At 44.4% G+C, this 118,429-nt stretch overlaps 2 protein-coding genes across 2 annotated transcripts; both read right to left on the reverse strand.

Annotated features, from left to right (window-relative positions):
• Positions 1-7,622: 7,622 nt before the first annotated feature.
• On the reverse strand, positions 7,623-8,761 carry LOC132592606 (ETS domain-containing transcription factor ERF-like). The gene is made up of 2 exons (XM_060278254.1): positions 8,744-8,761; positions 7,623-8,009 (listed from the first exon to the last, which is right to left on the reverse strand). The coding sequence occupies exons 1-2, from the start codon at positions 8,759-8,761 to the stop codon at positions 7,623-7,625; spliced, it is 405 nt and encodes a 134-aa protein (XP_060134237.1).
• Positions 8,762-43,238: 34,477 nt separating this feature from the next.
• KDR (kinase insert domain receptor) lies at positions 43,239-102,548 on the reverse strand. The gene is made up of 30 exons (XM_035112537.2): positions 102,235-102,548; positions 96,457-96,547; positions 95,722-95,918; positions 88,176-88,318; positions 87,572-87,740; positions 86,095-86,249; positions 84,958-85,129; positions 83,674-83,785; positions 82,897-83,060; positions 78,403-78,559; positions 75,323-75,446; positions 73,676-73,784; positions 71,736-72,080; positions 71,222-71,368; positions 69,730-69,861; positions 65,885-65,991; positions 65,314-65,449; positions 57,953-58,057; positions 56,749-56,862; positions 55,332-55,420; positions 54,058-54,202; positions 53,173-53,273; positions 51,957-52,079; positions 51,730-51,841; positions 50,875-50,974; positions 49,546-49,651; positions 49,116-49,267; positions 45,415-45,514; positions 45,236-45,324; positions 43,239-44,572 (listed from the first exon to the last, which is right to left on the reverse strand). The coding sequence occupies exons 1-30, from the start codon at positions 102,305-102,307 to the stop codon at positions 44,359-44,361; spliced, it is 4,083 nt and encodes a 1,360-aa protein (XP_034968428.2). The 5' UTR covers positions 102,308-102,548; the 3' UTR covers positions 43,239-44,358.
• Positions 102,549-118,429: the final 15,881 nt, after the last annotated feature.

Here is a 118,429-nt window from a genome sequence, read left to right on the forward strand (position 1 = left end):
TTTAATTTCAAAACACCACCACCAAAGAATGATAATGACTTGCTTACTAGATAATTTAAATACTCCTGCCCCTTTCCATAATTTATTTGTCGGTACGTGCTTTTCTTTTTGTAAATCCTACCAAAGTATAACATAAAATAAAATCAGGATGAAGGGGTTTTCTCCGGAAAAGGCATGTGTGTTGTGTCCCATTGGTGTATTGGTGGTGGCATTCATCTTTCTTCTGATAGGAAATGTTCTGTACAAAAATGGGGGGGGGGGTTTCCAAGGAGGGTCTGTTGGGGGGAAGTGAGAAATGTCCCCGTTTTTCATCTGAGGAATATTGGAGGGTATGCAATGGTTAGTGATGACAGTAGTTGAAGTCTAGCTCCATTGGGAGGACCAGAAGTGTCTGTTTCTATCTAGGGGAAGGCACACTTGAAATTAGTCTTTCCAGCACACTTATTTTCATGGAATAGTTTGCTTGATCCATGGGCAGATTGAGAAGTCATCTAATCCTAACAAAAAGAAACAAGCATAAATAATAATAATAATAATTTTTTATTTGTATCCTGCCCTCCCTAGCCAAGGCCAGGCTCAGAGTGGCTAACATCAAAAAAACAACACAATATACATAAAAAGCAGACATCAATTAATTAAAGTACATCTTAAAATTAATTCAGACAAGTTAAAATCTGGGCAGGTGGCAATTATCAGATTGAAATTGAGAGTGGTTATACTTGCCAGGACTACAAGGACCTGTGAGTGGGTTGGGGGCCTCCTTTGGGCTTGTTTTATAAAAGGAAAGTAAGTCAAACTGCATCTTGCCCAAAGGCCTGGCGGAACAGCTCTGTCTTACAGGCCCTGCAGAAAGATGTCAAATCCCGCAGGGGCCCTGGTCTCTTTTGAGAGAGCGTTCCACCAGGCCGGGGCCATGGCCAAAAAGGCCCTAGCTCTAGTCGAGTCCAGTCTAATTTCCATGGGGCCCAGGATCTTCAAGGTGTTGTTTTTAGCAGACCGTAAGGTCCTCTGTGGGGCATACCAGAAGAGGCAGTCCCGTAGGTACGAGGGTCCTAGGCCGTATAGCGCTTTAAAGGTTAAGACCAGCACCTTAAACCTGATCCTGTACTCCACTGGGAGCCAGTGCAGCTGGTATAGTACTGGGTGGATGTGATCCCGAGGCGGGGACCCCATAAGGAGTCTTGCCGCGGCATTCTGCACCCGCTGGAGTTTCTGGGTCAGTATCAAGGGCAGCCCCACATAGAGTGAGTTGCAATAATCAAGCCTGGAGGTGACCGTCGCATGGATCACAGTGGCAAGGTCAGTGCGAGAGAGGTAAGGGACCAACTGCTTAGCTCGACGGAGATGAAAAAATGCCGCCTTTGTTGTAACTATAACCTGCGCCTCCTTAGAAAGGGAGGCGTCGGAGATTACACCCAAACTCTTGACGGAAGACGCTGAGTTTGCACCCCTGCAAGGGGTGCACCCCTGCAAGGGATGGGAGTTGCCCCCCCCCACCCCATATCATCCCGACCCAGCCAAAGGACCTCTGTCTTCAAAGGATTTAACTTCAACTGTCTCCCACATGGCCATCCAGCCACAGCTTCCAAACATCTGATCAGTGTGTGTCGGGCCGAGCCCGGATGGCTGTCCATCAACAGATAGAGTTGGGTGTCATCAGCATACTGCTGGCAACCTAAACCAAAATTCCAGACAAGTTGGGCAAGGGGGCACATAAAGATGTTGAAAAGCACCAGGGAGAGAATTGCGCCCTGTGGTACTCCACACACCAAGGAGTAGCCCGACGACAGCTCCGCCCCCCCCCCCAGCGCCATCCTTTGTCCCTGACCAGAAAGGAACGAGCACAACCATTGAAGGACTGTGCCCTGAATCCCCATGTTGGCGAGGCGGTGGACTAAAAGTTCGTGATCAACTACTTTGAAGGGTGCTGACAGATCTAAGAGAATCAACAGCCCTGACCTGCCTCAATCCAGCTGGCTATGGAAATCATCTGTTAGGGCAACCAGAGCCGTCTCGCTGCACTGGAATGGATCTAGAGCTGATGTATCATCCAGAAATCTGCCAAGCTGTTCAGCAACTGCTCTCTCAATCACCTTACCCAGGAATGGAAGATTCGAGACTGGGCAGTAATTGGATAGATCTAAAGGATCTAATTATGTTTTCTTTAAGAGCGGATGCACCACTGCCTCCTTCAGTTCCTCTGGAAATGTCCCGGTGCCAAAGGACAAATTGATGATCTCACTGAGGGGGCCCGTACCTCATCTGGACATGCTCTAATCAGCCAGGATGGGCACGGGTCGAGAGGACAGGTGGTGGGCTTTCCGGCACGGAGGATTCTGTCGACATCGGCTGGGAGTATCCGGTCGAAGTGGTCCAATAGTGGACCTGAGGACAGTCGAGGGGCCTCCAGTTCAGTTATTGTATCCAAATTGGCAGGAAGGTCCACAAAAAAGCTTGCAAATGCCTCAAAGCTATGTGCCTGAATCATATTTAAATTTGGCTGTCCCAAATTTAGAGATCTAATTACACTAAAAAGATCTACGGTAATTAGAGATCTAATACACTAAAAAGTTGCACCAAGCGAGAGCTAGCGGATGCAATGGAGGCTGAGAAGTAGGACTTCTTAGCAGCCTTCATTGCCATCTCTCTCTTTTTTTAAATATTTAAAATAGCTTTATTAAGGTTCAGATCAATACAATAAAAATTAACAAATCATAAATTTACAGATCAAAAATCACATAAATAAACATAACATACAGACCTGTAAAATGAGATAACTGTAACAACATTGTTGTGGCTGTATCTTCTTTTATAGTCGTATCTTCTTTTTAACAATAACAATGTAAGTTTGTATTGTGCAATTAATTTAATAAAGCTTTTTTAAAAATAAAAATAAAATAAACATAAACATAACATACAAAACTTACAAACAGAACAAACAAAACAAACAAACAAGCTAGTTTATCCTCTTCCTCCATACGACTTCCACTTATCTTCATCTCAGGTTAGTTAAACTAAACTAGTTACTGCTTCCATTATCATAATAAACTTCTCTAATAATTCCTCATATGCACATAATTTACAAACAGTACAGAATATTAGAAATAGATCCAGGTTTTTAATGTAGGGCAATGTCTCTTCATATAATCTCCAAATTTCTCCCAACACTGCTGAAATTTTTGTTTAACAAATTCGATCAGAGGGTGTAGTAATTTTGCTAGGTCTAGATAGCTAAATAGTTTCTCCTGCCACTTGGCTAATTTTTGGTGTTTCCTGTTTTTTCCAGTATGTGGCTATCGTTATTCTTGCAGCTGCTACTGCATAAAGAAATATTTTTTCATCCTTTTTTATTGATACCTTCATCTAACATTCCTAATAGAAAGTATTCAGGATTCTTCTTTATATTATACTTCAATATATTTTTTTGACCTCTTCAAAAATCTGATTCCAATAGTTCTTAATTTTTTCACATTGCCACCACATATGAATAAAAGTTCCTGTCTCTTTTTGGCACCTCCAGCATAATTTGTCTTTTGTTTTATACATTTTGTATATTTTTACAGGTGTCAAGTACCATTTATAAAACATTTTTATCATGTTTTACTTTATTCCTTCAGAGGCTGTAAACTTCCATGAAACATTCCACAATTTTTCCCATTGTTCTACCTGGATGGTTTTCCCCAAGCCTGATGCCCATTTAATCATTGTCTCCTTTGTAAGTTCATCTTTAACTTCCCATTCAAGTAGGACATTATACATTTTAGATATGACCTTATTGTTCTTTTGTAATAAATGTTCCTCCAGCAGTGAAAGTCTATCCAGAAATTCTCTTTGTGATTTATCCTTATTGAATTTACTATTTGGTGGAATTGAATCCATGGAGATGTTTAATTTCCTCATATTCTTTTAGTTTGAGCTTCCCTTCCTTTTCCTCTATTAGATCTTTATACTTTCCCCACTTCCCATCCGAGTTCTTCTTCTTCACTGTGAGTATTTCTATTGGCGACAGCCATCTGGGGGTCTTGGGTTCTAGTAATCTTTTATAACAGAGATTTATTTATCACATGGTTATTAAACCCCTTATTTATTTCAACCTTGCCTTCCCCCAGAGAGGCATGCCACCCGAATTTATTTTCGTGCCCCTCCAGATCTAATAGTTTGTGATTATCTAACATAATCCACTCTTTCAGCCAGAGAAAGCCCACCGCGTCGTGATACAGATGTAAATCTGGCAATGCTAAACCTCCTCTACTTTTTATATCAGTCATTAATTTATATTTTATCCTTGCAGGTTTGCCATTCCAGATAAAATTAACGATATTTTTTTCCCCATTGCTTAAAGATTTCACCTTTTGAGCCTAGAATTGGCAACATTTGGAATAAGAATAGCATTTTGGGCAAAATGCTCATTTTAATGCACACAATCCTGCCTAATAGAGATAATTTTAAGCTGCTCCTCACCTCTAGATCTTTCTTTATTTCCTTCCATTTTGTGGTGTAATTATCTTTTAATAAATTATTATTATTATTAGTTGTAATCCAAATTCCCAAATATTTTGTTTTATTCACTATTTTTATTCCTACTTCTTCCTGTAAAGATTTGTTTTCCTCTTTGGATAGATTTTTGGATACTATATTGGTTTTATTCAATATAAAACTATATTGGTTTTATTGAAACCTGCCAATTTCCCAAATTCCATGATCTTTTTGATTGCTTGTTTAATACTGTCTTTTGTTTCTTCCATTGTGATTATTACATCGTCCGCAAATGCCTTGATTTTATGTACATCTCTCCCGATTGTAATTCCTTTGACCTTTCCATCTTTCCTTATGTTTTCTAATTGGAATTCTAAACACAAGATAAATAATAATGGAGACAGTGGGCACCCTTGTCTAGTGCCTACTTGAATTTTTACCTCCCCCAATATTTCGTTATTTATTACCAATTTTGCTCTTTGTGTTTTACACAACTCCATTAAATAACTTTTCGCCAAATCCTAATATTTTAATACTTTATTTTCAAAAATAGCCGCTACACTTTATCGAATGCTTTTTCCGCATCTAATAATAGGAATGCTGCTTTTTTATTGATCTTGATGCTTAAATACTCCAAAATATCTATTACGTTTCTCAGATTATTATGCATGTATCTGTCAGGTAGGAAGCCTGCTTGATCCTTATTAGGTCTTTCAGAACTATTTTCATTCTATTAGCTATAATTGCAGCAAATAACTTATAATCATTATTTAGTAGAGAAATTGGCCTAAAGTTTTTGATTTGATTTATACCTGCATTTTGTTGGGGGGTGACTGAAATATAGGCTTCTTCCCATGAATTGGGTACCTTACCTTTTTCAAGGACTTCATTCATTAATTCTCTTAGTGGTTCAGCTAAGAGCTTTTCGAATTTTTTATAGAATGTCACTGGTAAGCCGTCAGCACCTGGAGATTTCCCTGTCTTGGCACCTTTTATTGCTAATTGGACTTCTTGGAGCGAGATTTCTTTGTCTAGATATCTTATATTCTCTTCATTTATCTTGGCAAAGTTGTTGTTTTTTATATACCTTTCTATATCCTCTGGATCAGCAAGGCCTGGCGGAATCTATCAGGATCCATCAGTCTCCAGGGGCAAGCCCAAATAGGCCCACCACCTAAGCAGGGTAGGGGCGGCAAGTCAATCCTGGCTTTCAGAGTATAGTGATCAAACCATGGCACCTCCATAGTGGGGGACATGATCACATCTACAGCTGCATCAAAGATCAGGTCCAGCGTGTGGCCTGCTTGATGTGTGGGGCCCGAAACAAACTGGGAGAGCCCTAGTGTCGCCATGGAAGACACCAGATCCAGAGCCTGTAAGGAGGGGGGAGGCATCAGCATGGACACTGAAGTCCCCCAATACCAATAGATTAGGGAACTCCAAGGCCCAGCCGGTCACCACCTCCAGCAGGTCTGACAGGATGGCTGCTGGTGCAGTAGGTGGCCAGTACACCAGACAGACAGCCAAGCTCTCTTCGGAACCCCACACCAGGCCGACACATTCAATGCTGGGGATCGATGGCAACGGCAGATTGAAAGAACAATATTTCTGGTTTAACAATGCCACCCCTCCCCACCGGCCCACAGTCTGCGACTGGTGGAGGACAGTGAAACCCGGGGGCGCCCTCTCTTATAAGGTAACTGTTTCCCCTTCACACACCCAGGTCTCTGTCATGCAAGCCAGGTCACGCAAGCCAACCCTGTGAGCTAAAGAAATCTCGCAGGGTGGAGGTTTGGTTGCCTATAGACCTGGCATTGCACAATACCAGTGACAGAGGTGGGTAGTCCTTGCTCACCCTACCTTCGTCCCTTGGGATGGAGTGCAGGTTGGAAGGGGTACGAGCATATCCATATCTCATACCCCTTTGCCTATAAGATCTGCCCCCACCACCATACCTCCCTTGCCCTTCCACGGTAGTAATTCCAAGTCCCATGCTTGCATCCTTTGATAGCATTGGTGTTACTATTAGAGCCTTTTAAGCTGTGGTGATAAGTATGGGCCCGCCCCTAGGCCCAAGGTGGAAAATGGGCTTCAAGGGGGAGCAGTCCTCCCCAATACTCACAGGCAGAGCAGCAGCAGCAATGTCCCAAGGCCTCCTTGGAGCCTTATAAGCTGTGGTGGTGAGTAAGGGGCCCGTCCCCAGGCCCAAGATGGAAAATGGGCTTCAAGGGGAGGGGGAGCGGGCCTCCCCAATACTCACAGGCAGAACACACAAAGCATTGTCTAGAAATAGTTTTCAGCATGATAATGGTCACTTGAGAAACATGGGGCACTCCTCAACTAATTACTTAAACTGGGCAATGATCACATCATGCAAAATCGAGCTGGCAAATCCACAAGGGAGCCCACCCACCCACCCCAAAAAAACCTTTTCCTAAAAAGAAAGATTTAAAGTTTGGTCTTCAAACCAGCACCCTATTTGTACTCAGTATTGTGTATGCAAGGCCCTAATTGTTCAAGTGACATGGATTATGACAAAGCAGGCTGCTTATATTTTCAAGTTTGTCCCTACAGAAAGATGCAGAAAATGGAATGCATATTCACTCTTTTTTTATTGTGCATCCAAAAATACCTGCTTCATTGAAAACCACTCTTGGTTTTGACCCTGCTATTCTCCTCCAGACATCATCAGTGCTTCTCGCTTTCTCTACTCCCTCTCTCCAGGCTATTTGTATGACCCTGTCAAAAACCTTTTCTGTGGCTTCAGATGATAAGGAAACTTCAGGCTACCTTGTACTGTCAGGCAGGAAAATCCTGTAATACTTTTCAATATGGAAAGAGAAGCATGTATTCTCTTTGTCTGGGATATTATGCATGGCGCTTCCTGCTTGCTGGCCTTGAAGAATCCCCTGGGTCCCTTTCTTTGAAACTGTTGCATATTTCGAAAGAAGACTTGTCACTATTCAAGTCCAAATGCAGCTAGCTAACTTACAAAATGCTTCAGAAGGAAAACCAATTGATATTGATTTGTGTATATTAGTAACTTCATAGGGAGGTAACATTTTTATATGTAACTGCGTGTTTTTGCAGTCTTTTGTTTAAGTTGTCGTTGCTTCTGTTTTTTTAAAAGATATATTTTTAATATATTAAGTGGTATGAATGAACTTGTAGGTGAAACGTTTGCCCTTGGTCTTGTGTAGGATCCGCTTGTTGTAGTAGTATCTCAGGGCCCGGCTCAGCTTGTCATAGTTCATCTGGGGCTTGCACTTCCGCACCCCCCAGAGGCAGGCCACCTCGTCCGGGTCCTTGATGACAAACTCGCCGTAGTCCCCCTGCCAGGCGATGACATAATGATATTCCTCTTTGCGCAGAAGCTCCAGGATGAAATGGCACAGCTGGATTTGGCGTGAGCCGGGGCTCGACTCTGGCTTGTAGGCCCAGTCTGGGAAGGCGAACTCTGCGTCCGCCGGGGTCTTCATGGCTCCTCGCACTGCAGCCGCCAGGTTGGACTCGGGCTCTGGCTCCCACTCCCACTATTAAGTGGTATAGAAATTAATCAAAATGTCAGTTGTAAGCACTGTGGAGTCGTGCTGATCATGTGCTTTTTATGACTTCTTGTATAATTTGCTACGGAGGGTATTTCTTCGGCTGTGTACACACGGCATTTTATGCTAGAATCAAGGAAGACAGAGTACATTCCCCCCTACATATTGTTTGTCCCCATCAAAAGCTCTTTTTGAGAAACTGGCTTCATTCCGAAAACAGTATCGGCTTCTTGCAGAAGTGTGCTGAGAAATACAGTGGTACCTTGACTTACGAAGGCGATCTGTTCCCCGGCGCTCTTCGTAAGTTGAAACCTTTGGTTGTTGAAGTGTCCATTGTGCGCATGCGCGAGGTGCGATTTTTGCGCTTTGCTCATGCGCAGACCGCACACGCTGCTTCTGCGCAGGCACAGAATGCGCACACAGCGAAAAGACTTCCGGGTTTGCTGACTTTGTAAGTCAAAACCTTCGGAAGTCGAGCCATTCGTATGCCGAGGTACCACTGTACCTGCAATTGCCACACTCAGTGGTAGAAAGGACAGTGTACTTTTATGTCACTTGTTTCTGCTGCTGAGAACTCCCATCCCTATCACTATTCAGTTGTGTTCCATTGTGATGAAACAACATCGGGCAGCTAATCAATCCCCTTTGTTGCACCACTTCAGTTCACGGTGGCAGGCCGTTGCAATTCACTTTCATGTCTGAACATCAATGTAATGCCATACTCTTAAGTGCACCGGCATTCGCTTACAAACTATGGAAAGAGGCTATTCCTTGAGGGATATGCATTTACAGCAGAACTGTACTCCAAGACTGACATCAGGTATTTGTTGCCTAGCCCTGTCTAGGCTTGGCACACAACACCGTCTTTGGTGCCCAGCGATAATCGCTCACTTAGGTCCAGTCCAAGTCCTACTGAATGTCTTGGAAAGGCTCCAAATGACTTTAGGGAGAGTTGCATCAGCGCTCTGTATTGCCAGAAATTGTTCGGTACTTTGCAGGGGAGAAAAGAACCTTTTTGATTATTGAAACATGTTCATCGAAAGCTACTACAGGTGTCAGAGTGTTGGTTATTACATGACTAGAACTAGGATGCAGCAAGGGGGGGGGGCAGTTACTGTGCCCAACAGGCAGTATTGGGGCCTAGTGCAAGTGTTATCTGTTTCTCAAAGGCCACATCCATAGCCACACCACTTATTATTATTATTATTATTAAATTTGTATACCACCCTTCATTCAAAAGATCACTGGGTGGTTCACAACATAAAAATACTATCCATCAGAATTGCCTAATCATGTTTTGCAGCATTTTGTGGGGGCGGGGGGGGGGGGCAATGGTTTCAGCTACAGTTCAATTGGATCGAAGATGCGATTAAGCTTGAGGGACTCTGCAAACAAACAGCTAATCTTTATAAAAAGCACTCTGAAATTCAACACTGTTTCACTTGCCTACTAAACCCAGACGGCACGTTAAAGCCAAATAAAGTAGAGTACAATGTCAGCCAATTGGCTTTGATATTTATGGGCTGTCAAATTAATTTCTGCAGGCCAATATCTGTTTCCCAACCACCGTTGACCAGGGTTAACCTGCTGCATGCTCCAAAATGCATCGCTGTGATCCCTTTCCTTTGCAAGGAGGAGGCAACTGAGCAGGACAAGCAACAACTGGGAAAATGCACAGTCCGGAATCTTTAAAATAAACTTGTCGGCTATTCATTGACATCTACGGCGATAAACACTTTATAATACACAGCACAGGCTTTTCTTAAGCCTCAGTAATGTAATAGCTTTCAGAAAAGTTTTGAGGAAAAGGCATTTTTTTATTATTATCCAAATATGGTTGCATTTCCAGGCTTTGTTATGTTATCTACACAAAACGAGCCAGTCTTTCTTAGGGAAGTCAGCTGATTAACCCCCTGGCAAAGAAAGCTTTTTTTCATCTGTCTGTCAGCAAGAACACATTCCTCGGAGGGATGCCCAACTTCACAAAGCTCTGCAGACATTTTCATTATTTCTCCTTCCTCGCATCCTTGAGATAAGAACAGTGTATCTTTACTAGAGACTTAAAAACAGGTTTTACACTATTTTCTCCCCCACCCCCGACACCCTGGGAATTGGGGAACCTGCAACGCTCCAGATTTGGACTCCAACTCCCATCATCCCTGTCCATTGGCCATGCTGGTGGGAGCTGTAGTTGAACAACAACATGTTCCCACCCCTGTGTAAAAGAAATTGGTGCTCTATTTATTTGACTCTAAAGGTATGAGATTCATATAATGAGTAAGGTGATTTATTTACAGGGACAGCTTCTGATGGACAGTTTTCAAAGTACACAAAAGCTTTTCGTTAGGCAGGTTAACATCACTCCTATTAACAATGTTAGCATCCTATCAACCTAGCATGTTGATGTCCTGAGCCAGAGGGAGACAGGGCTATTGAGAACCTCTACATTTTTGAGGTCCACCTCTTCCCGAGGCAACAAGACAGAGTCTATTTGCTTCTGCCAGCAGTGTTATAAGAGTAGCTCTTCATCCTTTTCTTTTGGATGTCATGAGAATCCCCAACCAATAGTACATCCCTAGTGTTTAGAATTAACAGCAATTTATCCAACTGTCAGGGCTGGAGTCAGATGCAGGTCAGCACCAAGTGGCAGAGTCAGTTGTTAGCAAAGTTAACTCCTCATTCAAGGAAATGACATACAACTCAGCAACCTTTTCCAGTAGGTCTCCCCCCTATAGAGCAGTTGCCAGGACTGAAGGTTCCTCCTTCCACCCTTTCTAAGGCCCATCCTCTCCTTGATGTTTCTCAAGCAGTTTCTCAAACTGCACCTGCACACCTCTGGTCTGCCCTCCTCGTTATCCTTGTGGTGGAGGGTAGCTTGTCACAGCAGGAGGAGATTCCCTGGATTCTTGAGCAGCTAGACCCACCCACCCCCTCCTCTGCTTCAGCCTCAGAGTCTGAACTGCTCCCTGTCACAGGCTCTTCCTGCTCACTAAACCCTGTTGCCCCTTCAGCATCCAGCCCCTCCTCCCAATCTTCTCCCTCAGTGTCCCACCACCAAACCCCTGGCTCTGAGACTTCCTCTTCTAGGGGTTCCCCAGCCGGTGCCTCCCACCATTCCTCGTCGTCCAGCCAATCCCAGACATCCACTTTCTCTCATTCCACTCATTCCAAACACTGCCCATTTCCCCTCTGAGAGAAAATAGCTATGAGTGTGCTAACTGTTCCTTGCTTCCCACCCCCACCCCCACCCCCACCCCCAAATGAATGAATTGAGCTTAACTCATATAACTATGTACACAAAGGATGGAGGCGGGGGACGTTACCAGCTGATAACGCTTATCTCTAAATTGTGAAAGCATCACCTGGTGGTTTTTGCAGACTTCACTGCCCTTAAAGGCAGAGGACAAACCAAGGATGGGTTTTTTAAAAATATATGTTTCCTAGTCTGTTAAAGTACGCAGTCCCACCGACACATTCACCCCCTGCCTCCACAGCAACTTAATTTAAAAAGCAGCAAAGTAGCTGAATTCCACAACATCCTCCCCCCCATTAATAAAATTTTGGCAGCTCGGTGACCTATTGGCAGGTTTTTGAGGCAAATAAATAAATAAGAGCATGAATGAAACTTGGAGAGGCCAGATGTTGCCAGAATGAAGAAGAGGAGGTTCAATTCACACCATTGTTTCACCGGCTTTGTTTTCCTGCCTGGTCTTTTCCTGTAGAGGGTCGGATAGCATAGCTCACAACTGCGATCTGGTTACTTAAGAGGCATCGACTGGATCCGCACAACACATCAGTGAGAGAGATGGCTAACAGTTTTCCTTTTCCTGTGCAGCTGGTGTTTGCTGAGAGGGATAATTTGTATGTGGATTTATTTACCTAACTTTTTTTTTTAATCAGTGGACATCAGTGTTCTGACTGTTCCTTGTTCATTCTGAAACAATGAATGAACCTAATTGATAACATTATGTGCATAGAGCAGGGGACATCCTTGCTTTGCAGGTGGAAATCTAAGGCTACCCCCCCCCCCTTATGAATGAAACTGAGTTCCCTAAAAAAAAAAAAAGAAGGATGACTCCATATCATAGCTGCCAAGTTATCCCTTTTTTACAGGGATTTTCCCTTATGCTGAATAGGCTTCCTCGCGAGAAAAGGGAAAACTTGGCAGCTATGCTCCATATGCTTAATCATTAAACAATATCAGTAAGAACAAAAAGCATTATGTTATTCTTCCTGAGTTTAGATTTAAAAATAAAAATAAAACGCAGGCCCTGATTTTTAGTACTTAATCCAACCATGAGAAACATCTACATGAAGGACGGTCAGCTTCTGGATTCTAAGGCACTGACTGCGGCTGATGGGAGTTGTAGTCCGAAACCCCTGGACTAGAGTACACACATGGATAAGCACTGAAAGTTTAATCTCCAGCATGTCAAGGTAGAATTCTTTGCCAGAAACCCTAGAGAGCTACTGCCAGTCAGTGTAGACATCAACATCATCAACATCACCACCACCACCATCATCTTAATTTATTATTTATACCCCACCCATCTGGCTGGGTTTCCCCAGCCACAACAGAATATTAAAAACACGATCAAAAATCAAACATTAAAAACTTCCCTAAACAGGTCTGCCTTCAGATGTCTTCTAAAAGTCAGATAGTTGTTGATTTCCTTGACATCTGATGGGAGGGAATTCCACAGATGGGCACTACTACCGAGAAGGCCCTCTGCCTGGTTCCCTGTAACCTCACTTCTCGCAGGGAGGGAACCACCAGACATAGCTGCCAAGTTTTCCCTTTTCTCGCGAGGAAGCCTATTCAGCATAAGGGAAAATCCCTTTTAAAAAGGGATAACTTGGCAGCTATGCCACCAGAAGGCCCTTGGAGCTGGACCTCAGTGTCTGGGCAGAACGATGGGGGTGGAGACAATACTGAGCTAGATGGCCCAATCATAGGAGCCAACTCCAAGGGGTCTTCGGCCCCCCAATAAAATATTTGAGGGGGCCAACACCCCCCCGCCAAGTGGATGGGCATTGGCATTCAAATGGTGACTGATTAGCGGTCCACGGCTCACTTGGGCCTCTCCAATATTTTATTCAAGTGGGACCCCCTGGGACCCATGTTATAAGCCGTATAAAACAGCTTCCCACCTCCTGTCCTGGGTGATCCGGCTCTATAATAAAGTCTTCTGGTAATTATTGGCTGGGGCATTACATAGACACCTCAAAAACAGATGCAACATTAGAAGCCTTATGAGGAATGGTTGAGGGAGTTGGGTAAGTTTATCCTGGAAAATAGAAGATATCGTGGTTATCTTCAAATATCTAAAGGATTGCATGTAGAAGATGGAGCAAGCTTGTTTTCTCCTGCTCTGGATGGTAGGATCCGAACCAATGGATTCCAGTTACAAGAAAGGAGATTCCAATGAAACATCAGGAAGAACTTTCTGACAGTAAGAGCTGTTCGACTCTCCTTCATTGGAGGTTTTTAAGCAGAGGTTGGATGGCATCTGTCATGGATGCTTTAGTTGAGATTCCTGCATTGCCAGGAGTTGGACTAGATGACACTTGGAGTCCCTTCCAGCTCTATGATTCCATAAGTATGTAATAACTTACTCTTTTCCTTAGGACTGAAACCTTGGGCATAATTCAGACCACTTCTCAACTAAAACCTGGACGGGGGCACAGGTTCAAACTCATTCACTTTCCAGGTTGTGTCTGGTCCATAAGTAAACAGCTGAGTATCCTTGCTTTCTCCTGCCACAGTTTCTTGGTAGGTACCAAGGGTATTTGCATGCCAAGGTTGCCAGACATCCCCCCAAATAACTCACACCACACAGAGAATTTTAGTTTGGGTTTTGGCATTAATTTGGCCACAACTTTATTTAAATACAATTACCGTAAATGTGAGTGTTGGCTTAGGCATTGGTTAATCCATCTGTCCCCTGCCTGGGACAGATCAGCTCCGACTTCCCTAGCCGTATAGGGAAGTCAAGTAAACACCCCATGTGAGAGGAGGTAGCTGTGTCCAGGCACTCTCCCCTCAACCAGAAATGCTCCCCAAGGCTCGTGCTCTGTAATGGCCCCAGCCCCGCCCTTTGCAGGGGTTATGGACTAGAGCCCCAGAGCCTCAGGATTCCTTTAACGGAATACTTCTATGTGGAGCAGCATTTTAATGAGGGGTAGGCACCTCCATGCCATACCCCTCCACCAACCAGACTTATTAACCAATGCCTAACACCAACCTAACAAGTTGTGATGATTTGCTAAGCAGTAGACAAAAACCAATGGCAACAGCCAATCAGCCGAATGGCAAAATTCCTACTGGGCCCTTGCAAAGCAAGCAACCCCATGAGAGGCAAAGCAATGTCAGGCTAAAACCTTAAGAAAAAGGCGGTGGGCGGGAGGGAGATCCGAAGCACTTTGCAAAAGTGAAACTAGCTGCAGGACGCTGAGGTTTTAAGGGGCCCTTCCTGTCAATCAAAAATTGCTACATGCTTTTTACCCCAGCAACCCAAAGGGTTCCAATCACACACACTCCCTCTCATCCAAAACCACCCCCAACCCGGGAGATGTCTTTTAACTCTTCCGCAATCCGCGCTCTCCCGGATCGGAGAATGTGCTATCTCAGCCTGAAGCTGCCCTTGAATGAGAACATGTAGGAAATGGCAGACATAAGTTTGTGGTGGGGGATGGAAAGCTTCTTTATCATCTCTGGCAAGACCATGACCCTGTTTGTGGTATCAGGTAAAGGAAGAGGGCAAATGAAGGGAGCACGAACTCCAGTTTTATACGTGCCAGTTCTATGTCACACAAGTACCTAACCAATGGATGGAGAAACACAGCACAATCTTAGACACGTCTACTCAGAAGTAAGTCTCAGTGGGTTCAGTGGGGTTTACAGTGGTGTCCCAATGAACTGGAGTGAATTGAAGAGTTCTTAAATGCAGACACAAACTTCCATGTCTCTGTTCATGTCTTTAGGGTCATTTCTGAATCTATGGGAGGAAGGGCAGGATAAAATTTAAGAAACAAATATATGAATTATTCACTGCTGGCAAAGAGGAGTGAGTGGTTAATTATTCCTTCTATGTGAGCTAGTATTTTGAATTCTATTACCTATCGAGGAGACATCAAGAACTGGTTTTATAAGGACTTCTCAGTTCTTATTTACAAAATAAGCATTTACTGTTAACAACTTTATCTGAAGGTTTTTTATTTACACAGGAGGATTACATTAAGCACTCGCTTCCAACATAACCACTGATTTTTCACTTGTATGTTTGCTTTTCAGATTCAGCACAGATCTACTTTTAAACATTTTAAAACATAAAATCCAACTTTTAAACATTTTACCAAAAATTGTATCAATTTAAGTTTTCTACCAACAGGAAGGCCAATAGTCTTGGGGCCAGGATAATTTTAGAACCCATCTGAGGATATATTGATTCATGCATTGTACTTGACAATTTTATTCAAAAGGGGAGGATGAGCTTCTGAAAAGAGGCTGCTTCAGTAAAAAGGTAAAGGACCTCTGGACGGTTAAGTCCAGTCAAAAGCGACTATGGGGTGCAGTGCTCATCTCGCTTTCAGGCCAAGGGAGCTGGTGTTTGTCCACAGACAGCTTTCCGGGTCATGTGGCCAGCAGGACTAAACCTCTTCTGGCACAACAGGACACTGTGACAGAAACCAGAGTGCCCGGAAATGCCGTTTACATTCCCGCCGCAGCCACTGCTGTGCTTTCGAACTGCTAGGTTGGCAGGAGCTGGGACAGAACAATGGGAGCTCACTTTGTCACAGGGATTCGAACTGCTGACCTTCTGATCGGCAAGCCCAAGAGGTTCAGTGGTTTAGACCACAGCGCTATCTGCATCCCTGCTGTTTCAGTAACTGTGGATGTAGCAATTTTATGCACTAACACAGGCTTCCTCAACCTCGTCCCTCCAGATGTTTTAAGACTACAATTCCCATCATCCCTGACCACTGGTCCTGCTAGCTAGGGATCATGGGAGTTGTAGGCCAAAAACACCTGGAGGGCTGAGGTTGAGACTAGGCTGGTGCTAGCTAAAACCTGGGAGCAACATGTGGATTTGGGTATCAATCAATCAATCAGTCAATATACTTTATTTGACCGATAGTCAGAACAAAAAAACATTTCTCAATACAAAGATAAACAGATAAAACTGAAGGCATCAGAGGGATACATAAAAATATAAAACTGAAGGCATCAGAGGGATACATAAAAATATAAAATATAAAACTGAGGGCATCAGAGGGATACATAAATGGGGTATGACCGCGCTACTAAACCTCCTACAGGTAACCCACATCAAGACATTCGATTATACGTTTCCGGCACTTGGGCGCCAGGAAGAGGAATTTAGCCACCGAGAAGGCTATTTTCCCAGTGGGCTTGTTTAGCAAATATGCTACCTGCCGTTCTCTTAGTCGGGAACTAAACTGAGATAAATACGGGGCTATAAGACATTGCCTTAAATCATTATAAAAGGGACAACTCAGTAGAATGTGTTCTGTGGATTCTACCTCACCTAAGGCACAATGGCACATTCTCTGACCGTATGGGACTCCTCCAAATCTTCCCCTCAAAACCGCTGAATCAAGGACATTCAGTCTAGCCGCAGTAAGTAGTCTGCGGTATTCCACGTAGTGGATATCTGCCAGGTAACAGGCTGGTGCAGACCGATACATCTGCTCCCCTAAAAACATCCCAGATTTCATGCGGGCTATGTCCTCCTGTCTGGCGATATCCCCCAATCTCTGAGCGATCATCGCTTTAGCGCGGCTGTATGTCATGGACTCAATATAAAGGGAGGACAGACCGCACTTTTGCACTTCCTCTACCACTTCCCTTTCCCATGGAGATTAAAAATTATCCCTCAGAATCAGGGGGGCCAAACCCATTGGTCTGAAACATAATTTGAGCCATAGCCATAATTTCGCTTTCAGGGCCACATACGTAAAGGCTTGGCAAGCAACAGAAGGGGGGATCCTGAGAATGGCCCTGAGGAATTGTGATTGGATAGATTCCAATCTTACAAAGTCCCTACGCGAACCCAAGGCAATGCCCACCAAAAGTAGTGGGAGAACTTTCATTTTAAAGAGTCGCAGGGCAACATCTACTGTTTGTGCCTGTTTCTTGGAATACAGGGATCTAATCAACAGAGCTGCTTTAGAAGCATTTGTGGCTATATATTCTCTGTGTGCCAAGAAGGACCTGTTTGATCGAACTATCTGACCCAGGTATTTGAAGCAACTAACCTGCTCTATGGGAATACCATTAATTGACCACAAATTAGGTTTTGGTCGAGCAGCAAAGACCATTATTTTGGTCTTGGCATAATTAAGATGGAGCTCGTGTTGGGTCACGTATTCATGAAGAGCTTGAAGCATCCTCCTTAACCCAATGGGGGAGGTAGCTAAGAGGGCGGCGTCATCCGCGTACAGGAGGACATTCAAGGCTCTACCTGCTAATTTTGGCGGGTGGAAAGCAGCATTGGTCATATGGGCCACTAGAGAGTTAATATAGAAATTAAATAGGGCAGGGGCAAGCAAGCAGCCCTGTCTTACCCCTCTAGTGGTGGCAACCGGATTAGAGACTAGCCCCTTGCCATCTAGCCATCTAGCCTAATTCTCAGGAAGGTATTTGTATGCAGATTCATAATCAGCAAAAGGAGGAGGCGGTCGATAGATGTCGCTGCCAGTTTTGTCCATAGCTGGTTCCTGGGGATTAGATCAAAGGCCTGCTTAAAGTCGATAAAGGCGACATAGAGGGCTTTTAGGCCTTTGCCAGCATATTTGTCGGCCAGATGGTTCAGGATTAGAATTTGGTCTGTTGTCGATCTTCCAGGGCGGAAACCCGCCTGTTCCTCTGCGATAATATTATTGCTCTCCATCCAGATTGTTAATTTATTGAGCAGAAATCTTGAGTAAATCTTCCCGATAACATTCAGCAAGCTGATTGGCCTAAAATTGGCTGGGTCAGTACGCGGCCCTTTCTTATGTATTAATAATAGTTCCAGCTTGGGGGGAACTTCGCTGTTTTATTTATATGAGTATAAAGTGCTGCTAGGAGTGGGCACCACCAATCCTTATTAGCTTTGATAACATCAATGGATATAAGGTCATCTCCGGGTGCCTTGCCCGCCTTAAATTGGTCTATAAGTGTTTCCACTTCAGAGTAGGTAACTGGGTCCCACTCAGGCAAGGGGGCCAATTCTGGTCTTTCTCCACCAGCAGCATGGGCTGCATATAAATCAGCGAAAAAGCTCTCCCAGGTGTCAGCTGAAATTTGGGGTTCTATCCTTATTGGGTATCTCTATAGCTGCCTCTGCTTGTGATCTCTGGACCATAGAGTGAGTGTTGGAAGCTTCTGTTGCCATTCATCATACCTGATGTCTTAAGAGCTCTGGTTGCCTGCTCCTGTCCTCACTCTTCTCCATCCTTGCTACAGCAATGGCTTTTGTAGTGGTTAGTGCAATTTTGGGATGCTGAAGTCTTGATACCACTGATCCCACATCACTTCTTGCCTGGCTGTGCTTATGTATATGCAGTCAGACTGATCATGTTGTGGAGTCACCAGGGAGACACCTTTGACATGCAAAATAATTGCTTTGGGTTCAAGGGTTTTATCTTCAGACAACTAGGATAGCTTTTCCTGCCGTGGCTGGATGGGAAAGGAAGACATTCTGAATGATGGAAGTGCATGTATAGAGATAATATGGTTTTGTTGTTGCATCAGATGTATGGCTTTTCAGGTGGGTCGTTGAATAAATACCATCCCACTCTCCAATAACATTTTTATATTAATATGAGCAACAAATGTATTTTCCCCCAGTGCCGGGAGACTGGCTATTCATTCTTATAACGCCCCTGATAAACATTTTTCACTACATTACAATATCTGTCAAGTGTACCTCAAGTGAAACCTAGCAGTTATTTAATTTCTGTTAGTCAAGATCGCTATTTAACACATTAACAGTCTTTTAAAAAATAATGCTATTGAGATTATTAAAGTAAAGAAGAAAAATGAAAAATGAAAGAATGTGAAAGGGGGGGGAGAGAATACATAAAAATATATTTTGAAAAGCAGAGGTAAACAGCAATAATGAAGGCAACAAAACTATATTGTTACCCTCAAGTATATGCTAATCCAGGTGTCACTATGGTTTTGACAAATACATTAAATTTGTCCATACATAATCTTCGTCTGAAGGCATGTCGTTCCTGGGCTGCAAGAGTTATTAACTGCCTCCCCCAACAAAGAATATTATCGGCTTCAGGCAATATTTATGCAAGATCATGGATAAACAGGAACTAATGAGAAACAAGGAAAACAGTTTACACATAGAACTGTTTGCAGTTTAGATGTCACACATTTGGCTGGATGTGTTAAGATGTGTTGGGGCACTGACATCTAGTCCAGTTTAGTGGATCTGATTGGCTATATGGTCACTATATGATTTGACGGAAGAAGAAGAAGATGATGATTAATATTATTAGAATTTATATACCGCCCTATACTCAGGGGTCGCAGGGAGGTTCACAGAATAAAATCAAGATAAAAGGTAAAGGGGCCCCTGACCATCAGGTCCAATCATGTCCGACTCTGGGGTTGCGGTGCTCATCTCGCTCTTTAGGCCGAGGGAGCCGGCGTTTGTCCGCAGACAGCTTCTGGGTCATGTGGCCAGCATGACAAAGCTGCTTCTGGCGAACCAGAGCAGCGCATGGAAACGCTGTTTACCTTCCTGCCAGAGCGGTCCCTATTTATCTACTTGTACTTTGATGTGCTTTCGAACTGCTAGGTGGGCAGGAGCTGGGACCGAGCAACGGGAGCTCACCCCATTGCAGGGATTCGAACCGCCGACCTTCTGATCAGCAAGCCCTAGACTCTGTGGTTTAACCCACAGCGCCACCTGGGTCCCAAAATATCAAGATATAAAACCACAAAATACCTAATGAGAATAAAAACAACAACTCAATAGCCCCCCCCCAAAAAAAACATTTTAAAAGGGCATAGGATGTAAATTGGATCTACCAAAGGCCTAGTTAAAAAGAAACATTTTTGCCTGGCACCTAAAGGTGTATAATGAAGGCGCCAGGTGAACTTCCCTGGGGAGAGCATTCCACAGGCCGGGGGGGGGGGGGCACTGCAGAGAAGGTCTGTTCTCATATTGCCACGGAAGATCCTTTTTTTAGTGGTTTTGATGCAGCAATTAATTAGGTGCTGCAAACAGATTTTTTACATATAAATTTTGGGGAGAAAGCAGTGAAGGGGTCTTCCCATATTAATGCCCCTGAAAACTTGGCAAATGTGGGTGTCTAAGGGGGAAGAGAAAATGTCCACAAAGACCACCTCCCATTTCAGAACCAAAGTAATCTCAAAGAGCATACCTGGAAGTTTCATGGCAATAAATGGAATTTATTTCCAAATAAATATAACCAGGGTGAGGTGTGGGAATGCTTATTTCCCTATGACATCTGGGCAACTTGATTGTGTATTATGATTTGTTTGACGAAGGGCAGGTTTATAAATCTAAATAAATAAATACAGATGCTTCCAAAACATTTGCTTAAACAAACCACATGGAGTTCGTTTCACCAAAGGTGGAATTTTTCCTAGATATGTACCGTAGTTTTCCCAAGGCTCTCGGTTGCTACCACTTCACACTGGTAGAGACTGCCTCCTTGTGGCAGGATCTTAACTAAGACATACGGTAAAGTCAAGGAAATGCTCTTAGGGACACTTTGATCCTTGTACTCATTCTAGGATCAAGGCATATGGAGTTAGGTGCTATTGAACGAATGAGTACCTTTCTTTGAAAAACAAATAAATACAGGCACAGCTGAAAATGAAATCAATGTGACAGCAAGCACTTCAACAGTGACCCTTAACTGATGTCGCCAATATATATCGCAAGCACTTAAACATCTACCACCTATGTTTTGAGTCCGCTCCAAAACATAGCACATTGGCATAAAGAGAGAGTCAAAATTAAATACTGGGTTAAGAACACAAAACCCCATTGACTCTGGGCTCTTCCATACTTGTTTTTCTGCTGTGTTTCTAGACACAGGTACTGTATGCACTTTAAAGCTCCATAGACTCATAGAATTGTAGAGTTGGATGGGACCACACGATGCTCTCTTGTGAGATCAGAATACTTTAAGCCCAATCCTTTTTTAAAAAGTATATATTTATGCATTTTACATATCTTAGTGGTACCTTGGTTCTCAAACTTAATTCGTTCCGGAAGTCCGTTCCAAAACCAAGGCGCGCTTTCCCATAGAAAGTAATGCAAAACGTACAGTATTAATCCATTCCAGACTTTTAGAAACAACCTCTAAAACAGCAATTTAACATGAATTTTACTATCTAACGAGACCATTGATCCATAAACTGAAAGCAATAAGCAATGTACTGCAGTCACACAATCAATCAATCAATCAGTAGCTGAAGTGGGTTCCGCACAGTCACAAAAACAAATAAAAAAGAGTTACAAAAACACAAAATAACAAAAAACAGACAGACCTCAGCGTAACACTCAAAACAGAAGTGTGGCACTCAAAACGAAGCACATTCGGCTTCCGAAAAAGTTTGCAAACCGGAACACATACTTCTGGGTTTGCAGTGTTTGGGTTCCAAGTTGTTTGAGTACCAAGGCGTTTGAGAACCAAGGTACCACTGTACATCAATTATACAATTGCCATCGTTTATCTTACACTCTTTAACTTCCACACACATCCCTCCTTATTTAGTCCTTTATTATGCTGCATCTCCTTAATTACCAACCCTCTTCTGCTTATTTTTAACCGCTGCTCATATATCTAACCCAACTTGGAAGTTCATCTGATTGTTATATTTCTTTAAATATTCGCCAAAATATTCCCACGCTTCTGCTTTAAGCCCAATCCTATGCAGGTTTACTCAGTTCCATTGTATTTAGAGGAACTGTGTGTTAGAATTTCAGCCTAAAGCGTATGCTAAACAAAGCTGTTGACAGAAGTTCCTTTTTGTTTCTTTTTTACAAGTTTGGAGACAGCCTCACCAACGCAAGCATCATTATTCATATTATACTCAGGTACATTCAGCATAGCCTCATAATGACTCAATTTGAGCTACCCCTCATTTAGACAATTTAATCCAGAGTTCAGATATTTGACCTAGGGTGCCAACATACAAAAGAAGAGAAATGCTCCATTGATTGGGGAACTTGCTTTGAGTCCATTGCCATGGACATGCCATTCCCTGCTAAGATATGGGCTGAATGCAGCTACCTTACTCTGCAAAGGTAGAAGACCCATTGAGTTGGTCTGCCCTCAGAGGCTGATGGAATCTGATGGATTCCTGCTCTGGGGGATAATATATTTTTAATTTCTTGCATGTATTCATCTCCCGACTACCTTCACTGGAAGATAATAATATCTGCCATAGTCCTGTCCTTAATTAATTTCTCTAGACCTTTTAAAACTCAATTATGTTACCAGCAAATGAAGACTAGGACTTTTTTTTATACATGCTGTGCGTTCTGTGAATCAGGATCATATTGCCGCCTCTGTTTCAGCTGGGCTCTTGCACCTTTAACAGCTATATTGCAAACAGATATTCAACAGGTGAAGCTTTCCTGGCCTAAGAAAGTGCTCTACTGGACAAAGCCTTTATCTGTTGCGTCCAGCTTGTTGTTTGGCTATTAAAAGGCACATAATCACTACCCATTAAAAGGTAGCAACCTAGCAGCAGAGTGGGGTGGCAAAGACTCTATGCCACTCACTAATATCCCCCAAAGAGCACTAAAAGGAAGCAGCAGAATATAAATAGATATAATTATATGCACTTGCACTTGAAGCCGAAGTCTTGGTAAACAACCACATACAACTGAACTCCTTAATGGCTTTGATTAGCTAATTGGTGATCTAGTCACTGTCTCATCTCACATGGTGCTTAATTAGTTTTGTGGGGTTTTTTTTTTAAGGTTCTAACACGTTTGGCAATTTACATTATCCAGAAGATCTCTTTCCTAATCTCAGCTCAGTATGAGCAAGTTCTGGTTTCCTCACTTGTAATTCGTTCCAGGGGTCCATACGTACCCCGAAAAATCCGCACGTAGATGTGCCGCTTCTGTGCACGCACACGGGGCGATAGAGCACTTCTGCGCATGCACGCAGAAGAATACACTTCCGGGTTTGCTGTGTTCGCAACCCCAAGGTTACATTCCCCAAAGGTAATGTATCCTGAGGGTCCACTGTACTCTGCTTATGTTTGTGGGCATTGGGGATGGGAGGGTCTGTGCATTTCAGTTCTCTGTTTCTCATTTTTTCCAATCTTAAATTTGGTGTTCCACATTTCTGTACTGGTTTGCGATTGTGTGTGTGTGTGTGTCATAGCTGCCAAGTCTCCTGTTTTCCCCGGGAAAACCCCTTTTTTCTTACCTTTTCCCGGTGGTCCCCCGTATCACTTCGTCTCCCATTTTTCTCCATTATTTTCTCCTGCCGGCGGCCATTTTTTTTCTTTCCGATTTGCCCTTCTATGGGCACCAAAAATGGCCGCCGCCAGCTTCAAAAGTCACATATACGCATGTCCGGAAGTGCATAGACGTGACTTCCGGTGTTGGCGGCGGCCATTTTGGTGCCCATAGATGGGCGAAGCGACACCGGAAGTTGCGTCGGCACACTTCCTGACATGCGTACAAGCGACTTTTGAAGCCGGCGGCGGCCATTTTGGGTGCCCATAGAAGGGCAAAGCAACACCGGAAGTTACATCGACGCAACTTCCGGTGTAAAATGGCTGCCGGTCCCGGATTCTGCAGTCCGGAACTTGGAAGGTAAGGTGTGTGTGTGTGTGTGACTCTCATGAACATTCACCAGCATTTTAGCATGAATTTCTCCTCATAAACACATTTTACATGCAGTTTAAATTAATATAGGCTGGATCTAGACACATCAAAGAAGTGATTCAGTTAAACTTCGTACAGGGAAATCCCGTTGGTGAAAGACGGGACTCCCCAGAGCCATCTGGTGCCACAGTGTTATAACGCATATATATAAAGTGCTTTATCTTTACAAATGTAGCTGAGCCCATACTGTCCCCCTAATGTAACATATTTTTGTATGTTCTTTTGATGCCCAATTCCCTCTAACATATACATTTTTGTAAACATTGATTGGTTGGGCAACTGCATCACAAAATTCAGCTAGCTGTGTGCGAATCCTAAAAGATGGCTCCGTTTTGGTTCAGGTATTATTTCTGGACGTTCAAATTTTCCCGTTAATATGAACTGAATCAAATCTTTAGTAAACACTCGCGTTATTATTTGCTTGGATGTCCTGGGGAAAAAGTACCCAGCTGCCAAGGCACAGTGATGAAAATTGTAGTTATGTATTGTATGGGGTGGGGGAAAATAACATTTTCATGGTACTTATCCCCTTGAGCAGGGTTCCTGTTCTAAATTTTACAGTTTCCAGGTAGGGACCTGGACAGAAAGACACCCACACACCCACACGGTTATTAACGGCAGTTTGATCTGCAGATATCAGCAGGTGAAGTTGTCTGTGCACGGAAGAATCGAGTTAAGGCAAGATCACTGTGTTTAAAAACAGGCCAGATTCTGACCTGTTTTCCACAGGAAGCAAACCACACTATTTCAGAAGAGGAGCTCTCAGCCAACGATCACCTCTATTAATGCAGGATGATACAAGGTCTTGATTGCTCCTACTTATTTTGTAACAATCAGAGCACTCTGGTGTAGAAAAATGAATGAACCCTCCTTTACCATTTGGGTTGGAATTATTATCAGCTTGATTCATATGCATTAGCTGTTGACATTGTCTGAAAGCCTAAGATTTGCTTTTCAGCAGACCGGCGTGTTCTTACTACAAACTTCTTAGACCAACGTGCCATGTTGGATTGCTGGAGAGCAGTCTGGGTACAGTATAGGCAACAGAGCTTCAGGGGACGGAATGAGTGCTTGAAATTCTTTAATAGTCAGTGGTCAGGCTGTCAGCCACACTTATTCTACAGAAAGTGATGAGTAAAGATAAAAAGTTAAAGGACTCCTGGACAGTTCAAAACATGGTTGCAAAGCAGAAAATACATGTTAAGAGTTCAAACTCTCATTAGCACTGAATGCGTTTGTAAAATTGGAGGCGTGGATCTTTCATGCTGTGGAATTGAACTAAATTTTCAACTCAAACACTAGGTGTCTCCATAACCACAGAGTTAGCTTTTGTCTTCTTGAGTGGCAGTCCTCCACATACTTAATTCCTCATAACTCCCCTTGAATTGGTCTTACCTCTGTGTAAACATGTAGGATAAGAAAAACAGAAACCTCCCTTCTTCTTCTTCTTCTTCTTCTTCTTCTTCTTCTTCTTCTTCTTCTTCTTCTTCTTCTTCTTCTTCTTCTTCTTCTTCTTCTTCTTCTTCTTCTTCTTCTTCTTCTTCTTCTTCTTCTTCTTCTTCTTCTTCTTCTTGCAACTGAAATGGGATAACACTTCCACATCTCATTCTAAATCGACTCTCTTCCACATTAACCATTAACATCAGTCACCCCAGCCTAAATTGTGCTTCTGACATCACTTGCAACATGGCCTAAGCCAGGCATCCCCAAACTGCGGCCCTCCAGATGTTTTGGCCTACAACTCCCATGATCCCTAGCTAACAGGACCAGTGGTTGGGGAAGATGGGAATTGTCGTCCAAAACATCTGGAGGGCCGAAGTTTGGGGATGCCTAGCCTAAGCTGTCTTCCTCCTTATCCAGTTACCCAAAGCACCCTCACCTATTGCTTCACTATTTTGTCTCCTTCCAACATCTTTACATCATCTCTTGTGCTTTTAACCATATTAGTATGAATCACCTTCTGCATTATCATCTCAAGGCGATGTGCAAGCAAAGCAAAACAAAACAAAACAAAACAAAACACCCTACTAAAATACAAAGAACTCCTGATACGTTCAAAACAATTAGAAATAGACAACCCTGGCAAAGACCTATTTACTCAGCTGATGGAACATTATCTATGGCCTTGCCTGATATTAATCCGTGGGCAGATGAACACTGATTGTGGAAGGGTTTGTCCAATTGCTGTTGTTTGGGAGCAACTGGCATTCAGAGATATGGTGCCTCTGGTCCTGAATAGACATTATGTCCTCTGTGGGTTTGTCTGATTTCCTTTTGAAATAGCCTGACTTGGTGGCCATCGCTATCCCTAGAGGAAGCAGATTCCACAGTTGAGAATGCAAATATTTCCTGCAGGAGTGATAGCTTTGCTCTGAAACAATGGTTTGTAACTGCTCTATACATTTATTTCACACCAGCCACGGTTGCTCACTTCCCATGACCACGGGCTTGGTGAATGGGAAAATATTCCAGTTATGATACATGCAATTAATTACTGTCAAAAACTGTGCCCAGGCACAGTTGCCTTTCGCTTTAGTTCAGCTGCTTCTTAGGCGTAAGTAGAAGTTTAATTAAAAATAGCTTTGATGCTGTGCATCAGAGTGAAATGAGGTAGAAGAATGCAATTAAAAGCAGGTGCTTATGACAAAGCAAAAGGCACCCGGCACGGTTGGTAGTTGACGGTGTGAAAGTAGCCAAGGTTTGTTTTGTGTGAGTGAGTTTTTCTTTCTTTCTTTCTTTCTTTTTAATAACCAAAGTGCTTAAGGAACTGATTTACAAAGAACACAGGATGGCAAAAGAACAGCAAAATGGGGCTCTGGCAAGTGAGTTCATACTGCTACGTTCCTCTATGAGGCAGTGCATCCAGATATTTATTTATTTATATAACATCCCCCTGGCATACCTTGCAAAGCCAGTTTCATTAAAAATTATTGAAACGTCAAGCATCCTTTGAAAATATATATATATGTTAAAATGGGAAAGACAAACGACGGGGAAAGGGAACACGTTTGTAAACCTCACACACACACACACACACACACACACACCACTGCATTCTCTTAGCCCTGCTGTGGTTATTAAAGGAGGAGGAACCCTGGTAACTGGGTGGTAACAGGTCACTAAGCTGCTGGAGAAAATGCTGGACTGAATTACATCTGAAATCTGATTTGGTTGCAGTGTTGTCTGCTCAGACAAGAGAGGTGTTGCATCCAACGAGTGTACAATCTGCACGCCTTACGTACGTACACAAATACTTGAGCTGTACACTGCACGTGTCATGTTCAATAAGGGCATAGTCTGTGTACATGGTAGTTGAGCTATAAGAGAACAAGCCCTTTCGGGGCAGAGATTTATCCCAATAGGTATCAGTATTGGGTGCACTGGGAAGTGGTCGGAATATCAGCAAGTTAATACACTTTCACACAAACACCTGTAGATGTGTCATAGGTGTCTTATACCTGTGCTCAGAGCAGTGTGTGAAGTAGGTCACGGAATGCATTGTCATGCCATCTGTTGATCGGATGGCCATGTTTGCAGAGGTCGGCCCCTTAGCTCAAGCCCAAGACCAATTTGAAGATTGAGGTTGAATCCTGACAAGACAGAAGTACTGTTTGTGGCGGACAGGAGGCGGGCAGGTGTGGGGAACTCCCTGGTCCTGAATGGGGTAACTGTGCCCCTGAAGGACCAGGTGCGCAGCCGGGGAGTCATTTTGGACTCACATTTTGTCCATGGAGGCGCAGGTTAATTCTGTATCCAGGGCAGCTGTTTATCAGCTCCATCTGGTACGCAGGCTGAGACCCTACCTGCCTGCGGACTGTCTCGCCAGAGTGGTGCATGCTCTAGTTATCTCTTGCTCGGACTGCTGCAATGCGCTCTGTGTGGGGCTACCTTTGAAGGTGACCCGGAAACTACAATTAATCTAGAATGCGGCAGCTAGACTGGTGACTGGGAGCAGCCGCCGAGACCACATAACACCGGTCTTGAAAGACCTGCATTGGCTCCCAGTACGTTTCTGAGCACAATTCAAAGTGTTGGTGCTGACCTTTAAAGCCCTAAACGGCCTCGGTCCAGTATACCTGAAGGAACGTCTCCACCTCCATCTTTCTGCCCAGACACTGAGGTCCAGTGCCGAGGGCCTTCTGGCGGTTCCCTCGCTGCAAGAAGCCAAGTTATAGGGAACCAGGCAGAGGGCTTTCTCGGTAGTGGCACCCACCCTGTGGAACGCCTTCCCACCAGATGTCAAAGAGAAAAACAACTACCAGACTTTTAGAGGACATCTGAAGGCAGCCCTGTTTAGGGAGGCTTTTAATGTTTAATCGATTATTTTATTTTTCTGTTGGAAGCCGCCCAGAGTAGCTGGGGAAACCCAGCCAGATGGGTGGGGTATAAATAAATTATTATTATTATTATTATTATTATTATTATTATTATTATTAACCACAAGAACAGACTGCTTCTTGACATCGCCGATCAACAGTCAACACCCAGACAGCAGACTGAGCAAGCACACAGGTAATCTGACGAGTCTTTCATGTTAAGGTGAGATTACTGTATTTCTGTTTATCCGGTATGTTTATCCAGTATCTGGACAAGTAGAAAGCTAAAATATAGATACCAAAGATTGCATCAGGGTTCTAATATTTGACTGATTTTTAATTGTCTAGTAGAAAAACTAAAGCAAATATTATTTTGTTCTTCTTGTACCCTCTAACTCTTCTTACTACCCTGTGGCAGCTTGAAGTACTCAGGACTTACTACTTTGTTGGTTTATGGAACTGCAGGCTAATATCCCATGAAATCGACTGATGCTCTTTTACCTAAATTGTGGTCTTCACACTTTAGTTTGGATAAACACTGGCTAAAGTGGTTCATAAGCTAAGCTTGTTTACCTACAGAAAGATGATCTTTAAAGTAACTCCAGTCCATAGGAACGCAACTTTGAAGACACATAGTGCTCTCTCTCTCCCCCCCCCCTGCCCCCCAAGGGTCCTTCAACAAGCAGAGGTTAAAGGCATTGCTCTGGAAAGTTTGAAGCTTAATTTTGTAAGAGAGTCATTGGTCTGCTGCCATTAGTTGCAACCTTTCCCGAGTCAAAATATTTTCTCAGAAAATATTATCAGTCACACTGAGCAGATGTCAGAGCTCAATCTGTTATTTTCCTTAAGTATGCACACAATAAAAAATGGTTTAAAACATCCAGGGCTTCGATTCAGCATGCAGTTTGTGTCTAAAGTTACATTTAAAGTGTCTTGAGATTCATGTGAACAGGAAGATTCATTTGCTTCCAGGCATAATTCAGAATGTTTGTGATAACCTTTGAAGCCCTGAACAGCTTTGGTCCGGGCCTTTATCTGTAACATATCTGAGGTGGACATTTGAGAGGGATGAGAGAGAAGACCTTCCCAAAGGCTGCGCCCAGTTTATGAAATTATTCTTTAACAAAGCTAAGTGCAAAGGTTAGGACCCAAAGCAATGGACTCAAATTACAAGAAAGGAGATTCTAATGAAGCATTAGGAAGAACTTTCTGACAGTAAGAGCTGCTCAACAGTGGAAAGGACTACCTCAGAAGTGGGAGTGGGCTCTCCTTCATTGGAGGTTTTGAAACAGGGGTTGGATGACCACCTGCCAGGGATTCTTTAGATGTGGTTTTTGCATTGCAGAGGGTTGAATTAGGTGAACCTTGGGGTCCCTTCCAACTCTGCAATTCTGTGATACAGAGGTCTGCAACACATAAGGGATGACTGCCTCTGATACCATCCTACGCATTCCCTAAGATTAGAAGGGAAGGCCCTTCTCTGACTCTCATCTAAGGTGGAGGTTTAGCAACTGTATCCAGATTCTTTTGAGTGCTTTGCCCCATAAAGCATGGGTGGTTCCCCCCAGATAAAGGTAAAGGGACCCCTGACAGTTAAGTCCAGTCGCGGACGACTCTGGGGTTGCGGCGCTCATCTCGCTTTACTGGCCAAGGGAGCTGGTGTACAGCTTCCGGGTCATGTGGCCAGCATGACTAACCCGCTTCTGGCAAACCAGAGCAGCGCATGGAAATGCCGTTTACCTTCCCGCCGGAGCAGTACCTATTTATCTACTTGCACTTTGACGTGCTTTCGAACTGCTAGGTTGGCAGGAGCAGGGACCGAGCAACGGAAGCTCACCCCGTCGCGGGGATTTGAACCGCCGACCTTCTGATCAGCAAGTCCTAGGCTCTGTGGTTTAACCCACAGCGCCACCTGCGTCCCTCCCCTCCAGATACTGAAGGTCTATTATGGGCTTGCACAGGGTATTTGCTTATCTGTTCATGTGTGCCTTTTTTAAAAAAAATGAAAGTCCAGTTTTTCAAAATACCAGATTTGCACAAAGCAGCAGGAAAAAAAAAAAACAACAACCCAAAACTGCATCATTCCAAACTGGGCACATGAAAGTCTGCTGTTTCTGTTCCTTTCTTTCCTGCCTCCTGTACTTGCAAGGGCAATTTTTATTTTTACTTTTAATACAGCTACTTTGTGTAATAGCCGCTCTGCACAAAAGCGCTGTTTTCAAAATAAAAATCTCACGAGTGTGCCTTCAGCAACAACTAGTCAAAGAGGGCAGGCTGCATCTTTTCATTTGGATTGTTGAAAACCAAATGGAAAGTCAAAGGTTTGGCAATAGATGACAGCTAGTGAAAGGAACCCTGCCCAAACAATGTGCACCTGGAAATCTGCAGTCAGGTAACAAGCCGTTTCATACTGGATCTTCTCCCCTTATTGGATAATTGACAGATTGGAAAAATCTTAATTTAGCCAGGGGAAAGTGTGGGCTGCCACTTGAAAGAGGAGGAGCTTGTATGGATACTGCAAAAATAAATCTAGACACACAACCAACTTCAAGTCCACATTAAATTCCAGTGTGGACACGTCTGTATTATCTTCACCAGTGAATTACGGGATCATAGCAAGTAGGATCCCGTATATACGACAAGGTTGTATATTGTCTCCCTGCTTATTTAACTTATATGCAGAATTCATCATGCGAAAGGCTGGACTAGATGAATCCCAAGCCGGAATTAAGATTGCCGGAAGAAATATCAACAACCTCAGATATGTAGATGACACAACCTTGATGGCAGAAAGTGAGGAGGAATTAAAGAACCTTTTAATGAGGGTGAAAGAGGAGAGCGCAAAATATGGTCTGAAGCTCAACATCAAAAAAACCAAGGTCATGGCCACTGGTCCCATCACCTCCTGGCAAATAGAAGGGGAAGAAATGGAGGCAGTGAGAGATTTTACTTTCTTGGGCTCCTTGATCACTGCAGATGGTGACAGCAGTCACGAAATTAAAAGACGCCTGCTTCTTGGGAGAAAAGCAATGACAAACCTAGACAGCATCTTAAAAAGCAGAGACATCACCTTGCCAACAAAGGTCCGTATAGTTAAAGCTATGGTTTTCCCAGTAGTGATGTATGGAAGTGAGAGCTGGACCATCAAGAAGGCTGATCGCCGAAGAATTGATGCTTTTGAATTATGGTGCTGGAGGAGACTCTTGAGAGTCCCATGGACTGCAAGAAGATCAAACCTATCGATTCTTAAGGAAATCAGCCCTGAGTGCTCACTGGAAGGACAGATTGTGAAGCTGAGGCTCCAATACTTTGGCCACCTCATGAGAAGAGAAGAATCCTTGGAAAAGACCCTGATGTTGGGAAAGATTGAGGGCACTAGGAGAAGGGGACGACAGAGGACGAGATGGTTGGACAGTGTTCTCGAAGCTACCAACATGAGTTTGACCAAACTGCGGGAGGCAGTGCAAGACAGGAGTGCCTGGCGTGCTATGGTCCATGGGGTCACGAAGAGTCGGACACGACTAAACGACTAAACAACAACAGCAAGTAGGATCCTAGGCTTGTGTCATTGGGGATTTAGGACAAAGAAGAGGAATGAGATGGGAGAGTGCCATTTCCAGATTCAAGACTAGATGTAAGAATTATGCAGCAGCAAGCACAAAATTATATTGTGCATCCCCTTAGGAAAATGTGTGGACTTCTGTATCATAAGCAGCCTAGGTTTTCATGCGCTAGAGTTAATTTTGCCAGATTCATGAAGTGTTGCCCTCAGCTGGCACTTGGGTGCAGAGGCGGAAAAACGTAAGCCAATGAGGTCAGAAGGAAAGGAAATGCAAACAATCTGCGGTGATTTAAAGCTTAAATGTTTGTAAAACCATTACCCCGAGTCTTCACAAAGCAGTGTTGATGGTAACATAAACCTCCTGGTAAGCTACCGTGTTTCTCATATTATAAGACATGTCTTATATTTATTTTTTCCTCAAAAAAACACACTATGGCTTATTTTCAAGGGATGTCTTATTTTTTTCCTCCTCCTCCTGCCGCGGCCGGCATTGCTGCTGCTCCTATCACTATGTCTTATTTTCGGGGTATGGCTTATATTCCTTGAATGCTTAAAAATCCTGCTATGGCTTATTTTATGGGGATGCCTTAAAATATGAGAAACAGGGTAATTCACACCTGCAGTTTGGGTAAAAAGACAAAGGCCATAGGAGAAAACAAGATGGTAGATCACCCATTGTCATAATGCAGAGTGGAGCAAAATTTGAGAAGGTTCCAGGCAGCAGTAGAAGGAATGGCAAAGCGATGCTGCTCACCTGGCCTCTGTCTGGCTGAGTTGCTGCGGCATACTGGGAGGAGGAGGAGGAGGAGGAGGAGGAGGAGGAGGGGGAGTACAGTGGTGATAAGGTCAGTGTGGTGCAAACACGCCGGCAGAGCTAGCCCAGCACTTTTGCCGGCGCCTCTGTACTGTGTTGACCTTGCCCCTCCCTCTCTCCATCTTGGTATGCTGCAGAGTCTCAGCCAGACAGAGATCAGGTATGCAGCACACATTACCACATTGTCCACTTCTGGCTACAGCAAAATAGATAACCAACAGGGTTGACAGCTGTCCAGAAGAAAAGAGCCTTGCCTGCTCTTGCTGCGAAAATAATCCACTTGCTTATTTTGCATCTATGACGCTGCTCTCTCAAGGAGATACGAACTTTTCACTTGCTAACACCAGCTTATTACAATTCTGCCGAAAGGCACTGTGGCAAACGTATCAACTTTGCTTGGCTCCAGTAGTATGAACGGTTGCAATGGTAGCACCCAGACGCCAATAAAGTACATTTAAAGCCAACCTCAATTAACACCAACAAGCACGCTCATTTTGGCCGTGATATTGAGTAAGAGCACTGCAACAACCCAATTAAAATGAACTGCTCTGTCATTGGAAGACTGTGCTGACAGCTTTGTTTTCAAAACAAACAACCAGAGGCCACAAATCAGGTTTCTGAAGGGGGGGGGGGGAAATAAGTCTCTTGAGACTTGTGCAGTACAGAGGCTAAATGTCCAACAAATAAACCAAACGAACTGCAAAGGGGGCTGTGATGCTCTTATTTCAGAAGATGACAAGGGGGTGCAGCCACTAACAGCAGGCTCAAAAACAAACCCTTTAGGCAGGGGCAAATCCTTCCAACTAGATGGCCACTCCAAAACTTCTCAGTGGTTGTTTTCCCAAGGCTTAAACCGAAAATGTTAAGCAACTTCAGGAAGTTATGAGTTGGCAACTTATATGAGATTTATATCTGCTTTTCTATGTGCATGTGTAAAATTCTTACATTGTGAATTTAAAAAGAAACTTCAGCTCCATACACTTTCCCCATTTAGTAAACCCCTTAGCTATTTACTATTGAAAGCAACATAGAAGTCATTGAGGACCATTTTTTAAAAAATGCTAAATGACGAGAAAGCCAAAAGATATTATAAAACTGCCTCAGGAACTGCTACGTGAAAACCAGCAAGCTGCTCTGCATCCTCAAATAGACTTGGGTGGTTCAATGTTGTAATTTAGTTTCCGTGTGAACCTCGGCCTTTTATAAATACCAGAAGCCTTTTCCTCTAGTTCCTTAGTTCACCTTCGTCGTCTTGTTTGTGTTGCTTCCTTTAACTAGATAGGGAAGTGCAGGGCTGTTTAGGAGCAAGAGCACTTAGTGTATTGTTTTCCAGCCCACATTGTTGTTTTTTCCACTGAAGATCCGCAGTGGGATTCCGCTGCAAACAAAAAGAAAACAACTCTACCCAATAACCCAGTAGGAAAAATTTCAAGGCGGGGAATTTTTCCACACCTGACAGATAAAAATATGCTACAATTGACCTTCATCGGAATGAATAACTCCAAGGAATATTGGTCCATCCAGCCTAGCACCATATGCTCTGATTGGCAACATCTGTGACATAGAGCTTTCTTGTCACCTGGCCCATTTCAACTGGAACTGTCAACACCTGGGACCTTCTGCACATGAAGCATGGTCTCTATGGTTGCCCACCGCCACCAATAGGCATTGCACTGGAGGCTGGTCCATGAGGATGGATGAGGCACTGCTCTACGAACCTCAATTTGCCCTCAGCTAGCCTCCATTTGCCGGCTTTCTTCCTCCCATCTAGTCCAAGGGATGGCAGTGAGTGCCAATCAGTTTTCTCCTTCTAAGTCTCAAGGTTGCCCCTTAGCCTCAAGGTTGCAGGGAGGAGGAGGAGGATGGGGGCAAAACTAGAGTCAGGTGGCTCTGCCTGTCATGGCCCCAGGCTCCACCTCCTGTTGACTTCTCTGCCTGCTGCCCTACCAGTCCCAATCGGCAGCAGCCAGCACTGGTGAATATATGCAAGACTCAATATCTCACCACCGGCACCGATTGATGAATGTGTCAACTACTTCCATTGTACGGCGTTGCAGTTGAAGGGAGCTGGTGTTTAATCTGTGGTGGTGTTTTGCACACACGTCATCCGTTGTAGTCATTGACTTGATCGTGTGCATGTGTGAACTGCTCTATGGGACACGAAAGCGTAAGTGGCGTCGCAAGGGGGGGCGGTTCGCCTCAGATGCCATGTTGGGGGGGGTGACAAGAAGGCACCCCGTGGGGTGCTCTCCTTGCCGCCCCCGGGAGCGGCGGCATGAGCAGCCATCACGCCGCCGCAGCCGCATGTGGAGCCGCAGAGTCACATACATGCACTGTGCGTAGTGATGCCACACATGTGCTGTAGATAGGGGTTTGCCGCTGGCGTCACCGGAGCGCCATACAGACGGTGGGGGGATCCCTCTGTCGCCGCTACAGCCGCAACTGGAGGATCCCTTCACCACCGCTGCAGCCGCGAGCAGAGGATCCCGCCACCTTCCGCACGGCGCTCGGGTGGCGCCAGCGGCAAACCGCTACATACAATGCATGTGCGGTGTCGCACGCATGCACTGTATGTAGTGACACCACACATGTGCCGTACGTAGCAACGCCATGCGCCGTACATAGTGGCGCAACATCCAGTGGTTTGCCCCACCCCGGATGTCGGTTAGCCTTTGTTCGCCCCTGAGCATAAGCTGTCTTTTGTTTGCTCATTCAGGGCAATTCTGATCCTTAGTGTTCTCATCACTGTTAGGACCTGAAGTTTCCACAGGTTGCTAGCCCTGCTACAGAGCAGATGGGGGAAATATGGTGAGCCTAGGATGGGCTCCAGGGAACCCAGGTGTCGCTGTGGTTAAACCACACAGCCTAGGACTTGCTGATCAGAAGATCAGCGGTTCAAATCCCTGTGACGGGGTGAGCTCCCGTTGCTCGGTCCCAGCTCCTGCCAACCTAGCAGTTCAAAAGCACATCAAAATGCAAGTAGATAAATAGGAACCGCTATAGCGGGAAGGTAAACGGCGTTTCCATGTGCTGCTCTGGTTCACCAGAAGCGGCTTAGTCATGCTGGCCACATGACCTGGAAGCTGTACGCTGGCTCCCTCGGCCAATAATGCGAGATGAGCGCGCAACCCCAGAGTCGGTCACGACTGGACCTAATGGTCAGGGGTCCCTTTACCTTTACCTTTAGGGTGGGCTCCAAGGTAAAATGTTTGGTTAGGGGTGTCCCACACACGAGTAGAAGTGGGGTGGGGGGAGAAAAACTCCTGCCTACAGAAGGCCTAAATTAGAAATTATTGGAAAGAAAATACCTGGAAATGAGGAGCATTGACATTATAAATAAGCTTATTGGTTAAAAACGTAAGTTTTGAGCTCCCTGGCTTAACTTTTTACTCAGCTGTGAAGTGACTGATTGGTCTTAGGAAGGCTGATAGATCTGAGCCTCAGCTTTTCATATTTAATATGGAGATTATGATGATACAGTCTGCATTATAGGCTTATTGAGGTAAGTGCATTTGGGTAATCTTGAGCACCCAGGAAAAACATTTTATAAATGCTAATTCTTACATTAATTAGTTGCAAGGAATGAGAGTCTTGCCGAAAAAAATGGGAGTTTGCCGGAGTTAGAATGCATCTGTGTCATTCACCTTTGGGGAACTGGAATTTTATGTCATGCAACAGAATTGTACATTTTCTAGCAATACTGTACTTCGCACAAAGAATTGTGCCAATATTTCTGGTGTTTAAAATCTACAAATGAAAATGTGGAATGAGTAGCAGAGCAATTTGTCTGCCAAATTGTCTGCATCTGTGTCATTCACCTTTGGGTAACTGGAATTTTATGTCATGCAACAGAATTGTACATTTTCTAGCAATACTGTACTTCGCACAAAGAATTGTGCCAATATTTCTGGTGTTTAAAATCTACAAATGAAAATGTGGAATGAGTAGCAGAGCAATTTGTCTGCCAAATTCATTAAATAATAGTTTTGTTTCTCCCTCTCCAACCTTTATATATACATAAAATAGCATTGCCAAGACAGTAGAAATTTACAGGATATCTATAGTTAGAACAATTGCTTTCTTCCCGATCTGTTTAGAATGCATGGGAAACTTAGTGGTTCCTGTATCTGTAGTAGGTTTCCTTTTACATCAGTTGTTGAAGGTTGTTGATGTCCTGATGTCCTTGCCGTATTTCTGAAATGTTAAGAATGTATTGTTCATTCACAAATAAAAGATTGAAAACCATGGGCTAAATTCTTTTCCAGATGTACTAGATACACCCCAGTCAAAGAAAGAAAAAGAGATCATTGGGTACTTGGTAGCCACCTAATGGAATCTTGAAGACATTTTTTCATTTCTGTGTCCAGTTCCAAGCACCGCAGTTTTAAGGAGGAGATCAACAAAAGTTTGTGTTTCTGTGTGTGTGTGTACATTCTGTTTTACATTTTAGAATACTTTATCGTTAACATATCAATGACTTCCCTTCTTCTCTTTCCATGGTTCGTTTTGCATATCATAAATCCCTGCATATTTTACAAAAACGAAACCATTCAGCATTCCATTACTGTATTATTACATCCATCAAAACTTATTTACACTGTTGGATTTGTCTTAATGCTGCCAACATTTTCAAGTGTACACAATTTTTTCCCATATATTCAATAAACGTTTCCCACTCTTCTCTAAATGTATGTTCTTCTTGTTCTCATTCTATATGTTAAGTCTGCAACCCGCACATATTCTGTCAGCTTAAGTTGCCATTCTTCTTTAGTTGGAGCCTCACTCATTTTCCATTTTTGGGCGAACAAAACACAGGCCTCAATAGTGGCATACATAAATAACCTTTTTTTGACACCTGGGAATTTCTGTCTGAATTATCTCCAATAAAAAAGACTCTGGGGTTTTTTTTGGGGGGGGGAGTACTTTAAAACATTTTTTTCAATTCATTATGGATTATTTCCCCATATTCTTTTACTACAGTTTTTTTTCCTTCATACTGCTGTCTCCACTAGCAGCAAAGGCTTTGATGTGTGCCTCTAAAATGGCAAGGCACTGCATGTAGCAATCAGAATCCACACTCACAACTTCATGCAGCTGAGAGTGGGGATTAGCTTTGACTCCCTGCCATGCAGCTCTGTAGGTTTTGCTGATCCTGTGTTTCATAATATGTAAGGAACAGGGACAGCCCTACCATTAGACAGAATGTGGCATCTGCCTTGGGTGGTTGATGGTGGGTGACAGTCATGGTGGTTCCCCTTGAGGAGATTGTTCCCATCCTTTGAGACATTGCAGCAGTGGTTGCTTTTTACTGCCCTGGGCTGTTTTATCTTAGCATATTAAAGACTGTGTGAGCAAAGGCAGGATAAGCAGGGAGACACAGGCTGGCCATGCTGTACACTCCAAGAAGCATTGTTTGTGAGCATTCATTGCTCTGCTCATGTAATATGAATACATATTGGCCATTGATTTGAGTGACCACTAACAGGGCTGCCTTCAGGTGTCTTCTAAAAGTCAGGTAGTTGTTGATTTCCTTGACATCTGATAGGAGGGCGTTCCACAGGGTGGCCGTCACTACCGAGAAGGCCCTCTGCCTGGCTCCTTGTAACCTCACAGTGAGGGAATTACCGAGAAGGCCCTCGGCGCTGGACCTCAATGTCCGGGCAGAATGATGGGGGTGGAGACTCTCCTTCAGGTACTGTATACTGGAAGTAGGTTGCTTCCAGTGTTGAAGTCAGATTAAACTTCCAGTCCAACTTCCACAGGCAGGGCTGGGTATCCACACCAGTTCACAGGGAAACCCAGCCAGATGGGCAGGGTATAAATAATACCAGTAAATTATTATTATTATTATTATTATTATTATTATTATTATTATTATTATTATTATAGGAACAGAGGAGGCTTCCCAAAACTGAATCAGACCGTTGGTCCTTCTAGCTCAACAATGTCAACACTGACTAGAAGCCAGTCTTCTGGGTTTCAGCAGGGATATTCCCAGCCCTACTTTGAGATGCTGGGAATTGAAGTTGGGACCTTTTGCACTCAAGGCAATGAGCCAATGCCCTTCATGTCTATCAGTTAAGTACATAACATAACATTGTACATATCATTAAGTACATCACGCTATGAAGTGCAACAGAGCATCACAACATGATGGCAACAAAGGAAATTGGGAGGAAGCATCTAATTTTGAAGCGATTCGTAACTTTTTGAGACGGCTATTCAGCCTGCAATTACATTAATGGAGACTGCCTTCAAACATAATTTGTATAATCTGCATGGTACCTATATGGACAGGTCAGGGGGTTTCTTTTCTTTTCTTGGGCCTAGAGGTGCGAGCATTATTGATTATATCCTGGTCTCCCCAAAACTTTTGGAGAGGTCACAGGGCTTCAGGACTTTCAATAGAATTGAGAGTGACCATCTTCCTATAGCAATCTCACTAATTCCCCTTGGTTTGGAGGATCCGCAACACCATCACTGTGCAGACCTACCTCCAATTCTGGCCCTCCATAGGTGTAAATGGAACAGCGATCTGGAATCTAAAATCACTATTCAGCCTGCAATTCCTCCTCTTCTCTTCCAGAGCATCAATATTTCTCAGCGTAAATCTTCATGTTTAAGATGGCGTTGGCCAGGTTATAATCATTGCGGCAAATCAACGTTATTATACAGCTGCACTATCTGCAATATCCATAAAATTAATGTGAGCTGCAAATTGCTAATAAGACCTAATTATCTTCATCAAGGAAATAGCAGAGTTAATGTGAGGAGGTGGTTGGAAAGGCCATTGATTTAATAATATGACCGGTCTTTGTGTTTATAATTGCATTTGCCTTATCTGCATACGCCACGCTGGTTTAGTACTTAACCAAGCTGTGACACTAAACAGTCACTGGCAGTTTAATAGTTTTATCAGAAAATGTATAGGAATCTTGGCGACTGTAATTTAAAACTAAACATTTAAGTGCTCCCCAAGAGCTGTTATTGTAAAATTATCTCCTGAAGGCTCCCAAGTAGCCAGTGCATTAAGTTTTATGCCACAAAGCAAAGCTCATTGAAGAAGCTTTAGTGCAGACTAATAGCTGCATTTCCCCATCCTAATGGTTTGTGCTTCCCTCTTTGGCCCATCATTTATTGTCAAGAATAATATCTAGGTACAGAAGAATAAAAATGTCCTCAGCAGTACAGTGGTACCTCGGTTTATGAACACAGTTGGTTCCGGAAGTCTGTTCATAAACTGAAGCGTTCATAAACTGAAGCAAACTTTCCCATTGAAAGTAATGGAAAGTGGATTAATCCGTTCCAGACGGGTCCGCGGAGTACTCAACCTGAAGCGTACTTAACCCGAAGCATGGGTGTAATTGGTTCCGGAAGTCTGTTCATAAACTGAAGCGTTCATAAACTGAAGCGAACTTTCCCATTGAAAGTAATGGAAAGTGAATTAATCCGTTCCAGATGGGTCCGCGGCATTCGTAAACTGAGAATTCGTAAACCGAGGTGTTCATAAACCGAGGTTCCACTGTAGAGGTATTTGTCATTTTTGAGTCAATAACAGTCAATAGCAGGTTGATGAATGCAATACAAACAATTACCGCCCAGTCAGCCTGACATCAATACCAGGAAAGATTCTAGAGCAGATCATTAAGCAAACAGTCTGTGAGCACCTAGAAAGAAACTCTGTGATCACTAAAAGTCAGCATGGGTTCCTGAAAAATAAGTCATGTCAGACTAATCTGATCTCATTTTTTGACAGAATTACAAGCCTGGTAGATGAAGGGAACGCTGTGGATGTAGCCTATCTTGATTTCAGCAAGGCCTTTGACAAGGTGCCCCATGATATTCTTGTAAAGAAGCTGGTAAAATGTGGGCTAGACAATGCTACCATTCAGTGGATTTGTAGCTGGATTACTGACCGAACCCAAAGGGTGCTCATCAATGGCTCCTCCTCATCCTGGAGAGTAGTGACTAGTGGGGTGCCACAGGGTTCTGTCTTGGGCCCAGTCTTGTTCAACATCTTTATCAATGACTTGGATGATGGGCTTGAGGGAATCCTGAGCAAGTTTGCAGATGACACCAAGTTGGGAGGGGTGGCTAACACCCCAGAGGACAGGATCACACTTCAGAATGACCTTAACAGATTAGACAACTGGGCCAAAGCAAACAAGATGAATTTTAACAAGGAGAAATGTAAAGTACTACATTTGGGCAAAAAAAATGAAAGGCACAAATACAGGATGGGAGACACCTGGCTTGAGAGCAGTACATGTGAAAAGGATCTAGGAGTTTTGGTTGACCACAAACTTGACATGAGTCAGCAGTGTGATGCAGCAGCTAAAAAAGCCAATGCAATTCTGGGCTGCATCAATAGGAGTATAGCATCTAGATCAAGGGAAGTAATAGTACCACTGTATTCTGCTCTGGTCAGACCTCACCTGGAGTATTGTGTCCAGTTCTGGGCACCACAGTTCAAGAAGGATACTGATAAGCTGGAACGTGTCCAGAAGAGGGCAACCAAAATGGTCAAAGGCCTGGAAACGATGCCTTATGAGGAACGGCTTAGGGAGCTGGGTATGTTTAGCCTGGAGAAGAGAAGGTTAAGGGGTGATATGATAACCATGTTCAAATATATAAAAGGATGTCATATAAAGGAGGGAGAAAGGTTGTTTTCTGCTGCTCCAGAGAAGCGGACACGGAGCAACGGATTCAAACTACAAGAAAGAAGATTCCACCTAAACATTAGGAAGAACTTCCTGACAGTAAGAGCTGTTCGGCAGTGGAATTTGCTGCCAAGGAGTGTGGTGGAGTCTCCTTCTTTGGAGGTCTTTAAGCAGAAGCTTGACAGCCATCTGTCAGGAATGCTTTGATGGTGTTTCCTGCTTGGCAGGGGGTTGGACTGGATGGCCCTTGTGGTCTCTTCCAACTCTATGATTCTATGATTCTATGATTCTATGATTCTAGGTAACAACAGAATAAATAACTAGGGCAGCCCCCATTTCACCCTTTTAGTGATGATTTGGTGGCGTTTTGGGGTCACTTCTGTCTTTGGCACTGTGCGCACGTGCATGATTGCATGTCAATCGGACACACATAAATTGGTTTTCCCCTGTATTATACTGAGCTACATGGACCAGTGGTCTGACTCCATGTGAGACAGCTTCCTATGTTCTTATGTGCCTATCTAAAAGAGGAGTAAACAACATGGTCCCCTCCTGATGACATTAGTCTATAACTCTTATCAGCTCCTTCAACCATGACCAATGGTCAGGGATAAGGGTAGTTGTGGCCCAACACATCTGGAGGCTGCCACATTAGTTACCCCTGCTCTAGAAGTAAAATCTCCAACTAGGTGCGAGTGCCTGCATTTTGTCTATAATGCACACAAATGTAAATGTGTGTGTATGACTATAGTACCACATGATGCACACTTCTATTTCCCAAGCTGCGGTTGCCGAGATATATTTTGAACTGTTGATTATATATGACACCCAAGTAAACATGTGTAAACTGGAGCCGTGAGAGTCAACAATCCCCCCCCTCCCAAAGCTCTAAAAGAGTGTATCATATGACCTAAATCCCCATAGTTAAATGTTTAAATTACGTGACAGAGGGCTGGTCTGTCATGAGTCAAAATTCTTTGGACTGAGTTGAAGTTGCTTTACATTTCATAATAAAAGATTGTATAATTTGACATCTGCTGAGCCAGATGTGACCCAACAGATGCGTTGCCAAAAATATTGCATTGAGAATATATATGTTTTTTATTGAAAGGCCAGGTGCCTTTCCATGAAAATGCCTAAGAAAAGAACTGTAGATGAGTGTTAAATAGATCAACACATTTTCTGACTTGTTCCTGATGTGGATTACATGTCAGACCGGAAGTAAGACCAACTTCCTTTCAAAACCAGGTGTTATGTTATTTCAGTGCTGGTTCTCAGCTACAGCACCTTCAGTGGAAGAAGATGGACAATCAAATTGAGAATCCTCAGGTTGTATCTAACCTTACAGAATACTCTGCCCAAAATGAGAATGACAGCACCGTTACAGCAGTGGGCCGTCTCTTCTTCTGGGAGACCTTGGCACACGCCCAAACTTGCAGAAGGACAATAACAGGCATCCCCAAACTGTGGCTCTCCAGATGTTTTGGCCCACAACTCCCATGATCCCTAGCTAACGGGACCAGTAGTTGGGGAAGATGGGAATTGCAGTACAAAACATCTGGAGGGCCAAAGTTTGGGGATGCCTGGACTATAACTTAGTGGTAGAACACTTGTTTGCATGTGGGAGGTCTTTGTTTTATTTCCTGGCGTCTCCAGGTAGATGTCTCCATCTTGAAACCCTGAAGAGCCAATGCCTGTCATTGTAGAGAGCAAGACAGACCAATATTCTAACTCTGTATAAGGTAGCTATCTATATTTCTATGGTGATCCTCCACTGGAGGCAGCCAGGATTCTGATGTAAAAGTGAGCCTCTCACGCATTTTAATTCAGGTCTTTTCAAATTTTACAGCATTTCCCAAGAAAATGAGGCAGCACAAACAGAAACTTGGGAATGAGCCCTAACACATATATATCTACAACAAGTTTTCAGAATATGCTTGAAGCCAACAGCACATTTTTTCATTATATATAACATATATTTATTTCAACAATATATTACATTTCTTTCTACGCAACCAGGCTATAAATACTCTATGTGCCACTTCTGATAACTCATAGCTTCCCAAGTTTTGAAATTTTATACAAGTATTGAATTAAAAAAATACAAAAGTAAGAGCAGTCAAAATAGTTTCACAATGTCTTTTTTTTAAAAAAAGGAAAGAAATATTGTAATTTACAGCACGTGTTAAAAATTCTGTCATTGAAACACACAGAAAACCTTCTAACAACTCCTAGATTGAAAAGCATCAGTCAAAATCTGAGCAGCTAATTATGCAACATGTCTGTGATAAATGTGAGCTTACTGATAATGCTATTTGCTGGGATATATTGGCACTACATCAGGATTTCCCCTCTCCCCAGCAAGAATCACGGTTCTGTAAATCAAGAGCGACCAAATAAACAAGGATCACAAAAACATAAGGTAAAACTCCAGAGTCATTTAGCTGAGCCTATATGTACTGACCAAGCCAAGACAGAATTGTCTGTTTCAGTGTGAAACATTCACTGATCAGGGACCACACAGCAAAACATGACCTCTTTCAGTAAGAGGGATAGTCCCTCTGCTTTTTGCCAGTATCCACCAGGAAGATTTAGACTGAATGCCCCTTTAATTGAAGAGAAATAAATGAAAATAGTTCAACGAGGCCAGCAAAGTAGCGATAGCACCTTCCTGAAGACAGATGCCCAAAGACAACGAAGGCACTGGCGAAATGGAAAATCCAAATGATTCTGGCCGAACACTATTCCATGTTCATATCATTGCATAGAAATGTGGCATGTCAATATTCCACTTCATGTACATCACACAGTTCACAACACTGTAACCAGGCACTCTAAAACAGGCATAGCCCTGGCAGTGCTGGTGGTGACCGATAGGCTTCTTGAAGAATGAGTTTGGATCCAGTATTCCACAGAGCACTTTGGGTCCTTCTCATCAAACATGATGCAGTAAAAGAACACATACACTTTCCAGTTCGGTGAATGTAGATGTTTTGGGCATCACATGCCACTGGCTCAAGAAAAAAGGCCATGTTTGGTGTAACTTCCAGTTATTCCTTCTTTTGGAGGGTTTCTTAAGCGGGAGATGAGCTAAGAGGCATCCCAGTGCCATAGGCTAGTGCACTGCAAGTCTGAGAAGCATCTTTCCTGAGAGTTAAAAGTTCTGTTTCTTCACCACAGTACGCCGTGGTGTCTGTATCGTCTGAATGATATCCTGACTGGTAGCCACTTGTTGGATCTGAAGCTTCAGACATAACAGACTCATTACTTTTACTGGAGACCAGGCCACTGCAAAATAAAAATACAGAATTAGCAATTCCACAACACACTCTGCAATTTCCCCCCCCCCCAGTTCAATTTTTGTTTTGTTTTGCAGATAAGCATAGACCACCAATGGTAATGATAAAGGATCCCTGGACGGTTAAGTCCAGACAAAGGCGACTATGGGGTTGCAGCGCTCATCTCGCTTTAAGGCCACGGGAGCTGGCATTTGTCCACAGACAGCTTTCCGGGTCATGTGGCCAGCATGACTAAACCACTTCTGGTGCAATGGAACACCGTGGCGGAAGCCAGAGTGCACGGAAACACCATTTACCTTCCTGTCGCAGCGGTACCTATTTATCTACTCGCACTGGTGTGCTTTCGAACTGCTAGGTGGGCAGGATCTGCGATCCGTCGCGGGGATTCAAACCCCCAACCTTCTGATCGGCAAGCCCAAGAGGCTCAGTGGTTTAGACCACAGGGCCACCCGCGTCCCACCCATCAGGCACTGGGAGGGATGGGAGGCTCCATTGGCCCTGCTGCGATACCAGTTCCCATTTGGGTCCTGAGTTCCCTACCCATCCCTCTTTCCTTCTGAGCCATGTATTTCAGATTGTAAGCCTGTGGCCACTCCTGTTCTAAATAATTCTGAAACAAACACGTACATTATGCTCACTTGCCCCTGCTTACCTAAAGGTCATCATCAGCTGTTTAGATTTATCTTCTAGTGCCTTTAGCTCTTCTGAGGCAAGAATCATCCCACTGTCTGTCTGGTTATCCTGAAAGACATGCGTCAAATTGATCAATCAATGGCAAAGTGTAACAAGGACTGAAGAGCACAAGCAAAATCAAAGGCGACATGGACTTACGTCATGAACCACTGTTGTTACTGTTGGTTCTACAGGGACGTCTTCAAAGGTCTTTACACTCACAGGACGGCTTTTTCTTTTACTTCCTTTGCGGTGCTGACTGGAAGACAAATATATTGCCTTGGTCAGTTTTCATGTAAGTTCAGGGGTTGCTAATGTTTGGGGGGGGCGCCAATGGACACTTGTTGTAATTATGAGAACATATTACAAAATGGCTGCCATGGTGGAGCGGCATAACGGAACAGCTGCCATGGGGGCATGAAGTAACACAAAATGGATGCCATGGCTAAGAGTATCACAAACAGTGTTGGCTGGTGGCCAAAGGCCCTGGTAGAGTGGAAGGCAGGGAGATTAGTACCAGGTGGAGCCAGAGTCAATAATAGGCAGAGTCATCCCCTGAATTGCTGTACAGAAGATGGCGGTAAGTTGGAGGCCAACTGAGGGCAGACTGAAGTTGGTGGGGCAGTACCCCATTCACCCGAGTAGACCAACCAACCTCTACCAACCAAAAATGAGGGAGACATTCCCTCCCCACTTGCCCATCAACAGGAAAAAGGCACCGACACCAGCCGCCATCACATTCACTCCCAGGAAGCAACTCTTGGCACCTCTGTTCTGTTCAAAATGAAGGTCTGGGCCACTCCCACTCCCAACGTGATTGGCTGTCTCAACTTCCAAGCTGCGAATCATGACTCAGTGTTTAAGGGCCAATGGCAGAGGCCCAAATTCTGAAATGTTCTGTGATTGGATATCATGTATCGAATCAGAACACAGGGGCTCAGAATCCTTAGTCCAGACTCAAGTTCAGGCAAACACAAACCACTGAATACGTAACAGGCACCATAGGAGGTATTGGCGGGGTACACTGGTGCCTGTGGGCACCATGGTGGTAACCCTTGATATAGCTGATAAGAGTGCTCTGCTCAAGCTTTTCAGTTTCATCATCCAAGGTCAGGGCAGCACAACCTGTGACCCACTGAGCCAAATGCGGCTCACCAGTGGCTATCTGCCTACCTGTCCAGGATGCAAAGATGGAGAGTAGTGAAGCAACAATTTGTGTCCCAGTTTGCTTTGGTCCTGAGCTCCCAAATATCAATGAGTTCAGGGAAAGCAATATGCATTTGGTTCTGAGGAGGTATTTCTCTCCAACCCATGGCTTTGACCATGCTTTTGGTAACCTGAATTGATCTTGAGTCATTTGTAGCAAATAGAAACCCAAACTTTTTTCATCCCATTTCAAGTCTGTAAGTAAGGTTTGAGCAGAGGCTGGAAGGCTTCTGGCTTCTGTTTATGGCAGACTTCTTCTTCTTCTTCTTCTTATTATTATTATTATTATTATTATTATTATTATTATTATTACCTATCTGCCACAAGCATGTGCAAATCCAGGCGGGGGGGGGGGGGGAACCATGGCTGATTACAGGACAAAGTGTCTATATGAAGTGGCCTCTTTTTTTACTTTTGATTCTGAAAGCAGTTCTTCTGAAGAAAACCCAAGAGACAATCATTTCCAAAAATTAAAATTCAGTTGCTTACTGTGTTCAGCATCTTTTCTCTTTTTTTCCTTTTTTAAGATGCAAGCTAACAAAGAAGTCTGGGTCACTCTCATATTTCTTTTCATTTGGACTGACTCTACTGGAGACGGCAGCAGCAGCTGACTCAGCAAACTCCACACACACACACACACACACACCCTCCAAGCAAATTGTTGAAGTTGGCACCGAACATTCCACAACTTCCCTTCGCCAAAGAAAACCATCTGAGCGGGAAGCCTTCCCAACGCTCTGACAATCAGCGCTCCATATTCTCCTTACAGAGGGCCCCAACAGCTACCTCCATCACCAAAGTAAGGCACTGGAATTTAACACTGAAAGGCAGCCTAAAATGGAAGTTGCCCACAGCGGATTTGGTGGTGATCTGAGAATGGCACCTCTGACAGATAAACCGGAAAAGCTCTTTCTAGGAGGCAGAAAATTTGAACAAAAGGCATATTTACATTGCTAAAGTATTGCCTTGGGTCCTTGATGGGGGTGGGGGTGGGGGGAATAAATGCTTACAAAACCAAGAATGGTTCATATGCTCTACCAGACATCACTTAAGGCAATACTTGGAACAGCGTGTGGCCAATTTTTGGTGCTTTGCAGATGAATAGTAAGGCTTGCAAATACTTACAGATTATTTCTCTCACCTGAATAAAAAAGCACCCTGAAGTTCCTTGTTTGTTTGTTTGTTTAAGGGGAATATTTTGGCTTGCTGGGATCTTCTGCAGCAGGGTCAAATTCTTTCATTTTTGAAAACTTTTAATGAAGTTTATATTTCCTTGGATACACATTTTAAGTCTATTGAATTAGTATATTGATTGTTAAATTCCACATTGACCCCCTTTAATGTTTATGTGAAAATTACGCTGAAATTCTGGTTTTTGTATGCTGTCTGTTTAGCCGTAATAATAAATATTCGTCCTATTTTTGCTTGCTTGTAAGTAACCATATTATTATTATTATTATTATTATTATTATTATTATTATTATTGCATGCTTGTAAGTAAGGGACCCAGGTGGCGTTGTGGGTTAAACCACTAAGCCTAGGGCTTGCTGATCAGAAGGTCAGCGGTTCGAATCCCTGTGACGGGGTGAGCTCCCGAGCTCGGTCCCAGGTCCTGCCAACCTAGCAGTTCGAAAGCATGTCTAAGTGCAAGTAGATAAATAGGAACCGCTACAGCGGGAAGGTAACCGGCGTTTCCATGTGCTGCTCTGGTTTGCCAGAAGCGGCTTTGTCATGCTGGCCACATGACCTGGAAGCTATATGCCGGCTCCCTTGGCCAATAATGCGAGATGAGCGCGCAACCCCAGAGTCGGTCATGACCGGACCTAATGGTCAGGGGTCCCTTTACCTTTACCTTTAAGTAAATAAATATAATAATAATAATAATAATAATTAATAATAAAGCAGGGCTGGCCCACCCTAGTTCCCACTTGAAGGCAAGAAGATGGACCCAAAGATCTGATTGCTCAGTACAAGCACCAGGCCAGGCTGTACTGGTGCGGAACTTCCATTGTACAGGGTGCACAAAGGTGTGGAACTTCCCCTTTTTTTTAGTATGGGGTTTGAACCAGGGGCGTCCATTCTGGAGAACATATACTCTTCGAGACACCTACAGCGCTGAGCATTACGACTGCCTGTGGAGGCTGCAAGACTCGGGGAGCTCTATGGCTGCCTTGTTGTCTCCCTTCTTCCTTCCGAGAGGCATTAAGGGATCTGAACCTCTCCCTGGGATCACTGCCGGCTGGCAATGAAGGGATACTAGTCCAAAACTAACCACAGGGCTCTCCTTGACTTCTCTGTGTTAGTGACATGCGAGTGGCCTCACGAGCACATTTCCTGATTGGTGAGCTGGGGGGGGGGGCATCCCTGCCGTTTTTTTACATTTTCAATTTGGGTGCTTCCTTCCTCACCTCCTGAGCCGGATGCAGTGACCATCCCCCATTGGTGTAGTGGCAGCACACCCCTCTGGTTCCAGCGAAATCAGAGTATATGGAATTGCTCTACAAATATTGCAGCCTAGTGAACATGGCTAAATATAAATCCACAGCAGCACAAACTCCTTCCTCTTTCTCACCATGATCCCCACTTTCAAAGAAAAACCTGGCAGGGAGGGAAATGCCTAGCAGTCCCCATGGAATTCTCATTAGGCTACAAACCTCAGTTCTAACGTGCTGTCATAATGGAACTGAGGATCGCACACTTCCTCTTCTTCCATGCAGGAAACAGGTGAGGTTGGCAGGGACAGCCCAGAATCCTCTTCAATGTTCAGCAGCGGAGTTTGCGGGAGGACAATATAGTCCTTACCATCCTGATGTAGAAAGACAGAGAAAAATAGGGTGTGTGTTTGTGTGTATATGTATGTGTGTATATCTATATATATATATATCTATATATATATATATATATCTATATATATCTATATATATCTAGATAGATAGATAGATAGATAGATAGATAGATAGATAGATAGATAGATAGATAGATAGATAGATAGATAGATAGATATCCCCTATATATATAAATTTGTACATGGAGGCACTTTTCTCCCCCAAGGAGTTTACAGTAGTTTTTAGAGTATGACTTTACCTGGCGGACATTTGCTTGCAATACATTTCCCAGATGTTCTACCAAATCTGAAAAAGTGGGCCTTTGTTTGGGTTCCCCATGCCAGCAGTCCAACATTGTCTGATACCTGGGAGATATAAGACAACGGTAGCAGTGTTACAAAGCAAAATAATAACAAAAATAATAACAACAACAACAATACTTTTATTTATACCCCGCCCTTCCCAGTCAAGACCGGGCTCAGGGCGGCTAACAACAAAAATATCAACACAAGTACCGTATAAAAGAAACAATTCAGTTAAAATGCAGATTAATACAATGTTAAAATTCAATTTTAAAATTAAAAATCTACAAGTAACATAAAACCATTATGAGATAAAACCTTAGGGGAGGGTAACCCCAGGGTCAGACTGCGTCAGTCCAAAGGCCAAACGGAACAGCTCTGTCTTGCAGGCCCTACGAAAAGATGACAAATCCCACAGGGCCCTAGTCTCCTGAGACAGGGCGTTCCACCAGATCGGGGCCAGTACTGAGAAGGCCCTGGTCCTGGTCGAGGCCAGCCTAACTACCTTGTGACTTGGGATCTCCAGTATGTTATTATTTGTGGACCTTAATGTCCTCTGTGGGTCATACCGGGAGAGGCGGCCCTGTAGGTACGAGGGTCCTAAGCCGCATAAGGCTTTAAAGGTCAAAACCAGCACCTTAAACCTGATCCTGTACTCCACCGGGAGCCAGTGCAGCTGGTAAAGCACTGGATGAATGTGATCCCACGGATGGGACCCCGTAAGGAGTCTCGCTGCGGCATTCTGCACCCGCTGGAGTTTCTGGGTCAGTTTCAAGGGCAGCCCCGCGTAGAGCGAGTTACAATAATCAAGCCTAGAAATGACCATCGCATGGATCACTGTCCCAGGACAAGATCATATTCTGCTTCTTAGTGATAGTTAATAGCTAAGAGCAACAAGCTGGTCAGTACTGTACTGCCAGAACAAGAGAAAAGTCACATTTACACCATTAAAGCACATTTAAAGGGCATGGCCTCCTGCAAAGAATCCTGGGAACTGTAGTTTGTGGAGGGTGCTAGGAATTGTAGGTCTGTGAGGAGTAAACTGCAGTTCCCATGATGTTTTGGGCAAAGACATGCACTATTAATATGCCCTGAATGTTCTTTAAATGTATGAGCTGACTGCAACCAAATATTTGACTTCTTGCGCTTCCTCCCTCCCTGCCATTAGTAAAAAAGCCCACTGGCCACTAGTGGCTGAATTAGAGTGAGATTTTTTTCCTGACCTACTCCTAAGTAAATTATCCATTTCTGAGACAAGGCATGTTTGCACCAGTAAAAATTCTTACATTTCAGGTGTTGTATAGTCTGGCGCCCTCATCCTTGTTCCCTCTTTCAGTCTTCTGCAGAATTCCTCATCAATCTTGACACCAGGGTATGGCGAGGCTCCTGAAATGACAGCTTTCCTTTTACTAAGGTACTTTAAATGCTGGTGGTGATTTTCAGCTAAATATATGTCAATTCACTGAAATAAGAGCTACCGGTAACTAAAATGATAGAAGCTCAATTAGACTGGGTCTAGAGAGAATCACTTACATTGGACAGGGAAATAAAATGACTGTTTGCATGAACAGTCATAGAATGTTCCTGAGATGTGCGGATATTTGATCTGAGTTTCATATTGCCAAGCTCTAATTTTTCATTATTATTATTATTATTATTAATTTGCAAATTTTCATTTGCAATGAAAAGAAGGAAAAGAAAGGGGGGAGATTAAATAAAATTTGAGGAGTTGCTATATTTTTGCTATATTTTTGCAGTTTCTCTCCCACTGGGAGAGAATGGTAGAAAAATGGTAGAAAAAAATCAGAAAAGCCTTAGCTGCTTTTCTACAATGGTAGAAAAATGACCAGAAAAGCCTTAGCTGCTGAGCTGGTTTAAATGTCTCCCTGGCCTGTTGGGGAACTGAAATAGCTCTGAATCCAAGCATTTCCTTGTGCTCTCCTGGAATGACCCTGAACCACCTCAACAACAACAACAAAAATTGGCCCTTCTGACACTGGAGTTCTGACACCTGGCTTGCAGGATCTCCCTCTCAGAAGTCAGAGTTCTGCCTCTGATGTTGGGGACATCCTATGGCCCATGAGATGCCCTCCCAGGTCCCATGGGATTTCACCCTGGGTAACCAAAGTAATGTGACTTACCTAAGGAAAATATCTCCCACAGCAGTACACCAAAGGACCAAACATCACTCTGAATGGTGTATACTCTGTCAAAAATGGTTTCCGGTGCCATCCACTTTAGGGGTAGCCTAGCCTAAATGTTTATTAGCAAAGCAATAGAGAAAAGGAAGCATTAAATATAATCACAATGTCATTGTTAATATCTTTTCCCAAGTAAATGTCCCGCTATTTCACAGACGGAAACTTACATCTCCCTTCCTGACATAATCTGGATCTTTGTAGATATCTCGGGCCAATCCAAAATCACAAATTTTGACCACGTTGTTCTCCGATAAGAGGATATTGCGAGCTGCCAGATCTCTGTGGATACACTGCAAGGAGAGGAACAATGGGCCTGTTATTTGGGATGTTCCAAAGAGCTTTGTTAACCTTGTCTTAATTGGTACCTTCCTTGCAAGGCTCAGCACTTTGTAGGTTACTAAAATGAATGTCCCAATAAGGCTTAAATGAAACTCAGATGTTGTTTCTGTTGAGAGACAGTCTTTTGCACTGCCTTAGAAGATGAATGAGAGAAGATAAATATTTGAAAACACATCCATGTGTGGGAAGACTTGACATGAGGTAGGCATGGCAAGAGAGACAAGACAAAGAAGACTTCAGAGCCTGCTCCACCTGGACTGTCCCTTCTCCACACATACAGATACATCTACCAACAACTGCTCTGTGGAGTAGAACATTGGATGCTGGCTCTCACTGCAGTGGGGCCAATTGTTTTGTTTTGAAGGTGTGGTTCTTGGTGAATCCAGTGTATTTTACAGACGTTGTGAGTTTGAGAGCCATGGCTTACATCACCCCACCCCACCGACCACTTGAAAATTGTTGAGAGTCTTAATGATTTTTTCTGACTGTTTTAGCAATTGTAATGTTCTGCATTAGATGCTGTACGGTTTTTTAAAAATTGAATTTTATACCTTCTTTTATTTCTTATATACTGCATTTTTTTGTCTTACCATTTGAATTCCGTAGGATTCAAACCACAATACAATAAAACATAAAGAAATGAAAGCAGCAGCAGCAGCAACAACAAAATCAATATGAGTATTTGAAGCAAGGGATTTGCTATCTCCCCATCTTTAACCATAAATCCACATACATGCTGCAGAGCTGCTGAACGGACCACGTCCTCAGACAACAGTTTGGAAACCCCTGTTGTAAACCACTTTAAAAACTCTAGCCAAAAAGGGAAATGTGCATTAAAATGAATTAAAGGCCAGTGTATGCCTGGTGACAGGTGAATATACAAGTGCCGACGTCTTTACCAAAGAACTTTGCAATATCAACTGCTTTAAATCAGAGTGTACAGAAATGCTGAATGAGCTCTGGCACTATCCTTATTATCACAATCGTTCCCAGTGACATGCAGTCATCTGACAAATGTCATTTCCCCCAAGAGGAATGCCTTACTTTCCGCGAGGCCAGGAATTCCATCCCCCGGGCCACCTGGAAGCTATAGCAGATGAGGTCCTCCAGGCTTAGTGGGTTCTTGCAAGGATCTTCAGATGTTGCTGCAAAGAGAAAGGTCAACGTATATAAATGCACAATACACTGGACATCCTAATTCACCAGGTTAACACCTAGTATACAGAAACCCCATCCTTCAGATTCCTTTCTTCATTTCTGGCTTCCAGGTAAATGGACACTTGGAGCTGTGCAGCGGGAGTTACCCTCAGTGACTCAGCATGGAAAAGCAAGTCAGAATGCCATATTGTTAGAGTAAACTTCCATATTGCCCCAATAGCTGCACAATGAAGGATATAACATGTGTATTTTAGAGTGATACAAAATACTTATTTTATTAAAATATATATATTCATAAATCGTGTATTTTATCCAGGGCCGTCTTTAGCAGATGCAGTGCCAGGGTGCAAATATCCACCCAGCACCCCCAAATTACCACAGATAGTGGGGGGGGGGGCAAAGCTGCACACTGGCAGCCATGGGGCAGGGCGCAACTCTCCCCCATGCCACTGCGGGAGAGTGATCTCCGCAGAGGCTTGGGAGGGAAGCTGCGCACCCGCCAGCCATATGGTTGGAGGGGCACAGTTGGCGGGCATGCAGGGGAAGGGGAGGCCGCTGGCAAAGCCGCGCAGCTCCCCCACTCGCTGGGGCATCCCTGAGAGGCCGGTGCCCTGGCGCGATGCACCACTAAGCCCTGTGGGAAAGACGGTTCTGGTTTTATCAGCAAATGATACAGGAGTACCTAATCCTATAAGAATGGGGAAGCCAAGGAAACACACTTTGATCTCAATATTCTAAAGCCATGGATAATGATTTAAGACAAATACCCACCATCCCCCACTTCTAAATCGCTGAGAGATCGCTCCTCTCCAAACCCGGAACTGGCTGAGCTCTGGCTGCTTGCAATGCTGTCCAGGCGTTTCTTCAAGTCTGCAGAGACTTCACCATTTCCCTGCCTGTACCGAGCATGATTGGCCTACAAAGTTTTTAAAGGAGGAGGAGAAGAAGAAGAAGAAGAAGAAGAAGAAGAAGAAGAAGAAGAAGAAGAAGAAGAAGAAGAAGAAGAAGAAGAAGAAGAAGAAGAAGAAGAAGAAGAAGAAGAAGAAGAAAGGAGGGGGACAACAGAATTTGCATTATCCTATCAAGACAGAAAATAAAGGGGTGAAAACTCAAACTATTTATTAGAAAGGGAATATGGATGAGACAAATGAAATGAACAGTGGGGTGGGAGAGCTGAAAACAATGCCAATATATTTCACATTTAGAAACCAACATGCCCTTTTGCTTTCAGATAGTACATGGGTAGACGAGTCTTAAAAACCCAAGACACAAATTTTCAAGGCCCTCTAGCAGCTATGGTGGCTCATTTACCAGAAGTAATGTATTGAGTGTTAACTCTGGAACTGTATACTCGATTCTGACCAAACTAAGCCCCCTAGAACACAGTATACATCAGGATTTCCTAAAGTTATAACAGAGTATAATTTAGTAATCTACCATGAGAATAATGGAAATGTCCACACAGTAATTGCAAACATAAAGTGTTAAGGAAGGTATAAACCCATGTCGGCCATGATACGACCTACAGAAGTATAGATTTCACTTAGAAATGTTAAATCGTTATTTTAATTCCTATTTTTAAAAATATTTATATTTTAATTTTCAGTGAGAAAATAAAGTAACAGACAAAAACAAAAGCGTAAAAGGAAAAGCAAACAAAAAGGAAACTTGAAATTGTGACACAATACAAAATATAGGTATATAAGTAATAGTTTTTCCAACTAATGAAAAATTACTAATGAGACATTATAATTTTTATAACTGCCTTTTCATAACAGCATTTCAAATATCATTGTATTTATCTAGTTATTTTAACTCCTATTCACATCCAAGAGATCTCACAGTAGAGAAGTTAAAAGGATCTTAAAACTGAAAAGCAGAGCAGCCTCCCCCCTACCAGATTTTTTTCAATGAATCCAGGGACACTTTTCAATTTCCTACCAAATAGATGGATTTTGTCAGGGGACTGATTTGTAAATCCGGGGGCTGTCCCCAGGAAACGGGGACGTCTGGTAACCTTACCCTACATTTCACGCAGGCCTCACCTTGTATGGAACAAAATCACTCCGCTTGCTTCTCAAGTACACTGACAGATTTCCAAACTTGCAGTACTCGACGATCACCATGAGTGGCCCTAAAGGAACACAATGAGAACAAGACTTAGAGGGCTTTCTCCCAGCCTTTCCTCTAGCAACTGGCCATATCAGGTCACTGGTGGAGGAAGAGGAGTGCGGGGGGAGTGCACCGCCCCCGGGCAACGCAATCAAGGTGGGGTGCCATCGCGGCTTCGCCCCCGCCCGCGCTGGGTACCACGCCTCTGCAGGCGGCGTACCATGTTCCCAGGACACATGCCAGCCCCGCCCCTGCTTGCTCTCCGCCCCCCGGTACCGGAGCATTAAGCTCCGCCACTGTATCAGGTGTGGCTAACCTGCGGCCCTCCAGCTGTTGCTGAACTCCAAATCCCACTGGCTCCAAGCAGGATAGTCAATGCTCAGAGAGACGGGAGTTGGAGTCCTGCAACATCTGGAGTTCCTCACTCCTGCTCCATGTCACGCCTGGAAAATGTGTGGTCCAGCAAGCAGAATGAAGCCCTCCCTACCATCACTGAAAATGCACCAGGGATTAATGAAAATATCTGTTCTTGCCTTTCGTTTTGTTTGGTAGATGTCAAATTGTGTGCAGGCCTCCTCTGTACATGTGTTATTATAAAGTTGCTCTCACTTTCACATGCAACATTTTTGTAAGTATTTTAAAGATTTGATCCCCACCAGAAAGACACTGAGTAGCTTACAAAAAACTAATAATAAAACAGTGAGAAAAATGGTTTAAACTGGGGGGGGTGGTGGAAACCAAGTGGCAAAATATTCAGCATTAAAATGGGAGGGCAAATCAATAGATTAAGCATAATTCTGCGGGATTCTATATATCTCCATTGTATCTTTCTCAACCTAGAGCTTCTTTTTAAAGTTAAATACCTCAAAGGCACAAAGAATCAATAGGTTCTTTGCCTAGTGAAACTTCCCCTCCTGAACCTGAACCTTGGCTTCCACTTTCCCCATTATTTCAGCAGATGAGAAACTGGGTTCATGCATTTGCTGCAATAATGCCTTGCTTTGCCATAAAATGGACCAGGAATGGGCAGGGTGAATGCATTTCCCCCCCAGCCGGCAGTGGCTTTCTAAGAATGCACAGAAAGGAACAGATAACACTACCCCACATACCCACTGCAATCAAGGAAGGAAAGCTCTGGTTTCTTGTTGTTTGCATTGCTGTTTTACTAAACGTTGTGTCTATTTTTGTTGCACCTATTTTTGTGGCTTTTGGATCTCCAGGTTGTAGACAGAAGTCTCTCCAGGCCTAGCTGCTTGAAACTCATTAATGGCAGACTCGGGGGGGGGGGGTAAAGCGGTGAGCACCCCTGAGCTATGCCCTCTTCACAAAGTGGCAAAAAACAACACTTACCTCCTGGTTTTGTACAGGCCCCAAGTAAATTGACCACATTGAGATGATGACCAATATGAATGAGGATTTTGAGCTCCGACATCAGTGCCCTGTGTTCACTGTGTGTTGCACCCTCTATAAATGAAAAGGAAATATAGATATTGTCCTGTCTATAGAATAACAATAAAGGTCCGCTTGCCATCTTCCTTCAAAGTAGGATGCGAAGGGACCTTCTTTAATACTAGTGAGCAAAATTTTGCGTGATCGAACTTAAAGCCTATGTTTATTAAAGCATTTTTTATGAGCCTAAGAAGGTGCCTATCTTATTTGATAATCCGACCACTGGTCCATGTAGCTCAGTGTTGTTTATATTGACTGCTAGTGGTTGTATAATTTTAGACAGGAGTCTTTCAAAGCCCAACCTGCAGATGTAGGGGATTTAACTTGGGACTTTCTGAACAGGGGCATAGCGTGGGTTACCGGTGCCTCAGGGCAGGGCAAGTGTTGCACCCCCTGGTGGACTAGGCAGTGGTCAGTCCCTTCGCCAGCCAGCATCTAATCAAGTGAGTTTCTCCTTGCAAACTAGCCCCAACCTGGGAGCAGAGATAAGGCAAAGAAATGCGAAGCCAAGAGTGCCATTGTGTCCTTGCAGCAAGGTAATCTGGGCAATGCACGTGGCTCTGGCAGTGCTTTTCCACCTTCCTCTTCCTTCCTCCCTCTCAGCCCTCCCCCATGCTATGCCACTGTTTCTGAATGCAAAGTAGATGCTCTTCCACAGAGCTACTGTGAGGGTTGGCTCCTTGCTTGAAGGAAGCCACAAGAGGGAGCAAGATGGTATTTCACCTTAGTTTAACGAAGAAAGCATAGCGCATTTATTGTGCTTAATGAAAATTTAACAGAGAATAGGCATAAAGAGTGGGAAGAAAGCATGTGTGGAGTTCAAAATATCTAACCAAGTTCAAAACAATCTAAAGGACTGGGAAAAGAAACTCATTGCTTAATGGAAACAATTAATACAATAAAAATGAATATACTCTCCCAACATTCTATTTCTGCTATGAAAGCTTCTCATCCCCTAGGTTGAACTAAGTGAGAAGAGATTGGCAAGTTTATATCTTGTAGCTATATCCAATAGCTACAACCAACTGAGGTCTTACAATGTCATCAGCAACTGCTGATTGCCCACAACTTCCTTCATAGGTGAATTTTAGTTCTCGAGCCTCACCTTTAAGCATTTTGACTGCAACAGTCCGGCAGGTAGTCATTTTATCGATTCCAAATGCATCTGCTTCAATCACTTGGCCAAAGGCTCCCCGACCAAGCGGCTTACCTGGATACAAAATTAAACAAAAAGATAAACTTTTTATATTTCTACTGTCCAAGCAATTGAAGGGAGCTGGTTACTTATTTGGCAAACAAGGCTGGTGGATCACGCTGGAATGAAGGCAGAGAGCAGCACAGCTATAAAGGGAGCAAGCAGAAAAGCAGAATCCTGCCGCCTTACGTGTTGTGTTACAGTAAAACATACATGTTTCTGGAAATGGCATCAAAACAAGAAGTCTAGAGCACGGGGTTCCCAATTGCGGTCTGTGGACCGCCAATGGTCTGCAAGCTTCATTTAGAGGTGGCCCTTGACCTGTCTAGGGCTTTGCGGTTATAGAGGGAAGATGGCACACCTAGTAAATTAAATGCTCATATTCAGTGCTTTTTTCTCCTAGAAAAAGAGGTGCCAGTACTCACTGTGAAGTTGTTACAGTAAGTGTCACACTTTTTAACTGAAAAAAAGAGAGGTGCTGTTACTGCGTACCCTTGAGTACCCCCTGAAGAAAAAGCACTGTTCATATTGACTTTTAATTGCCTTTTTATTGCTTCTTTTATTTCTTGAATTTTAATGCATACAACTTGAATTCCATGGAATTCAAATTATAATACAAAACATCCAATAAATAAAAGCAGTAATAAAAATGCAATTTCAAAAATCAAACAGCAATGCATTGCAACTGCTACAAAAGGCAGAAAAATCATTATGTGGTCTGCCAAGGCTATGGTAAAAAAGAAAAAGGTTGGGCACCACTGGGCTCAAGTGGTTTTTTCTCTAGGCTGTTGAACTAGGGAACAGTAGGCAGCCCAGTTCAATAGAATCAGGGAAACTAGGCTCTCCAATTTGTAAGCACTGCTTCATCGCCCCGGAAGTGTGCCACTATGATGCAGACACTCTGAGGAATGTTACTTTGCATATACTTATGATTACTCCTTTTTAAAAAATTACGGTACATAAAATCTTGTGTGCCCAAGACCTGGTTGGAATCCAGTGCCGAGATCTGGCTATGACATTAAAGCCTAAGGAGTCTCCTGGGAAATTCCAACTCCACTCTATTTCTTGCAAACCTGAAAGTTTGAGTGCATACATGGTGCCCTCCAATGGATAGTGAACCAGGAGCTCCGAGCTCCAATCAGAGCATACAATGACCTCCATATTGGATATTAGGATAGCTCTGTGACGGGTATAGGGCTCCGTTGAGTTGTTTATGACTCAATTAGGAGCCTCTGATTATCGCCTGGCGCGCTTCCTCTCCGCTTCTCTGCTTCCGTAGAACCGGGCTGGCAGTAAAACACACACACAGCAGAGTTCTTCTTCTCACACAGCGAAAGCTTGTATAGCCGTTGGATAAAAAGCCTCTTAAGAACACACAGAGTCCAAAGTGTTCTAATAACTACTTAAGTTTATTCTAGAGAGAAAATAACAAACAACCTGGTGAGAGCGCAGACATCTTGCGACCGTCTCCCAGGCAGAAACGAAACCAACTGCAACATACAGAAACACTTCTGGTACATTCTGTAACATGATCTTCCTCAGTGGTCAGGTGCTACAGTACACAGTTAACTCTTTAGTTACTTGTTACTCATCACACCCCCTCTCACCTGAACACTGGGGATAGCGGGTATCCAAACTTACCCCAAAACCAACCCTTCACAGAATTCCCCATGCCGTTGGAAACTCAAGGGTTTTGTGAACCCATCTGCTAGGTTCTCTTGGCTTGGACAATACCTCAACTTCACCAAGCCTACCTGTATGCTCTGACATACGTTTCGGAAGCGGATGTCTAAGTGTTTGGTTCTGGCTTTGAACTGTCCAGACTCCGCCAGTCTCAAAGATGGTTGATTGTCGCCCCAAACAGTGATGGGCTGGCTACAATCACCCCAGATTTCCTGGACCAAACATCTGTAGTACTCCAATTCAGTGCATGTCGCAGACAACGCACAGAATTCGGCTTCCATGGAAGACATTGCTATTAGGCTTTGCCTGCGCGACCGCCAACCAATCAGGGCATTTCCAAACTTGACTACCAAACCAGTCACTGACTTCCTGTCCTCCTGATTGGCCCAATCAGCATCTGCAAAACAAGTGAGTTGTGGCTCACCTTGCGCTGACATCTCCAAACAATACTCTTTGGTCTCCTGCAAATGCCTAAGTACTCTCTTAATGCCATTCCAAGCATGCACGCTAGGTTTCGATGCTTCTCTACTGAGCAAATTGACTGCAAAAGCAATATCTGGTCTGCTCCATTGTGACAAATACAACAGACTCCCTAGCGCTGACTGAAACACTTCAGGACTCTCAAACGCTACTTTGTCCTTTACTTGTGACTCTTTCACAAAGTTTGTCTCCATGGGTGTTCTGACCCCTTTACAATCAGACATTCTGAACTTCTCAAGCAAATGTTCAATCTTGCCTTTCTGACTGAGCAAGAAACTTCCATCCTCAGTTCTGTCTATCTGCACACCTAGATAAACATTCACTGCACCTAGATTCTTGAGTTTGAACCTCTTGCCTAACTCTTTTGCAAACTTCTGCACTTGCATCTGGCTCTTTGCTAAGCAGATCAAGTCATCAACATAGACAAGCAACAGCTCCTGCTGTTCTCCTTCACCTCTGAGATACAGACAACTGTCAGCTAGACTCTTCCTGAAACCTAGGCTCTTCAAAACAGAATCAAGACATGAATTCCAATTTTTAGCGGATTGCTTCAGACCGTAGATCGACTTGTGCAGCTTCCACACCTGACCTGGCACGTCACTCTCAAACCCTGGAGGAGGCAACATGTACAACTCCTCCTGGAGGTCAGAGTTCAAATAAGCGGTGTCCACATCAAAGTGGTTGACCACTAGGCCTCTCTGCGCTGCAGTCGCTAAAAGCATCCTGAAAGATTCCGCTCTCGAAGTCGGACTAAAGACATCTGTGTAGTGGATTCCTTTCTTCTGAGTAAAACCTCTAGCCACTAATCTAGCCTTGTACTGAGGCTCTCCAGTCACTGTGGGTTTCAGCCTGTAGACCCACCTACAACTGACTGCTTTCTTGCCTTCTGGCAACTGTGTTAGGCTATACACACCAAGAGATTGCATGGAGTTCAACTCTTTCTCCATTGCAACTTTCCACTTACTAGCTTCCTCCACTGACAACTGTTGCACCTCTTCAAAGCTTTCAGGCTCACACACTGCTAGGTTCGCCCATACACTGACAGCTGAAAACCTTTCAGGTGGTTTACCTTTCGTGGTGCGTTTTGAACGCCTTGGTCCCACATCTTCCCCCTCTAAATCCGAACTGTTTGTCTCTGACTGTGGCTCTCTCGGACTAGCAGCACTGTCTAGAGACCTACTACGCTTTGCAGCCCCCTCTGGGCTTGCTTTGGGTGAAGTGGGTGACCTACCACGTTTGCTGTACTTCCCAGGCTTGACCTGGGGTGAAGTCGGTGCGCTTCTGACTACTTGCTTCACTTCCCTAGGAGCTACACCACTTGGACCAGCTGCCTGACCTGGATCTGGTCCTGCAGCACCTGGAACTCCAGCATCAGCCACCTGAGTTTCCTCTTCCTGGTCAAAACCTGAAGACCAGTCAAGAAGAACTTCGGGGTTAGCATGAATGCGTCTCCAGCCCTCTTGTTCACAGAACGTAGCACTCCTGCTAATGTGAACGCGGGTTTGGTCCCCCTCTGCTGGTACAAACCTCCAAGCCTTTGAGTTTGGTTCGTAACCACAGAAGATCATTTTTCTGGATCTTGATCCTCCCTTTCTGCGCTTCTGCTTTGGAATTAGAACCCAAGCCTCACACCCAAAAGTTCTGAAATAGTGCACCTTCGGAACTTTGCCATACAACATGTAGTAGGGTGTGTTGTCCACAACTGAATTAAAAGCGCGATTTGAACAATAATTCACAAATTTATAGCATTCCCCCCAAAACTTCTGGGGTAGTCCTGCATCAAACAACGTTGCCTCCACCAGTTCAGACAGCGTTCTAAATTTCCTTTCAGCTAAACCATTCTCCTGTGGACTAAAAGGAGCGGTTTTTCTGTGCCTAATTCCCTTGCTGCGGAAAAACCCTTGTAGTTCTGCACTCAAAAACTCTCCCGCCCTGTCACTCTGAAAACACTGGACAGTGACGGAGAACTGTAGTTCTACTTCGGCTACCCACTCCTGTATCACTCTGGCAGCCTCCCCCTTCTCTTTCAGTGTTATGACCCAGGAAAAATGGCTGAAATCATCCAGAAGACACAAAACATATTTTGAACCACCTAAACTTAACGTTGACATAGGCCCAGAAATATCCAAGTGCACTAACTGAAATGGCTTTGTGCTCTTCCTCTCAGACCTAGGATAAGAGCATCTCTTCGTCTTCGCTTTCGCACATGCGCGGCATTGCAGGTGTTTTTGACATGGCTTGAACCTGCAACCTTTGACTAAATCAGGGGCTTTTTTCACATAAGGAAAAGACATGTGACAATACCTTCTGTGCCAAGCATGAATACAATCCTTATGGATAGCGCCCTCTGTGCCCTTTGGGGTATTGGCACTTTTAGCCTGAGCATCACCAGTGTTACTTCCACCTGCTTGCCCCCTCCCATCTAGGACAAACAGACCATCAGACCCAACAGTAACGCTTACCAGCTCAGCCCCATCTCTGGCAATTTTGCAAACACCATTGGCAAAACTTATTTCAAAGCCCTCACGCAATAAGCAAGACACACTTAAAAGACCATTTTCCATGCCTGGTACAACATAAACATCAAGGTTAGTGTCTAAGCATTGCATATAAAAAACACCCTTGCTTTTAATTGTTCCAGAAGAACCATCAGCAAGATGCAGGCTCTTTTCATCTTCAAGTGGCCTGCAGTTCAGGATCTGTCCTGAAGGCGGTACAAGATGATGGCTGCTGCCTGAGTCGATAATAAAAGTGAAACTGTCCTGTCCTTTGTTTCGAACCGTTGCTAAGGCAGCAGAAAGATGACGGCTGACAGGGTTATCTGGAGTTTTCCCATGTCCTCTGCCTCGGCGCTGCTGGCTGGTCCCACGACCACGTCCGCTGGGTTGCCTGGCACCTGGCTGAGTGACCTTGGCTGCTTCCGGAGCTGGGCAGAATCTCGCTACGTGCCCCGGCTCCTGGCACCGAAAGCAAAGCCTTGTTGCGCACGCACTCACAGTGGATTCCTCAGTGCTTTTTACTGCACCCCCACTGGCTTCTCTGCGCCCACGGCCCCCCTTCTCAGCCGATTCTTTCTGGCGTCTCTGTTCCTCATCCGCCAAACGCCCAGAAACGTAAGCAATCGTGAGTTCAGATTCAGGCATTGACTCAAATGTTAAACACAAATGTTCATAGGCGTTTCCCAAACTAGACAGCAAAATATAAACTTTTTCCTTCTCTTTGAACACAAGCTCATGCCGCTGCAGCTTATGGAATGCATCAATCACATTGGCAATGTGCTCCTTAATGGGTTGCCCTGGTCTCAGTCTCAACTCAAAGAGATGCCTCATAGCATGCAGCTTAGCTCCAGCTGTTTTTCTCTGATGGACCCTTTCCAAACTGTCCCAGGCTTCCTTGGCATTTTCAGCATTTTGCACATAGGGCAGTTGTGTAGCATCGCAGCTCATGGCAATGGCACATAGAGCCTTATTGTCTTTCCTGGTTTCTGCTGCAAACCTCTGTGCTTCAGCTGCTGAATTATCAGCGACAGGGGTTGGAGGATTTAACACACAAGTCCACAAATCCTTTCCTAGCAACCACATTCTGGCCCTTTCTCTCCACTCTGCATAGTTGTCGCCATTCAACCTCTGGAACGGCACGACAAATGACTCCTGTAGCTGCTCCGCCATCTTGTCCACCCCCGGGCTCCGTGTCTGTGTACTCACTCAGAATAGCTCACGTTGCTCCTCTGGGTAGACTGCGGATCCCAGCCTTCTGGTACAGGGTCTTTCTGCTAGCGAGTGCATCTATTGATTGCCGACTGCAAAACAACAGGTTTCTCCCAGCTAGCTCTTTACACCGGCTTTCTCCAAGGCTTTTACAGCTGCAATCACCTTTTATTGCTTTGGTGATTGATTAGGTTCTATGACCCATAACCTGTGACGGGTATAGGGCTCCGTTGAGTTGTTTATGACTCAATTAGGAGCCTCTGATTATCGCCCGGCGCGCTTCCTCTCCGCTTCTCTGCTTCCGTAGAACCGGGCTGGCAGTAAAACACACACACAGCAGAGTTCTTCTTCTCACACAGCGAAAGCTTGTATAGCCGTTGGATAAAAAGCCTCTTAAGAACACACAGAGTCCAAAGTGTTCTAATAACTACTTAAGTTTATTCTAGAGAGAAAATAACAAACAACCTGGTGAGAGCGCAGACATCTTGCGACCGTCTCCCAGGCAGAAACGAAACCAACTGCAACATACAGAAACACTTCTGGTACATTCTGTAACATGATCTTCCTCAGTGGTCAGGTGCTACAGTACACAGTTAACTCTTTAGTTACTTGTTACTCATCACAAGCTCAGATGGTTAGAGTGTGGTGCCAAGGTTGCAGGTTCGATCCCCGTATGGGACAAGTTCCATATTCCTGCATTGCAGGGGGCTGGACTAAATAATCCCCAGGTTCTCTTCCTATACAATTCTTGGATTCTATCAGGGCTGTCCTTTCCATTTGGCTTAGTGGCGTGGTGCGCCAGGGCGCCTCCCCATCAGGGGCGCTGGGCTGGGGCGCCGAGCAGCCCTGCGCGCTGCTCATGTTTGAGGCAGCGAGCGAGACGCTGCTGCTGAAGCAGCCTAGCTCTCCCGCTGCCCCTCCTCCATTGCCCTTGCAGGGGGCGGTTGACTGTATCCTCTGCCATGCGCTGTTCCCGCCACGCCCCCTCGCAACAGCAGGCTTGCAAGGGGGGCTTGGTGGGAACAGCGCATCGAAAGGAGCCCTTTCGGTGCGCTATTTACGCCACGTCCCCTCGCCTGGGCGGACTTGCTAGGCGTCGTTGGAATGGCGGCTAGCAAGCCTACTGTTGCGAGGGGGCGTGGTGGGAACAGCGCACCGAAAGGGCTGCTTTCGGTGCACTGTTCCCGCCGTGTCCCCTCGCAACAGCAGGCTTGCTAGCCGCCGTTCCAATGCCGCCTAGCAAGCAGGGGGGCGCCAGAGGGATTTTGCACCACGGCGCTGGATGCCCTTAAGATGGCCCTGGATTCTATCACGTATTTCCAAAACCAGCACTTAATTAAAGCAGCCTCTGATTTCAAGTCTGGAGGGACATTTCACTTGCTCATTCATAAGGAGACCCACCTAGCTTTAGCCTATCTCTGGGGAATTCCCATGTGCTAGCATCGTAAGGGAGACGTTCACATTGTTCATCCATAGGGACTTCATCAGGATCCATGATGATAGATAGGTAGCCAGTCTTTAGTTCTCCTCCATTGGCCTGAAAAAATAAAAGCAGTAGTAGTAGTGCAAGTTAAATACAATTATCCTTACTGCTTAGGCAATGAGCAGTGGGTCACATTTACTGGCATTATGGGTCACATTTACTGGCATTTTTTGTCCACAGGAATGCAAGTATGCAGTTCTCCCCCAGAAACATTGCAGGGCATGTGCCCACAAATCATTGTTAATTACTCGCTTTATTAATTTCTGGAAAAGGTCTCTTTTTTTCCCCCTCCACCAAATGCCTGGTCAATTAAAAAGCACAATTTATGTGCCCTCAAATTCCAGGCAAGAATGTGACGGTACCAAGAGGGAAAAAATGCGGCTGTTGATTTAAAGACAATGCAAGAAACAACACAAAAGAGTCCCCATCAGTTTTCATTTGCCATGCAAGATTGGTGCCGATGGGACAGTGGGAGAATGGTTTCATTACCCGCTTAACGGTCCGGAGAATGATGACGAGGAGCAACCAGAAGAACATGGCAATTACCGCCGTTCCAACCAGAATAATGAGCTCGAGGTTCGTTTTCTCATCAGTGCCTGGGAAGAGACAATCGAACAGTTCATTGATAGTAGCCCAGAGCTTATTGGGGTAGGTCATCAGCTGAAGTACTGAAAGAGGTTCCTTGTCTGAGAACAAGAATGTTAGGAGTCCAACACGTAGCAAGTCAACTAAGACAAAAATGTGTTAAAGGGAAAGTGTATGTAGGACACTTCAGTACACAGTACAAATCCCTCCACTGGAACTCGAGGTGACTTGACCCAAGAGGAGTCCGTAATACTGGTCAGTCAATGCATTCTTTGATTAATCTCCTCACTCTATGAAATAAACCAAGTTGTGCACACTGGTATGTGGTAATATTGGTCTCCCAGCAGGGAGTAAAGAACTGAGCAGATCCAGTCAAAGTTAAGCACTTTTACCGTGTTTCTCATATTTTAAGTCATCCCTACAAAATAAGCCATGGCAGGATTTTCCTGAGTTGAAGAAATATAAGACATACCCCAAAAATAAGCCGTAGTGGTGGGAGCAGGTCTGGATGGCGCCATGGAAGAGGAAGATGCCTGTCAGCGCCCGGAACCGGCTGCTGCTGCCCCTCCAAAATGTCCAGCAGCATGCACCGCGCCAAGCGCTGACCCGGCGGCGGGACTGGCAAGAGCCGCAGTGCGTGCTGCTCCAAGCCCCGACCCGGCGGCGGGACGCAGCAAGAGCCGCAGCGCACGCTGCTCCGAGCCCCGACCCGGCGGCGAGACCCGGCAAGAGCCTCAGCGCGCGCCGCGTGGAGCCCCGACCCGGCGGGACCCAGCAGCGTGCCCTGCTGAAGTGCCGACAACGCGCGCAGCAGCAGCCAGTTCCGGGCGCCGAGCCGCGACAGGAAGAGGAGGGACGCAGCGGGACGCAGCTACAACGACAAAAAACACCCGGCCGAGCCTTCATTGGCCGCCGCGGCTGCCACTCGCTGGTCCCTCCTCTTCCTGTCGCGCGCGCTGCAGGTCCCGCCGGTCCCGCCGCTGGGTTGGCGCTTGGCGCTGGCGCTGCTCCAAGCCCCAACCCGGCGGCGGGACGCAGCAAGAGCCACAGCGCGCGCTGCTCCGAGCCGGGATCCGGCAAGAGCCTCAGCACGCGCCGCGTGAAGCCCCGACCCGGCGGGACCCAGCAGCGTGCCCTGCTGAAGCGCCGACAACGCGCCCAGCAGCGCAGCAGCAGCCAGTTCCGGGCGCCGGACAGGGGAGGTACCATACTGCAAATTTTTTTAAAATAATAAGACACCCCCCGAAAATAAGCCATAGGCTTATTTTCTTGAGAAAAAAAGATTATAAGACATGACTTATAATATGAGAAACACGGTAGGTGTTCCCGCAGAAAGCCCTGGGATTTTAAAAGTACTTTAATTTTGTTGCATTGTGCCTTTTGTCTCCAGATAAATTTTCCAAAATATGACTTATTTATACTGCTCTGAATGGATAGAAGCCAACAAGCAGCATTGGATCAAGCAATGTTGGATAACTAATAAGTAGGGATGAACACATCTGTCTATTTCAGGTCTCTCAGTTTCTCATTTTTATTATCTTAAAATTTAGTTTTCCACACTTTTGAAGCAATTTGCAACTTTTTTTTGAAAAATTCTCCATTAATTTCTCAACATTTCAGTGTGAATTCTCCTAACATACATTTTTGACAATTATACGCACATTTCTGCAAGGAATCTCTTGTAATAAATTGCATTTGCTTTCACCAACACATGCATTTATATATACACTTTATACATGTGGTTTTTGTCGCCATTACTTGGCCGGAGAACTACATGGCAAAATTCAGAAACATGCAAATATTGAAGGATGGCTTTGTTTTGGAAAGTGCAAATTAGCTAAGTTTGTTTTTTTAAATGCAAACTGAACTGAATTTATCCCCAATCCCTACTAGTAAGCGATTAGTAGAAGCAAATGGGAAAGGTATGAGATTTTGTTAAATGGGGACTCAATTGCTAGAGAAAGACAGCGCTCCTTGGGAGTAAATGAATCAAGATCCCAGAAGGTTGATGGCTGACCTCACCAGCATAGGAAACAGATGTAGGAGGCTCTATACAGATTACAAAGGAACTTGACCAGGTGTAAAGATTAGAAGGCCCAAGAGTTTCAGTATCTGATATAGTGTGAGACTCCATCTTAATATTTTCCTAGGGTGTCAAAGTGCCTAAACTTGATTTTGTTATAGACAAGGTGCTGTAGCTCAGGGAAGGTGCTGGTGGTCCAATTCCCACCATCTTCAGGTAGAGCTGAGAAGATTCCTGCCTGCAACACTCAAAAACTGCCCATCAATGTACACAAAACTAAGTTAGATGGCCAAGCAGTCTGATTTAAGTCAGCTTCGTACAGGGCAGAAGTTTACCCTGGCAAACACTGATTAAAGCTTATCAGCACCAAAACAGTTCTGCAATCAACATCAAAAGAACTCATTTCTACCATGAAGTTCACTCCTCACCCCATGGCTGTATATTTCAGCTCTTCCATCACGCAATCTGTACCTCACGTTGGTTTATTGTTTTAACATCAAACGATAGCCTGCGATGAGGCGGGTGATAAATTCCCTCATTCAAATCCCTCTCTCACAATCACGTTTCCATTTCTACAAGCCAAAGTAAGCTACGCTCCAGCAAGTCACATTTGTTGGATAACCGAAATAACGTATTTACATGGAGGTCTATTTACAGGCACTTTCCATCCCCCACAAAAAAAAATATGTCACATGGCACATCACTTCAATATCCTGCTGTGGACTGTAAGAATAACAGGATATAGCTTTGGATTGCTTGGTTAAAATAAAAATAAAAACAAAACCCTCAGCAGGTCATCACGCTGGGGCAAGGTTTCTTTCACTAGCAGACAACTCCTTTTTTAAAAAAATTGTGTCTAGAGGTCGCTTGTTAATATGCAAAACAAGAAATTTGATCAGAGATTTTGACAGGAGGGTGAGATCTTTGATGAGTGAATGTGATTCAGTGGAAATATTTATTTTAGGGGGACCACTTACACAAATGACTGTTCCCGCAATTTACTTCAATGAAGTCAAAGGAGCCACTCAGATATCTTGCTGCGGTCCATTCTGTCTACCTAGCATCCTCCTTGTCTTTTCTATTTGGATTTTGACACTTCAGCTTATTAGTTTCTTGGCTACCACACAGTTTCTAGTCTCCCTGGCTGGTCTACAGTTCTTACAAATTTGTTTCCCTTCAACCTTGATTCCACTCAACAAACCATATATGTCTCAGTAAGCTCAACGGTTTTCTGCAAGTAGAGCTTGCAACATGCATTTACATTTAAACCGGGAGAGGACTATCGAGACCCTGCGGTAATTGATTTTCTGCATCGACTAGATCAGGGGTCAGCAACCTTTTTCAGCCGTGGGCCGGTCCACCGTCCTCCAGACCATGTGGTGGGCTGGACTCTCTCTCTCTCTCTCTCTCTCTCTCTCTCTCTCTCTCTCTCTCTCTCTCTCTCTCTGGGGGGGGGGGGGGTGGGGGGGGGGTGAACAAATTCCTATGCCCCACAAATAACCCATTTTAAATAAAAGAACACATTCTACTCATGTAAAAACATGCTGATTCCCAGACCGTCCGTGGGCCGGATTGAGAAGGCGATTTGGGCCGCATCCGGCCCACGGGCCTTAGGTTGCCTACCCCTGGACTAGATGATGTCTGAGGTACTGTCACATTTTATGCTTCTGTGAGAATAAAATATAAGTAACACTTTATAACCCAGAGCCCCGTGTTTCATACCAACCTTCTACTTCAAAAAATGCAGCTGCTTTTGAACAGCCCAGGATATTACAAGCATGGCAAGTGTAGAGACCTTCATCTTCCTTCCTCACCCTCCGTATGGTGAGAGTTCTGTTCCCATCTTTCAAAACAATACCTTATTTTTTAAAAAAGAAAATACACAGATACAAATGTTTCTTTCATTGCTAATTTGACTTTGTTGTTCAGACAAAGACACCGACAAATGTGGAGTTTTGCAAGGGTTTTCTTATCTTTCATTAGGCTTTGTACACTCCAAACCCTCACTTTGACTCTTCCATCCAGCCGTGAGCCTGGTTTAATCTCGACCAGAGCTCACCAGGATTAAGCCCCAGAACCTGCTTTCAGTGATAAGGATTAGCCAAACACCCCAATGATAAAGAGGGGAGTTCCTCTGACAATGTGAGCAAAGAAAGCCTAATCACACATTTGGCATTAGGAAAGGGCTTTCAGATCAAAGGGCATGTCTTCAGCACAGGCAAGAGCTCTGTCTATATATATTCCCTTTGGTTAATTTTACAATGGCTGGATGGAATTTGATTATCAAGGCCAGTCCTACCATTAGACAGTGAGACCAACTGGTGACAGATGCTGGGGGCCAGCAGCGGCAGCTCCCCGCTTTCCTGGATTCCCCTGATCGGAACTATGTACACCACAGGCCTGGCATTCACCCCCTAAAGTAGCCTGCTGTCACAGGAGGACATTATCCCTTACCCCACTGACAGTCCAGGCAGCTGAAATGGGGTGGGGAGCATGCTGTCCTTTGCCTCAGGCAGCAAAATGTATTGCGCCAGCCCTGATCTCCCTGCAGGATTCCCCATATCCAGTGCACTTCTAAAGCTCTCTAAGAACCAAAGAAAAGCTTTGCTGGACCTACCAAACCCAGCTCTGTGTTTTATGACGGCCAACCAAATGCCCATGGGAAACCCAAAAGCAGAATAGGAGGGCAATGGTCCTCTCCCACTGCTATTCTGGGATGCAGAGGCATGAGGCATCTGATCCTCAAAACAGAGCTCCATGGTGACTAATATTGTGCACAGATTGAAGCAGGATGTTTCAAAACCAATCTAATCAGGTTAGTTGAATGCATGGACAGGGTCCTCCACAGTACACACTGAAGGGTCTGTCTGCAGAATCAGACACCCTTCCTCTGCTGGGCTCTGAGCACACAGACAGAGCCCTCTGTGCACATACCTGTATGCATGGAGATCTTGTCCAGGCATTCAGCACATATGTGTAGATTGGGGACAGAGCCTAAAGACACAACGCCAAGGCTCATTCACCAAAGCAACAGGTAATGGTAAAAAATAAAGGCTGGTAAAAGTAATAGTGTGTCCCACCAAATATCAGGAGCACAGAAAGCGCATTATGCAAAATGCACTTCTTGGTCAAGGAATAAATTAGGAATTACAAAATCAATAGGGAAATGTAAAAGTAAGCAACAAGGGTTAGCCACAGGACAGAACACTCAGCCTCACCTGAATCTTCAACAAGGGTTACGTTGTTTTTAAACCATGTGATGAGTGGAGAAGGAATTCCATTTGCTACACAAGATACTTCTATAGTCTCACCAATATTAGTTGTTTGATTCTCAGGGTTTCTGGTGATTGCAGGTGCCACTGGTTCTGTTGCGGTGGTGGGGAATACAAAATTCAGGATTTAAAAATGCAACTTTTGAATTACAATTCTGAATAAGTCATGGTGGCAGCTGGTAAGTCATGGTGCTGTTGGAGCATGAGCTACAAAATGAACATCTATAGCAGATTGGACTTTTGCACTTCCCAATTATTCTGCAAAATGTTATCAAAATACATTTTAAAATGAATAATTTTGCGGGGGGAAGAAATACGTTTGAATGTTTAAACTAACATTTTATGCAGAGTTCAAAATCTATAGATTAATCTGGAATTCAGCTATTATGACTAAACTCATAAAAATGAGTTTTTATGAGTTTAGTCATAATCATGACACAAGAGAGTTTCCATGGGTTACCTTGAATCGCAAGGTGTTTGACAAGGCAGTGCCATGTTTTGGTCTTTTTGTCCTGGGCTATGCACACATAATCCCCGCTGTCCTGGAGAGAAACGTTACGGAGCATGAGTTCCATGGTGATGTTCTCTCCATTGGCTCTTGCAACTGTGGCATTCAGTTTCTGAAGAGCGTCCAGGTTCTTGCAAACAGGCAAAGGCAGCCTGCCAAGCTGCACCATGGAAGCGCGAGGACTCAGCTTAAACCAAGTCAGGTTTTCAAAAGTGAACTTGTCTGCCATACACTGCAAGGAGACATTGTGCTTCTCAGTTGGCTGACACTTAGGCTGAAGGTTAATCTCAAGTCCTCCTGCGGACACAAATGGGATCAGTCATGGTGAGAAACATTTTGCATTGAGATGTGCAGCTAACACTTTCATTCTGGAAGTGGCTGGACTTCAATTTCCAGCTCATTACTGTATTTATTTTAATTGTTTCTATACTGCTTAATCATCAAAAACATCCAAGCAGTTTTCTTAAAGCAATATAAAATAGACATTAAAATACCAATAAAATCAGATGCTAAAAAGAAGCTGAGCTAAAAAATAATAATCTAAATATAAGTAAAATCAACTGTTTTAAAGGATATGCATAATAAAATAAAATGGCAATCAATGAAAACAATACAGTGAATGCACCTCCCTAATATGAATTGCCTAATATGATCAGTTTATATTGGTGCTGACACAAAGCAATCCAAACTCAAAACAAAAAATATCTGCTAACAGAATGCCCACTGATTGTCATTCGGAAAAGACTGATTGATTGAATCAAATGCTTAGGAAATCTAACATTCTTCTCTGTACTCATTAATGAACAGTGTAGTGCCCAAAAAAGTAGAAATGGATTTGCCCTTCCACCACAGTGTTTGTGAGAAGATTACATGTAAAGACAGGCAACCATATACTTCCAATCCGGCTCCACCCCTTGGTAACTCCAATCACCAGATCTTTCCTACCTCACACAAAGGCCTAGTACGAATGCAACAATAAGCAATGTCTGGGGCTCATCCATCCTGGTCTCCTCCTTTAACCCATGAGGAGATGGGAAGCTTTTGATTCCCATTTCAATGAACCACAGTTTATAGCACTCTATCTCTGAACTCTAAACTGTGTTAAACCTTAACTATGGTTAGTTAAGACTAACTGAAGTTTGTCGGAGTTAGGATGTGATACCTAACTGTGTCTTTTTTTAAAACAGATGTGAAAGCTTCCAAACTCCTCTTCCTGCCCATGCCAGAGGAGTAAAGGGGAGAAGGGAATTGCATGAGCATGAGTTTTGCTGCTGATCATTTCCATAACAATAAACTATGGCTTATCATTCAGTCCAAAGTGAGCAGTGAGTGACTGAATTCCTCTTTGGGGAGAACGGGGCAACTGGATCCATGGTTAGCACTGACTATAGCATTCCTGGACTTGGCAGTACCGTATATCAGAGATACTGCTTGGGTTAGTTCCAATCCTGCTCTACCCTCTGCATCTGTACCATGGATAATTTAGGAGTAAAAATCTGCTTCCAATCCAGGATTACTCTCATCGAAGTTATGCCAGCTTTAACAAGATGGCTCATATAAAAGCGCCGGTTTCTGTTTTGCTACATCAAAATCGTAATTTTAGTTGACGTTTCACATTTCACAATCAGAACAGGAAATGTTCAAAGTTTGGTTTCCATCTTAAAAGAGTAAAAATGATCCTAAAGACAAACAGCACTTCACAGAACCATTCTAGAATATCATTATTTTTAAATGAAATTGTAAATAGCACAAGTTTCAAAAGAAAATCTAGTCAAACTGCTCATATCCTAGCAGTCTTACATATATTTAGGAGACATCTTTATATACTGGCAGCATTAATGAAACACATATCCATTTTGCCAATGGCCACGCAATCATTGAGCTATACTTACTGGTAACATGGAAGGAAATGACCCTCTCGCCTTCTCCAACTTTGTTACTAGCCACACATCTGTACAAAGCAGATACATTTGCTGCTTGAATTGTGAGGGTGCTTACAGTCTACAAGAGAACAAGTCGAGCGGTTACATACCTCACAGGCACTAAAGGACTTAACCAAATCTCACACAGTAAGTCAGCCGAATATATCATCATGGAGCTATAGGCTATCATAAATCCCAAGGCAACACAGCCAAACCATTGTTTTAGGTATCTGAAGCTTCCTTGCCCAGCTGGCTACCCATTTTGGCAAACAAAAGTGAAACTGTTTAACCTTCCTAAACCATCTTCCTACAATGGCCAACACAGATCTTACTGCCAGTACAGATATTGAGTCAAGCAAAACTGAAAATAGACAACTTTCTCCAGCATTCTTTCTGTAATATGATGGTCATCACTAAGCTTATTTATACCAAAGTCTTCAACAGGATGTACTGCCTGCTAAGGATTTCAGTCATAAACGTCAACCCTAAACATACTTAGGGGGAGGTCTATAAGCTCACTGGTAGAGGATCTGCTTTGCATGCAAAAGGTCCCAGGGTCAATCCCAAGCATCTTCGGTTAGGACAGGGAAATCCCGGAGAGCCACTGCCAATCAATGTAGACAATACTGACGTAGAGAGACCAATGGTCTGACTCAGTACCGTGTTTCTCATATTATAAGACATGTCTTATATTTATTTTTTCCTCAAAAAAAACACTATGGCTTATTTTCAAGGGATGTCTTATTTTTTTTCCTCCTCCTCCTGCCGCGGCCGGCATTGCTGCTGCACCTATCACTATGTCTTATTTTCGGGGTATGGCTTATATTCCTCGAATGCTTAAAAATCCTGCTATGGCTTATTTTATGGGTATGTCTTAAAATATGAGAAACAGGGTATATGGCAGCTTCCTATGTTCCTTGAGGGTTCTTACTTCACTCACAGGAGCACAGACAGAGCAGGAGAAGAAAAGGAGCAATGCAGTTGCAATCTCCTATTCAGGAACCACACTAAGTGTCATACTTTGTCTTAGCATTACATGTGAGCCTGGTCAATGGGAAGAGGCAAATGATTGTGCTGTTAAGTCTCCAAGGAAGGGTCAAACGCCATTTATCATAGTTCCACATACAATAAGCTGCGGTTAAATCACTTTGAAATCCCTCCTGCCATGATTTAAACATTTCCACTTTCAGGGGGTTTTATAATTTGCAATTATAATTATAATTTGCAATTGCATTTACCTTGTCTTCCCTCGATTTGTTTGCTCATTTTTATCATGCATTTCAAAGCATGTGTCTGTGTTGAGACATTTTAGGGATTTATATTAAAATATTACAGGTGCGATACCTCTGCATGCTCACTTGCAAACAAGTTCCACTGAACTTAATGGGATGTACTTCGGAGTAAATACACACAAGATTACAAGATTATCAGTCCCATTTTGCAGGTGAATAATTGAGGCTGAAAGAGAGAACCTGAGGCCACCTTGACATAGGCTGGGATTTACACCAAGCCTCCATTGTCCAAGTCTCCCGCACTGGACCACACGGCTCACAGCTTCATGACCACACTGCTTCATACCCTGCATTTCAAACAGGATCTAGAGAATGACTGCCTCACCTTCATTTTCCCAGCAATAGTGACAAACTGGGTTTTTTCTGTTTCAATTCGATTTCCACCTCTTCTGTCGTTTATGTCTTTCCACTTCTTACAGGCGTAAGGATTGTTCCCCAGTCCAGCTTGGCTGAGTGGAAAAGAACACATAAACAAACATCACCCTTCAAGTTTCTGTTTGTTCGTATTAACAAATGCCCAAGATATATGCCCATAAGGGCACTGGGACAGAACTTTCTGATACTGCAAACTTGGATTACAGGCCACTAGAATCCCTATGAAAGCTGTGAAGGAGAAGTGAGAAAAGAACATTAGTCCCTCTTATACTGAACTCGGGTGACTGAGCATCAACAAGACAGGAGCCATAATGGAGCTGATAAGAAACAAGAGGGGTGGATCAGCATGGGCGGGTGAACTCTGGAGTAAGCAACAAAGGGGGTACCATACCCAAAAAGAGCAGCCAATTGAGGCCTTAGCTAGACCAGTGGCTTCCTAGGACCATGGACTGTTGAGTGTTCATTTGAAGAAGAAAAAAACCCAACTGGAGGAAGGGTGATTCCCTAGCTTCAAGTGGTGGGTCAGGATCCATTAGTCAGTCACAGCAGGGTGGGTCACAACAGGGACATTAGTTCACTATGGTAGAATATTAAGAAATGAGTCCCCAAGTGCATGTTTGGGTTAGAATGCATCCTGGGTCTTAAAAGGTTGAAAATGCCTGGCTTAAAATGTCTTGAAGGAGGGCCCATGCTGGCTGGCCAGCCTCCTGAACAGAACTTATTCAACTCAGGAGGAGAGGATACACTGCAACTTTTTTGTTGCAGATGCTACTTGTAATAAAGAAGATCTCAAACTATATACCCAAGCTCCCAAGATGCTGCTGGTGGTATGAGAATAGAAATTCCCAGGGCCTAGAGGTAAAGTTCCACATGAGGCCACTAACTAGGTCAACTCAATCAGGATACTGATGGGAGGGTAAGAAGCTATTCTGGAAACAAACGTCCATTCATAACTTTGACAATTTGAGTTGATTCTGTTCTAAAGCAGAGAGCAACAGAGAAATTACTGGATTCCTTAAAGTATTTCTTTAGGATTCTGGGCCTTGTGCAGGAAATAACTAGCACCAAAGGAAGAAGATAGTGGAAGTCGTTTTTTAAAACAACAACAGGAAAGCTGACTCCTTTTTCTTTCTTTCTTGAAAAAATAATAATAATCCAAAAGGAAGTCTGGCCTTGTGTGAAGCTCAGATAAGGGAAGTGGAGTGGCCCTTGGTCAGAAGCTCTTTCTATCATCCCCAACATCAATCAAGGCACTTCCTCTGAGATGCCCTTTCACAGAGATAAGGCACAGTGTCAAATTCAGCAGTGGGCCGCCATAAGGGAAATCAGAGAAAGAAAACAGACAGATTTGTCACGAGTACAAACAACAACAAAAAATTAACAACTGAGAGTTAGTTGTTGTCCAGAGTTAAAATCCTACACTGCATAAATACAATTGACAGTAATCCTATAAACACTAAGTCCCAGATTTACAGAAGTCGTCCCGGTTTCTGATTTGATCCCAGAATGTCCCACTTTTCCTTAGGAAGTCCCTATTTTCATTGGAGAAATGTTGGAGGGTATGGAGTTATCTGTCTGAAGGCAATTCTGTATAGGGAAGGTTTTTAAAAATGTTTTTATATATGTTGGAAGCAGCCCAGAGTGGCTGGGGCAATCCAGTCAGATGTGTGGGGGTATAAATAGTAAAATTTTCATTATGGAATGGGACGTCCCTATTTTCATCGGAGAAATGTTGGAGGGTTTGCTGTAGCCCAAGAGGACTGTGGGTAAAAGCATAAGAATTCTGCTCATTAAATGCCAACAGCATTGCTGAGGAATTCTAAGAAGCCACACACAAAAATCAGTGTAGTTTAGAAATAAATGGTTAACAATAGTACAGTTTTGAAAGGTTCGGCCTGCCATCTTGATTCAAAATGGTTCCCCATTGTATCCAAATGGACAACAATCCACTCCTTGATCTCAGGAACCACAATGCAAAATTTGGTTACGATATCATAAGGAGTATCCAAACACAAAGGGAACAAACAACAACTTTCCAAAATATTTAGTAGATTCTTATCTTTTTAAAACAATTGTTTTGTGGATTTTATACTGTCAGCCATCTTGAGCAACTTTGTACAGAAGGCTGGGATATATATATAGCTCAGCTTAAAACAAGCAAACAAATAATCCTAACAGTGCACTAAGCCATCAGTTAAAAATAATACTTCCCAAACTTAACAGAGAAGCATGTGATAGATAGATACGCATTTAGAGACTCCTATGATGCATGTTTTGCCCTTGAGAGTGAAAATATTTGGGTGTTTAGCTGCCTGTGCTGCTGGAACCAATTCCCAAGTGCTTCGCATTCACAGAGTCATAACAGAGCTGGAGGAAGTTGTGTCGACTGCCAGGAAGGGGTGGAAATGAATATTTTTATACAGCCTCTGCTCTTCCTCCAGTCTAGCACAAAGTTAGGCTTTACTTTCCCACTTCACTGCACCAAAGAGCTATTTCAGTGAATAAGGTACAGCAAAATAAAATGAAAGAAACAGAACTCAGGGCTGTGTCCATTCTAGGGATGCGCATAAATAGGAGGTGAGAGTTTGGAATTCACAAGACACTGTGGTTAGGGTGAAAGCTGAAAGAGATGAAAGAAGAGGCTCGCTAAAAAAGAGGAACAAAGAATGCATCAGCCCAACACTCACTGTGGCTTGCTTACCTAGCTAGAAACCATGATATCCTCCTCTCATGTCTGAATTAGCCAGCTGATGCAGGTAATAATGCCCAATGAAATTTAGGGAGCCAGAGATGGGTCTGAGAACACTGCCATTGCTTCTCAGAGATTTCTTATGTGGCATACAGAGAGCATTACAAGAGAGAGTACTCTCAGCTGATCTTATTGTTATAAAGGGATAAGGCAGCCTCTTTGGCGCACTGGATCCAAACTTGATACTAAAATTGATACTAAAGTAGTTGGACCCTTTTTAGAGAGTCTCCAAGCAATACCAACTTTAGGGTTTAATCAATGACAAGTTGTCTTGTACTTACTGTGGGTTGAAAGTACATTCTTCCTCCAACTGCCAGTACCACTGAATCCTGGCCACGGCTGGAACAGCGTATACCGTACATGTTATGGCTTGGGTGGAACCATACTTATATGAATCCACAGGAGCTAGAAGTGCATTCTCCCCAATTTGAGGTGGAACTGCAGGAGGAAAAGATAGGCAATTACATTTGTGGGTTCCGGAAATCACCAATGATTCGCAGCGAGCAGTTATGAAAGAAGGGAAAGGTGCACAGGACACAAAACTACCATCACTGTTTGACAATAACCCAAGGCATACTATTGTGCTTTTGAAAAAGGCTACTTTTGAGGCAGCAGGCAAAAATATTTCCCGAGCAGCCAAATGAAGGGAGAATTTGAGGAGGTGGGGCTGAATGGGGCAGTTGGGGGATGTCAGGAAGGATGGGCGAGACGCAGGAGGACAGCAGGGGAAGGACACGCGATGTACGGAAGTCAGGGAGAGCAACGAAGGCAGGAAAAGAGCAGGACACAAAGGCAACTCCTACATACACACACAGAGTGCAATAGAAAAAATAATCTTTTTGTGAAACAACTGGACAATCAAAAGTCTTCCAAATAAATAAACTGAGGTGGATGTTGGAGTCAAGCAAAATAAGCGCAATGGATGGCAGCCCACCTGGGGTTTGAGAGACCAACAGCTTTTGTTGCCTGTCTGAGGCAACAAAGAGAGAGGTGTGGTGAAAAAAAAATAGGATAACAGGGCTTACTGATTCAATTATTTGGCACCCAACACAACTGCCAATGTGCTACTGGGCACAGTTCAAGGTTCTGCTTTTAGAAACTTGGAACCCACCTTGCCCACTGTGTCTCTGGCAACAGTGCTCATCAGATGGGGCACTGCTGAGAGTACCAGGTGCCCCAGAAGTGTGCTTTAGCCTGTACTAGAAACTGGGATTTTGTGGCTTCCGGGTTCAGCGCCAGCGCCGATCGGCGGGGTTTCGTCTCGTCTCCGAGACGGCCCGTCTCTGCTAGGAGTGGGGAGGGCAGCGAGAGCGACGCTGCGCCCCTTAGAACCTCGGGAAGGGCGTCCCGGGGGCAATTTGCTCGGCACAGACCCAATCCGGACTCCCCAACTCTTCGGTTAGCTCTAATAAGAGCTCCGGAGCGAGGAGGGTAGAAGTCGCGGGGGCCATTTTGAGCGGCAACGTTATTCTAGCAGGGAGAAGCTTCAAGCCGAAGGCGGAGAGCGCTGGATTCTTCCGAAAATAAAACGATTGGAAAAGACTGTAAGTAACCTCACGATTTGGATTATAAAACAATTTGGATCTGGGAGAGAGGGGAGAAAAGAGGAAGCCACCCCCCCCCACGGCAACAAAGAGACAGTAAATAGAAACCCGAAGCCATAAACAGAAGATTTGTAATTCAAAAGGATCCCTCAAAGGCATCAAAGAGAATCTCCCCTTTGATGCAGGGTGAAAAGGGGAGAGAGACTGTGGTTTATGACTGCCCTGCAGCAAGAGGTAAAGGCTAAGAAAAACCTTTCTTTCCCTCGGGAGCCGGCAGCCCAGACAACCCAGTGAGTTGATCAGGATTTATAAGTCAATTTTTATTTCATTTTCTATTTCTGGACTTTGTGGAATTTCTTTTTTGGTTTAAGTGCTTGTGAAATGTGAGTTCGAACTTTATTGTTAACAAGACTTGAAGAATGCAGCCAGTTTGTTAAAATGGAGTCGAGAAAATAAACTGTGATCATATTCCACCCCACGTGACAAGTTTTGACCTTGGCAAGATTGAATTATGTCAACAAAAAAGTGTTCCCCTGAGTTCCAGCGGTCTGTTTTGACCTTAATGTGGGAAACAAGAATAGAGCTATGTCAAGAGGAGACACGACGGCAAGAGTTACAGCAAAAATTTCAGATGGTGATGGCGGAATATGATTTTTTAGGAGATGAAGCTTTTGACACTGAAAAAGATGAATGTGAGAATGACAATGATGATGACTGTGATTTGGAAGGAAAAGATGAAGATGAGGACTGTGATGATTCAACACAAAATGAAACACACCACGAAAAAAATGATGACTCTACTCTACAAAAAGTTGGATGGAGTGCCCTGCTTTTGAGGGGGGCACGATTGGTATTATTGGAACTCCAGAACGCCCACAGGGAAGAAGGAAAAAATATGCAGAGAAGAGAAGAAATCCAGGGGTCCTGTATGGTGGCCTGGATGGCAAAAGACTGTAAACAGGGGGTGGGGTGAAGGGAAAGTGATGTTGTGATTATAAGGATGGATTAACAGGTTTATAACTGGTCTGCTGATTTTGGAATTTGCTGGATTGGGGGGGTGGAGCCGGTAATCGGGGATGTAAGGTTAAATTGAGAATAGTTATAGTTTTAAAAGTGAATGGATTTTGGAAAATGTGAAAATATGGAGGCTTATAGAGGGAGAAAAAATTAGGCACGGGAAGAGAAAATGGGAGTTTGATTTTTCAGTGATTTGAATATTAGATGAAAATGTTAACAATTGATTTATAAGTTGTATAAGATACAAAGGTGTATTTTTATAAAGTAAGAAACTGTTGCAGATGATAAAAAAGGGATGAAAACCGGGGAAGGGGGGGGGAGGGGAAGCCCACAAAATATGGTTTTACAACTATGAATGTAAGAAAGATTTTTCTGTTTTGTATTGTTTTTTTTGTTTTTTTTGCCCTTTCTTTTTTCCCTTTTTTCCTATTTCTATTTTTCTCTTTTTTTGGTATGACAATAGATGGTTGGATGGATGTCCTCCTGCGTACTGCCCTGGTTTGCTGGAGCTCCCTGGTGGCAGGGGGGGGGCTTTGGGGTCAGGGGAGGGGGAGGAGGACAGAAATCCAAGCATAAAATGGACCATCTCTGACTGTTCACATACATGGGATACTTCTGTGGCAGGGGAGGACCCATGTGGGTGGGTAGGAAGGAGGTGGAAAAGGGGTTTAAGTATGTACCGTTTTTTTTGTTTTTTTGTATTTTGTAAAATTAATAAAAAGTATGTTCAAAAAAAAGAAAAGAAAAGAAACTGGGATTTTGTGTTGCAGCTCCAGCTCTCAGAAATCAATTACCAGCCAAAATTAGACAGGTGCCCAGCACGATGTTTAGGCACCCATTGATGACTTTTTTGTTGTTAGTTACAGGTAGGTAGCCGTGTTGGTCTAACGTAGTCAAAACAAAATAAAAAAATCTTTCCAGTAGCACCTTAGAGACCAACTAAGTTTGTCATAGGTATGAGCTTTCGTGTGCATGCACACTTCCTCAGATACACTGAAACAGAAGTCACCAGACCCTTATGTATAGTCAGGGGGTGGGGGTGGTGGGAATGGGTGATTGGTTGATAGGAGTGGTAAACCTGTTGATGACTGTTAACGACTGCAATTGGTCTTGAGGGAAAAAGCAAGGGGTGAGGTGGCTGAAGATTTTATCTGAAATGGTGTTCCTTGGATGGCTTATAAACCATCGTTGTGTGGGATGTTGGTATACATAGATTCCACATCCATAGTGGCTAAAATAGTGTTGTTAGGAAGATTATTCAAATATTGTATTTTCCTCGGAAAATCTGTGTTGTCACGTACGTAGCTTTTTTGTTGTTGTTCAAGAAAGCTTTCTCTGAGGAGCAAACCCCGTGGTTTATAAAAGATCAATTTTATATCTGACAAAATTGTTTTGTTGCTTTCAGAGTTTGTTTAACAGATTAGAGTTTAAATTTCTGTGTTTTTATTCTGTTCTCTACACCACGTACACTGCTTGGATAGTTTTAGCCTGTGAAGTGGGGCTAAATCCAGTGGGGCTGGATTGCTGTGTTTAGAACCATTCTAGAAAATGTGTTAACAGGATGTTTATTTTAATATATATGTATGTTGCTTTCCCCCCTTTCCCAGGTGGGGAAGAGGGGGGAAATTGGTTCGCTCTGCACTTTAATGCAAATCTACCTTATTCACGCTTCCCAAAACAATGTGTGAACTAAAGCACCCGCTATTCTTTGAAAGTCACACTTCTCCAAATTTTGCAAGGTAGTTCTCCACACACACCCCCAAAAAAGGTAGGAAAATCCTATTAGGATTACTAATGCACAAAAATGCATATATTTGGGGAAATAGCATACAAAAATTCTTTGCATTAGAGGAAATTGTTTAAGAAAAAAATGAACGTATTAGGCAAAATCGCATGCAAAAATTGTATATTAAGGGAAATGCATCCCAAACAGTTGATTGCAGGGTGGGGGTGGGGGTGGAGAAACAGAGATAAATCAAAATTAAGAGCTGCATCCATCTCTGCCTTAGGGTAATAATGATTGGCAGCCATAGCTCTGTATTCTGAGGGGCATCATTCTAACTTTTTGACCTATCAAGACATTCACATAAAAGCCAGTCCCCACAGCACCTGATGTAAACAGAGCATGCCCACACATTGGCAGCTTGTCATTGACTTCAGTGGATGCAGAATTTCCCTCTGAAGAAAACAAAGATTTAGGAGAGGTGAATTTACCATTCACAACCAGATGAAAGGTGTGCTTCTCTTGCTCTTTGTTAATGGGATTGGTCAGAATGATGGTATAATTCCCAGCATCTCTTTCGCTCACTTCGGTGATTGTCAAGGAGTAGCCAAGTTTAAGTGTTCGATTTGAAGCTATGGGTTTTCCATTTTTATACCTGCAAACAAAGACATAAGTGGTTGCTTGACGAGCTTTGAAAAAAGGATGTAATTGGGCAGAATGGATTTATTGAATTATTTCATCGTAAGAATACTTGCCCACCCTTCATAAGGTCCCAGGAGTTAGTTACAGCATTATTAAATAGAGTTATAAAAACGTATGAAACAATTACAGTTATAAAAACCAGTAAGCTGCATAAAACCATTATAATAAGCAAACAGAATAGAATCATCAAAAGAAGGTGGATACCAGGAAGCTAAATATCTTAACTATCAAAGGTCAGGCTAAATGCCTCTGTTGATATCCTACATTTTTTTCTGGAGATCTCAGGGATAAAGTATCAAAGAAACTCTTTATTCTTATGGATTCTCACATCCATGTGCCCTACTGTATAGAAGACAGTACTTTATTTGGAGAGCTTTGCACTTAGATGTATTTATTGCATAAAAATTTATATACTGCTTAATTGTAAAAAAAAAAACCACATTCAAAGCAGTTGTATACGTAGCATTCTGTAAAGCAGTGTCTTCTTTTGGACAGTGTATAATATATCCAGAGGCATTATACCATTTTGGCTCTCTTGTTATAGAAAAACCTGCTCCAATTCTTACCATTTTGCATCTGGAGGTGGATACCCTTTGAATATCACAGGAATCTTAGCTGGCTCATTCAGTCTTGTCTCCACCAAAGATTGCATTTTGCCCGTAACGATGAAAGGTTTTTCTGTTGGAATTTAAGAAGGCAGCAAGAGATTTTAGATAGGAGATTTCTTCTTTTCCAGAAGTAGAGGTTTTCTTATTGTACATACCATTGTTTTTAAAAAATTGAGACTAATTGCAACATCTATTGAACAAGAGGAACCTTCTCTACTCTGGCAACCAAAAACAATGTCCCTGTGTCGTCCTACAATGCCTTTCTCAGCACCTGCTCTGCATCATTGGCAGGCACGGAGGAGTGCCATGACATCACAGCATGCATTTCCTTATTACATTACACAGGGGAGAGAAGGAGGAACTAAGGAATTTGTCCAGGAGTATCTTGCAAGGTTCCATATCGTCCCACTGTGCTTTTTGGAAGATATTTAAACATTTAGAGTAGAATCTTACTCAAAGAAAGCCCACTTAAATTCAAGGGCAGAGCTAACTGAGGTCCATTAATTTTAATGGAGCTATTCTGATCTTTATTGAATACAACCCTCAGTATCGTCCATAAATGTGGGTCTGCTTCTCCTGTTCATTTCAACTATGCATGACAGAGGTGAAAACAATAGTTGGCTGAGTAAAGATGAATAAACAGGAATCGGCTTCAATTGGAAAACGACTCCCGATTGTTCCTTTGCAACTATAGCCTTGCCTGCCACACATTAGATGTACATGGCTGTGGGATGGTCTAGTGGACTAACTTGACCCAGTGGACAGGGTTTCTCCATGCTGAGCCTATAGGATTGTACTTTACATCTCCATTGTTTCCAGCTCTTTCTCCTCCAAAAACAAAGCAGCGTAATTATAAAAGATTGAGGAAATCCTTGGACTTTGTTTTAATAGCTATCTCAATCAGCATAGTGGTCCTGCTCACCTCAGGCCAGCTGTGTCACCTACTGTTTACCAAGAGGCAGAAGGGGAGGCTACCAAGTTCAGCACAGCGCAAACACACCAGCAGAGCCAATCTGGTGCTCCTGCCAATGTGTTTGCACCGCATCGACCTTGCTGTCAACTCATCCCCTCCTCTTCTACCTGCCAGCAGCGACTCAACCAGCTAGAGATCAGGCAAGTGTTGCCACTCCAACATGTCGTTTTTTTACTGGCCTTGATTTTACTAGTGGTTTATTTAAATCAGAGTCTCTTTTCCCTCAGAATCTTCTTCGCACAAGTATCAAATCCAGGGGGGTGCCTTACCGTGGACGATGACATAAATACTGTTTTCTTTAGTCATACTGCTGCTGGAGGCGGTACAGCTGTATTGACCGCCATCATTTACGGTCACGTGGTCTATGGTGAGAGTGCTCACAAACTTCTTCACTTCGTTACCAGATGAAGTCTTTGCATCCCTGATCACAACATGGCTTTTCTGTAACGGAGTTCAAAGGGATTGATTTCAACATCACCTCTTTAGCCTCCTCTCACACATGTAGCATAAAATGTAGGGAACTTTTTTCTAGGTTGAACAGATGGAGTGGACGACAGTGCTCCTGTGCCTTTATAGACAGATCTGTAAATAGCTACTCACCCGGGTGAACAAAGATTGTTCCCAGGGGAGTAGGTACGGAAGCTTTTGCAATCTGGATAAAAATGGGTTTCCTGTTGGCATGCTACTAATGATTTATATTGGAAATGCATATCCAGGTGGACTAGCAACACCAGTAACTTTTGTGAACTTTCTGCTACCACCATTTGACAACTGTGTAGGAAGATCAGATTTCTGCAGAAGGTACTATTTTTGAACATCTACGCATGTTGGGGGGGGGGGGATGGCCTCAACAGCTATTAAACAACTATGAAACATGTCCTCTTTTGCATCTGGTTGCCCTGATTCTTAGCACCATGTGCTTTTCTGAATATATCTTCTCCAGCACTATGCTAGTAGGAATTATTGGCTACCCTCAGGAAGGGAAGGAATTCCTAGCATTACTGGTGCTGCTGAGAAGGCAGCAATGGAGGAAGGACGTGAATCAGTCATTCCTGTATGAGTGTGTGGTGGCTGCCGACTGTCTAGCTGTCTCTGGCATGGGTGCAGACTGATGATGTCAACAGAGCAGCTAGCCAGTTACCAACTGCACACTTGCATGGGGTGCTCCGCAGCTTCCATTGAGGAGGGCAGTCATTCCTCCCACCACGATCCTAAGGCAATCCCTACTAGAAAATGCTTCAGTGACTGTTGCTAAGCTACACACAAATCTTCCCAAAGTTGAGAGCTCTAATCCCAAATGTATCATTGTTATCCACGCATTTCTGAGAGCTGGACAGCAACAACCGCAGAGGACTGGCAACCCTTTAGGCTTCAATCCACAAGTTTTATCTTTAAAGGGAAGCTACCTTGCCTGGTGTCGTCTTGCTTGATGGGTAGGCCCATTCAAACACAATTGCCACGTTCAGCTCGGTCCTTGCGGTACAGTTTAGCGTTAACTTTTCCCCTGCAGCCAGCTCTACCTGGTGAGGAGGGCTCATAATAAGGTCATGAATTTTATATCCTGAGTAGAAAAGGGGGAAAATGAAGGAATAACAAGTTGAACGAAAGCCACATAGTAAAATTGTCTCCATTCAGAGAGGACACACTGAAATAAATGCACTTGACTAAGTTTGTGTATTTCAATGGGTTTTCTTTGAGTATGGCTAAGTCTGATATAACCCAAGAAATCCAATGAAAATAATCGGCCATAAAATCTGTCAAGGCTCACTTCCCAAAGCTACCACTCTGCCCACCTGCCACTCACCTGATGCCTTAATTACACCATTTTTGCCTCCATGGTTTGAGACCATGTGCCCTGACAGAGCACTTGCAAAGCAGAGTGCAGCGGCCTTTGCTTTGATAATAATTTTTATTAATTTTCAATTACCATCCAATAATAGCCTCATTATAACAATACCAGATTATTATACAATTACTGTACTTATACCAATCATTCAAATAGAGAATTATATAATTTAGGTGGCCCCCCGCATGCTAGAATTGATGGTTTTTCTTTATTTCTGTTACATTCTGGTCAAAATAATAATCCCTTGTACAACAGCTACAATATTAATAACCTCTATTTGTGTTGGAACATTAAATGATTTATAGAACTACAAGTGAGGCACTCAAACAGTGCCTAGGCCAGGCATCCCTAAACTTTGGCCCTCCAGATGTTTTCCAGACCTTTGACCATTTTGGTTGTCCTCCTCTGGACACGTTCCAGCTTGTCAGTATCCTTCTTGAACTGTGGTGCCCAGAATTGGACACAGTACTAGGTGAGGTCTGACCAGAGCAGAATACAGTGGAATTGTAGGCCAAAACATCTGGAGGGCCACAGGTGGTAATTGCTTGGGAAAAAAAACAGCCTCAGCCAAATGGGAAGAGCTGGCAGACCAGAGATTCTCCTCTGTGGTTTTCAGATTAATTTTAGGAATATGGTTGGATTCAGTGACATGCAGTGAAATGTTTCACAGGGGAATAGTTAGGGCTAGAGGTGCCAGCTTGAGAGGGTGATGGGGGGCATGTTTCACATGTGAGGATTGCACCTCCCTCCCTAAGCCAGGCAGAAGCTTCCCAAGCTTTGGGAATGAGGTGCCAGAGGAACATTTAGGGGACTAACCTAGTCCACTGACTGCACACCACTGTTTGGGTTTCTTCCTCTGACTCTCACCCAGACAGTATCGAACAGCCACATTAGTTGAAATCCATACCATTTTAGTTTTAGAAAGATGGTGGTCATGTTAAGCAACACAGCTTCATGCTGTTCTGCTGAACCCCCCCCCCTTCCATTAAGCTAAACAAAATGTAAGTAACAAGTAAGATGGCCACAGAACGGCTTACCTACAACTACCACAATGTACATCACAGATTGGTAACTTTTGCCATCTATCTTCGCTTTGCAGTAGACCATGCTCACATCGTTGATCAAGCTGGTGGGAACAGTGAAGCCTTTCTGACTGTCCCATGTAATCGATTTGCCATCAGGAACAAATATTTTCTCCGGGTACTTCTGCATGGACACCAGGATATATCAATCGGTTAAACTGTCTCAGAGAACTGAAAGGATGTCCAAGTTGTCCACCACATTCTCACCCCCCCCCCCAACATAGTCTCTTGTCACCAACCCCTCCTCCAAATGTAAAGAAAGTGTGGCGGTGTCAGCAGCAATTAGTTATGGGGACAGCAGATGGTGGCAGCACTACATTTGTTGGAACAAGGATGGGACAGGTCAAGGAGGAAGGGGTTAGGTCAGGAAAGCTCTAGGGTGACAGTGCACCTGAACCTGTGGGGCTACTGCCTCCTTGCCCTACCCCATCTCCACTCCAATGAGCTCAGCATCACTGGGAGGATGGTAATGCTTCTGGTACCCTTCATGATACCATGACTGTTTGACAGTGAGAACTACTAAGACAATGGACGAAAGGCAGCAATTCCTTTGTCTTACCGCATACAGAGATACATTCAGATTTGACGTGGAGCCAAGACACGGTACCACCACAGTTTTGTTTCCAGTTAAATATACCACACCAATCTGATCACTAACGGAAGTCACAAACGGAGACCGGCAATCGGGAAGGTCTGTAACATCTGCAGGGGAGTAGGGGGTGGGGATCAAATAAATACAGTATAACCAGTTTGCAAATGCTTCTTAGTTTTAAAAGCAAAATTATATACAGTGGTACCTCTACTTACGAATTTAATGCGTTCCGAACACACATTTGTAAGCCGAATCCCATAGGAATGCATTGGGAGAAAAAATTCGTAAGTCGAAGCAACCCTATCTAAAAATTCGTAAGTAGAAAAAATCCTATCTAAACCGCATCCAAGATGGCAGACGGAGCTCCGTTCGTAAGTAGAAACATTCGTAAGTAGAGTTATTCGTAAGTAGAGGTACCACTGTACAACAGTGTAAATGAGTGATTCCGTGTTAGAGGTTGGAGTCCTAATACATTGGAACTAATGGCAGGTGGAACCCCCAACGGATCGGTATCCTGATCATAGCACGGGGGCAGATGGGCAGTGTGAGGGACAAGGGATACAGGGAAGTCCCTCCCATCTTAAGTTCCAGCCCATCCCCAAGCGCTGGAGAGAGTAAGGAGAGCTCTGCCTCCAGCGGAGAGTCAGGAAGTGGTGTCCGAGGCTCAGGCAAGGTTGTGGAGCCCATGCCTCAGGTGGGACAGGAAGTTGGACGCACGGGGGGAGGCCAATCCCCCCAACCCCCGAATTGCGACGCAAACGTAGGGGGAAGAGGTTGGGTCTGCCAAAGCTTTGGTGCTGGAAGAAAACGCGCCAATCGCCATTCGGAGGTTCTGACACCTCACCTTAAGGATGCATTTTTACCGCTCTGAACACTGTAAATAATCAGCACTTAATAAAAGCCTTAAAAGACCATGCTGGAGTCGTTACTCTAGAGTAGCCATATCAGGCCCTCTGACAGCAACCTCCGAATCTTTTTTTGGCTACTTTGGAGTGCAGCGATGAGCGCTCAAGAGGCTGAGCATTGGAGGCTGGAGGCCGAAGCAGCGAAGCAGGAGCTACGGAACCTCACAGCGCAGGCACAGCAGCAATTGCATGCCGCTCAGGAGGAAGCGCGAGGGGCGCAGGAGGAGCTGAACAAGCTGGTGGACCAGGTGAGGACAAAAGAGGAGACTGAGAAACAGCTAAGGGTGATGGTATTGGACCTGCAGAAAAAGTTGGAAGAGGAGAAAGCCGTTAGAGGTGGGGGAGCGCCCCAGCCGCAGCTAGTCCAAGTGAGAAGGGGACAGAGCCTAGTCACCAAGTTTAGCGGCGACCCTAGGGAGTACCTAGGATTCGAGACAGAAATAAATTATGCGCTGGAATTGCATGCAGCAGAATTCCCAGATGACGCGCACAGAGTCTCCTTTATCATAGAGCATTTGACGGGGGCCGCCCGAGAATGGGTAAGACCGCTCATCGCGCAAAAAAATCCTTGCATGAAGAACGCAAAATTATTTCTAGAAGCTTTAAAAATAATGTACGCTAGTGACAGTGAAATGGAGGCCACTAAAGAGGAGCTTCATAACTTAACACAAGGAAAATCGACAGTTAGGGACTACTGGGCGAGATTCACCATGCTGGTGCACAAACTGGGGTGGGATCTGCAAAGTGAGCCAGTGAAATCAGCCTTCTACCTGGGTTTGCACGCAGACGTTAAGGATGAGCTGGCAAGAGGTCCTAAACCGCGAACTATGGATGAGTTAAGCAAAGCGGCGCTAGCGGTGGGGGTGAGACAGGAATCCAGATGGAATGACAAACAAGCGACGCGCGCAGCAAAACCTTGGTTCCCACGCTCCCAGGACAGACCACATCACCAAACCCCACCCCAGGGCCCGCCCCCAGACCCGCCCAGACCAAGCCCAGAGCCGGAACCGATGGAGATCGGTGGAGCGCGCGCGCGGGCTTTTCAAACCCCGGCGGCGCCAAGACGCAAGGAGGGAAGAGGCGGGAATTGCTTCCTCTGCAACTCCCCCCGGCATCGCGTCAGAGACTGCCCTCATCGCAGAGAGTGGCAAGGAAAGGCGGGAACGGTTGTACCTTCCCCCGCTGAAGCAGCACCACAGCAGGGAAACGAGACAGCCTGGCTGCAGGAGACAAGGGGCAGCAGCCAGGCACAGTCAGCACACAACGGCCCCAGCCTGCCCACCCGCACAGAGAGGAGCAGAGCCAGCCCACCCCTCCCAGAGCAGGAGTGGTTCTAGAAGTCACACTAACGCTCCCAAATGGCTATCCCCTGACGGTCCTCGCCTTAATTGACAGTGGTGCCTCAGCCAACTTCTTCTCGAGGAACTTTGCAGAAGAGCACCAGATCCAGCTTCTGCAGCTGGATTTTCCCCTGCACGTAGCCACCATTGACGGCAGAGAGTTGCTGGGAGGGGCCATCACTCATCAAACCCCCCCCCATGAGAATGATGGTGGGAAGGCACTCAGAGACACTGGCTTTCAACGTCACAACCATCTCAGACCCCCCCATCGTTTTGGGAATGAGCTGGCTGGCGCGCCACGACCCCTCCATAAGTTGGCACCAGAGATGCATCACGTTTGGGTCGGACTTTTGTCTGGAACATTGCATGCAGCACCAACCAGGGGAGGGGCCTCCAATAGCCACGGTGGCCACCATGCATGTCAAAGGGGGTGAGGCCATACCCAAGCCGTACTGGGACCTGCAGGAGGTCTTCAGCGAAGCGGAGTCCGACCACCTACCCCCACACAGGTCTTTCGACTGCCAGATCAACCTGGTGCCAGGGGCTACGATACCCCCAGCCAAGCTGTACGCCATGTCAGATCAGGAACTGGAGGATCTGCGTGCGTTTATAGACAAGAACCTCAAGAGGGGGTTCATCAGAGAAAGCAAGGCAGCAGGGGGCAGCCCGGTCTTCTGGGTGGACAAGAAAGACACGCAACAGCGCCGTCTTGTGGTGGATTTCAGACGGCTCAATTCAGTGACAGAGCCAGTGGCTTTCCCCATGCCCAGAGTGGACGATCTCCTGACAGCGGCACGCAGGGGCAAGATTTTCACCAAGCTAGACCTGAGGGGGGCGTACAACTTGATCAGGATCCGGGAAGGCGATGAGTGGAAAACCACGATGTTCACGCCTCTGGGCTCTTTTGAATATCTGGTGATGCCCTTCGGGTTGCAAGGGGGCTCAGCATGCTTCCAGGCCTTCATGCACCACATCCTGGGGTCCCTTCTCTTCAAGAACTGCTTGGTCTTCCTGGATGACATCCTTATCTATTCCGCTGACCCAGTGCAACATGTGAAGGATGTCAGGGAGGTGTTGCAACGCCTGAAGGAGAACCACCTGTATGTGAAGCTGGAGAAGTGCAAGTTTCACACCAGGGAAGTGGACTTCCTGGGCTACAAACTGTCAGACAAGGGACTGGCGATGGACAAGGACAAGGTGCAGGCCATCCTGGACTGGCACAGCCCCAGGACGCGCAAAGATGCCCAACGCCTCCTAGGATTCGCCAACTTCTACAGGAAATTCATCAAGAACTTCTCGCGGGTTACGGCTCCCATCACAGACTGCCTGAGAGGCAAGCAGAAGTTCAGGTGGACGCCAGAGGCGCAAGCAGCGTTCGAAAGCCTCAAGAGGGTGTTCGCGTCCGACCAGAACCTGTTCCACGTGGTGCAGGATGCGCCCCTACGCGTGGAGACAGACGCTTCAGACCGGGCGTTGGGAGCGATCCTGTTGCAACTGGACGCCAACAGAGAGTGGAGACCTTGTGCCTTCTTCTCCAGGAAGCTGACACAGCCTGAACGCAACTACACGGTGTTTGATAGGGAACTTCTTGCGATCCACGCTGCTTTCCAGCACTGGCGACACTTCCTGGTGGGCGCCAAGCACCCCATCCAGGTGTGCACAGACCACAAGAACCTGGAGTTCTGGAGAACGGCCAGGGTGCTCAACCAGCGACAGATACGGTGGGCAGAGTTCTTCTCGAACTTCAACTTCTCCATCCACTACATCCCGGGGGAGCAGAACGTCAGGGCGGATGCCCTCTCCCGCAAACCAGAGTACATGGAGCAGGAGTTGCCACCAGCGCCCAGGCACATTTTCCCCCCATCAGCATGGTCCTGCGGAGCAGCAGTGGTGAGCGAGGCAGAACTCACAGCACTGACGGCAGCAGATGAGTTTGCCTCCCGCATCTTCAGAGAGCTGCGAGGGGGGAGGGAGCAGGCTAAAGACTTTGAGGAAAGGAGGGGTTTGCTTTTTTACAGGGGAGCCCTGTACCTGCCCACCAAACAGCTGAGAGGTAAGGTCCTCAAGCAGATGCATGACAACCCAACGGCGGGTCATTTCGGAAGGGACAAAACCACTCACCTAGTCATGAGACACTTCTGGTGGCCAGGGGTGCGGGAGGATGTTCGGGATTATGTAAGGGGATGTTACACCTGCCAGCGAGCAAAGGTGGTCAGAGCGCCACCAGCAGGTTTGCTGGAGCCATTAGCCACACCGCACAGGCCGTGGGAAGTAGTGTCCATGGACTTCATCACAGACCTGCCGTCGTCCAGGGGCAAGACCGCAGTGTTGGTGGTGGTGGACCTCATGTCCAAAATGTGCCACTTTATACCGTGTGCCAGGGCGGTCTCGGCAGAAGAGACGGCCAAACTGTTTGTTGACCACGTATTCAGACTGCATGGATTGCCTTTAAGAGTTATTTCGGATCGTGGCCGCCAATTTGTTTCCAGGTTCTGGCGGCGGCTAATGAACCTCCTGCAGGTGGAGGTCAGTTTGTCTACGGCTCGGCACCCGCAGACCAATGGACAGGCGGAGCGGGTCAACGCCATTCTGCAGCAGTACCTGAGATGTTACGTCAGCCAGAGGCAAACGGACTGGGTGGATCGCCTGCCACTGGCAGAATTTGCCGACAACAATGCGGTGCACGTCTCCACAGGGGTGTCGCCCTTTAAGGCCAACTACGGGCGCGACCTCAGATCTTTCCCGGAGAGGGAGGGGGAGGAGGAGGAAGAGGGCCCACAGGCAGAGGATTGGGCAGAGGACCTGGAGACGGTGCACCAGCAGCTCAGAGAACACTTGGAGAGGGCCAAGGAAGCGTACAAGAAGGGGGCAGATCGCCACAGGCGACCGGGAGAGGTCATCAGGGTGGGGGACAAGGTTTGGTTATCCTCGGAAGGTCTTCCCACCAGGGGGCGATGCAAGAAGTTAGCACCCAGGAGGCTGGGCCCCTTCACGGTCACGCAACAGGTCAACCCGGTAGCCTTCAGGCTAGCACTGCCTGAGGACATGAGAGTGCACCCAGTATTTCATAGATCACTGCTGTCGCCGTACAGAGAAAGTACCAGGTTCAGGGACAGCGATCAGCCTCCAGAGGGAGGGGGGGAGACGGGAGACGCCCGACAGCTCAATGAGGCAACTGAGATTTTAGACTCAAGGAGAGGGGTGAGAGGGCTGGAGTACCTGATAGCATGGGAGGACACTCCGCCGTCCCACAATGAGTGGATACCGGCCACGGAAGTACCTGAGGAATTTTTAGTGGAAGAGTTCCACGCCCTGTTCCCCCACAGGCCCAAGCCCTGGCACATGGAAAGGGAGGGAGAGGGGGAGGGGCGGGAGGAAGGGATCGCAGGCAGCAGCTCTCCATGGAGATGGGAAGCGGAATTTGAGGATACGGAAGAAGAGGTGTGGGTTTCACCGAGGTCCACTACGTCAGAGGCAGGAGAGGACTGGCAGAACATTTTTACTCCCACCAGCTCTGATGCCACTGACTTCTTGGGATTCCCGTCTTCTCAGGGGGAAGGGGGAAGATCGCAGGATTGGGGGAAAATTTTTACACCCACAGGCTCGGATGCCACAGACTTCTTGGGGTTTCACTCGTCCCCAGCAAGCAGAGAGCCCCTAGGGAGGGGGGGAGAGGAGCCTGGGAGGGGGGTGGATGTGAGGGACAAGGGATACAGGGAAGTCCCTCCCATCTTAAGTTCCAGCCCATCCCCAAGCGCTGGAGAGAGTAAGGAGAGCTCTGCCTCCAGCGGAGAGTCAGGAAGTGGTGTCCGAGGCTCAGGCAAGGTTGTGGAGCCCATGCCTCAGGTGGGACAGGAAGTTGGACGCACGGGGGGGAGGCCAATCCCCCCAACCCCCGAATTGCGACGCAAACGTAGGGGGAAGAGGTTGGGTCTGCCAAAGCTTTGGTGCTGGAAGAAAACGCGCCAATCGCCATTCGGAGGTTCTGACACCTCACCTTAAGGATGCATTTTTACCGCTCTGAACACTGTAAATAATCAGCACTTAATAAAAGCCTTAAAAGACCATGCTGGAGTCGTTACTCTAGAGTAGCCATATCAGGCCCTCTGACAGGCAGGTTTCAAACTCTCTGCCCGGCTGAGCACAATGATTAGGACTGAGAGTACCTCATTCCCCTGCAAACCAGATGATTGATCTGAGGATGGGAGAAGGAGAGATCTACATCCTGTCTGGCCAGAGGCGTCCTTGCTCCCTTGCCAAAGGAGCTGAGCCAGAGTGGAGAGGCATGATTTTTGTGCCCCACTGGGCCTGCGCCAACTCCTAGGTAGGCTCTTGTGTCTGGCCTATGTCCATGTGTGGTTGATGCAGACACCAGCAGGTTTGTGTGCTCTGGTGTGTGCATGTGATGTGTGTGGCCTTTGCAGCAGCACACATGCTGTGGGTTTGGTCACAGCCTTCAGGTCCAAAATGTTTAGCCACTGCTGATAAACCCAACTACACTATTTTGGTCGGCCACGGCTCTTCCAGCTTACCGTGTTAACTGCTGATTACGAGCACCAAGGAAACAACTTATTTTTATACCGAACAATTCCTGTGATTGGGATATGTAGCTTTTATTGAATTGTTTTTATTGGGCATAGAATCGTTTTTAAATTGTTGCTTTGTACTGAGTCGTTTTATTGTACACCATCTTGGTATCATTTTAATATATAGAAACTTTTAATAAATTTAGTGAGCCTGGGTAGCTCAGTTGGTTAGAGTGTGGTGCTGAGACCGTCAAGCTTGCAGGTTTGGTCCCTGTATTTGAAGGCTGCCTATTTCTGCCTTGCAGGGCATTGGACTAGATGATCTCCTTCCAACTCTACAATTCTATGATCATCAATTATTAACATAAATATAGAAAGCCCCAAGCACCATAGCTGCCAAGTTTTCCCTTTTCTCACAAGGAAGCCTATTCAGCATAAGGGAATTTCCCTTAAAAAAAGGGAGAACTTGGCAGCTATGCCCAAGCACCCATTATCTGCCTTGAGAATGGAAGCTTAAGTCCTCTCTATAGGAAATGCCAGGGTCAACAAAAAGCTTCTTTGCTCACAAGGGAGTGTGGGTATGTGAGGCTCTACAAAGCCCCTTAAAACTTTATGCATGTTTACTCAGATGTAAGTCCCATTTCTCCAACAGGACAAGCAAAGGTATAGATCTGCAGCTTTAATCTTCCATTTCCCAAACAGTTAAGGGGGGGGGGGACACACCACTCCAGTCAGCACCTACCTTGCACATAAACATACACACTTGACATTGTATGGTTGTCTTGGTAAAGGCACTTGTAGGCTCCCGTGTCGTTGCCTGTTACTTTTGTAAGAGTGAGCATCTTACAGTAGACATTGTCCATACAGTCTGTCACCGTCACTCGGTTTTCAGCACTGGTCTGGTTGTTAGGCCAAAGCCATTCTAAAGCTCTTTCACCACTAAGGTGGAAAAATGAGAGGTATAAGTAATGGTATACTCTGACATGCAGGAGTTTATCATGGCAGATCCCATAGCAATGCCCCCCAAGGGGAGTCCATAGTCACACACCCTAAAGAAGAGTCCAAAACTGCAGGGAGCTGTGTTGACCTACTCAATATGGGTATCAGCAAGAGGCATGATCAGTTAAAAGGCACATTCCAGCCATGTAAAAGTGCTCAAGGAAGGGGTAGATCAGGGCCAAGGAAGGGTATCGCTAAATGAGAATACCAAGAGCCTGCAAGGAGATGCCTAGAGGGCTACATGTAACCCCCAGGCCTCTGGTTCCCCACCTCCGCCCTAAAGCTTTAAACAGGTGAACCAGGAATGCTTATAAACACACTTGGATTTTCCTTGGTTCCTTGTTTACATCCTTCTTTTTCGGTTATCATCTATTATGCAAAGATAGCAAAGAAAGTCACAGTATAAAGGGGGGGAAAGCGACTCAGGAAAAACACACACTTTATAAACACAACCATCAATGTGATGCCCCATCCTTACCTGCAATTAATTTGTAGCGTATCATTGGCTGTTACAGTAATAACAGATTTTTGGATGCTAAGGGATGGTGGATCCAATGAAACAGATGAGCCTGCAAAATAACAACAATAAAAGTAACAATTTTATTATTTGTACCCTGCCCATCTGACTGGGTTGCCCCAGCCCCAGACCATTGTGCCTTTGAAGAGTTAAATTAGGAAGGATTTCACACATCACACAGAAATTCATGAGCTCTGTCATAACAGGAAGAATGGGCAGATGGTCAGAGGCTAGCAACTCAGCTCTGCAATTCATACAGCAAGGGTGGAGTTCCTGTTTTGTTGCACCGCTAACTTCAAGGTCTAACTAAAGGATGTGGGGCATTGAAACAAAGTGAACTTGATTCTGCATGATGATCTCATTCTCTCAGGAACAACTTAATTCTTTTCTTACTTTTTTAAAAACAACAACAACACACCGACCAATTAATTATAAACTCATCATTTGCCAGTGCTTCCAATTAATTAGCCCCCTTCAACATTATTCTGAGGAACACATCAATATAAGCGCTAGACTACTGACCTAAACAAGGGGTCTTTAAACTGGGAGGGACTGGTGTGCAAAACAGCTGAATGATCCGACTGCAGCTGTTAAGAGCAATGTTTGTGTATGTGAAGATGGACATAGAGGAATGTGGTTTGGACTGCAACTCCTTTCAGCCCCAGTTAGCGTGGGCAGGGGACTGGTAGGGGTTTCAGTCCAGAACAGAAGTTGATGGAAGCTGTAGTAACTCCTCTTGAAGTTCACTCAATCCTATTGCTCAAAGTTTTAGAGGTTGCTTCTTTTGCTACACAAGAGCTTAAAATTTGCTATTACACAGAGCTTAAAATTAATCTGTTCCTATAAAATAGGGTCGCCATCTTTCAAAAAGTGAAAATCCAGACACAAAAGTTGAGCTTTTTATTTTTTCAAAAACTCTGAAACAAATTACGTTTTTGAGTTAGACTTCCGACATGTGTTGCCATATGTCTGTATTTTCCCGCACACCGAAGCCATTTTCACCCAGTCACTGGTTCCGAATGCCGTATTTTGGCTATGTCTGGGAAATAGGGCAAGCTTACTATGAAATCCATTTCAGGGAAAATGTTCTAAGGCGTTTAGGTAAGATGTTCCAAGCATTCATTGCACTAATTGTGTGGGTTAAGATAACAAGTGATTTTCAAATGATGGCCCCTCAATGGAATGGCAGGCAAGCTTTTTTAAAAGGCAACTATTGATCCTTGTCCCACAATATTCAATAAAGTGGACAATAACTGGGCACATTCTAGGGCACACAGTCAGCTCTCATGGCAATGGCAAAGTCCAGCAAGCCAGATTAGTGCCCCAAAGGAATGAAAGTGCATCCATAGTTCAATGATGGCCATAGCTCTGTGGTCAAGGACCTCATTTGCTCCAGTTCAATCCTCAACATCTCCAAGTAGGTTCAGGAAAGACTCCTGCCTGGGTCTCTGGTGAGCACTGCCAGTCATTGTAGACAATATTGAGTTAGGCAGGCCAATTTTCTGACTCAGGGATGAGACAGCTTCCTATAATGGAAGTCACATTCATACATATGGAAGTCGAGAATACGGCTTTCCAGAACAGAAGCCCTGGTTTCTAAATACGCTTGAGATTCCAAAACGATGCTTTTAGTCATTCATATCTGATATGTCACTTGAAACAGGAACTCTGTTCCATGAGCAATACCAAAGAAACACTCAAACACAAGGAGAGGAAGAAAATAATGCAATGCTGCTATGAAAGACTGTAATTCAAAGATAAAATGGAATGTAATAAGGTCCATTGGCAAACCATTATTCTATCATTATTAGGCTACGGCAGTAATATTTCATTCATGAGTTGCTTTTTATTCGAATGTATGTCACTCAGACAGATTTCACATTCTGTTTTGGCAGCCAAAGGAGAAAATGAATGCTAGAAAACATCTACAGGATTGTTAGCATGTCTACACAGAAAAAAGTAGCACTAAGTTCAAAAAGACTTATTCCCAGGTAAGCGTACAACTAGAATTGCAACCTCACATTGTCCTTTCATCCTAAATTTATTATTAATATGAAATTACTTCTCTCATATTAGCTTATTTTTTGCTAGCATTAAAGTAAATATATTAATAAAGAATAATTCTAAATCATCTGCTCTGTGGTGAAATCTGCTTGGATTTCACTTCTCCAAGTCATTTTATTGTGACTGCTGGCACTACATCTATCATCTTAACTCTTTAATTGTGGTTTCACTGATCCCTAAAACTCAGCAGCCATCCAGCAAGAACTGTACAGCTTCAGTCCTAGGCCCACTTAATGTGATTTACTTCTGAGTAAACAGGCATAGGACTCTGCACTGCTATCTGCCATCAATTTCCACAAAACATTTGCTAAGATTGTGCTCAAAGTGTATCCCTCATCTCAGATCTCCTTGGAGCAAACCTGCCAAATTCATATATTTATGTGGATCACAGAAGCTCAGAGAAGTGAAAGGCATCCGATCGATTCCTGTGTGAAACAGAAGCCTGGACTAGATAGACCTTTGGTATGATCCTGGAGGTCTTTTCTCAACTTCTTAAAACAGGCTTAATGCAAAAATTGGGGGTGATATTCCCAGAGCCTTGATCCTCTGCTCACCAATACTGTATGAGAAAGCACCTATTTCATGCACAGCACATACCATACTTTATGCAACACATAGAACAGCACTGCAATAATAACAACCCAGTTATCCAGCTTTCAATAAGACAGCACCATAAGCAAGCCAAAAGAGTCCTTTAGCAAAGACAGATCAAGGGGAGCGTGATTGGTCGGTTCGCACCGAGTGCTGAACTCTTGGGGCTTTGCAGCAAACACCACAACTATGACACCCTAGGGAAGGTGAGAGGCAGGGGTGCTGGATTTTGGTGTTGCACAAGGTGTCACTGAAATTTGAGGAGCCAAGGTCGGCCACTGCCTTTAGCCCTTCAGACCATTAGCAGCATGAGTGGTTTGCACCTTACCTGCGATGCTCACCACCTCATCATTAGCACCAACAACATAAAACTAGGTGCCATTTGGTAGACCTCAGTCTACCTATGGCCACAGAAGCTGTGTCCTGGGGACCTCCTTCAAATAATCACAGTCCTTCTGTTTTGCTGCTGCTTCCCTTTGTCGTTGGACAAACCTCATTGCAGTTTGAATGATTAGTTCAAATCTCCCAAGAATCTCCTTCCGCCATTGCTGGGTTAGCATTTGGTCAGTGGTATCGTAGAGTTGGAAGGGACCATAAAGGTTTTCTATGGTCCAACCCCCTTGCAATGCAGGAATCTTTCACCCAACATGGGGGTCGAACCCACAATCTTCAAATTACGAGCCTCATGCTCTGCCGACTGAGCTATCCCAGGTGGCGTACTGCTCTTTGGCTGGATTTTCCCTTCTTGCATTCTCTTTTGTTTTTTAACTCATACCATTGTCATCTTTGCATGTGCATGGCGCTAATGGTTTAGAATATACAAATGGGTGCCCTTTGCCATGGACTTTGCTGCCATAGGATGTAGCGCTCAGTGGAGGCTGGCCCATTGGGCAAATGGGGTGCTGCGCCACAAACCTCAGCCTGCCCTGAGCCTGCCCCACCTGCCTGCCTTCTTATCAGCCCAGAGATTGGCACAACCCGTCAGCATCCTCATCCTTAAGTCTCTTCTTAAACTTTATTTTGCATTTTACAATGTTTCAACAATAGAAATTATTCCCTTACCTTTTCTGCAACTTCCCTCCCTCCCTCCCTCTCTGCAGTTTCTTATTTTATATCCTATTCTTTACTGCATCACCAATTCAAACCTGTTCACAAATGTATCCTTTACACTTCCTTTAAGTTATTTCTTACTGCTTGGGTTTATGTCAATACTGCTAATGCTTGTAATTGTTTACCATTTGTCTTCATATAATATTCAACACGTTTTTTAAAAAGTCTCTCAACTTGATCTCTTATTCTTCTGGTAAGTTTCGCCATCTCTGTGTATTCCATCAGTTTTAGTTGCTGTCATCCTTAGTCTCAGTGATGCCCTTTGTGGAACTAAAGATGGGAGATAGATGGTGGTGAATCTATAATTTATTGTCTCAGCCTGTCCGTTGGTTCCGGCTCCATTTATCATTGCATCATCCTCTCTACTACTGATGGGCTCCCTGCCTTTTGCACGCTCCCTGCCCCCGGTCCCACTGGTATCACTACTGGTATCACTGGTTGCAGTGTCAATGGGTTGATAATCCCAAAGGGTTAGGTAAAGCAAAACTGGCAAGGACTTTGGGAGGTATTTCAAAAAAGACGTTGCTTCTTGCATGAATGTCACCTCTGAGCCAGGGGAAAGATGTATAAAAAGTAGCACGTCACACACACTGATGATAATAATAACGATAAAGCTCACCAACTCTGGCCCCCTCCTCCCCGAAAAAAGCTCAACAACTTAGCCAAAAAATGGTCAACAACTTTTGTGTCTGGATTTTCACTTTCTGAATTATGGCAACCCTATGATAGCGTCAATATTAATATTATTAAGGATGATGTGAAGACTGCATGCCTGTCCATCCCTGCCCCTGTAATTGACAGTGGTTCCCTGTGGTCCTTTTTTTTTTTTTTAACATACCAACACGAACACGTGCAGACATGCACATTATTTGCAAATGATGGCGTAGTGCCATGGTCAATATTGCACCATCAGTGTGAGTGGTACTTTAGGGAGGACAAAGAGGCTCCTGTCCCAGAAAAGTTAAAATCTATTCTATTGAATTTATATACTGGCCTATACCTGCAGGTCTTAGGGCAGTTCACAGAATCTAAACACCAATTACATTTTTTTAAAAAAAAACCCTTATGCAAAAGTCTGCCACACCGGAGAGAACCCTTCTATCCTTGCTCAGCTGAAATGTAGCAGGATGGGGGAGAGAACTAGACAGAGAAAGCCCCCAAGGCTGGGCCACTCCAGCTCATACAGATAACCAAAGTAGCTTCAGGTCAGCTCTCTCAGCTCTCTCAGCCCTGTGCATATGGCACTAGGCAAAGCCTTGCCTGCTCGGAAATCACTCGTCCTGAATTCAATGGGGCTTATTCCCAGGTACGGGGCGTCGCCGCCTTGGCCATCGTTGGTTAGAGCGCGGTGCTGACAACGCCAAGGTTGCAGGTTCGATTCCCCCAGTCAGGGACAGCTGCATATTCCTGCATTGCAGGGGGTTGGACTAGATGATCCTCGGGACCCTTTCCAATTCTATGGTTCTATGACCAGATGCCAACATGTTGCGGGAAGGTCGCGTGCCGCGTCGCGCGTCGCCACGATCACCTGCTCGTTTTGGATTCGGCTAGCCCCGTCCCGTGCGCCAGGCGCTGTGTAAGACAACGCGGAACATCGGCGCTCAGCAGAGCAATCCCGGCCACGTCTACTCGGAAGAAAGTGCTGCTGAATTCAGTGGGGCTTAGTTCCAGTGAAAGGGACTACGCTTGCAGCTGGTTCTTTCCACCTTTCTTTGTGCAAAAAGCCCCCCCCCCAAAAAAAAAAACATCTATCCTTCGACAGGCTATTTCTTCCCCCAGCCCAGGGAATTCCTCGGCACCTGGGGAGGCGGCGGGTGGGGAGTGTGATCTGTGCCAAGCTAGATTGGCTCAGCTGATTCCCTGGATCCTGGGGAAGGTGAGCCCCTAGGAGATCGGCTGCTGCTAAGTTATCCACCAACCAACCCAACAATAAACAACAACAACTACACACACACACTCGTGCGCTCCTCTTACCCGCCTCAACCAGCCCGGGCTCCGCGGCAGCCCACAGCGCCAGGATCAGTCCCAGTCCCGCTGCCAGCTCCATGTCTCATCGGAGCAACAAGAACCACAACAAAACGCGGGTGACAGAGCAGGTCAAGTCCAGGGGAAGCTACCCAACACAGGGTGATGATCTCTATTATAGCCCAGACATCAGCTGCGGGGCCAAAGCCTCAGCCGCTTTGCCTTAGATCCGACCGCTTCAGCTAGCCAGAAGATCCGCGGAGCAGGCGCGACTAAGCGCACTTCCTTAGGCGGATTCTCCTCTAGGCGCTCCGACGCCCCAGCAGCCTGGCAAGAGTCTTCCCCGCCAGGCGGGGTTTTGCAAATCAGTGCTGACCAATCCCCGGGCCCAGCGCTCCTTCGGAGGAGGGGCTTGACACGCTAGTCCCGCCTCCGACCCTGATGTTTCTCCCCAATGCCGCCCCTCTTCTTCTGGGGTGAATTTCTTGGAGATTCAGCCTCAAGACCCAGAGGCAAAAAACAAAAAGCGGGGGGGGGGGGAGGGAATAAAAACAATTCCTTTACCATTTGGGAGCTGTCCTTCTGAGATTCATTTCCACGCTATTCTAGCTCCCTCTGGGACTACATGTGTGTCAAAGTTCTGCTTTCTAACTAAATCGAAAGTTATTGGCTTGCAGTTCAACCACATGTTTCTGCAAACATTTTCCCCGTTGTGATGGATAGAGAGGTGTGAAACTGACCTATTTTTAAAGTTTTCAAGCAATTGTGCTGCCAAAGTCTGGTTGATAGGTTGTACCCTGGCAGTTTTGATACCTTCCTGAGTAAGACTGAAACTACTTTCAGTAAAAGCGTATTTCTATATATGAATGACTACAAGTGGAACCTGCAACAACTTTTTTGTGTCCAGATATTCACTTTTGAAATATGGTCACCCTACAAAGTGCACTTTAAAAAGAAAGAGAGAAAGAAAATGGACTCTTTGCAGTTAAGAAAGTGATGGGGAATCATTCTGAAAAGTATGGGATGAATTCATGGGAAGATGTATAAACAACCCACAAGCAAATCAAAACAAATGTTCCATATAGACCAGACATAGTCTAACCAGCGCATTTTATGCAAGGGAATTAGGATGAATGCTAAATAAGCATCCAGAGGAGCCCAACAGAATTATTGTGGCACATTAGTCAGTGGATGATCTCTGGCTTAAATGTTTTGCCTGCTCTTTATTCATAGCTGCCAAGTTTTCGCTTTTCTCGCGAGGAAGCCTATTCAGCATAAGGGAAAATCCCTGTAAAAAAGGGATAACTTGGCAGCTATGTCTTTATTGCATATATGTATGGTTTCTTGTAAACCGCTTTGATATTTTAAATGAAATAGTGGCATACAAATATTTTAGTGAATAAATAAAAATAATAAATAATGTTTGGTGGACTAGAGCCCAGCTCATCAAATGCATGAAGTGTTGAACTCTGGTTGAGCATGTCTTAATCCTGCTCTCAGAATCAGGAGTGACATCCTGTGCATTAAGATTTGTTATGTAAGACTCCTTTCCAAGATCTCTAGCTTGAATTAAGTCTGTTTAAAAAAAGAAAGAAAAGAAAAGAAAAGACCCGCACATCTCCCACTAACACTGGAAACTCAATCTCTGCTACTCTGGTGGCCCAAATCTCATTAGACGCAACTTGCAAGAGCTCTGCTCTGAAGGCTCTGCAGGGAATGAGGGAAGAGCGGACCCCTCCCAGCCATTCCCAGTGCACTTCTTCCGCTCCTGCTGTTCCTCTGCATCAGTCACGATTTCTCTTCCTCAGACCTGCCACAAACACCTCGTGCAGACAGGCAGGAGGGTCTGGTTGAAGGAGTCTGGACAGGACAGGAGGCAGCAGGAGCAGCAGGAGCCCAGGACAAAAAGCTGCCCTTTTGTTTCCTTGATTGTTGAAAACAACAAGTTCAGAAGTGAGATCCAGGCGGAGAAGATCCTAGCTTGCCATCTGTGTTATCATTTCTGGTATCTGTGGGCAACATGAAAAGCTTCCTGTTTAGCCCTCTGAACTCAGAAAAGAAGGTAGAGCCATTCCCTTCTCCTCTCTACTTTGCTTATAACTGTCCTACTTAATAAAGTTACGGAACTGTTGAGGCATGAGGAATGGGAAAGCCACTAAAGCTGCCATCTTACATTTCCTTGGGAGTAAGCCCCATGGAACTCAATAGGGCTTGAGTTTTGCTTGGGCTTGGAGATTTGCTTTTGACCATACTAGTCATCCCCTCACCCCAGAAAACAGGATTCCTCCTCCCCTTTGCCTTGAAGACTTGGGCTTGCTTGCTTCAGCTTCCAGATGACTTCCATATAACTACGTATAAGGAGAAGTGGTGTTGCAAAAGGACATGAAACATGTTTGATTCATACACTATCCAGGTGCTGACATATATTCCACCTGGATTTACATCTGTGCTGCTCTTAGTTTAAAGTATAGATATGCATATTTTTACTGCTGCTTTGCAAACCTGCAGCGATAATATTCAAGGGAGATAATGTAATTATTTTCCCCCTGGTCCAACCAGCAAAAATATTTTGACTTGGGAGGATGGTCCAAAAAATAAATACAAATCTATGCAACCCAAGGGAATGGGCCCTAAAAAAGGTTTGGGGAATGTTATTTCTGTACTGCCATGGATAAACAGGTTTATTAAATGGAAATATAGCAGATGGGTTTCACATAATAGCAAGTAATCTTTGGATGTGATAGCAGTTTGTTTGCTATGGGGCAATTGAGGCTACAATTCTATATGCACTGACCTGAATGTAAGCCCCTTTCAATACAGTAGGACTTACATCTGAGTAAACATGTATAGGATTATACTGTATGAGGTAAATTTAGCCATTCCCCATGCGTCTTGCCGCTTATGTACACTTAAGATTATATAGGATCACTTAATAGTGATTACTTATGCTTTAACAATTAAATGATCATGAGTATACTCCCTTGCTTTGTAAATTTAACAGATACAGTCATACCTCGGGTTGAGTACGCTGCGGTTTGCATATTTTCGGGTTGCGTATTCAGCGCCCCCGGAAGTGTTTACTTCCGGGTTCCGCCACGTGCGCATGCGCAGAAGCGTTCTGCATGCTTCGCGCACGCGCTCTATCGCCGCTCTGGATACGTACTTTTCGGGCTGCAAATGGCACCCCGGAACGGATCAGGTACGTATCCAGAGGTACCACTGTATCAGTGGCTCACGGGGTTTCTAGAGAAAAGGAGAGGAAAGAAATAAACCACAGAAGAAAACTGAGGTTAGACCACCGCTGCCCAGACATGAATGAACTAAAGTTTCATCATGACTGTGTAACATCCAGAACTAGTGAAACTCATTTTTTCAATGCCCCTTGCCTTCTTTTTAAACAGGCCTGTCATCAGGAAAATGAGCCGGGAATCACTCCTTTCACTTCCTCCCCATTAGATCCACATGTTTCCTGACCTGTTGGCTTTTTCAGCAGGGAAGCTTACCCACCTGCGCTTCAGATCTGTCAACACTACAATGTCCTGTACCTGTCACATGTCCAGAAATTTTTATTTGAACAAAAATGACTACGCGGGACTACTCTAGTTATTCAGCAGGCGGACATTTATTGGATTTCTGGTTCCTTCACCTTGGGCTTGATGCTCATGGTGCCCTTCCCATGCAAATGGACTAAATACCAGGGCCAAAAAATGAGTTTGCTTTCGCGTTTCAGGAATAAAAAATGAATCTGGCAGTTTCAGACTGGTCTTGTTTTTCAATCCGGGGACATTTTTATTTCAGTCTCCATTCGTATGTGCAAATTTTCATTGCCCCTGTGAAATTGAGCTATGGAGCTCGATTTGCATAATAATTTTTGGCACACTGACTAGTAACATTGGCACCAACAGGACATGGCTCAGGCAAAGTCTGTGCCAGGTCAAGTGACAATAAAGCTAAGGTCCGTTCACATAAGTGAATAATGATGTGGCAGCTACCTGAACTGTAAAGAAGGCAGTCTCAGATGGCAAACTTATCCTGTGAAGCAACTTCTCATGCAAATGGTTCAGCACAGGGGTGGGAGACCTTTTTCACCCTGAAGGCCACATTCCCTTCTTGACACCCTTCCAAGTTGTGGGTGAGACCAGAGGAAAAAAGGGGGAGAGGAGCAAAAAAAATGGGCATTTTACCTTTCTGCAGTCAAATAATTTCTAGGTAAAAAGGTAAAGGACTCCTGGAGGGTTAAGCGCTCATCTCGCTTTCAGGCTGAGGGAGCCGGCATTGGTCCACAGACAGCTTTCCGAGTCATGTGGCCAGCATGACTAAACCACTACTGGCGCAACGGGACACCGTGACGGAAACCAGAGCACACGGAAATGCTGTTTACCTTCCTGCCACAGCAGTACCTATTTATCTACTTGTACTGGTGTGCTTTCAAACTGCTAGGTTGGCAGGAGGTGGGACAGAGCAACGGGAGTTCACTCCGTCATGGGGATTCAAACCACCAACCTTCCGATTGGCAAGCCCAAGAGCCTCAGTGGTTCAGATCACAGCGCGCCACCCACGTCCCTATTTTAGTTTCTAGACACAGTTGTGCACCCCTCTCTGTCCTCCATCCAGGGAAGCTAGGGTCAGGGTTAGAGTTCAATGATTCATTCCATCTAGGTAAAAACACTTGGGCTGTGAAGCAGGGACCGAGAGGGGGAGACTTCTGAGAGCCAGATAGAGAGGAATTAGCCCCCCACCCCAGATTGAGGTTCTCCACCCCGGCGTAACATGTGAAACCAGCAGCAGAGTGTGTTTTCATAGTGCCTGGGGCACACACACGTGCACCGGAGGGGGGGGCAAGGTTCCGGGTGCATAGGGCAAACACACTCCAGCCTTCAGTGCTGCCATTGCCGCTGGAGTGACACCAGCCCTGAGCCACTTTGCGAGGTTGGGATCTGATCAGATCCCACCCTTGCAAAGCAGCTCGTGGAGGGCAGCGTGAGAAGCACACAACAGCCATGTGGCCTTTGACCCCAGCCCCTCGAGGGCAAGGTTGGGGTCAAAGGGCGCATGGCATCCTTCTTACGCTACCCTCCTCATACCACTTTGTGAGGGGTCTAGTCAGATCCCAGCTTCACGGAGTTGCACAGGGATGGCAGTATAAGCTTCGCCTCCCCTCCCAAAAAATGCTCCCGGGGTGATTGCCCCGGCAGCCCCCACTCCATGCTATGTCACTGTGTGAAACTTCCTTCACCCATTGCCTTATTTTCCCAAGCACCATTCGGGTGGTTCAACATTGCATTCCGTGAGTGCGGGATCTTTGTGCCTGTGCGCACACATAATTGAGCTGCAAGCTCATACTCATAACCTTCAATGAGTGTGCAATCTGGGCACACAACGGCTGAGCTATAATTGTGTGCTTTTGCATGTGTAGAGACACAGCTCGGTCCAGCGTCCACTGTATTGCAGAAGGAAACCCATGATCATGCAAGCGATTGTATGTGAGAACTGGATCTCAGACAGAGCTCGGACACTAAGGTGCCGGCTGCCTGCTAGCTGTGGTGAGGATGCGTATCTGGTGGAAGAAGCCTGTCTCCCGCCACCCAGCAGACCCTACTGCTCATGACTCCTTAGCCTGCAAATGACAAATCCCCTGAAATTGCAATAAACCCCCTGTTTGAAGACTGACACTGATTTATTGCTTTAGAAGTACAATGTGCAGTGCACAGCTCGATAGGTGGAAGCCCATTATGATTAGGTTGGCCAGACATACCGTATGTTCCAAGGATGTCCTCTACGTCAAGAGCGCAACAGCTCTGCAGTAAAAAAACAAAAACAAAAAGCCCTTCGTTTATTTATTTAATTAAAACTATATAATCTGCAAAAACCCTAATTGTGTTTACATAGAGGCAGAGCAGTAGCATAAAGTTGAGGTTTAAGATAAGACAGCCAGATAGCAGATTAACTGTAATCTGCAGGTCTAGGGCTATGGGCACGTCACAAATCATACGCTTGCACTTTATAGCACAGCATCTGGTAGACTTTTCCAGCATCTTGTGCCTTGTTTTAGTTTCTTTCTTTTTTTTCCAGAAACAGCAGACATTTAGCCCTGGTGGTTGAAATGGAAAAAAAACCATTAAAATAGGAAGGTCAGCAGTCCAGGAACTGAAAGTAGTTGAATTAGGGTTTTCAGTGGCCTGGAAACAAAATGATCTTCTCTCAGCAAATCTAGCACTTGTTTAGAATCATCCCCTTTTTTTCTTTTGCTTTATGTTGGACTACAAATCCCCCTCCTTCAAAACAACAACAACAACCCCTAAACGCAAGGTGCATAGTGCTCAAGGATGGCCAGTTTATATAGGTATCACCTGCCCTGGCCCACTGACAGGTACCCCATATATGGTAAGACCTTGGTCAGGTATGACCCCATGAATCTCCAGGAGAAGAGTTGTATACGGTAACTGTGGAACAACCATTAGTGTTCTTTCCTCATGTGCTAATGTCTGCAGGAAGGAATACCAGTAGGCACTTTATAAGAAGTGGGTGGTTGTGTGGAAATGAACATATCTGTATCTGGGATACTGCAATGTCTGAGCTTCTCACCAGACACAGGAGGGCGAATAAAGCCATAACAAATAGAGACAACTTCCAAGAAACATGGACCCCTTACTTTAACTATGTCAGGGGCATTACTTTGGGGGATGGGGGCCATGGGCCCCCCAAAAAAAATCAAAGAGGGGGCTGTCCCTTCCAAAAAATTGTGGTGATCATGTGCACCCTCTGTGCACACACTATGTGACATGCTTGCATCACTTGTGCACGCTGTGCATTGTGCTCTCATCACGCGACATCAGCACATCATGCATGTATGCACATCACACAGCGCCAGCCCCCCCAGCCTCTGAATCATGGGGGCAAGCCAGCACACTTGAACCATGTTAGTGACACAAATTGAGACCTTGCTATACCAACCGCTCAATATTCTCAGTGGAGAGGTTACATTAAGTAATATGTTTGAACGTTGAATGTGCAAATTTATGTCTAATGTCAATTAATAGAACAAACTCCATTAGCCCCATGTGCACAACTCCATTGTAGAAACATCCACAAAAATATTTAAGATTGAGATCTTTAAGATTCTGCTTTAATCACAATGAAAATACCAGTATAACATCCAGGAAAACACAAATTCACCTGATTGAATAAGTGACACACACACACACACACACACACACACACACACACCTTGACTAGAATAATTAGGATGTAGTTTAAAATTGTATGCCTGTCCCTGGGGATTCCAAGGGACTTTGATGCAGAAAGTGTTTAAATGACAAATGTGTATTTATTTTACATTACGTTCAGCATGTTTACTTTTTATGATAAGGTGAGTTATCTATAGCTTGCATAATCTTTCCCTGTCATTCCTAGAGATTAAGCACCATTTTCTCTGTAAACACAACTTTCCCTCCTCTTTCTCATTTCCCTAAAGGGAGCACCAATTCAAATGGCTCCTTCACACAGTGAGTAGGCAAGGTCTAATAAATATATCACAAACATAAAAGAAACCCTGTGACAAAGGGGTCTTAAACCCTTCTGCTTATCTGAAGATATTTCTGTTTCACTTTTGTTTCCTGGATTCCCCCTTCTTTAATGAGAAGCTACTGAAAACAACTAATATTGAAAGAAATGTTGGAAGGGTACTTTTTCAAAACCAAAAACATTGATTAGAAAACCTGTCCCATTCTCTTGGAGACCATTATTAATTGTTCACCCCAGGGAGAAGTATTGCAAACATATTGACTGCAGAGTTTGTACTGCATTCTGTCTTCAATCTTTTAAGGAAACAATATTTGATTTAGCTTCTCCATACTGAGATAAAGGTAGAAATCTATCCTGATCTGCTACTAGAGAGATTAACAGCTCAGAGTATAACCAGGTTAAGATAAATTTACCTGGGACCAAAAAGCTGCGACATTAAAGGCACCTCTATGAAGGGCTCTATCATTGTGACTAGAGGGAGTATATCTGTATGTTCCTAAAATCCGAGCAGAAAATGTAGATCACTATTTAAGAATAACCCCCCCCCAATGAACATTTGTGGTTCCCAACAAAGCTCAAATATAAGTTACATGAGGATTTAACCTGGCAAGCTACTCTCATTCTCTCACACTCACAAAATCAGAATAACCTTTGTGCTTGAATTGCCTGTGAAATTTGAAGTGCAATATACAAAACTGGGGGGGGGGGGTGGAATTCAGTTCTCCACCTGTTTTACAGTTTACAAAACAGTATCAGAACTGAAGCACAGGCATCCTTCAAAATTCACACTTCTCTGAATTTTGCAATGCAGTTCTCCAAGAATGCATACATGTAAATTATGCGTAGAAATGCATATATGAGAGGAAGCAGCACACAAAAACCCACTGTATTAGGATATGTTGCTTTACACAAACATGTATATTAGAGCAAATTACACACCAAATTAGAACATACTAAAATATTGATGAATATTCATGAGGACTTTTTTTTTAAAAGCAAACTGATGTGGAGATGTGGAAAGCTGAACCTGAGAAACTGAGAATAGCCAGTGCTGCCGAAACCACAGCAAAGCATTTGAATAGATATTTGAACAAAGGAAGAGGAGAGGATGGCATGGGTGTTTCCTGTCCTGTTGAGTGAAAATTCGGTGACCTCAGCAAGTTTATAAGAGCTGGTGGAGGCCTTTTTCAAGGGAAGGCAACAGCTGGAGAGCTGACTCTAAAGGTGTCATCCTGTGCTGTATGATGCTCTTTGACCACAATCATTTTAAACTCCAGTGGTCTGAGTCAGGGCAACTTTAACAGGTAGGTTTCTGAAAACAGCGAGTAGAACATAGCAGTAGAACTTCTAAAGGTCCCTGCAGACACAACAAAATCTGGACATTTTGCTATGAAACTTTTATTTATTTTTTCAAGTACAGCATGGTGTCGTGCTAAGGATGTGGAACTGCTGTTTCCAGGTGAATCCTACAGCTGCCAGATCATGAAATCAGAAATTCTGAGATCCGGAGTAGATCAAAGGGTGGAGTTGGGGGGTGGGGCGCCTGTTTTGTTGGAAGATTGGGGAGTGGAGCAGAGGCCAGCAAAAAGAAAGAAAGAAAAAAGCTGCCTAAAAATTTACAGCTAAAAAACAACAACCTGAAGTGGCAAGGTAGAACACATTCTTCCTCTTATAATATATGTTCTTTCTCGTAGTTCTCTGTCCCCCTAACCCAGGCTTCCTCAAACTCAGCTCTCCAGATATTTTGAGATTACAATTCCCATAATCCCTGACCACTGGTCCTGCTAGCTAGGGATCATGGGAGTTGTAGGCCAAAAACATCTAGAGCAGGCATCCCCAAACTTTGGCCCTCCAGATGTTTTGGACTACAATTCCCATCTTCCCCAACCACTGGTCCTGTTAGCTAGGGATCATGGGAGTTGTAGGCCAAAAACATCTAGAGGGTCGAGTTTGAGGAAGCCTGTCCTAACCTGTAGCCTACAAGTATTTGCTTCGTGTGAATGAAAGGCCACCAAAGTTGTTTGCAACCAACAAATCACTTGCCAAATTGTAAAGGTTTGTTCATCTGAAAGAAACTTATAAATGAAGTCCTATATTTATCATTTGAATTTAGTGACTCTGATTCTTCTAGCGTTCTAAAAAGATCCCTTCACAGAAAAAACAAGACTTGACTTTCCAAATGCAGGGAAACAAGGTTATGTTTACTTCCAGGAGAAGAAAAATAGATCTCAATGGGTGAAGTGTTCAACATGCACCAAAGAACCACTTTAGGATGTTCAGAACCCATAGAGAACTTTTGTCACCAATGAACGCTTGAAGGCTGGAATATCAGTTGTTCAAAAGCAGCATGGTTAATTTTTGTTGACTCTGGGGTGTTTGCTACAACATGGAATGCTTCCACTAATCTTTCTGTGTGCGTGGACCTCAGTAACAATGAAAACTTTCAGAAGAACATAAATTGTTGTTGTTGTTTTAATCCAACCAAGAGTAGCTTTTTCCTACCACCTTGCAGCAAAGAGCAGTGTGTTAAGGAAAACAGAAAGGAGGTGGAGCAAAATTAAAAAAATTCCTTCAGTAACACCTTAAAGACCAACTAAGTTTTTATTTTGGTATGAGCTTTCGTGTGCATGCACACTTCTTCAGATACACCAAGGAGGAGGGTCAAGGTAGTTCAACCCCCAGCTTAGGTTATATTGGACCACAATCATTCTGAGACATTTCCCTCTTGACGCAAACTGTGGATTGGCCAGAGGCTACTTAGAGAAATTGTTTTTGTGTTTTTTTGGAACATAATTTTATTAATCTAGATTTTCAAGATAGTCTACAAAAGAGAACCATAAAACAAATATAAAACAGATCAGAAACATCAGAAACAAAAGCAATTATCGTAGCGACATTAAAAATTCAAAAAGTAGGATATAAAATCAGTTAAAATTCAGGGCAATTTAAAAAAAAGTCTAAAACGTGACACTCAGGGCAGAATTGCACAGAGAAATACTATTTGAAATCTGGTCTTTCTGAGATGGACCTACAGAAAGTGGATTTAGATTTCCCATTCAAAGGAAATTAGGGCTAGTACCCTTTTTATAATCACAGTTTTATATCCAGATTCATACTTCAGCACAAGCTATTCCCATTTTTAAGAAGAAATATGAAATAGTGGATTCTTTTTTGCTGAGAAATTTGCTTATCCTGGCACTAGAGAAGGAACTAACTATTGCTTTGTGAGTTTCTGCCCTATGGATACAATATAGGAAGTTAGGGCTTGTGTGAGAAACATCCAAAGCTATTACTTCATATCCTGTAAGGTTTGGGTGACATATTTCTATATGCAGAAGCATTGGATCATGGGAGATACACCGGAAAATGTCAAAGTCTAAAATGGAATGCCTTCCATTGGAAATTATGGCAGCAATAGTAAACTATTTGTAACAATTTCTTCAGCAGTTCACCAGACCTTAAGCCTCAAGTCCCTTTTGTGTTATATGTAGGAGGAGTTATTAACCATAAAGGCACTTGATGCAATCAGTTAATTAACAGCTATAATAATTAATTTTCTTATTCAGGTCTCTGTTCACCTACGGTGTTTCCCCGAAAATAAGACACTGTCTTACATTTATTTTTCCTCAAAAAGACACACTATGGCTTATTTTCAGGGGATGTCTTTTTTTCGGGAAAACAGGGTGTAGTACTTCTCTCTCTCTCTCTCTCTCTCTCTCTCTCTCTCTCTCTCTCTCTCTCTCTCTCTCTCTCTCCCCCCCCCCCCATCAGATGTGGGTGAGACTGTGGATGTCATGAATCAAGGCTTGGGCATAGAAATGGATGAAATAAATTCAAATAAACTAGGGGCTTGTCCACGCTAGGGTTTACTGCAGTTTGTAAATGTTCACATTCTCATCTAACTGGCACAGTCGATATGATGTTACCCTCAGTATTGATGCTTTCCCCCTGTGGGTTGCTGACAATTTGTTTTGGTGGGTTTTTTTGGGGGGGTGGATATATTGTCACTTTCTATTCCTCTTTCCATGCCCACAATTTTGTTTTTAAAGAGTGACTGGGGAACACCCAGCCAGATGGGCAGAGTATAAATATATTATTATTATTATTATTATTATTATTATTATTCTTTACTTCAAAATGTCTCCCTATATATCCTCAATGCAACATTTCTCAAACGTTCTCTTCTCCCATCTCCCCCTCCTGCCCCCTTACTTCCCCAACCCCATTTAAACAACAATGTCCTTCGTGTATCTTTTGAATCGTATCACTTGTGCCAAGTATGAGGTGCTCGTTTCCACTTAACACAGACTCTCAGCTTCTGGCTTCCATAATTAGAAAGGGTTCTTACATCCTTAAGGAGTTCATGTTTTCAGCGAGACAGAGCCAATATTTCCACCACCCAAAGACTACAGCCCATATCTGTTCCCAAGCTAAAGAAGGAAACAAAGATTTCACACAGCCTTATTAGCCACTTAACAAGTTGATGTTCTCCAGGTACACGATATTGTACTCATGTATTTATTATCGTAACAGCGCGGGAGTAAAATGAGCTGAAACTTAAGACTTGCAGCAGCCAACCTTTCTTAGAGAGTAGGCAAAGAATAGTGTTCCGAACCTCTGGCCTATCTGGCAGCAAGTCATTATGCAAAGCCCAAAGTCGGGGGGTCAATCCACACAAGCAAAGTCCAAAGTTCAGGAAACGCAGTCCAAGATCAATTCCAGTTGCCAAGTCCGGCAGTCAGTCCAGAGTAAAACCCAAAGCACAGTCTGGGATCTAGGAACAACCAAGTCATGTCCATCAACATGGGCAGTTGAGCAGACAAGACACCTCAGCTCTGCTTCCCAGATGCTGATTGCCACATCTGGGCTTGATGGGCCATGTGACCCTCACCTGTTCTAAATCTACTCCAGCTGAGGAATCACACACCTCCTCCCAGAGCTAGCTCCCAGTCCAGGGAGCTGGACTGTGGGCCCTTGCCTGCCTCAGCCTCCTAGATAGGGTTGCCAGAACACGATGGCCTCTAAGGTATAGGGAGCAGCAGAAGGCACACTCTAGGAGTAGGGTTGCCAGACTCAATAGAGGACAGGACTTCTGTGCCTTCAATTGCCCTGCTCTCTTTTGAGTCTGGAAACCTTAAAGAGAAACCAGCAGACCCTTTGCTTGGACATTAAACAATTAAAGGCACAGAAGTCCTGTCCTCTATTGAGTCTGGCAACCCTACTCCTAGAGTGTGCCTTCTGCTGCTCCCTATACCTTAGAGGCCATCGTGTTCGTGGAGACAGGGGCCCCTCTGTCTCTGGTAATGGCCCTGCTGCTCTGGTTCCTGCGCACTGACCCCCCATTCCTGTGCCATCCTCCATCACCCTGCGAGTACTTCCTTCTCCATCCCCTGCTTCCCCCGGTGTGTCCCAGTCCCAGCTACTCCCCTCGCTGGGATCCTCTTCCTCCTCTTATTCCTCCCAGTCGTCTTGTCAGTTCATGACATCTAGTCATCGACATCACACATGTATGCTAATTCAGTATGTAAGAACCTATGTATTCAGTCAACCTCTAGTTCTCACAGTAGCCAAGCAGATGCCTTTGGGAAGCCCATAAGCAAGACCTGAGAGAAGCAGCACTGTTCCCACTTCTGATTCCCACCAACTGTTATACGGAGGCATATTGCCTCTCACAGTGGAGGGAGGATATAGTCTGTTAGTCACTGAGGCCATTTATATTCTCATCTGCCACAGGTGAGTGGCTGGAGCCAGGGAGATCAGCAGTAGGGATATTGATTTAACTGACACAAAAATGGGAAATATATGTGTACAATGGTACCTCGACTTACGAACGACTTGACAATCGAATTTTTCAACTTACAAATGGGGGTAATGGCCCCGTGCTAACGAATGTCTCGACATCTGGGGGGAAACCGCGGCGGTTTTAGATAGGGATTTTTCGACTTACAAATTTTTAGATAGGGTTGCTTCGACTTATGAATTTTTCTGTTTTCAGTGCATTCCTATGGGAAATCGCGTTTCCAATGGTGTTTTTCGACTTACGAATTTTTCAACTTACAAAGGTGCCTTCGGAACGGATTAAATTCGTAAGTCGAGGCACCACTGTATTAATGAAGGTTTAAAAGGGGGAAATGGTTCAATGTGTATTGCTAAGATTGGGGATTTGCCCCCCCCCCCAAACCAGTTTTCTAAGGACTTCTAAGCTCCTTGATGGGTTAATGAATAACTGTCAATTGTTTTCTACTCTGTGCTGAGAGCAAACCTTTGATCATGTGATGAAGGTATTGAGTTGCAAAATTCCATTTTGAAAAGAGTTACCTTTGAGTCTTTGTCTCCCAAACTCCGTGGAGTAAGGATGCAAAGGAAGCTCTCCGGAAGGGAGAGTAAACAGCCGAAGGCCAACGGAGGCTGGAAAGCAGGTTGTGGGGAGAGAGAGACCTCTGCTTCTAGGTCTGTTTGGATTATTTCATATTTTCTAAGATGCCGAGCCTGTGCTGAAGAGCACAAGACATTGTATGGGTGTTTTGGATGCATCGTTTACTGTGTTCTGTTTTATTTTGAAGAGTTCGGCCAGTAAAAGTTTGAATAATACTTTTATGGGCCTGGGCAACGATTTCTTCCCAAAGGAGTCCATTCATATGCTTCCAGTTGCTTCAAACAGTGCAATATTAATATCTGCAACAGTTAGATCCAAAAGCCAATGAAACACAGAGCTAATGTCATTCTAGTTTGGATCCCATCTTCCTCCTTGCTAAGTTCTACAATGGGGCAATGTTGAGGAAGAGGAAGCTGACTGCCACTCTCACCACCTGGACTGCTTGTAAGGTAAGGAGGTGTGTGGCTGGTTAAGTGCAGACTGATATTGGTGGGGAACTGGGACAGTGCCTCCTTTGCCTTAGTGGAACTGCCTGTTCCGATGCCACAGAGACAACATTAGACATGAAGCAGAGCGCCTTTGTAGCAATGGAGAACATCAACACATCCTCGGTTGTTTTAGTGTCTGCAGTCCTGCCCTCATGACAGGTGAAACTGACTTGATCTTCTGATTTATAAAGACAGATCAGTTGCATAAGGACACCCCCTCTCCGCTTTTTAGGACGGAGGTGTGGAAATGTTCTAGTTATAGGTTGTTCCTGACAGCATCCCCCATCTTGTCACGACACTTTACACTGTTTATATAACTTCAGAAGAGCGAAGGAGAAGAAGAAAGTGGAGGCAAACGCTTTTCAGAAAGGGTTGAATAATGAGGAAGAAAATGCCGTCTTTTTTATCTCTCATGTCGAGTGAGGCAAAGGACTTTATCGGCTGCAGTCTGCAGCTGAAATCACCGTCTCCTTCTGGCTGCTTTTATAGTCTGATTAGGCTATTACTTCCTGTAGTAAACCACCACCAAAAGTCAGAACATTAAAGGGAAGAAACAGAGTCAAGGACAGGCTTTCAACTCCAACCCTCCAGTCATAACATTTGTTGAATTTGCTGTATCAAGGTATGTGTATATCTGGGTGTAAAATGCAAATGTTTTCATTATCAAGAGTAAAATGTGCCTATAATTTTCAGTGGCATCAGGTAGAATTAAGGGTACTCAATATTTTTAAAAGGTCAGTAATGCTGCAATCCTATGAACACTTACCATTGGTGGGGCTTACTTTTGAGTAGGCAAGTATAGGATTGCACTATACACGTACTATATACGCATAAGAAAATAATATATAGAGGCAAATGGCAAAATACCCTGTTTCTCATATTTTAAGGCATCCCCATAAAATAAGCCATAGCAGGATTTTTAAGCATTCAAGGAATATAAGCCATACCCCGAAAATAAGACATAGTGATAGGAGCAGCAGCAATGCCGGCCGCGGCAGGAGGAGGAGGAAAAAAATAAGACATCCCTTGAAAATAAGCCATAGTGTGTTTTTTTGAGGAAAAAATAAATATAAGACGTGTCTTATAATATGAGAAACACGGTATATATAGATATTTTCCCATATACTTTTGAGTCTATCTCTCCACTGGCCTTTTAAAATTATTGTTCCCAGTTAAGCACCTGAGGATGTCATGATCCCAAACTTTTCTAATATATTCCAGGCACAATTTATTCAACGCTTTAAGAATTGATGGGTGTAAAAAAAAATGTAATCCAAATTAAAAGGGGCTGCTATTTTGGATCAGATATCTTGGCTGCATCTACAGATCTCAAAATAGAAAGTTAATGAAAAACAAAGGTAACGATTCATTTCCCACCATGCTTTCCCTTCCTGCACATGTTGTTTGCCATGTGGAAATCCCAGGCTGCCATTCTACATTAGCAGCCCTCCCACACACGATTGGCCCATTTTTGTTCTTGTTTTACAGAATATTCAAGTAAAGGATGTAAGCGGGTGTAAGGGCACAATATATTCGAAGCTTGGCATATGCCACATTTTTCTCCAAAGAGCTTGAGGCACACATGATTCTCCCCACCCCACCCCTCGTTTAATCATTTAATTTGCCTGTATTGCCACATTCTTCAAGGGGGGGGGGAGAGACCGAGATTTCGATCAGGTTTTGTAAGATAGCAAAAGTTGTCAGTTTTAGGTTGCCTCCAGGCTGTCAAAATTTTGTAGGAGGGAGTGAAGTGCATAGTGGGGAATTTAGGTTTTGTGTGATTAAAGTAGATTATAAAACGCTCTTGCCCTAAGCA

The sequence above is a fragment of the Zootoca vivipara genome, chromosome 9 (genome assembly GCF_963506605.1).
Source record: "Zootoca vivipara chromosome 9, rZooViv1.1, whole genome shotgun sequence".
In the NCBI taxonomy this organism is placed as follows: Eukaryota; Metazoa; Chordata; class Lepidosauria; order Squamata; family Lacertidae; genus Zootoca; species Zootoca vivipara.

Bases quoted from the DNA above. Each gene is read 5' to 3' on its own strand.
- KDR (XM_035112537.2), bottom strand. From the start codon at position 102,307: ATGGAGCTGGCAGCGGGACTGGGACTGATCCTGGCGCTGTGGGCTGCC. The intron at 65,992-69,729 runs GTTGGTATGAAA...GTCTCTTCCCAG, and splicing joins TGCATTTTTTGAAGTAGAAG to GCACTGATGAGAAAACGAAC. The intron at 55,421-56,748 runs GTAAGTGTTGTT...GTGTTCCTTTAG, and splicing joins GGCCTGTACAAAACCAGGAG to GGCCACTCATGGTGATCGTC.